Source organism: Typopeltis vanoorti, chromosome 24 (genome assembly GCF_054136105.1).
Source record: "Typopeltis vanoorti isolate ZY-2024b chromosome 24, IOZ_Tvanoo_1.0, whole genome shotgun sequence".
Lineage (NCBI taxonomy): Eukaryota > Metazoa > Arthropoda > Arachnida > Uropygi > Thelyphonidae > Typopeltis > Typopeltis vanoorti.
Window position 1 is genome coordinate 83,679,714 of NC_143572.1, and position 144,179 is coordinate 83,823,892.

The 144,179-nt window shown below is 36.5% G+C and overlaps 1 protein-coding gene across 1 annotated transcript; it reads left to right on the top strand.

Annotated features, from left to right (window-relative positions):
- Window positions 1-13,000: 13,000 nt before the first annotated feature.
- LOC150093495 (uncharacterized) lies at window positions 13,001-66,129 on the top strand. Its single transcript, XM_090414022.1, has 2 exons — window positions 13,001-13,066; window positions 61,660-66,129. The coding sequence occupies exon 2, from the start codon at window positions 62,830-62,832 to the stop codon at window positions 64,354-64,356; it is 1,527 nt and encodes a 508-aa protein (XP_090270148.1). The 5' UTR covers window positions 13,001-13,066; window positions 61,660-62,829; the 3' UTR covers window positions 64,357-66,129.
- The last annotated feature ends 78,050 nt before the right edge of the window (window positions 66,130-144,179 follow it).

Genomic DNA, 144,179 nt, shown 5'->3' on the forward strand with positions numbered 1-144,179 from the left:
CTGCAACTCGAGCTACGAAATTCACGTCAACCTAACCGTGTAATCGCATTGTTATCCGTGTTTGAAAGTTTTAAGAAGGCATAGCGCATCAGCGATCATCTTGATTGGTCCAATGCAATTAATTGTAGAACTACGAATACATTAATTTATCTATTAATATAAATTTAAATATGAAAAGCATATAGGTCAAATGAACAAAAACTATGCTTCAAACATGCTGTTTATGTTTTAGAATGCTAAGAATTTGACCAGCTAAGCTATCTGTACATCTTTTCAAAGCCCCCAAAGGTTTATGCATTTTGAACGCACACTAGGGCTATTAACATAAATATGATGGAATTTTCACTCATGTTCACTCTTCGTGAATCATTACTGTATTGTGTTTCATTTTATGAATCATAGGAAGCCAGGAAACAATCAGGGGTGTTGTTATCGGAATAACGTAAAAATTCAAAAACATAATATCCGTATTCTTGCTATTCAGTGGATTGGCACCGCAGAGCTAGCTCATCCGCAGAATATTTGTTCCTGTTAAAAACGAGATTGATCCTTCCCTGTTCAACCACGTACTGATTAAACAATTTACGATGTCATGTCATAAATATACCTAAGGAAAAAAAAAAAAAATCTGCTAACGAATTTTATTTCCTTACAGGGAGAAAGAAGTGCTCCAAGTTAGACTCAGAAAATGTGTCTCCATTCTGGAACTAGAACCGAATTTTGTTTTTCGAACTGTTTTTTTTTTTTATATATATATTTGAACAATTAACGTCAGTACCAACTTTTATGCGGAAATGACGTGACCGTACATCGTGCAAATGGCAAAGAAATGAATCAGCGATCCGTGAAAAATTCTCAGATATGCCGTTTGCGCTGAAAATCAATTTTTAAAATTGATTATTTCACGGCTTTGTACATTTTATCATCATGGATGCATTCTTCTTCTTAACCGTTCAGGACCCATTCATAAGGTGGTTAGTCCTTCGCCGCCCCAAGTGTCCTTTGTGTGTAGATGCGTGTGTTCACGATGCCAGCTTGCCTGTTCCGAGGGATGAAATACCCGAGATTCCGGGAGAACAAAACCCCCTTCCACCGTATGAGAACGGCTAACTCAACTTTAATCGAAAGAGACCAGATAAAGGTGCCTCACGTCTTCGACTGAAACCGAACCCAGATCTTTTCGAACAAAGGGCATCGTCTATACTGACTGAGCTAGGGAGGCTCCACGTGGGAGGAGTAGACTTATAAATTTGAAAGTGGTGCTGTTTGCAGCGCACACTCACACATATTCAGAGCGAGAGGGAGAGATTCTCAGATAATAACCTTTTCGTCTACTTACATGAGCAATATAAAGGAAGTACGTATTTCGACAAGTAATTGTTTCGCTTCACTAACCAAACACCATTTCACTTATTTGGAGTAATTACTCTAATTTTCCATGTCGTTACAATATCTACATAACGACGTTTTCATCTCTTTCTACAAGTAGCAAGGTTTTTTAACTGTGTACACCTCCGAACCAGAAAATTAGAATAATAAAAGAAATTGTGTTGAATGATTTGAAATTCTGATTTATTGCATAGAAAATAATTATTACCAAAAAAGCGAAAATACATGCACAAAAATTACAGTGAAAGGGAAACAAAATGAGGATAATGATACTACTACTACTACTACTACTACTACTACTAATAATAATAATAATAATAATTATTATTATTATTATTATTATTATTATTATTTATACACAGTCAAAAAATATTTCGTCGTCGTCGTCCGGTAGCATCCTCTAGCAAGAGGGATGCAGCAGATGAGCAGCTCTTCTCCATTTCTCTCTGTCTGTTGCTTCCATCATTCTTAAACCAGTCCATTCCACGATGTCATTAAACCACTCTCTAGTTGGTCTTCCACGTCTTCTCTTCCCCTCAACTTTCCCTTGTAATATAGTTCTTGTCAGGTGTTCCGAAGAACCTCTCAGAAGATGTCCTGCAAATCTAGTCTTTCTTTGCATAATATTCTTTAACAGTTTTCTTTCCATCCCAACTCGTCTTAAAACTCCTTGATTTGATATTCATTCTATATAGCTAATATTGTCCATCTTTCTATAACACCACATTTCCGATGCATTAATTCTTTCCATATCTCTCTTTCTTAGTTTCCATGACTCACTTCCATAACTTGCAATACTCCAAACCGTTGCTTTAACTATTCCAATTCTGTTGTTTAAAAAATATTTAAACAACGTTATTTAAACAAATACTATTTAAACAACAATATTTCAACAAATACTATTTAAACAACAATTTCACTGGTAATACAGAACAATTCAGATTCTACTCAAGAATCTAAGAATAGTCTGTCAGGTAGCGTCGTAAAATATCGACTGTTCCAATTAATGCTGTTTTTTGTAGGTCATATGTGGTCACTTCGTTTATGTTTAATTGCTGTCAATAGTTCGATAGCTTCTTCGAAATTGCCAAGTGCACCGATAACTATTGGGATAACTTTAGTTAGACAGAGCCTGCCACCTTCGATTGCCAGATCTCGATATTTAGTTATTTTTTTCCAGTTCTTTTTTTTTAATGTTGTTATCACTGGGTACTGCGATATCGATAATCCAAACCTGTCGATGTTCGATAATTGTGATGGCAGGTCTATTATGTTCCAAATGCCGATGTTTGTATTCGAAAGTCCCAGAGAATTTTTGCAGTTTCGTTTTTCAATACTGTTTCTATTTTATTCTACCACCAGTTATCAGATGTAGGAAAGCCATATTTTTTGCACACTTTTGTACTTCTTTAAATGCATGTCATCCTCTCCTGTACTACTAATTCTCTAAATACGAAACTACGAAACCATCAACGCTAGCTATCGCTCATCATCATCACTAACAACGGTATTTTAATCTGTAAATTGCATGTGTTCTGAAGCCGATTTGTCTGTACGCAGGATGATAAACCCAAGTTTCCGGGAGAGAAAACCCTGCTATCACCAGATCAACTAAACTGCCTTCAACTGAAGAAGCCCACATAAGACTCCTCTCGTCACGACGAGAATCAAATCAAGGTCATTTGCAATCGAAGGGCGCAGTGTTCAATTAATCTTTCAATTGCGCTACGGCGACTGTACTTCGTTGTATTCTCCTTAGCTTATATTACCGTTCATGAACGGCTGAGCATATTATTTACTAGCACAGTGTTTCTCAAAGTGTGGTATGCGTACCCCCATGGGTACGCAAAATGTCTTCAGGGGATACGTGAGAATTGTTGGCTATGAATCATTAACGCATTGAATCATTATAGGTCGCAGCAAATAGTGCAATTAGAGACAACTGGGATAAAAACGGCACTAACTAATGAATCACATCTCCCCTGCAACATACACTGCTGTATTGACTCAAGCTAAACCATATGTTGCGGAGGAACATATAGTTTTGCTTGACACCACTCTGTCGTGTTAAATGCACCGTGCTGAATCCAACGTGTTAAAACTAAGAAATATATAGTGAATGTGTTTCAGATATTATGGAATTCGGTTGAAGGGAATTAGCATTTCAACTCAACTATTGAAATGCTAATTTGTCTTTGGTTCGCACATTCTTTTGTTAATGCTGCACCAATCATATGCACTTCTTCGTAGCTGCTCTACATATCTCAAGTTTTGTAAATTACTAGTTGAAATAATGAAATAATTACTGGTTGAAATATTGCAAATAATTTGCTTGAAATAATGGGAAAGAAGATGAAGCTATTTGGGTAGATGACTTTGACGTTGCATACAAGGAAACTGTTCTGCCTAAAGTAGCGATAGCGAGTAGGAGCTTCTCAGTAAATCGCACGTTTTTAAGTTTTTTTCTGAACACTTTAGGTTCCGAAAATCCCCCAATATATTTCGCGCCACGATTTTTTACCTTTAATTTTGGGGAAAAAGTGCGAGTTATATTCGAGTAAATACGGTAATTTTTTTTAGCTTTCAAATTCTTAAGCATGGATCATTGGTTAAAGACTTGATTTGTAAAACCAACAAAAGTGAGCAATGTAGCCAATACAAGCAGCTCTAAGCAACAAGAAAACGTTGATATTGCATCTGGATCAAATGAAATTGATAAGGGTGTGTCGTCTGACATCTCTAGAGAACCGACTAAGAAGAAGGTAAAAAATCTTTGTAAGTATGATATGAATTACTTCAAATGTGAATTTTCATGGACGAGAAGTGAAGAGGAACCTGTTCCAAATTTTGTTCTGTTAAAAATAAATCATATTTTTTGTTTACATGAACATATAAATTCAAATAAAATACACATTTACAATGAAATATACTTTATTTATTTATTATTTGATAAGTTTTTTTTTGTTAACAATGAAAATTTAAGAGGGGTATGCGGATATCTGAAATTTGAGAAACACTGCTTTAAAGGAATGCGGAGAACCGACGACGGCTTCTGACCTAATGTCTATTCCTCACCTTCTCATGGTACACTCTGTTAGGTGTCTAACTGGATACTGAACGAACGATGATGCGCTGGCAATTTGGGATTTAGCCGACCAAATTGTATTCTTATTGGTTTAAACCATAAGTACAATTATGGTACAACATGACAGAATTTCATGCGGACTGCCGCGTCACTTCGCTCAGTTAATTGTTTTCCCCCATGGAACCAGGACCAACAGCGAAAAGTCAGCTACTGGAACCAATCCTAAAACACGCTCCAATTCAACATCATCATCAGAGTTCAAGATCGGTACTATCAATATAAGAAATCATGGAAAAGAAATGTACCTAGCTGAGGAATTAATTATGAACCAGATCAACATAATAGAGGTGACTGAAACAAAAAGGAAAAAAACGGGTGAGATCTTTCTAAGCAATAAAATAAATACAAAATGTTATATTTAGGCAATTGCAATCAATTAAAAGGAGTATCCAAAGGGGATATGAAAACTGGAGAAAAAAAATATCCTTGAAGTATAAAGTAATTACTTCGAAGAAATTGCTAAACGCGACAAGCAGTTATAGCACAATGAGATCAAACACTCAACAGGCATTTAGTAAAGAATACATATTCATATTTGTGCCTACGGTCCCTGAGAAGGTCCCACTAAATTAGAATCGGAGGAAATTTTGAGGCTCTAGAGAAACATCGGACACAATGAAAAATGAAAAGTTGGTCCTTTGCTATTTAGATTCTTGTTGGGGATCTAAATAGCGGAATAGGAAATGATTGTCAGACAAAAATTGTTTTGGAAAAATTTGTAGAACGGAGCAAAGCTAACAATAATGGAAAAAACCTGTTGGATTTTTGCTCACGAAATGGACTGGTTGTTAATATCACAAAGCCCGAACATAAAAATGTGCACAAATTCATATGGAGGAAAGAGTCAAGAAATAAGAACAGACTCGTTGAGTTTGTCATTGTTGATAGTGATGTTTTCTCCATTGTCCAGGACACCAAAGTGTACAGAGGATTTCGAATTGGAAGTGATCACAAATAATATTGAGCAGGATAAAATTGAATTTCATATTGTAAAGAAGAACATGTAAGAAAGTTTTAAAGCGAATAAAAGTCGAGCAGCTGTCAGATGTGAACTGTCGACTAAAATGCGCAAACATTATTTAAAAAAATGAAAGAGTTTGAGAACAGGAAAGAAACCTTGGAGATTCAGTGGCAACCCCAGTAGAAAACACTCATTGACTCATCCAGAGAGGTATGTGTTGAGGTTGTCTGCAAGGACAGAAAAATCAGAACTACATGGTTGGCACAAGAGATTAAAGAGGCTGTAAAGGAAAAGAAGAAAGCATATCAAAAGTTCCTGGCAAATAAGTCAGCTTATGCTCTTAGAGAATATAGAGACAAATGTAAGAAAACTAAACAGTGTGTAAAACTAGCTAAACAAAAGTCATTGGAAAACTTTGGGAAGAACAGAAAATAAATATCAAGAACGCTGAAAGATATTCAGGAGGTTGTTGAAGAATCTCAGAAATGGAGGATAGAGTGCTGTAAAAAGAATTAGACATGATAAAGAGAACAAGAAAACTGGCGAAAAAGATATCCTTGAAGTATGAAGTAATTATTTTTGAAAAATTGCTAAATAAAACAAGCGATGAAATTACAATGGTTAAAAATATTAAAAAGACATGCAGTCACTAATACATATCCATAATTGAAGTAGAAAAAGCCATTCAAAGGTCTGAAATGTGGAAAGGCAGCGGGCTGCATTGCATAGTTCAGAAAGCCTGGATAGAGGGACGAATTTTCGATGATTGGAGTAGAGTTCTCACAGTACCCATATGTAAAAAGGGAAATAAAACTGAATGTCAGAATTAGAGAGGTATTTCTCATTTGAGTGTTCCTGGTAAGATTTATCCAAGTATATGTGAGAAACGGTTTAGAACGTATTGTGGAAGAGAAGCTTAGTGAACAAGCTGGATTCAGATCAAATAGAGGCTGTTAGGATCAGATTGTCACTTTACGACAAATAGTTGAGAAATCATCGGAATATAACGAAGACCCTTGGTTCAACCCACATGAATGTGGGTTGAACTTAGCTACAGATTACCTGATTCGCATAGTTCTGCTTTTCAGTGCTGGCGTCCTCCCGATATCACACTCACGCATAAACATACAGCTGCAACTGTAGCGCGGACTCCAACTTAAACTGTATTTCAGTTTCTAGTAGATCTGTCGTTGTTATTATGTAATGTTTCTGTCGGATAATTGTGTATAATTCTTTGTACTTTGACACCTGAAGAAGTTGGTTTACCAACGAAACTAGTAGTCCCCACAGTAAACCTTATTTTTTATTTAAGTTAAGGGATATTACATCCCATATTGTTTCTTAGCCGAATATAGACACTACATAAAGTTCGGCGATTCCAGGGGTAAGCAAATACCTGGATAGCAGGTATTTGCTTACGCTTGGAGTCGCCGAACTTTATATAGTTTCTATATTCCGCGTGAAATTCTTTGAGTTTCTTATCCGGCTAAGAAACAATATGGGATGTAATATCCCTTAACTGAAATAAGTTCATGTCGCCGAATTGAAGCCTTTGGCTCTTCATGTAATTAGTAACTTATTTTTTTTTTAATTTTTTTCTCGGTGTTTAAGTCATTTAAATTAAATTAATGAACATATATATATATATATATATATATACTGACTATAACTGAAACTAGAATAACAATTATATTTATTCAAAACGCAACAAGTTTCATCGGATTGTCCGACTTCTTCAGGCGTGGGAACATAGAAAGCAAGTAAACACTATAAGAAACATCGTATCACTATAAAACGACTATTATAAAATCAGTTAGCTTTGAACTGTAGCTATAGTCCGTGTTGAAGCTCTATTGTTAAGTAGCTGCGTGCGTCTGATTTCACTCGTGTGCCAACATCGGATAGTGGAGCCGAAAGAGTCCTGTAGATTATAACTGAGGTTATTACTTATGTGATTGAGGGTCCATAACAATTTCCTTAGACTCGACTATGCGTCGCTCCACCTCGTCACCGCATATATGAAGGTTTGAGGTTGTTGTCCAGTTTATCTTATGTTGACGGCCTTTATCAATAATATATATAGGGTGTCGCAAAATTCACGCAAGATTTAAATTTAGCGCCATTTGTACGGTAAAGTGTTGCCAACGAGAAAACAAAAAAGACAGCGTGACAGCTAACAGTTCATAGTTATTAAAAATGGAGCGCTACACAAAAGAACAACGCATTTCCATTGTTGAGCAATATTTTAAAAATAACGAAGGTTTGGCAGCTACAGTTCGCAATTTTCGTACAAAATATGGTCGGAATAGTGATTTAACTTCATCAACTGTGAAAAGATTAATTAAAAAAATTCAAGGAAACTGGATCAATTAGTGATCTTATACACTCTGGCCGTCCTTCAACAAGTCGTTCAGCAGAAAACATCGAAGCAGTTCGTGAGAGTGTTGCTGAGAGCCCAGGAACATCAATTTGGCACCGTGGTCTTGAATTGGGCATTTTGACAAGCTCTCTACAGCGTATTCTCACGAAAGATTTGCATCTTTATGCTTACAAAGTTCAATTGACTCAAGAACTGAAGCCTACTGACCACACACAGCGAAGAGAGAATTCGTTGAATGGATTATGGAACAACAACAAGTGAATGCTTATATTTCGAACAAAATCATCTTCAGCGAAGAGGCTCATTTTCATCTTGATGGCTTCGTTAATCGACAAAATTGTCACATTTGGGGTTCAGAAAATCCACGAGTGATTGTTGAGAAACAAATGCATCCACAACGTGTCACTGTTTGGTGCGGATTTTGGGCTGGAAGCATCATCGGCCCATTCTTCTTTGATGGTGGGTGAGAATTTCGAGTGGAATAAGAGATGAAAGGCTTCATTCCAGTTTAGATGATTTATGTTATTCGGTCTGGGCAGGGATTTGGATGAGAAGAACTGAACCAATGGGTGGACAATCCATCCGAGGAATATAATCCGCTGATATCCTTCGAGATGCCACCTGTAATACTTTGTTACCAAGAGGAGAAACGATAACGACAGCATACAAGGATAGGGATCTAGTTACAAGGAATTCAAGTGTGTTTGAAACATGAATGGGGCTGTTAGGTACTATGGTAGGAAGAAAACAGCCGAGATAGGTCATTGCTGACGACAAACACCTCAACATCCATTCCTGATTGATCGATGAAACTGAAGAAGCAGAACCAATATTCGTTTTGGACTTTGAAGTCCCCAACAAGGATGACATTACTACTGCAGTATTTCGACTGCAGAAAGTTCAGTTTTAGCTGACGAGGTTAAAGTGTTTGATGGAGTTTGGAGAACAATAAAATATCATATGAAAAGGGCAGGGTTGATTTGATGGCGAAATTTTGAGCCAATGAAGTTCAACTATGGTATATATTTTATTTATAGTGGTGAAGCGATTAAATTCGCGGTCTTGGAAGTGTTGATTTTTGAAATGGAAGCTCTTGAAGAAGCTGGTAAAGTAAACAATTGGATTTTCAATGTAATCTTCGGGATGGTCCGAAACTTCATCATATGTCAGTGCATATCCAGTGGGTAGGATGCAGAACAAGAAATGATTTTCTACATTACTCGAACCATAACGAAACAGACCGTCAAATCTCAGGAAAAGAAGAGCACACAATTATGAGTTGTTTATGGAAATTCTTTACATAATTTGCAATTACAATATTTTTCAACATGGGTTAAAATTCTTGCCATACGTTCAAGCAAGAAATCGCATCTGCTTGTTTTATACATTGTTTTACACAACATCCAATCCAAACATAAAAAAGATTTAATAATTCAAGCAAATAACCCAACACTAATTCTTACAAAAAAAAAAAATTCTTTGCACATTAACTTCACCAAATATCAATGGCCTAAAATGCAGTATAAACGATGTGCAGTGCCACCTGCTGTCATGGAAATCAAAACAACTTTTTATATGAGAACCCATAAGCAAACTACTCCTTGCACATGTCTTTTTGCCCCAATGGGTGGCACTTTTGCATTTACCAGAACCAATATACCATACCACACTATAAATCCTTGAATATCAACTAGGTAGTTTTATTACTTAAATAAAGAGCCAGTAGGGTTCATTTTGGCGATGTAACATTATTTAAATGAAGGGGATATTAAATCCCACATTGTTTCAAAACCAAATAAGAAACTCAAAGATCACAATCAAAGTTTCATGCCGAATATAGTAACTGTAAACTATAAAAGTAGTTGCAGCTTTTATTGACGCCTAAAGGAAGCCTATTGGCTCTTTATTTAAGTAATTTAATGGGTGCACCTGTTTGGCAACTCATATAGCAGAGTATATAAGTTATTTTCGCTATACCCTTAGTATTAATTTGGTCTACCTACTAACTGATGAGACCTTAATAAATGTCGAAACCGGTCTGGGTAGTGACCTTCCACCATAATGTAGAACATCATACATCTCCTAGGAGATGTGTTTTACATTATGGTAAATACCAAGATTAGTTATCATAATTTTAATCACCTTTGCTGCGAGTTGCCTTTGTTTGTACTACGTAGTATGTAATTTCGCTTACCTAGTATCCGCTTATATTTTTGTAGTTTACTATTACTATATTCCGCATGAAACTCTTGAGTTTCTTATTCTGTTTTGACACAATGTGGGATATAATATCTCATTAATTTAAATAGGTAATTTTATAATATATTTTTAGTTTAGGAGGGACAGAGAGAATAAAATTGGGGGAGGGGTGTTATTGATGATAGCTAATGAACTGCAGCCAAGGAGAATTGAAGTATTGCAGGATAGTGAAAGGAGCTCATTTGAGGCTATTTGGTGTGAGATTGATACTGGCAGAATAAAATATACAGTTGGGTGCTGCTATAGACCAGGTGATGGAATAGATGGTGGAGATGGTATGCATAAACAAATTCATGAAATGAGTGGAAGGAGGGTAATTATTATGGGGGATTTCAACTATGGTAACATTGATTGGAAGGAGGAGAGGACACATGTGAGGAAGGAAATGGATTTTATTCAATTATTAAGGGATAACTATCTGAAACAGCATGTAATTGAAAATACTAGGGATGTGAGAGTGCTTGACCTGGTAGTAGTATCTGAGAATTTGACTGTAATGAATATGACCATGTTTCCACCTATTGGTGAGAGTGATCATAAGGTCTTGACCTGGGAGGTGGCTAAAGATGTGAAATTTGTGATTAAGACAGAGTATATGTGGAATTACTGTGCTGGCAAGTATGACAAGCTTAGGAGATTGCTTGGATCAGTGCCATGGCATGTACAACTGCAAGGGCTGGACGTCGATAGAGCATGAGAAGTGATCAAAGAGCATTTACAGGAGGTTATGGCTGATTGTATACCTAAGGTTCGAATAGTGAAACAAGGAGGGGTTAAATGGATGAATAACACCATTAATCTTGAGCTGCAAAAAAAGAAACAACTATGGAGGGAATTTAAAGAAAGGGGTGACCTGCAGGCACATGAACGGTATAAAGTACAGGCCAGAAGGGTAACGAGTGCGGTAAAAACAGCAAAAGCCGATTATGAAAGGAAACTAGCTATGCAAGCAAAAGAGAATCCCAAACAGTTCTTTCAATATGCTGCAAGCAAGAAAAAAACTGTACATAGCAAAATGATTTTAAGGAATGACGATGGTAAAGAGTTCACTGAACCAGTCGATATAGTGGAGTTACTGAGCGCGCACTTTGCAAAAGTATATCATCCAGGTGGTGACGTTGAAAAAATGAAGGAACCATTAGTTTATATGGGAATTGTGATGAATGAAGTGGAGGTGAATAGTCTATTACAGAACCTTAATGTGAATACATCTGTGGGATTGGATGATATGCCGGCACGGGTCTTGCATGAAGTGGCTAATGAATTATCAGTGCCCTTGACCATGTTGTTTAATCTGAGTCTCAGGTCTGGCTTAGTCCCGAAGGTGTGGAAAGAGGGGAAAATTGTTTCACTGCATAAAGGAGGATCCAAGACTATGGTTGCAAATTACCGACCGATCAGCATATCAGGAGTCGTTGTCAAGGTCTTGGAGAAAGTAGTCAAGGGAAAAATACAGGAATGGATTGATGAAAATGAGATACTGTACAGAGGACAGCATAGCTTTGTGAGGGGTAGATCATGCCTCAGTAACTTGCTCAAGTTTTATAACAAGGTGACGGCTGAACTGGATAAGGGAAATGGGTTTACAGTGATACTGCTGGACCTGGCAAAGGCGTTTGACAGGATACCACATGGAATTCTAATCCGTAAACTACAACATATGGGAATGGATATAGGGTTGGTGAGATGGATAGCTGGGTGGTTGATGGAGAGATATCAAAGAGTAGTTTATTCAGGAGTAGAGTCCAAAAAACGGCCTGTGACTAGTGGTGTGCCACAGGGTTCTGTTCTTGGACCACTGCTGTTTAATCTGTTCATTAACGATATAGGGAAGGGTCTAAGTGGGACAGTTCATTTGTTTGCTGATGATGCAAAGTTGGGTAGGGCGATAGTGAATGCAGAAGATGTCAAAGTCTTGCAAGATGACTTAGATAGATTGGAGTTCTGGACTAAGGAGAATGGATGTCAATTTAATGTGACAAAATGTAAGGTTATGCATTTCGGAGTGAAATGATTAGCAGCAGTATACCACATTGGTGGAACTGTACTCTAGGAGATTGATGAGGCCAGGGACTTGGGAGTGTTGGTGGATAGGGAGATGAAGTTTAGGGGGCATATTGCGAAAGTAGCTAAATCAGCTCATCAACTCACTTGGTTGTTGAAAAATACCTTGACGAGCAGAGAAAAACAAGTTATTGTACCTCTGTACCGAGCTCTGATAAGACCTCATCTCGACTACTGTGCCCAAATTTGGTCACCTCGGATCCTTCTTGATGGGAAGGAGGTTGAGAAGATCCAGAGGCGAGTGACTAAGATGATAGCAGGTCTATGGAATGAACCATATGAGAACAGGTTGAAGATTTGTGGGTTGCAGAAACTAGTTGATAGGCGGAAAAGGGGAGATATGATTGAGACATTCAAATTGCTAAAAGGATTCTATAGGATTAATTCAGATGATATTTTTGAGATCAGGACTGGTGGTGGGAGAATTAGGGGACACCCATAGAAGCTGGGCAAGAGCGTGCTTAGCAGGGGTGTTAGAGCTGGGTTCTTTGCTTTTAGAGTGGTAAATGAGTGGAATAAGTTGCCAGAGTCTGTTGTGGGTGCTATGACAGTGAGCGAGTTCAAGGCAAGGTATGATAGATAGTGTGAGAATGTTGAACAGCTGTGTGAACATGATGTTTAGGGCCTCCCTCGATGAGTCTAAGGACTCCTGGAGTAGCCGGTGGTAATAATAATAATAATAATAATAATAATATTGCTATTCTTCAACCGATTGAATTAACTCCGATAGGTGTCGCATAGCAGATCTACAAACCAGAGAACTGCCATAACCTTCTGATCTACGTACATCGCGGGTGCTAATCTTATGAAATGGCGATACGCCGCAAAGTATGCGAGGAACTAGCCGATTATAACAAGATTTTATAAGGTTGGTAAACTCTAATTATAACTAAAAGCATAATTTTTACTGCGCAAAACTGCGTGAACGTCAGTACAAAAAAATTATCAGAAGACAGAAAGCTGATCTGTCAATGTATTACACGAAAATTTACCGATCAATCAAGCTCACAAGGGTCAAATCCTTTGTCTAAAGCGGTATGCATTCCTCTGCTGAACAGCGGTCTCAGACAAATGTGCCACTCAGCCCTGACACCAGTGCAGCTACGAAATCGTATTAAATTTTCAAAATTTGCATATCATGCACTTTCTTAACTTCTAGTTGTGATAGCAACCAAAGAAAATTCCGAGTCATTAGCACATTTTGAATTATTCCATTTATAAAATCGGACTCTCCTTCCGAACGGCCATGTCATTAACAAGAAAGTCTAGGTGACACAGTCCTGCCAGAGAGAGAGAGAGGGGGAGAATAACGGCTCGCTATTCAAGTGCAGATTCAAGGAGTTAATTTTCCTTATACGCAATTATGCTAACTGTTTCTTTATTATGCAACCATGTAGACGTTATAGATTTAGCATTTTTTTACTCTTTCAAATATTTTGCTTTATTCTTTAAAATGGTGCAAACTAGAAACGGTGCTACCCGCTTGATGACTAGTGATTATTTCGCATTTTTTCTCTTATCTGCTTTTCTTTGTTTCTTTTTGGCCATTTTCTGGTTTTGCGCTGTTGCTTCTTTTTGACATTGTTGGAAGAATGAAATTGTTGTAGTTAAAAATAGAACAAAATAAAAAATCAGGTGTAATTGAAGGAAAGTATGAATAACACACTCGCGTCCCCAAGGATCTTGAGTGACTTAGGTTCGTTCATTACATCATTATCTTCTTCACGCATTAGGTATAATACCTGTTGCGACCAAGATTTCATCTTCTTTTATGGTAACTGTTTCTAGGACTTTCTGTTTTTCTTTGGTTTCCAAATGTAGTCTTGCTTTATTATTCTTTCTTCACCGTACATGTTCAATCCGTTTTATTCTTCCCTCGATGAGTCTTTGGACTCCGTGGAGGTGACAAATAATAATAATAATGTTGAAAGTCAATTGTTTATTGCTTGTATTTGATATTGTTTTCTTATGTCTGTATTTTTTTATTTTATCTAGTATAGTTTTGTTTACTATTTTTCTTAATATATTCATTTTACCAGTGTTTAACATTTGTCTTGTTTTCGTAGTGTCTGGTCTTGTTTCTGCATTATATGTCATAATAGGCGTGATTACTGCTTTATAAATTCTTTTTCAAGCATCTTGATATTCTTGCAACTTTTTCATCTTGTTCTCTGACTTCTGGATGTGGCCTTCCTTCCCAGTTCAGTTGTATACCTAAATACTTGTAATGTATTATTTGTTTTATAATAGTACCTTCCAATTCTAATTTACATTTTTGTGGTTCTTGTGATATTGTCATACCTTTTGTTTTGGTTTTTGATATCTTCATATTGTATAATTTTGCTGTTTTATTAAATGCAAGTAGTAATATTTTTAACTGGATTTCGTTTTCTGCAATTAATATTACATCGTCTGCATAACATATAGTTCTTATTATTATATTTTTATTTTAACGTTTTGTGTTTTTCCATCCATTATTATATTGAATAATGTTTGTCCTTAAGGAGTCTCCTTGTCTAATGCCGTTATTAATTTGTATTTCTTTACTTGTTTTTCCATGTGTTTTTATTATACAACTATTGTTATCATATATTTCTTTAATTATTTGTGTTATGTTTTCTGATACTTCTCTTCTCTGCAAGATATCTATTTCATCTTGAATTAATATTCTGTGAAATGCTCTTCCAGGTCTATAAAGCAAACTAATAATTTTGTATAATATTCTATTGTTTTCTCTATCAGTTGTCGATTTTCTAAATATTGCATCTGTACATGATCTATCTTCTCTAAATCCTTGTTGTTCATCTAGTAGATTAATTTCCTTTGTTATTTTATTATTTAGAATTTATGTTAGTAATTTTAGCAAAGTATTTCATTAATTTATCTATCTATGATTTTCTGCATACCTGTTTGGCCTGCAGACCAACAGATATGCAGCAGAAAAATGGCAATCCAGCTGCATTAATTGCCTAAAATCTTTAAAGATGAATTGTCCAGCAAATAGAAGCAGAAATAGTGCTACTGTGTTAGGGAGAGCAGGTACACTGAACTGAAGTCCACATGGAGTAGGTAAGAAGACAGGTATGTGAAATGCAAACAGCATAATATTTCAACCATCAACATCAGAACATTGTACAAACCTGGCAAATTAAAACTGATTGAGAGAGAACTAGAACTGTTCAAATGTGAAATAGTTGGAGTTGCAGAGACCCACTGGACCGAGGAAAAAATGCAACCTTATTTTACTCAGGAAGGAAAGATAACAATCACAGAGAAGGTGTAGAACTAATCATTAAAAAAATGGTTCCTAAACTCAATAGCTGAGGTAAGAAAAATTTCCTCCAGAGGCATTTCTCTAAGATCCAAAGCAAAAGAAAGAGGAATATTCATAAAAATAGAGCATGAAATCAGAAACTATATAGACTATATAATCAATAATAAGAAATGGAAATGTTCCTTCTAAAATATCAAAACATAAAAAAAATTATTGACATGGATACAGGCTATCAACTATTATCAGCCAAACTAAAAGTCAGTTGCAAAATTATTATTATTATTATTATTATTGAGGCCTCCAAGGAGTCAAAAGACTCATCGAGGGAGGTCCTTTCTAAGACATAAAGTCTGTCAAGACTCATCGAGGGGAGGTCCCCCCCCTGAGAAACACAAAGTTTATCATACCACTCCTTAAACCCACTGACCGTTCTCGCTCCCACCACTCCATCAGGCAATGCATTCCACGACTCAACCACCCTCCACACAAAGAAATCACTCCTTACCCTCTTGCTCACAGTTTCCTTTCGTAACTTCCAGGGATGGCCTCTTGTCATCACTCCTTCCCGCTGATCAACCAAGCGAAAGAACTCCCCAGTGTCAACCCTGTAACCACCTCTCGACAGTTTAAAAGTCACAATCATATCACCTCTCCTTCTTCTATCCACCAAACTCTGCAGTCCACATTCTCTCAGCCGATCCTCATAACTATCCTTGTACAGTCCTGAAACCATCTTTGTCATCCGTCTTTGTATCCTTTCCACAGTTAATTTATCCCCTTCAAATCCTGGGGACCAAATCTGAGAACAATAGTCCAAGTGTGGTCTGATCAGAGACTTATACAACGGAATGATAACCCTCTTATCTCTGCAGGTCAGTGTCCTTCTCATAATAGCAGCAATCCTCTGTGTTACCTTCACCACCTTTGCAATATGTCCCCTAAACTTCAGGTTTCTATCAATCATCAACCCCAGATCTCTTGTCTCCCCTACTTCCTCCAGTATAACTCCTCCCATAGAGTATGCAGCATCCCATCGATGTTTCCCAAACCTCAAGACCTTACATTTTGCTGCATTAAACTGACACCCCCATTCATTTGCCCATCTATCTAGCTTATTTAAATCCTCTTGCAGGGCTACCACATCTGCACTATTACTAATAATCCTTCCAAGCTTCGCATCATCCGCAAACAACTGAATATCCCCCTGCAATCCACTGGCTATGTCATTGATATAAAGGTTAAACAATATAGGTCCTAGTACTGAGCCCTGTGGGACCCCACTTGTAACCCTCTGCTTCCTGGAAACTGCTCCACCATACACAACTCTCTGATACCTATCAGACAGCCAATCCTGAATCCAGTTGACCAATCTGACATCCAGACCCATGTGCTGCAACTTAAATATCAGCTTATCATGTGGCACCCTGTCAAATGCCTTCGCCAAGTCTAAGAAAATTGCAGTATATGCCTTTCCCTCATCTAATGCTCTTGTAACTTTATTATAAAAGGCTAGCATATTGCTAAAACAAGAGCGTCCTTTCACAAATCCATGTTGATTCTCACAGATAACATTACCCTCATCTGCCCAATGCTGTACACGGTCCCTCACTACTTTCTCCAAGATCTTAACAACTACTGATGACACACAGACTGGCCTATAATTAGACACTTCCAGTCTATTACCACCCTTATGCAATGGCACTATCTTACCTTCCTTCCATTCCCTGGCCACCTTTGCCAAAGCCAGACTTTCATTGAAAAGCCACGTTAAAGGTATTGTCAATTCCCTAGCACATTCTCTCAAAACTCGTGGCGAAATACCATCCAGTCCCACAGCATTACTGACATCCAGAGTACTCAGTATCTGAAACACACTCTCCTCCTGTACCTCCAGACCTCGTACCAGTCCTATCCCTCTAGCATTAAAACTGACTCCTCTAGGATGAAATACTCCAATAAAGTGTTCATTGAACAATTCCACTATGTCCTCTGCATCAGTCACTCTATTCCCATTTTTATCCCACAATATCATTCTTCGACAGTCATTTCTCCTCCTACTGGCCACATAGCTAAAAAATTCCCTAGGATTTTCTTTGGATCTTAGGGCCAATCTCCTCTCATATTCCAGTTTCGCTTTCCTTACCACACGAGTCACTCTTCTGGCCTGTGTCTTATATTCCTCATGCATCTCTTCACCTGTCTCCTTATATCTCTTCCATAGCCTCTTTTTCGCATGCAATTCCTGTTTAATATTGTTTGTCATCCACTTTACTCCAAATTGCGCCCTCTTCTTCACTCGTGGTATACAACTTACCATTGCTGATAACAAATATTCTTTCACAATATTTGTGAAAGAAAGAGAATAAACCACCAAAAACAAAAGAAGATAGACTTATCAAAACTAAGTGATAGCTGTACCAGATCTAACTTTCACTGATCATTGAAAGAAAAATTAAATAGTCTTGCTTTAGATATAGGCTTGGAGTATTGGAAAAAAGATAAAGAAATAGCAACAAACACCTGTGCTACCAGGGAAGAGTGAATAAAGGTTGGCTTACACGAAAGATTTTGGAGTTATGCGAGAGAATAAGAATATCCAAAACTAACCTCTTAAAAGAAGATAATGAGAAAAATAGTACAAGTATTATACAAAAATTGAAAAAGAAGTCAACAAAAACTGTAGATTAGCAAAAAATCATAACATACTTAGAGGAAAAAGGAGGATTGTGTGAAACATGACCCAAGACATTTGAGATAGTTAAAGAGATAAGCAGAACATACTCACCCAACCCAGTGTCAATATTGCAACAAGATGGAACTACTACAAGCATCATTGAAGCAATAAAAGAAATATTGACTAATCATTTTAAAGAAACATTTGCAGCTGAAGAAAACATTGATCAAGGTGCCTTCAACAGTGAAGAAACTTCTGAGACAATGGACATCCTAAATGAAGAAATACATAAAGCAATCAAACAAATGAAAAATGATAAAGTACCAGCCATAGACAACATTCAAAATGAACTTCTAGAAGAAGGGGGAGAAAGCATAATAAATAACCTCAGGAAACTGTTGGACTACATACTAAAGAAAGGAAATTTACCAACAGAATGGAGAACAGGCCAGATCATACCCATCCACAAAAAATGGAGAGGTCAGATCCTCCACTAATTATAGATTTATCCTTTTAAGCCACTGCTATAAAATATTCATCAGCATTCTTTAAAACAGAGTTAAACATTCCCATAAAGAACAGATTTAAGAAGAGTAAATGGAATTTAGAAATAGCAGAAGCACAATTGATGCAATTTTCACATTAAACAGATTATCGGATCTTATGCTAGACAAAAATAAAAACTACTGCTGTTTTATCAACTTCAAACAATCTTTTGACTCAATAAACAGAAGCTAACTTATTAAATTTCTAAAAACAGAGGGTTTAACAAATACCTATTAAATTGTATCAAGAAATACTATTCGGAAACACAAACAATAGTGATATAGAAAAACATAGAAACAGAGAAAATTGCAATTTAAAATGGAGTTATGCATGGCTGTCCATTGTCACCATATTTATTCAACCTGTACCTAAAAGAATTAGCAGATGAACTACATATATGTGAAGGTATAATAGTAAATGGAAGAAATATAATACATTTAAAGTATGCTGATGATATAGTTATCATTACACAGCCAAGAAAAATTAGAAAATATCCTGACCAAGCTACATTCAAACAAGTAACAAATATGATATGAAAATCAATTTTACTAAAACAAAACTAATGGTAATAAGAAGAAAAAGGGAAGAAATTCAAATGAAAATAGGAAACAATAATACAGAACAAGTACAGTAGTTCAGTTATCTAGGATCAGTGATCACTGAAGATCTAGACTGTTTAGAAACCATAAAACACTGAATCAATAATGGACGGTTAACAATCATCATGCATATCAAGGATTTAGGCCTAGCATGGCCTCTTCTGCCTTAGAAGTCATCGTTTAAGAGGACGTCCTGGTTTTCTTTTTCCTAATGGCTTGTACTTTAAGGCTTGTTTTGGTAATCTTTCTGTTTTCATTCTTTGTACGTGTTCCATCCATCTATGTTTATATTTTTTAATTTTTTCAATTACTGGTTCTTGGTTTAATTCTTTCATAATATCTTCGTTTCTTTTGTGATCAAATAGGGTATACTTTGCAGTTTTTCTCATAAACTTCATTTCTGCTGTTGTTAATCTTTGTTTGTCTTTTTGTTTTATTGTGCAGATTTCGCTTCCATACATTAAGACTGGTAGGGCTAATGTATTGTATACTTTTAGCCTGGTTTGTTTTTGAACTAGGTTTGGTTTAAATATAGAGTTAATTACTCCTGTTATTTTTAAATATTTTGCAATTTTTATGTTTATATCCTTTTCATTTTCATAAGTGATCATACATCCTAGGTAGTTAAATGAATTCACCTGTTCTAAAATCTTGTTATCTAATACTATTTTAGTTCTTGCTGGGTCTTTTCCTTTAAAGGCCATGGTTTTTGATTTTTCCGTTGATATTATCATACCATAATCTTTGGTATCTCATTTAGATTTAAAATAGCTTTCTGTAAGTTATCTTCAGAATTTGTAATTATTATTTGGTCGTCTGCAAAGAGGAGAGTGTTTAAGTTAACTCTAGGTGAAAGTTTAATTCCTTGATGTAAATTTTTTTTCCATTTTATTTTATTTCATTTAAGTAGATATTAAAAAGAGTTGCTGAGATGGGACATCCCTTTGGGACCCCTTGGTTTATTTCTCTTGTATATGATAGCTCATGATTTAATGTTATTTGTATTTGATTATTTTCATATATACTTGTGATAGCTTTTAGGATATTATTTGGTATTTGTCTTTCTTTTAATATGTTACATAATGTTTCTTTTAACTTTGTCAAATGCTTTTTCAAAGTTAATAAATACAATATGTGTTTCTAAATTGTATTCTCTTTTCTCTATTATTAATTTTAGGCAAAAGGCCGGGTCTATACATGATTTTCCTTTTCTAAATCTATTCTGTACTTCTAAAATAAAGTTTTCGGAATATTTCATTAGTTTGCTATTTAAGATTCTGCTATATATTTTGTAACAGGAATTTAGTATACTGATACCTCTATAGTTCTTAGGGTCATCTCAATTACTTTTGTAAAGATAGGAATCACAATTGCTTTTTTCCATTCAATTGGGAGGATACCAGTTGAATAAATTTTATTTAAAAATAGTAAGAGTCTTTCTTTGAATCTTGTTCCTGCGTATTTATATAGTTCTGAACCTAGCTTATCTCCTCCAGGCGATTTTCAGTTTCTTCTTTCTTTTAGGCTGATTTCTAATTCTTCTTTAGTTATTTCCTTTTCATTTTTGTTAATTATTTGCCAATTGTCTTTTTTAAACATTTGTCTGTCCAGAATTCTGTGTATTAATTTATGGATAACAATGGGCACACTAAAAAATAGGAACAATAAACGATTAAGCAAAGAACTGAAATTAAAGATGTATAAAACAATGATAATTGTCACAGTACTGTATGGCTCAGAATGCTGGATCTTAGTAAAAAAGCAATGGATAAACTCCATGCTTTTGAAATGAAATTTCTAAGAAAAATCAATAGAACAAACTGGACAGAAAAAAAAATGAAAAGTCAGAGAAAAACTTAACTTTAAAAACAATAACTACTGCACTAAAAAGAGCCATAAGTTTAGTTTAATCCTTTATCCAAGTGTGAGCAAACAAAGTTTGCACCTGAAAGTATCTTCAGGACTGGGGTAAGGTAGTGCAACACCAGGCAACTCGTTGCAAAGGTGGAGAAAGCTCTCATCACTCCTATCTTAGTATCTCCCATAATGCAAAGCACATCTCCTTGCAGATATGTGTAATGCTATGCATTAAGGCAAAGGCCACTACCCATACCGGTTTCGACCTTTATTGAGGTCTCGTCAGTGGGAACCAGGCCCAGTAGTGGAGATACAAAGGCAGAAGCAAAGAGCGGTCATTCTAACCTATAGGAGTTGCCAAAGGGTGTGCACCTTATTATTAAATTACTCCGGATTCAGAGAAAGATGTTGAGAGTTTATTTTTCACTTGGTTAGACTAATAAGTTTAGTTTAATCCTTTATCCAAGTGTGAGCAAACAAAGTTTGCACCTGAAAGTATCTTCAGGACTGGGGTAAGGTAGTGCAACACCAGGGTTATTTTGCAACAGGTATATGCAACACCCTGGTGTTGCACTATCTTACCCCATTCCTGAAGATACTTTCAGGCGCAAACTTTGTTTGCTCACACTTGTATAAAGGATTAAACTAAACTTATTAGTCTAACCAAGTGAAAATTAAACTCTAAAAAGAGCCAGCTGGCCATTAAGCTGGTTTGGACATGTTACAAGAATGAACCAGAGAGACTATCAAACAAATTATTAAATGGTAGAAGGAACTCCTGCAAAGGAAGACCAAAAAGCAATTGATTGACAACATTAAAGAAAGCGCCCATTTGAACTCCATAATAGGTCTTCATAAAAAGACAGCAGCAAAGAAATGGCAAAGATTCATCTCTGAGGAACTCAACCTACCATTAGCAGAAGAGGAGATAAATTTTTTATTTTAATTATTTTTTTTTTTTAAATATCCTTTCTTAAATATGGGTATTATTATACTTTTTTTTTTTCCATTCTACAGGAATCTTTTGTTTTTATTATTTGATTGTATAGTATATCTAAACTCATTCATTCAAATCAATCAAATAATTCATTATTGATATTATCTAGATCTGGTGATTTCCTACTCTTCAGTTTTTTAATTGCATTTTCAATTTAATGTTTTTTCAATTTTTTACATTTGTTGTATTCATTTCTTCTTGGTTTGTTTCTATACCTAGTTCTACTTTTATTTCAGCTATTATTTTATAAAGGTATTCTTCTAATTCTACTTTTAATATTGGGATATATTCTGCTGCTTCTTTCTTTTTGTATTTATAAATCTCCACATTTGTTTCTGTATACCATAAAAATCATATTCAAATTCTTTTGTATATGGTTCCCAAAATTGATTTTTACTTTGTTTTCTTCTGATTAACTTTATTACTTATTTCCTTTTATTTGTTCCAATTATCTGTTGTTTTCATTTATAGATTTTTTTTTTCTTCCTTAAACCATGGAGGCCATATTCTTTAATTTTCTTATTTTTATTTATTTTTTTACCCTTAATGCTTCTGTTGCTATTTAACTTAAATTTGTATTAAAAATCTTCCAATTATCTTCTACATGTTGTTCACTGCTTAGAACGTTTGTCTTAATCTGTTCTAGTATACTGTTTGTGCTGATTTTCTTTAAATTTTATTTTCACCCATTTCTTGTGAAGTCTTAGTTTACATATTAACACGTTATGTTCACTTCCAGTTTCTTGTGATGTTAACACTCTGACGTGTTCTATTTCTGATGGGTGTATTACTTTATTGCATATAATATAATCTATTATTGATTTCTATCCTTGTGTTTTAGAATGTTATTTTATGCTGATAAAATGTATTGTTTATTTTTTAACTTTTATTTGCACAGAATTGTATCAGTTTTCCTGGATTATTAATTCTTCATTAAATCTTTGCACAATTCCATGTATTGGTATTTTTCCTATTCTTATTTTTAAGTGTCTCATTATAATTAATTATTCATTTGGTTTTATTTCTTGTACTATTTGTTGTTGATCCTCATAATAAGATTGTTATTTTTTATTTTCTACCCTCTTCTGGAGCAAATATTGTAATTATATTTAGCTCTATCTGTTTTTATCCTGACTATTAATATTAACTCTTTAATTATGTATTCCTACTCCAGCTTCAGCTCTATTTTTTTTTTACTCTGCTGTACATAAATATATAGCCTTATAAGTTCATTATTCCATTTCCTTTTTTGTTTGTTTGTTTCTGTTATGCTGCATATTTCAATGTTTCTTATGGTTATTTTTTGAATTAGTTTTTCCTCTTTTCCATTAATTGCTCTTACATTCATTGTTGCTAGTTTTATTATTCCGTATCGTATTCTTTTCCTTTTCTGTTTCCAATCAATATCCAATTTTCTCATCCAATTCATATTTATCTTGGTTCGAATGATATTGTTTTACATCCAATGAGAGTTGCTAGCCCAATCATCAGACACCTCCCACCTTAGCCGGGAGTATTGATATAGCCTTCATGCCTAGGGTGGCCCTTCTGGAAGACCAAGCTTCCGACATACTTCACCTACATCTCCCATTCACCTCTCCATGACAATGAGGTGTGGGTAGGATTTAGAGAGCTACATCATTATATACTGCATAATTGCCCATACACGCCCCTAAGTGCCTTCACCTCACACAATTTAAAATAAAAATTCTAATCCAAAAAACACGTAAAGATAAAAATTCGATAAGCTGGAATTCGTAATGTGAGAACTACTTGTATTTTTTTATTTTATTTATATTTAATGACAACCTCCCAACAGGCCAGAACGTCTATTTATATACATCCAGCAAAATCTGGATACAATGCGTACTCTCTTGAAAGAGCAGGTATAAGAAGTGCAGTGTGAATGCCATGTTTATTTAAACTTGCAATAAACCTTCAAGCTGAAGAGAATTCGAGATTATCGCTGCATCTCATTTGCCAATAATAAGAAGCACAATACTTTGTTCCGTGCTGGGTAACTGGACTTTTACTTATATGGAATAGACAAAAAATATAGAAATTATTTTTGTTCATTCCTTTTATTATACAGTTTTTAATGCCAGCACAAAATAAGAGATCCTTGCATACTTTATTCTCTTGAATATTGCATTGCCTTGAAAAACTAAGTCTTTTTTATTTTTATGTGCTAATTTTGTCTAGTCGACAATACATTTTATTTGTTCTCGAAGAACATAATTCAAGGTAATTATTTAAGATAATGTACATACATACATACATCTTCAAGGCCCACCTTTCCTAATTGGGTTGAGGTGGCAACAACTATAAGAGGAACTTCCAATGGTCACAATCCTCTGCCACCAAGCTCAGATGTTCTGTTGGGATTCCCAAACATGTCCACCCAAGGTTTTGGATATAATCTATCCAGCGAGTCCTTGGCCTTCCAGGTGGCCTCCCACCCTCTGGCTTGGCAAAGAGGGGCCTGGTGAGGGACCCTCTCTTGTGGCATTCTGACCAGGTGCCCGTACCAATGTAACTGTGATCGCTCAACTTTGAGAAGCAGCGGTTGAGTGTTGAGGGTTTCCCAAATTGCACAGCTTCTGACTCTGTCTAGTCTTGTCAGCCCCGCAACCCCTCGAAGGAACCTCATTTCAGCCGCTTGGATTTGTGTCTGCATTCTTTCGGTCATTACCCAACTCTCATGACCATAGGTGAGAATGGGGACATAGACTGTATTGAAGACAGCCAGCTTTTCCTTCTGGCTTAACTCCCACTTCAATACTACTAAACGCCAAGCTCTCACAATATTGAGCTTGCTAAGCCAATTCGCGTATCTAGCTGTACTTCCCATTTTCCGTCATTCGTGAATATGGACCCAAGGTATTTAAACTTCTCCACCTGCCTCAATGGGACTCCACTTACATTTAGAGTGCACTGGGATGGTTGTCTTGAGACAATAAATGTTTCAGTCTTGGCCACACTGATCTTCATTCTGGCATCTGCACAAACAACTACAAACCTATCCAGGGTCCGCTGGAGGTCATCTGTGGAAGAGCTAAGCAGAACTAGGTCATCTGCAAAAAAGCAGACGTCCAATGCTACAACTTCCAATTCTGACACACTCACTGCCTCGGCTGTGCCTATCAATCCAGTCCATAAATACTATGAAAAGGAGGGGTGACAGAACACACCCTTGGCGGAAGCCAACAGACACTGTGAAAGGTTCAGACTTTGTGCTGTTTACCCTGACACAAAACTCTGGGCATTTATACAGGGACTTGACTGGCCATCCACTCCATACTCCTGTACTACTTGCCAAAGCTTATCCCAAGGAATCCGGTCATATGCTTTCTCCAAGTCCACAAAACATGTGTAGACATTCTTAGCATATTCCCAAGATTTCTCAAAGACTTGCCTTAAAGTGAAGATTTGGTCAGTTGTGCTTCTACCAGGATGAAAGCAACATTGTTCTTCCTGGAACTTTAATTAAACTATGCTCCTGCACTGTCTTTCCAAGCACTTCGCATACACTTTCCCAGGCAGGCTGAGCAGAAAGATGCCACGATAGTTACCGTAATCCTTTTGGTCTCCTTTCTTAAAGACTGGTATTATTATGCCTATCTGCCATTGTTTTGGTGCTCGCCCAGATATCCAAGCAGCCTGACACACTTGAGTCAGCAAGAGAACACCGTCTCGATTTAAGGCTTTTAACATTTCGGGCCGAATTTCATCATCAGCAGCAGCCTTGCCCGATTTTATTGCTAAATGGACCTCTTCTGCTCTGAGACTAGTCATTACCCCGATCTGCACCTCTTGGATGTCAACAACTGCTGGACCACCTGAGTTAAGAAGGCTCTCAAAGTGTTCCCTCCATCTGTGGAGTATATCCTTCTCTGTTGTTAAAAGTGCACCATCAGAGGTCTTAATTCCCTCTCTGTGCACGATTTCCTCCCTCGAAGGGCGGACGGTCTGCCAGAATACTTTGTTTGCATTTGCATAGGATGAGTCTAATCTTTCTTCAAAGGCTTCCCAAGCCTTCTGCTTTGCTTTCTTTACTGCCTCAGCATACTGCAAATGTATCTCAGGTGACCTGACCCTAAGCCATGTTAGGTAGGACTCCTTTTTTGCCCAGACAGATTTTTGGACTTCTTGGTTCCACGAAGGTGTCATTTTCTCACTGCCCGTTGCCACGCCAATCCGCTTTCTACCACAGCATGAGAGTACAGAGGCAGTGATAGCTGTTCTGAACAACTTCCACTCCTCCTTAACATCTGCAGTATGCTTGGAAATCTCTTTGAAACTGGAGGAAATGTCATCTGCAAAATTCTTTCTCACAGCCTCATTTTCCAATGTCTCCTTTTTCACATGGTATAGCTGCTTAGGCCTATCAGCATTGATGGTAGCATCTGGTTTCTGAAGCCTTAAAGTCCACACATCAAGGTGGTGGTCAGTTGACAGTTGTGCCCCTCTTCTCACACGAACATCCAATACTGAGGAAAACAGGTCTGCTGAGACTATAAAGAAGTCAATCAGAGACCTTTGTTCTAGTGTATCCCTGTACCAGGTATACTTATGGACTTCTCTGTGCTGGAAGAAGGTGTTCATTATGGATAAGCTGTTAGTACAGCAGAAGTCCAATAATTTCAACCCATTTGCATTAAGGTCAGGGGTGCCGTTCCTCCCTACCACACCCCTCCATGTCTGGTCATCTCTTCCAACATGTGCATTGAAATCACCCATTAGCAGGACTGATTCCATGTCTGCTACCCTGTCAAAAGCAGCATCCACTTCCTCTAGGAAGGCAGAGTATTTTGACTCCAGATTAGGTGCATAGGCTTGCACCACAGCCAAATGGTTTTTCATCTGAAGCCTTAACACACATACCCGTCCCCCCCAATGGGATCCACTCAGCAACACAGTCTGACAGCTGGGGGCTTGTGAGTATACTCGCATATACTCAGTGAGCAGACCAGGTCGATAGTTCCAGAGCCTCTCCTGTTGGTCGAAGAAAGCCTGGCTAAGTCTAGGCGGTAGCACTTGACTTCCTCAACCAGTTTCAACTCCTTCCCTGACAGAGAGATGTTCCAGTTGCCTAAAACCATTGTCGTTGCAATTTCCATCCTTTTGCAGAAACATTTCTTTGCACTGCCCCTAAACACCTCTCCAAATGGGTAGCAGGCCCATTGATGGAGTTTCCTCTAGCAGAGTGCTGAGAAGTGGTGTCTAAGGGAGACTAACATTTTTCTAATGGGTCCCTCTGCTTAAAACCCGAACACGTCCCTTGGTAACCCGTGCCACAGACAATGCGGTATGAACATTTTTTGATGGCCTGATCATGTTACATTGTTTGATAATGTCCTGTTAGCACAAGACAAAATGACACAGCAAAATAGGAAAGAATCCCCTCAAATACTCTAATAGCATTTGGGGGAAGGAGCGAGAAGAAAGAAAGAAGCAAGGGAGGAAGAGGGGTGACCAGGCTACAGATAATATAACAGATGTATATTACATGAAGTAAGGCATGGTCCAGCATCAGGTAACTCAGGTTTGCCACACCCATATTCACTCAAGTGAGCCCCTGAGGGCTTAAGGTAATGTATTAAAAAAAATTGGTTGTCCACTTTCCAGATTATCTTATTTTCATTTTTATTCAAAATCAAATTTTGTAGATTGCCTGAAGGATGCACTTTCACGACTTTGCTTTATAAACCCTCTGTCCAAAATGAAACCGAATTTTTCGAAAATAGAATAAACTAATGCACCACCTGTTATATATTTTTGGTGTCGAAAGTGGCAACCCTCATTAGGGTTGTGTTAACTCTTTATGACATTTGTTTCATTAGAAGTCGAGTTATAGTGCCAAGAGTGACAGTTTGTTTTGACGAGTGGTCGGATGTTGCGATATTCATGCCACAAGCGACAAATTCTCGCTATCAATCACTTCAAAAATTCGAGATAAAACTTGCCATTGAGCGATTGGGCAGGCGGAATGAATTCTTTGTGGATAATGCACTTTGAATCATAGAAACAAATCAGCATTGTCTTTACTTTTGACTTCTCCAGGCGACTTTTTTTTTTGATGCCCCTCTTCTAGTGGTCTCCACCCAGCAATCTGGAGCGTTGTTTTGGGCTCATACTCAAAACACCACATTTTGTCACCAGTAACGATCGTTTCAAGGAAGTTAGTCCTTATGTGCGGTTTTAATGAGGTCCTTGCATTGTTCAATTCGATACATTTTTTGATCATTAGTCAACTTGTGGGGAAGAAATCGCGAATTTAATTCACGAAGGCCCAAATGCTCGGTCAAAATGTGCACAGTTGATTTTGGAATCCCCAATTTATTTTCAATCAATCTCATGGACAATTTCTTTGATGAAATCATGCAAATTTTGGATTTATCTTTGCTCACTCCAGTTGTAGATGCACGGATTTTTGATGGCTTCAAGCGTGTCACGTCCACTTTGCAATCGCTTAAACCACTTGTAAGTATTCTTCACCGTATGCTTTTAGAAGCATTTGAGTTTCGGTAAAACTCTTACCAAGTTTAACACAAAAGTCATTAGCAGCTCTCTTTGAAACTCATTTTCTGATCGTTCGTCAAAAAATTAAAACTGTCGCTATCGGCACTATAACTTGGCTTCTCATGAAACAAATGTCATAAACAGTTGAATCAACACTAAGGAAGGTTGCTACTTTCGACAACAAAAAGATGCAACAGTTCACTTCACTAATTTCTTCTATTTTCGAATAGTTCGTTTTTTTTTGGACATAGGGTATTGATAACAATATGGAAATCTTTAATCGTATCAACTATGTTATATACTTTTCACAGAATGTTGACTTTACATTTGTATGATTAAAGATTTCTGTATTATTATTTACACCCTCTGTCCAAAAAGAAACAGAACATTTCAAAAAGAGAAGAAACTTGTGTGTGTGTGGGGGGGATCTGTTGTATCTTTTGTTACAGCAACTGTTGATTCAACTGTTTGACATTTGTTTCATTAGAAGCCGAGTTATAGGTATGAAATTAGAGCAAAGTATATATTCATAATTCGTTTACAATGCCCAGATTGGGGGGGGGGGGGTTTGGAATACTTCAAAGCAAACAAAACTTTTATCAATTGTGTATAGCAGGGTTTCTCAGTCTGTGTTCGGTCGAAGATGAATAGGTGTTCCACGAGAAGTTCTGGAATTTGTCGTTTTAGTTTTCTAAGCATTTTTCATGAATAAATATTTTATAGTAGAAATATTTTGAGGAGAAAAATATTCATCAATATGTCAAAGCTCAGACCCAGAACGCCTAATAACATCTATGTATTGTTAATTTTCACACTTAAAACCTTTCAACATTTGGGAAAGGGAATACCGCTGTTTATGACAGGTTATAAAGTTGTCTGCAAGCAGATTATAACAATGGTGGCATATCCTCTGTTCACGAAACTGAAGGAAATGACTTCTGTGTAAAATATGTCAGTAACTAAGTGCCATGTTTTTAAACATGGAAATATTCATGAATTATCATTAATATTCACACATCGAAATCTTTCAACAATCGGGAAAGAGAATACTGCCGTTTATGACCGATCGTAAAAATCGGCTGCAAGCCGATTTCAATAATGGGCGGCGTATCTCAATATTGAACGAAATAACATCTGCTTTGCAAATGTCAATGACCAATCAGCAGGGAAGTAAAAAAAATTTTTCCCCTGTAATTGAAAATCAATATAGTCTGCATTCGGTTATCAAATCTATTAATACTGAATACTTTCTTTGCAAGTTCGTATTGCAGTGTGTAAGTGCTTGTTCTGAAACTGGAGTGCTGTGGTTTTTTAAAAGTAATAGGAATACAGATTTAAATTCTAATATGAATAAGAGACAGGGCACTTTGTTTAATTTTGGTATTAAGAAATCTCTTATTGAAGGTGTTTGTGATGGAACAGATAGTGAGTCATCCACCTCAAGCCTACAAAGATTTCTAGGATGTATAAAAGGAGGGGAAAACAGCACACAGGAAAAAAGTCTGCATTCACTCGTAAGTACTTATAATAATATCAATATATGATGATCAGAATAGGATATGTCAATAAAAACAGCACAAATTAATTTAATGAGGGTTTATTGATTTTAATTAAATTAATTAACTTATTCAAAACATCAAACTTTAATTTATGTTTAATTATTAATTAATTTTGAATTATTAGTTAATAATAAAATCAGCTAAATAACCAATTAATTATTAATTAATACATTACAAATTAACCAAGATGTTCCGTGAAAATTTCAGGATTTGTGAAGTGTTCCATAAAGTATATAAATGCCATTGTTTCTATACCCTTACTATAAATAGTTTTTTAATGATGGAAATATAGAATAGAATTTCTAAAACTTAGAAAAATGTCCACAAACAGCAGAACAAATGATTGCACAGTGAAAATAAAAAGTCGGGAATTAGAAGCAACTGCTTTGGAGTGTCCTGAAATATTACTGGCGTGCTTCTTTTATCAAAGTATAAAAATAGTCATATATTGAATACAGTCTGTGAAAACTTTCAAACACTAAAAAGAACTTCTTGATCCATCAGTTGGATCAATGAAGTAGTGTTTGGAGGGAGAAACATGACCTTGAACTTGCTGATGATAACCGTTATAAGACGGATGACCTGGAGTATTATCTAGAATTAATAAAATTTTAAATTCTATATTTTCTTTGTCACAGTTGCTTTCCATTTTATCCGCATTGCAATTGATTTTACAATTGCTTTCCATTTTACTCATGTTTCACTTGATTAAGGTATGTGCAAACAATTTTTGAGTCATCCATGACTTCTTATATCTCTGCTAATGAAATTCCTAACTTTTTTAAAGGATTATCATCACAAATATGTGCCATATCACAAATGGTTTCAGTTTATATCCAGCCACATTACCCCCTAACAGAATTGTAACATGGTGTTTAAGAGCTTTGAAACCAGGAGTAGATTTTAGCTTTTTGTGAATGAATTGTCTGCTCAAGCATTTTTTTCAGAAACAAGGAGGTCTTATCCATATTAAAAATTTGCTGTGCCAAATAATTTTCCTACGTAATAATTTTATCCAATTTGTCCAAACTCCTTCACAATCTTCTCATTGGCACTTCCAGATTCACCATACATTTTCATGTTATGCAGTGCAAATCGCTGCTTGAATCTCATGAGTCAATTGGAAGGAGTTGAATTCGTAGTCGTAATCGGGTCGTGCTTCCTTCTTCAACATGTTGAAGAGACTTAGTCCTTAGCAGTTATGGTCATAGTGTTAAGAGGTATACGCTTTTGGTTCAGGTCCTCTATGCATGGTGGAAGTAGCTTTTCCAATCAGCGATAGGATCTTGTCATAGCTTCGTGACTATCGTTGAACTTGGAACTTCATGTGAAGATCGTTTGCTCACCTCTTTCCCTTAATTCTTCACTAGGTTTTTCAATTGGGTGTGTAGGGGACATGTTGCACAAAATATCACAAAATGTTTAACAATAAATACACAAAATCAAAAGAGGAACTGTTGAAGACACTTGCTAAATATGTTGTTGCTAATTAGAAACCTTTTTACTTTACATGCTTAAATCGTGTTCAAAAGTATAGTTGAAAATGTTATTTATTCCATTATGGGATCATGGACGTAAGACGTTGGATGACTGTGTATGTCTGCTGAATTTCTTTTTATACACACAGCAAGCATTATATATATATATATATGGCATAATGGGTTCACTCTGCTGAGAGACATATTTTTAAAAAGATTTTAAAATGACTGGGCACCGAGACATGAGAAGTAGAAAATACTGTTTAATTAAGCAGGATTAATTTCTTCTTCATAGAAGTCTACTTCTTTCAAACTCAGAGGGAACAACCAGCGAAAAATCGCAAAAGAATTAAAATCTATACATTGAAGCATAGTGGAGATACCCAGACAGCATATGAAGCTGTCTGGGTATCTCCACTATGTTGGATGTGGGGATGCATTCAACACCTTGTGAACAACAATTTGAATGGTAGTTTTAGAGATTATTACTGAGGTTGATGTTAAGATGTATTTGATTGAGGACATTTCTTTGGATTCCACAAATTTTTCTAGTTCACCATAGAAGCAAAAGATATTTTCAGATTTGTTTCATATGACTGGATGAATGAGGTTTTCCTCATTAGTGTCATCAGAACATAGTTCGACAGATCACTAGCTCTTGGTCTCCCTTGTGTGATGTCTGTTATGTGTTTCTATACATAACATTTCTATAGCGCCTCCGTAGCGCAATTGGAAGAACGACGGTACATTGCGCCCTTCGATTGGAATAGGCCTAAGTTCGATTCTCGTCGCGACGGGAGGAATCTTTATCTGGTCGATTTCAATCGATGGTGAGTTAGCCAATCTCATACGGAGGTAGCAGGGTTTTTTCTCCCGGAAACTCTGGTTTTTCATCCCGCATACATACAAATCGGCCCTTCAGAACACACGCAATTCACAGACAAAAATTACTAGTTGTGGCGGTGTTGGAGGTGGGCGGTAGATGGCGTTGATTCGTAGTAGAGGTAAGGTGTAGTGACAGTTGAGGATGTCCTCCCACGATGAGTCTTCAGACTCCTTGGAGGTATCAGGAATAATTAAAAATAAAAATAATTTGATGGATTTTTCAGTCTGGCCAAAATAAGGTTTATTAAAGCAGTTGCACCAAATTTGATAAACGCCAGAATATTACATGTTGCCATGTTTTTGTTTGGGCCTACTGAGCAAGGAACGAATGAAATTTCTGAAGAGGAGTGGAAGAACTCAAGATGTGGTATTTTTTAAGAACTTTGGACAATTTAGGTGAAATGGAGCTGATATGTGGCAGGGACATGTATCCTTTTTCACTAGTTCTATCTTTAGTATGGCGAGGAGTTGGATCGAAAAGTAACTTATTAACTGTTTTTTATTTTTTACTAAGTAATTTAAGGAAATTACAACATCACTGGGATATACATTAAAATAAATTTTAATATATTTCAATATTTCGGCAACGTCAAGTTGCCATTTTCAAGAAACTTAAGAACGAGACACGTGCACGTAGGCACAACAAACAGTAAATGAGGAAGAAGCAAGAAATTATTATAATAATACAACATTGCCCGCTAGGGGTTCCCCCTTGTGGGCAATGGTGGTATTCTTGGGCGATTGGGCTGAAAGTCTTCTGATGTAGGTTTCCCAAATTTGAGGCAGTCTCATGCAGCCAAATTTGTTGAGGTTTGGATTGTTTCTTAGGGCTGAAGCTAATCCCATAAAAAGCCTTTCATACTTGTATTTACTATGGTGTACTATCGTGGCTTTCTTCCACCGCATTCCATGGCAGGTATCCAGTGCATGGTCCGCAAGACCAGAGTGGCTATACTGGTGAAACCGGATGTAGTCCTTGTGTTCTGAAATTCTGATATTGGCTATCCTTCCTGTTTGGCCAAAGTAGGACAGCTTACAGCTGCAAGGGACCTGATATACACCAGGTAGGTATGGGGGGGAAGAAGGTTGGTCTTTAGTAGAGCAGATAAGGGATGCCAATTTTTTATATGGTCTGTAACAAATAGTTAAGTCATGTTTTTTTAGGATTTTTGTAATTTTTTCCGAGGTGCCTTGGATATAGGGTATGGTGATGGATTTAGAGTAATCTTTATTGTGAGGGGGGGTTGTGGTTTACTGGTTTCAATATTTTTTTTGGAGGGGGTAGCCATTTGCTGAGAAAGTGTTGAGAATGTGGTTTAGTTCTGTGGTTAGGGCATTGTCATTTGAACAGATAAGTTTAGCCCTGTTGCGTAGTGTCTTAATGACTCCATATTGTCATGTGTCTAAGAAAGGAAGGCAGTTGTTTTTTTCTTCTTCCAGGGTGAATTTGATTCTGGGGTGTTGGTTGTTTATATGTGTTAGGAAGGAAAGGAGCGCATTGGAGCCATGCGGCCAAATAGGGAACACATCATCAACATAGCGAAGCCAAATGGTTGGTTTTTGTGGGACAGAGTTTAAGGCTTTCTCTTCAAAAGTCTCCATATAAAAGTTGGCCAAGGGTGGGGAGAGTGGAGAACCCATGGCTGTCCCCTCTATTTCTTTGTAGAATTTTCCTTGCCAAACAAAATAGCCCGAGTTCCTTGCGAACTAAAAAAGGGCTGTGATATCGGTAGGAAATTTAGCTTAGATTAGCTGTGAGGATTCTTTGAGTGGGACATTTGTGAATAAGGAGGTGATATCAAAGCTGACCATTATGTCAGTGTGTTTGAGTGTAAGGTTTTCTATGCTGGCTTTGAAGTGGGCTGAGTTTTTTATGTGTGAAGGTGTGTTGTCAGTATGCCGTGAGAGAGCTTTGGCCAAATGTTTAGCTAGTTTGTATGTGGGGGAATCAATGCCATCCACTATTGGACGTAATGGCACATTTTCCTTATGTATTTTTGACAGTCCATAAACACTGTGGGGTATGGAGTTAAATGGTTTTAATTTGTTAGTGATTTCCATAGGCCAAGAAGTGACCTTCTTAAGGAGGCTGTGGAGTTTTCTAATTTGTGAGTTGGTGGGATTGTACTCGATAGGAAGGTAAGTAGCCCGATCTAACAATAAAGCTTTTGGCTTACCTGTGTAATCCTTTTGGTTAAGCAATACTGTGGCATTCCCTTTATCAGCTTTGGTGATTTTTATTTTCTTGTTTTTCTTTAATTCCAGTAGAGATTTAATTTTCTTGCTGGGCATGTTGGCTTTTGGTGGCTTAGCTTTGGTCAGAACACAAGCTACATCCAGTCTAATATCGTTGGCGACATGGTTTGGAAGGTGTCGTATCCCGCGTTCAATTCTTATCATAATATTTTCAGCAGGTATTCTTCTGGGCACAATGGCGAAGGTGTGGCCACGTGCAAGGGCGTCAAGTGCTTCTGGTTTTACACTAATTGATGAAAGGTTAACTACCGTTTTGGTAGGAAGTTGTGGTTTTGTTGTGGCTATTAACTGTTTGTTTTGCATAACCATTTTACTGAAAGATAGTAAGAAGAAACTGATGCTTCTTTTATATTTTGTTTTATTTTTGTTTGTATAAATAAATAAAATCTCATTTAGCCATGGTAACTTGTTATCGCTCATACTAGCTAATCTATATTTGGAATCTTTAGTAGAAAAACTATCTCCTCCTTTCCTTTGAAACCAAAACTGTGGAAGAGAAATATGAATGCCATTTTCTTAATCCGGAGCCACGATCCTGAATCTCGAGATCTTTGACAACCTCAGTGAACACCCAAAAATCAGATTTATTGTTGAACTGGAGATTGATGGCTCTCTCCCATTCCTGGATGTCAAATGCACTTGTATTTCTGAGAAATTAAAAATCTCAATTAATTTACAGAAAACCAACTTGCACCAACAGATATCTCCATACACAGTCCCATCACTATCCACTTCAAAAACTTGGTATTATCTATACGCTAGGCAAACGTGCTCGCTCACTCCTGTGTGAAGAAGATATTAACAAAGAGCTTCAGTTTCTTCTTACTACCTTTCATTAAAATATTTATTAAAAACAAACAATAAGTTACTTTTCAATCCACCTCCTTACCATACTCAAAATAGAAAGAGTGAAAAGAGCTAAATATATCGGCTCCATTTCGCCGAAAATTTTGCGATAGTTCTTAAAAAGCACAACATCTTGACTTCTTTTACTTCTCTTCAGCAACTCCGTTCCTTGCTTAGTTTGCCCAAACAAAAACATGGAATACACCTGAAATATCTAGTCATTTACTGAATTTGGTGCAACTGCAACAAACCTTATTTTAACCAGACGGAAAAATCCATCGAATTATGTCTTGAAGACCACTAGAGACATCACTTGTGGCAGAACAAGAGCTAGTGCTCTGTCGAACCATGTCTGTTGAATGCACCCTGCGTGTACGAATAAAATCTGTGTAAGGGCATCCCCTGAGTCGATCTCACAGATGAGCACCCTGCTCGTCTAGAGCTTCTGCCATCACTATATTGTTCATATCGAAAAACAAGTTAAATATGGTAGAAACATCCTCGTTCTGCTTCCTATGTGAGAATAAAGAGATGTTAACTAATTTTTTAGCTGATTTAATTCATTCTAGTCATTTTAGTGTCCATTGAAGGAGACGCCCTGATGCGACACATCGTCTGCTTACCATGTTAAGCTGGTCCTGGCTTTCTGTTTCGTGTTGCCACCTGAAATAAAGCCTGCAATTGAAGTTCCCCTGTATTTTGTACTGGTAACATACGGTCGCTGGCAGGAAAATGTGTCTGATCACACTATGCACCCCACGCATACAACAACGTCTCACTATTATGGATGTCGTGGGTTGTATATTTGCTGTTGGTTTCCGTATAAAGGTATATTCAATTCAAATGTAATGAACACAAGCAGCACAGCATCCAACATAGAAAAATTTCTTATTTACTACCAAATGAATGCGCACACATCACGAACAACAATGAATAACTTCCCAAAGCAGGTGGTTGCCTGTGGTTCACCAACCACGTGGTCAGAAATGACCAGTATGTACGATAACGCTGACTTAACGGCGTTATCTTACGTTTACTCAGAAAATGTGGAGGATCATGTTTTGTGATTACAGGAATATTTCTCTGTAGTTCTTCGAGTCTGCAAAGTATTGATTAATGTCATTTGCTAGTTGTTGGAGAGATTTAGCCTCTTTCATGAAGGCTGAGTTTTATGGTTTCAGAGGAAGTGGAATTGGGAGCACAATCTACCATCTCATTGATCAGTTGACAGGTGTTCTTAGAGTTGTTTTGTGCAGCAGTCAATTTGTCTCTGTAGTACTTTTATTTTACATTTCTTATTTGAGTTGTATGGCGATTCCTTGTTATCTTATATTTGGTTTTTAAAGTTGCGTTATTTGGATATCGCTTTAATTGTTTCCATAGAATGTATTTTCTGTGTATATCAAGGATTATGCATTTTTGTTCTCCAAGGTTTTGACTTGTTCTTTGAACGAATTCTGGTTTTATATATATATTTCATATAGTGAAAATTTAATGTTGTTGTATAAGGTATATATTGAATCTAGTGATGTCATGTGTTTCCAGTTGATTTTTGTTATTTCGCAGTTGACTATTTCTTCCTCTGTTATTGTTTTGTGTTGCATCTCATACGTGCAGCATTGCATGGATGTTGTCTTCGTGTGAAGGTTTTAGAGCAGTGAAGTAATGGGCTGCTACTCTGCACGTTATGACTGCTGCACTATTTTGCAGTACCCGAATGGTTTATATGATCTAAGCAAGCGGTGATTGATTTCCCACTATTTCTTCTCTTGCATGATATTATGATTAGTATTAGGTTATACATAGATAGCGTATCTTGGTATATTGTTATTGTTGTCGTTTACAATATTTATGTTTTATTATCAATTATCATTGGGTATTCAGTTTAGCATAATTCTTGGCATGAAAGTCAGCAATTGAGTTTGTGCAAGAATTTAATCACATTTAAATTTGGTGGCCCTGTAAAGGGCATTTAGTATAATGGGATTGTGTCGATTGGTGGTGTTAATGGTTTCGATGCAAAAGGTTTCAGCATGCTCAAACTAATAAGCAATTTCTTTTGTTATTAATTTATGTTGGATAAATATTAATATTCCACCCCTCGTTTTGTTTGGTGGCATGATTTATGTTGTTGGAAGCCTAGAATTTGGAAAGCTGTTGATTCATCATCATTAGTAACGAATACTTCTGTTATGACAAATATATCAATAACAGTGTAATTCTTCAGATAAGGCATTAACCAGTGTCATTTAATGCTTCAGATATTAATATGCAGAATGAAGAGACCTCTCATTTGTTGTGTGTGTTGTTTTCATGCATTGAGCGAGTTAAAAATACAATCGCTGATTTATTCTGGTGTTATTACATTTATCTGATTGTTCACATTCATTCATGCTGCATACTAGGGATCAGAGAGTGCTTGACCTAGTAATTACATCTGAGGATTTGGCTGTAACAAATATGACCACATTGCCACCAATTGGTGAGAGTGATCATAGGGTCTTGACTTGGGAGGTGGCTAAAGGTGTGGAATTTTCAATTAAGACAGGGTACATGTGAAATTATCGGGTTGGAAAGTATGACAAGCTTAGGAGGTTGATTGGTTCAGTGCCATGGCATGTACAACTGCAAGGACTAGAAGTTGATAGTGCATGGGAGGCAGTTAAGAAGTGTTTGCATGAAGCAATGGCTGACTGTATACCTAGAGTCCGAATAGTAAATCAAGTAGGGGTTAAATGGATGAATAACACCATTAAGGTTGAGCTGCAAAAAAAGAAACAACTATGCAGGGAATTTAAGGAGAAAGGTGACCGGCAGGCACGTGAACGGCATAAAGTACAGGCCAGATGGGTAACGAGTGTGGTAAGAAAAGCAAAAAAGGATTAGATTAGATTAGGTTAGGAAAGAACATTGGCCATGCAAGCTAAAGAGAATCCTAAACAGTTTTTTAGATATGTAGCAAGTAAAAGGAAAAATGTACATGGCAGAATGATTTTAAGGAATGCCAATGGTAGGGAGGTAACTGAATCAGTTGATATAGTTGAGTTACTGAGTGAGCACTTTGCAAGAATATGTCATCCAGGTGGTGACATTGCAGAAACGAATAAACCAGTAGATTATACGGGAATTGTGGTGAATGAAGTGGAGGTGAGTAGTCTATTTCATAATGTCAATACATCCATGGCATTGGATGGTATACCAGCTCATGTCGTAAGAGAAGCAGCTAAAGAATTGTCAGTACCCTTGACAATTTTGTTTAATTTGTGTCTTGGGTCTGGGTTAGTTCCGAGGGGGAGGAAAGAGGGGAAAATAGTTCCACTGTATAAGGGTGGTTCCAAGACTGCTGTTGTAAATTACCGACCGATTAGCAATCAGGAATCATTGTCAAGGTCTTAGAGAAATTAATCAAGAAAAGAATACAGGATTGGATAGATGAAAATGGGATATTGTATGGGGGACAACATGGTTTTGTGAAGGGTAGATCATGCCTCAGTAACTTGCTCACGTTTTATAACACAGTGATGGCTGAACTGGATAGGGGTAATGGGTTTACAGTGATACTACTGGACCTTGCCAAGGCCTTTGACAGGATACCATATGGAACCCTAATCAGTAATCTGGAGCAGATGAGGATAGATATAGGGTTGGTGAGATGGATAGGAGGGTGGTTGAAGGAGAGATACCAGAGAGTGGTTTATCAGGAGTGGAGTCTAAAAGACGGCTTGTGACTAGTGGTGTGCCGAAGGGCTCTGTTCTTGGACCACTGCTTTTCAGTTTGTTCATCAATGATATAGGAAAGGATTTGAGAGGAAGTGTTCACTTGTTTGCTGATGATGCAAAGTTGGGTAGAGCAATTGTGAGTGCACAGGATGTCAAAATGTTACAGGATGATTTGGATAGTTTGGAGGACTGGGCTAGAAAAAATGGATGTCAATTTAATGTGGCAAAGTGTAAGGTTATTCACTTTGGGGTGAAAAGAATAGCAGCAGTATATCGCATTGGTGGAACTGTACTCCAGGAGATTGATGAGGCCAGGGATTTGGGAGTGTTGGTAGATAGGGAATTGAAGTTTAGGGGGCACATTGCAAAAGTGACTAAATCAGCTTATCATATCACTTGGCTTCTGAAAAATACTTTAACATGCAAAGACAAACAAGTTGTTGTTCCTCTGTATCGAGCCTTGATAAGACCCCATCTGGACTACTGTGCCCAGTTATGGGCACCAGGGTTTCTTCCTGATGGGGAGGAAGTGGAGAGGATCCAGAGACGAGTGACCAAGATTATAGCAGGTCTGTGGAATGAACCTTAAGAGAATAGGTTGAAGATTTGTGGGTTGCAGAGATTGGACGATAGGCAAAGGAGGGGTGATATGATTGAGACATTCAAATTACTGAAGGGTTTCTATAAGATTGATCCAGAAGATATTTTTGAAAATATGACTGGTGGTGGGAGGACTAGGGGCCATGCATGGAAGCTGGGCAAGAGCATGGTTGACAAGGGTGTTAGAGCTAGGTTTTTTACTTGGAGAGTGGTGAATGAGTGGAATAAGCTTCCAGAGTCTGTTGTGGGTGCTACAACCATGAGTGAGTTCAAGGCAAGGTATGATAGATACTGTGTCAATGTCGAATAGTTGTTCTTGACATGATGTTAGGGCCTCCCTCGATGAGTCTGTCGACTCCTTGGAGTTGCCCAGAACAATAATAGTAATAATTTTTACTGTGTTCAGGAATTAAGTCTTTTTAATGGAATTAAGAGTCTTGTTTTCACTGTAGCAGCTTATCTATGTCTTCCGTGCTTTTCATTTGTTTCGACTTGAAACTTTGTGACTTTCTCAAGAATATCTTATTTATAATTCACAAAATTTGGAAATTTTTTTTCTGTTTTTGCTTTTTTTGCTTGGACCAACAGATTCTGATTAAATACTGAGATAGTAAGATCGGTGTATTGTCTTTTGACGGTTCTTGGCAGCTGCTTTTTGTTTCCCAGTCAGCTAGCTTTTATGAGATTGCCTCCTGTTGATTTGCTTGTAAGAGGAACTATGACTGGTGCTGCTTGTCGTTGCAAGCCTTGTTCTTCCTGGGAATCTGATTATGTTCTGAATATTGCTTTGCTGTAGGGGATGTCATTTTCATGGCATAATTTTATAACTATGTCTGTAGTTTTCTGTAGGTGAAGTTTCAGGAAGACTGTCTATCACAAGATTTTCTTTATGTTGTAGCTGATTTAAAAGTTCGTATTGTAGTTTTAGGGAATTCGGTTCTTGCTGAGTTCGGAAGTCTCTCATCAAATTTCGTTGCCACTTATTACATTAACACTAATTTTGATGTCTTTTACCATTTGCAAGACTTCTTCAACTGATAAATTATTGTTTAATGAAAACTATTTCTCATATTTGCTATTTTTTATATTTTTTATTATTATTATTATTTTTTTGTTATTTGTTCGTTCTGCTTATCAAAGAGTTCTTGGACAAGATCTAAAGCTGGTTTTTAGTCTCTCGACCATTTTTTAGTATATTTAAAGAATTCAAATTGAAGTATTCACCTGTATTTTTTTTTTTTTTGCTGTTCACTTTATGGTTTGGTTCTGCCTGTGATATAATCACGTGAGACGTGTTTGGCAGCTTTTCTTTTTTCTCCCTGCAGTATAGGCAATATCATTCCTAGCGGTTTGCATTAGATTGACGTTGCCAGGTTGTTTTGGAAATTCAGGAATTTGGTAGAAAGAAGTTTCCTAAGGCATTTCCTACAGATTACAGTGATGCCTCGCAATTTGATACTAATTCGTCGCCAAACTAATGTTGAATTACGGGATAATATTTCCCATATAAGTCTATGGAAAATTGATTAATTTGTTGTTGCACCCCCATCACAACGGCAGTGAAGTTGGTTTTTTGAGTGTCAAGATGGACTGTAAAAGAATATTTATTAGTAGTTGCTGTTGTTCTAATGTGTTACGTCTTTTCTTTTCCTTGTAAATTTATATTCCGAGTTATTATTATCACTTTAGGACATCAGCTATTCCATTGCCGACAAATTTATAATTGTTTAAAACGACTGCACCAGCTGGCAGTTGAATTCTGATACATAATTAGACAACTTTAAAATAATAAAGGGATCACGTGATTTGCAGTCGTGCCCCCCCCCCCCCCTTTTCCTTCTTATGTAAATTGCTTCCCCCTTCACTTATACAGGTCTGAAACTTTTATAAGTGGTAATTCAATCTCAGAGACAACAGGCTGATGAACTTTGACATAAAGAAATACATTTATTATAAACACTTGCTGCTGGTGGCATTCACTGCTGCTGGTGGATCAGAAGAGCCTGTGTAGCTCAGTGGATGTGGCGTTTGCACACCACCGCGCTAGGCCGCACGAAGGAAGTCTTGGTTTCGAGTCTAGTCGGCGACTAGAGGAAATTTTTCTAAGCCTTTTTTCGACCGGTTCCCGAGTTAGTCGATCTCTGGCACGGGCAAGCAGGTTTTTCCTCCCGGAAACTCGGGTTTTTCGTCCTGTAAACTCAAGAAAATCGACCGTAGAACCCACATTATTTCAGACATTAAATATATTGTGTTAGGGTTAGAGACCACGAGATGGCGGCACATTTGAGCCGTCTCTCTTCACTGCGTACCGCTTAATTAGTGATAGCCTTGGGCCATCTGTCTCTGATTGGGTACCAGTGGAGATTGAATTGCCCACTCAGTCTCCAAAAGTTAGATAGGGCTAAATGGCCTCGCCTACTCCCGTATATACGGGAATAAAAAGGCGTTAGCTGATTTTTTTTTTTTTGATAAACACTTGCATAGATACACTTTAAGTAATACTTTCAATGCTAGAGAATCTGAACTCCCCCCCCTTCCTATTGTTAAGATATCCAAAATTTCATTTCTTATGTTTAAATGAAACAATCCTATATCTGTTATATTATTATCTTCAGACTCGATTATTTCATACAGGGTTACTCAGTGCTCACTCTCTAAGGACAATTATATACAGACTTTATACAAAGTATTTCAGATGTATCCCGTCTTGCATTTTAACATGGAAAAATATTCTAATACGTGCTCAAGCTCTATCCCCCCCCACAACTTAATTAAAATTCAGGCTAATATCTAACATTATATCATATGGTATCTTCCTGACAAGCAGTTCGAAGGTTAGGCTCCTTTCTCGCACAAGCTTCGAGTGGCACCAGCTTATTTGACATAGACAAATCAGTCCAAGTAGTCTTTTAGGCACTATAGATAAATCAATGTGTGGAGCTCCTTTATTCCTTGGCTCCTATTCCTTTTACGATTACAATTCTATAATGAGTATGAAAAATTGTACATTACCATCTTTTTTTTTTCTTTTCTTTTCATGGAGTTTCCGTGACTTCCCTCCACACTTTCAATTCTGTATTTTCTCACCGCATATTTCACAGCATCAGCTACTTACTTCCACTATCTTCGAAGGTTGCCCTTCGCTGACCTCACTTTCATATTTTCTCACCACGTGTTATCATGGCATCTGCGACTGACTTCCACTATCTTCGAAGGTTGCCCTTTGCTGACTTTACTTCCGTATTTTCTCACTTCGTGTTATCATGGCATCTGCGACTTACTTCCACTATCTTTGAAGGTTGCCCTTCGCTGACTTCACTCTCGTATTTTCTCACCACATGTTTTCATGGCATCAGAGACTTACTTCCACTATCTTCGAAAGTTGCCCTTCGCTGACTTTACGTTGGCTTAACTTAACAACGGCTCTTTACTGGAATTCTGACTTCATTCCTTTGGTGACTTTACTCGACCCAGTGCAACAGCAACCGGGAGATTGTTGCTGGGCACCGGCAACAAGCTTCCATAGCTATCCAGGACTTGGACGGGAACGCAGGCAGAAAACAAGAGAGAGAGTCGAGTCTCGTGCCGGACCTTATATTGCAAAATGCGAGTGCCCTCTCTCGATGACTACGTCATGCTCATAGCTGTGGCCGATTGGTCACTGAAACTCCAAACTGTTTTGACATGGTTCTAATACATAGAGCTCTCCTGCACATTTCATAATAACAATTTTGGTCCTGAGACAAAATTTCCCTTTGCTTATTTTACACAGACATTATCAATTCTAAATACAGATTTCCTAAGTTTACTTATTTTAACAATCTCAGTCGGTTTGATATACTTCTGAGTGAACATATGTACAATACTCTCTTAGCCCTCTCTCTGGAGGCATAAGCATGTCGTTATCCTTAGGTCTAATCGTTACTGTGTGTTGGGTCGGAAACAAGATGGCTTACAAATAGCAAGTCAGAATATTTTCTGACACAACAAATGATTTTGAAGTAGACTAGAGGGATAATAGTGTCAATTTAGCATTACACTGTGCATGAAAGTATCTTTAGTAGAAGCACAGGGCAGAAACTGAACATTTATGATAGGGCGATTGAAGTGGTTGTGGAGTATTGTCTTGTGCAAAAAAAAACACACTAAGTATTTTGGAGGCTGCAGAAGCTGTAGTTGAAATGTGGTTGTGCCAGGAAAGACTGGATGTACAATTCAATCCAAGAAGAAAAATCTGATCATGTATGGATTTCTCAATATTACTGAAGGTAAGAGGGAATGATGCAACCTCATTCCTGTGAGAGATCAGACAGAACTGAGTTTTGGTGGCATTAAAACTTACAATCTTGCCCCACTAGAATACAGCTATGAGTTAAGAGTTCAGGTCACTGCTCATGATAGACATTGAGGATTCTAATACTTGAGTACTACAAGGCTTTTTGAATGAAAAGGAGGAATGGAGTGTCCTGTTGATGTTGGCAGTTGGGGTTTTAACAGGAACAGTAATTTTGGCTAAGATTACCATACATTTACACATGGTTTATATTGCTGTTTAGGCCATAGATGTTTGGTGAAGCAGGTGTGAAAACTTTTTTTTTTTTTTGTAATAATTAGTGTTTATATGTTGTTTAGTTGGATTTTTTATATTCTTTTTTTATGGTTGGGTATTTTTTTTTTTTTTTTTTATCACGGCTTGTATTATTTTTGTAGGTGAAGTTTTTGAGATCACATTTCTTTTGGTGATGGCCTCCTGTATATAGATGTTGTGCTTAACTAATTATAGATCCGGTTTACATGCTAAGCAGGCGATTCGTCACATCGGGGCATCTTCTTCAAAGAGTGCGGAACTGAGTAGAAAAAGAAAATAAAAACACATTCAATATTGACATTTATTAAATGTGAATATGCACTAAATATATATTTAGTGCATATTCACATTTAATAAATGTCAATATTGTAATAAATACTGTGACTTTTAATAGCATTTTGCAAGAACTGCAATTTGTTTTTCGCTATGCATGGTATAGAGCGGGCGAAAGCACCAAAACGAGCCAGGCGCTCATCTGGGGTGATCGTTTCAGAGGGCGTTCTTAAAATACCGATTTTTTTTTTTTTACATGCAGGACTCATTTGACAGAGCACTGGCTCTTGTACTGCTGTATGTGTGTCTCTTTTTTGTTCTTCGGATGTAACTCGATGGATTTTTCCGTCTGGCCAAAATAAGGTTTATTGCAGTTGCACCAAATTCTTTAAGCGTCAGGATATTTCAGGTTGTCATGTTTGTGTAGTATAGAGATGGTGTAAACACTATTACTGAGTCAGCTTTCAGTATCGTTAAAGATCCAGCTTCCTATTAAGGAGACCTTAATTATTTTTATTTTATTTTTTTCTTTTATTTATTTATCTTTTGTCTTACCAAATTTTTGGTTCAATAAATTTTTTAATTTCAGAGTCTTACTCCTGGAACCTAATTATAAATAACTACACTTTATACATGATTAATAAATAACTTAAGGAATTCACAATATATACTAGAAATTAAATTAAACTTTAATATATATTTCCAATATTTCAGCGACGTCAAGCTGCCATCTTCATGGGAACTTCAGATAAAGGCGTGCATTCAGGCACAGCAAATGAGGATGAAGTGAGGAAGCTACTATTTTTCCTAAAGTCTTGATGGTGGCCCCCTAGCAGGCTGTATTAGGTGTTCTTCGCCATTGGGCTGAGTTCTGATATACATCTCACAAATTTGGGGTAGTCTCAAGCATCCAAATTTGTCGAAGCTTGTGATGTTTCTAAGGATTGGGGCTGATTCCATTAATAGTCTTTCAAATTTGAACTTGCTGTGGTGTGTTATTGTGACTTTCTTCCATCGTATTCTGTGGTATGTATCCAGAGTATGGCCTGCAAGCCTAGAGTGGCTGTACTAATGAAACCAGATGTAGTCCTTGTGTTCTGAAATTCTGATATTCGCTATGCTGCCTGTTTGGCCAAAGTAGGAGACAGCTTACATCTGCAAAGGAACTGGTATGCACCAGATAGGTCTAGGGGAAGTGGTTGGTCTTTAGTGGAGCAGTTAAGGATGTCAATTTTCTGTATGGTCTGTAACAGGAGGTCAACTCATGTTTTTTAGGATTTTGGTAATTTTTTCTGAGGTGTCCTGGATGTAGGGAATGGTGATGAATTTAGAGTAATCTTTGTTGTGAAAGGTGTGGGGGGGGGGGAGGTTACTGGTTTTTTTTGGGGGGGGGGGTTGCCATTGACTGAGAAAGTGTTAAGCATGTGATTTAGTTCAGTGGTTAGAACATTGTCATTAGAACAGATTACTTTAGCCGTGTTGTATAGCATCTCGATAACTCCATATTGTTATGAACAGGGGGGGGGGGGAGATTGTTGGTGAATATATCTACCTGTATGGCAGGTACATCCATAATATATATGTGAAATATATAGGGGTACTTAAGGGTTAAAGCTGTATAACTGAGATGAGACCTCCTAATGCAGAGAACCGACCAGGGCTTCTGACCTAATGTTTGGGTATCTACCTGGATACTGAACGAACGAGGATGGGCTGGCAATTTGGGATTTAGCTGACCAAATTTTATTCTTGTTGGCTTAAACCAATATAGAAAATGATGGTACAACATGACAAAATTTCATGCTGGCTGGGGCGTTGCCCGGTTAAACAAGGCCCCCCATTGTTTTTGCCAGGGAACCAGGCCGAAGAGCAAAAAGTCAGCTACTGGAACAAATCCTAAAACACACCCCAACACAACATCCCCAGAGTTAAAGATCAGTACTATCATCATAAGAAGCCTGAATGGCAAAGAAATGGAGCTAGCTGAAGAAATAGCTAAGTACCAGATCGACATAATAGGGGTGACTGAAACAGAAAAGGCAAAAACTGGTGAGATCTTTCTGAGCAATAAATACAAAATGTTATATTCAAGAAATGACAATCAAGGAAAAGGAGTGGCCATAGTATTCAACGCAAAATACAAGGCTAATCTTCTTGAATGGCAGGAAGTCTCAAGTAGAATGATGTGGGCAAATATCAGAATGGGGAATTGGACAATGAGACTTATTTGTGCCTATGGTCCCACAGAAGGTTCTACTAAGGTAGAAGTGGAGGAATTTTTTGATGCTTTAGGAAAAGCAACTGACGCAATGAAAAAGGAAAAGTTGGTCCTTGTTGGGGATCTAAATAGCAGAGTAGGAAATGATTGTCAGACATACAAAAATATTTTGGGAAAATTTGGAGAAAAGAGCAAAGCTAATAATGATGGCAAATACCTGTTGGATTTCTGCTCAGGACATGGACTGGTTATTACTAACACCATGTTCCAACATAAAAATGTGCACAAATTCACATGGAGAGAAGAGGCAAGGAATAAGAAAAGTCTCATTGACTGTTATTGTTGATAGTGATGTTTTCTCCCTGGTGCAGGACACCAGAGTGTACAGAGGATTTGAAATTGGAAGTGATCAGTATTTAGTCTTGAGCAGGATAAAATTGAATTTCATATTGAAAAGAATAGCATGTAAGAAAGTTTTAAAGCGAATAAAAATTAAGCAGCTCTCAGTTGTGAACTGTTGACTAAAATACACAAAGATTATTGAAGAAAAAATGAAAGAGTTTCAGAACAGGAACCAAATCTTGGAGATTCAGTGGCAAGCCTTGAAGAAAACTATGATTGATTCAGCCAGAGAGTCATGTGGTGGGATTGTCTGCAAGGATAGAAAAATCAGAATGCCATGGTGGACACAGGAAGTTAAAGAGGCAGTGAAGAAAATGAAGAAAGCATATCAAAAGTTCCTGGCAACACAGAAACAAATGTAAGATAGCGAAACACTGCAAAACTAGCTAAACAATAGTCATGGGAGGACTTTGGCAAGAACATAGAAAATAAATATCAACAAGGGAGTAAGATATTCTGAAGGTTGTTGGGTAAGCTTAGAAATGGAGGAAAGAGTGCTGTAAAAGGAGTTAGAGATGATAAAGGTGACATCAATGAAAACAGGAGAAAAAGATATCCTTGAAGTATGGAGTACTTACTTCGAAAAATTGCTAAATGAAACAAGCAGTGAGAGCACAGTGGTAAAAAACACTCCACAGACATACAGTCGGGAATACATATCCATACTTGAAGTAGAAAAAGCCATCAAAGGCTTGAAATGTGGAGAGGCAGCAGGAGTAGATGATATTCGACCAGAAATACTGAAGTATGGTGGTATAAAAGTCTTACAGTGGCTGCACTGCATAGTTCAGAATGCCTGGACAGACAGACGAATTCCCGATGATTGGAGTAGATCTGTAATAGTACCCATATATAAAAAGGGAATTAAAACTGAATGTGAGAATTACAGAGGTATTTCCCTACTGAGTGTTCCTGGCAAGATCTATACAAGTATACTTGAGAAACGGTTGAGAAGAATTCTGGAAGAAAAATTTGGTGAAGAAGAAGCTGGATTCAGGCCAAATAGAGGCTGTCAGGATCAGATCTTCACTTTACGAAAAATAGTTGAGAAAACATGGGAATATAACAGAGATCTGTATTTAAGGTTTGTCGATCTGGAAAAGGCATATGACAAAGTGCCAAGAGAGAAGCTATTCAATACGCTAAAGTTATATGCTGTCAACGTGACATTATGTCAGGCAATACTTAGTCTTTATATGAGTTGTAAGTCAGCAGCTAGAATTGAAGGAAGTACAGGAAGATGGTTTAATGTTAAATCTGGTGTGAGACAAGGATGTTCATTATCCCCTCAGTTATTCATTATCTATATGGATCACATTAAGAAGGAAAGTGATATTAAAGATGATATCAGAATTGGAGATGTTAATGTCAGCTCTTTGCTTTATGTGGACGATGTTATAATTCTAAATAAATCTGCTGCAAGTGTGCAAGATTCCCTGACTAAATTGATTAACTGTTGTAATAGATATGGTATGAAGGTCAGCATTAAAAAGACAAAGAACATGAAAATAGGTAGAATTGTTGAAAATGTCGACTGTGTTGTGAATGGGGAACCTGTGGAAAAAGTAAAACATTTCAGCTACTTAGGCATGATTTTTACTGAAGATGGTAAATTAAATATGGAAATAGACAACAGAATCAACAAAGCTGGTATAGTAGGTAGTCAATTGAATAAATTCACATGGAATAAAAGAGAAATTAGTTGAAACACTAAATTAGCTGTATACAAGACAGTGTTCAAACCAGTTTTGACTTATGTATCTGAGAGCTGGGTCAGAAGTAAAACACTTGACCAAAGACTAGAGACCGCAGATATGAGAGTCCTGAGAAAGATTAGAGAAGTGAACAGATGGCATCAATGGCAATATCATATTAAAAACGAGGATATTAGGAAAGAACTTGAACATTGGTAAAGAACATTGTCAGCATCCAGAAATGTGTTAGCAGAGCTAATCTCAGGTGGTATGGTCACCTAAACAGAATGGGCGAGGAAAGATTAGCAAAACAACTGTTCTCTGCCAGGTTGGCAGGAAAATGACCCAGAGAAGACCAAGATATAGGTGGATGGATATGGGACAAAGTGCCTTAGATGATAGAAATATAATATCTGATAATGCTGGAGTCTTGACAAGTAACAGACTGATTTGGAGGAAAATTGTAGATAGGAAGTTAGTAATGATGTAAATTTTTCATGTAGTACTATCATATCTTGTACACCCCTTGAGGGTGTGCAAGATATGATAGTACTATGTCAGGAATTTGATGATGATGATAAAATATATTAAATATACTCAACCAAAATCACTACACAGGTAAGCTGGAGGCTTTTTTATTAGATCAAGCTACTTACCTCCATATTGAATATAACCCCACCAATTCACAAATTAGAAAACTCCATAGGCTCCTTAAGAAGGTCACTTCTTGGACTGTGGAACTGACTAACAAACTAAAATCACTGAACTCTAGACCCCCCCCCCCCATATAAATGGGCTCCCAAAAATACATAAATGAAATGTGCCATTACGTCCCATAATGGATGCCATTGATATCTCCCACATACAAATTAGCTAAACATTTAGCCGAAGTGCTTACGCACTATACTGGCAACACCCCCATCACACAAAAAATTCAGCCCACTTCAAAGCCAGTGTGGAAAACCTTACACTTCAATATACTGACATAATGGTCAGCTTTGAAGTTTCCTCCTTATTCACAAATGTCCCACTCAAGTAAACCTTGGAGCTAATTCAAGCTAAATTTCCTCCCGATATCTCAGACCTATTTCAGTTCACAATGAACTCAGACTCTTTTGTTTGGCAGGGAAAATTCTACAAACAGATAGAGGAGACAGCCATGGATTCACCGCTTTCCCCACCTTTGGTCAACTTCTTTATGGAGACTTTTGAAAAGAAACCCTTAAACTCTGCCCTACAAAAACCTGCCTTATGACTTTGCTATGTTGATGATGTTTTCACTATTTGGCCACCTAGCTCTGATATAGTCCTCTCCTTAATACACTTAAACAACCAACACCCCAGAATCAAGTTCACCCTTGAAAGAGAAGAAAACAATAGCCTCCCTTTCCTAGACACACTGGTCATCCACCAGCCTGATGGAACCTCATCACCATCATCAAATTCTTGCCATGTACCCTCAAGGGGTGTACAGGATATGATAGTACTACATGAAAAAATTACATCATTACTAACTACATCTACAATTTTCCTATCTCCTATCTACAATTTTCCTCCAAATCAGTCTGTTACTTGTCAAGACTCCAACATTATCAGATCTTATATTTCTATAGTCTAAAGCACTTTGTACCATATCAATCCATCTATATCTTGGTCTTCCTCTGGGTCATTTTCCTGCCAACCTGGTGGAGAACACTTGTTTTGTTAATCTATCTTCAGCCATTCTGTTTAAGTGACCATACTACCTCAGATTAGCTCTGCTAACGCATTCCTGGATGCTGACAATGTCAAGTTCTTTCCTAATATCTTCGTTTTTAATATCATATTGCCATTGATGCCATCTGTTCACTTCTCTAATCTTTCTCAGGACTCTCATATCTGCGGTCTCTAGTCTTTGTTCAAGTGTTTTACTTCTGACCCAGCTCTCAGATCCATAAGTTAAAACTGGTTTGAACACTGTCTTGTATACAGCTAATTTAGTGTTCCAACTAATTTCTCTTTTATTCCATGTGAATTTATTCAATTGACTACCTACTATACCATCTTCAGTAAAAATCATGCCTAAGTAGCTGAAATGTTTTACTTTTTCCACAGGTTCCCCGTTCACAACACAGTTGACATTTTAAACAATTCTACCTATTTTCATGATCTTTGTCTTTTTAATGCTGACCTTCATACCATACCTATTACAACAGTTATTCAATTTAGTCAGGGAATCTTGCACACATGCAGCAGATTTATTTAGAATTATAACATCGTACATAAAGCAAAGAGCTGACATTAACATCTCCAATTCTGATATCATGTTTAATACCACTTTCCTTCATAATTTGATCCCTATAGATAATGAATAACTGAGGGGATAATGTACATACTTGTCTCACACCAGATTTAACATTAAACCATCTTCCTGTACTTCGTTCAATTCTAACTGCTGACTTACAACTCAAATAAAGACTAAGTATTGCTTGATATAATGCCGCATTGACACCATATAACTGTGGCATATTGAATAGCTTCTCTCTCGGCACCTTGTCACATGCCTTTTCCAAATCGACAAAACTTAAATACAGATCATTGTTATATTCCCATGTTTTCTCGACTATTTGTCGTAAAGTGAAGATCTGAACCCGACAGCCTCTATTTGGCTTGAATCCAGCTTGTTCTTCTCCCAGCTTTTCTGTCACAGTTCTTCTCAATCGTTTCTCAAGTATACTTGCATAGATCTTGCCAAGAACACTCAGTAGGGAAATACCTCTGTAATTCTCACATTCAGTTTTATTTCTCTTTTTATATATGGGTACTATTACAGCTCTACTCCAATCATCGGGAATTCGTCCCTCTGTCCAGGCTTTCTGAACTATGCAGTGCAGCCACTGTAAGACTTTTATACCACCATACTTCAGCATTTCTGGTCTAATACCGTCTACTCCTGCTGCCTTTCTACATTTTAAGCCTTTGATGGCTTTTTCAACTTCAAGCATTGATATGTATTCCTGACTGCATGCCTCGTCAGTGTTTTTTATCACTGTGCTATCATCACTGCTTGTTTCATTTAGCAGTTTTTCAAAGTAATTACTCCATACTTCAAGGATATCTTTTTCTTCCATTTTCATGTCACCTTTATGACTCTAACTCCTTTTACAGCACTCTTTCCTCCATTCCTTTGCTTGTTCAACAACCTCCAGAATATTTTGCCTCCTTCTTGATATTTATTTTCTATATTCTTGCCAAAGTCCTTCCATGACTTTTGTTTAGCTAGTTTTACACAGTGTTTAGCATTCTTGCATTTGTCTCTGTATTCTCTAAGAGCACAAGCTGACTTATTTGCCATGAACTTTTGATATGCTTTCTTCTTTAAATTCCTGTGTCCACCGTAGGGTTCTAATTTTTCTATCCTTGCAGACAACTTCACCACATGCCTCTCTAGCTGAATCATTCTTCAAGGCTTGCCACTGAATCTCCAAAGTTTGATTCCTGTAATCAAACTCTTTCATTTTTGTTTCAATAATCTTTGTGCATTTTAGTCTACAGTTCATATCTGAGAGCAGTTCAACTTTTATTCTTTAAAACGTTCTTACGGGTTATTCTTTTCAATATGAAATTCAATTTTATCCTGCTCAAGACTAAATAGTGATCACTTCCAATTTCATATCCTCTGTACACTGTGGTGTACTGCACCAGGAAGAAAACATCACTATCAACAATAACATAGTCAATGAGACTTTTCTTATTCCTTGCCTCTTCTCTCCATGTGAATTTGTGCACATTTTTATGTTGGAACATGGTGTTAGTAATAACCAGTCAATGTCCTGAGCAGAAATCCAACAGATATTTGCCATTATTATTAGCTTTGCTCTTTTCTCCAAATTTTCCCAAAATATTTTTGTATGTCTCGCAATCATTTCCTACTCTGTTATCTGCTGTCAAAAAATTCCTTCACTTCTACCTTAGTAGAACCTTCTGTGGGATCATAGGCAGAAATAAGTCCCATTGTCCAGTTCCCCATTCTTATATTTGCCCACATTACTCAACTTGAGACTGCCTGCCATTCAAGAAGATTAGCATCTTATTTTGTGTTGAATACTATGGCTACTCCTTCTTTTCCTTGATTGTCATTGCCTGAATATAACGTTTTGTATTTATTGCTCAGAAAGATCTCACCATTTTTTGTCTTTTCTGTTTCTGTCACCCCTATTATGTCGATCTGGTACTTAGCTGTTTCTTCAGCTAGCTCCATTTCTTTGCCATTCAGGCTTCTTATGTTGATAGTACCAATCTTTAACTCTGCTGATGTTGATTTGGGGTGTGTATTCAGATTTGTTCCAGTAGCTGACTTTTCGCTGTTTGCCCTTGGTTCCCTGGCGAAAACAACGGGGCTTTGTTTAATCGGGCGACGCCCCAGCTGGCATGAAATTTTATCATGTTGTACCATCATTTTTTATTTTGGTTTAACCACTAAGAATGCAATTTGGTCAGCTAAATCCCAAATTGCCAGCCCATCCTCGTTCGTTCAGTATCCAAGTAGATACCCAACAGGGTGCACCACGCGAAGGTGAGGAGGTAGAAATAAAAAGTTTATGATGTCTCAAAGAAAGCAAGTCAGAAATAACATCTACTTCAGTTCCAGCAAAACTGTATTAGAGTCCCTCATAAAGAGTAGTCTACATGAAGTTGTCAGATTTAACATCGACTTCAGTATCACCATAACTGTATGAGAAACGCTTATAGAGAGTCGTCTGCAAGTTGGCGCTAGAAACACCGCGAAACTGGTGTCACAGACAGAAAAAAGGGCTGTGAGTTCTGTTGCCACTTGCTGCACGCTTCCTGCGTGAAAATAGATGAAGCTAAGTAAAAAGTAAAAGAAGTAAAGCTACTTATCGAACTTACCCAGCCGTCCTTCTGTTCGCTGTGCCTCCCTTCAGTAAAACAACTTCTGAACATAGGTAAACATGTTGAAAACCTTGAACAGCACATCAGTGCTTTAAATGAAACTTTTACCTCCAAAATACCCAACAGGGTGCACCACGCGAAGGTAAGGATTGGACATTAGGTCAGAAGCCCTGGTCGGTTCTCCGCATTCCTTTAAAGGTTATGTGGAGGTCTCCTCTCAGTTATACAGCTTTGACCCTTAAGCACCCCTGATGGAACGTTGATTTTCTCAATTTATAGAAAACCCAACCATACTGGCAAACACATTCACCAAGATTTCCCCCCCCCCCCCTCACAACAATATGGAGTTATCAAGACACTATACAACAGGGCTAATCTAATCTGTTCAAATGACACTCAGCCAATGGCTATTTGGACACATGGCTCTGATACACTCCTCTCCTTAACACACTTAAATAACCAACACCCCAGAATCAAGTTCACCCTGGAAAAAGAGGAAAACTATATCCTTCCTTTCCTAGACAGACTAGTCACCCACCAAAAAAAAATCCGAAAAATACTGAAACCAGTAAACCATACCCCCCACTCCCTCCATCCCTTCACAACAAAGATTACTCTAAATCCATCGCCATTCCCTATATCTGTGGCACCTCAGAAAAAATTGCCGAAATCCTAAAAAAAACATGACCTCTTGTTACAGACAATATAGAAAATACTTGTTACAGACAATATAGAAAATTGGCATCCTTATATGCTCCACTAAAGACCAACCTGACCTACCTGGTGTATACTAGGTCCCTTGCAGCAGTAAGCTGTCCTACTTTGGCCAAACATGCAAGACAGTGAATATCAGAATTTCAGAACACAAGGACTACATCCAGTTTCACTAGTACAGCCACTCTAGGCTTGCAGACCATGCTCTGGATACATGCCACAGAATACGTTGGAAGAAAGCCAGAATTATACCCTGCAGCAAGTTCAAAATTGAAAGGCTATTAATGGAATCGTCCTCAGCTCTGCGAAACATGCCAAATCTCAACAAATTTGCATGCTTGAGACTACCCCAAATTTGGGAGACGTGCATCAGGGGAACTTCAGCCGAACAGCCAAGAACACGTGGTATAGCCCTCTAAGGGCACCATCAGAACTTTAGGAAAAACAGTAGCTTCGTTCTCATTTGCACTTTGTTGTGCCTGTATGCACGTGTCTTTATCTTAAGTTGCCATGAAGATGGCAGCGTGACGTTGCCAAAATATTGGAAATATAGGTTAAAGTTTAATTTAATTTAAATTCTAGTATACATTGTGATGTAGTAAGCCAGTAATATTGATGTACCCACCGAAGCAGGTACTTCTAATTCCCAACTTTTTATTTTGCACTCTACAATCATTTGTTCACCTGTTTCTTGACATTATTCTGTTTTAGAAATTCCATTCTATATTTGCACTATTTAAAAACCGTTTACATCTATGCAACAAAAAAAGAAAGTTCAATAGTGTTAGTTTTTTTTTCCTTAAAAAATTTCAAATTTGATGAGTTTTATTGCTTGGAAATGAAAATAACTTTTGTCTTAACAATCTTCTTAGCAGTAGGTAAAGGCTTAAGCCTGCTGCGCAAGAAAGTCAACTTCTTTAGAAGTGATACCAAAGGGTCTCAAGCAGTCTCGTTTTGTTCTCAATTACAGTACATTCTAAATAGAAATTCTGATATTTCTTACAGTATTTGATAAAATTTATTTAAAATAATTTCTTAATTTGTAATAACCATGATTTCAATTTTATTATCAAAAACTTAAATTTAAAATAAAAAATAGTGCATGTGGTTGCAGAAGCATTCAGCTTTTCTTTTTTTTGGGGGGGGGGGGCTACCTACACTATTCCGTGCTTGTTTTAAACAGTTGTTTTAATATATTCTGAAAAAAATGCTGTCGAGCAAAATTTAATGCAATAAATAAGGTTTGAACATTACTTTTTATTTTACCTTGCAGTACTACGATGTACGGCAATATGCATGCCACGCTGTTAACCTTTCTTGGATGGAAGCAGTGTACATAATTATACATATGATGAAATTATCAGGGACATGTCCTATACAGAATCGATTAATTTTATTCTTTGTTTGGAAGCATTCCAACCCCCCCCCCACCCCATTCCCAACTCGCTGCCAAAACACCTCATAATACATGAATTGTAAATGTCTACTTTCTTCTAATTTTGCATTTCATGCTTTTCAATGTATCACACTTTACATTTGATATGATTAAAATTTTTCATATTATTATCAATAAAGCAGCAAGTCGTCAAAGCCAGTCCATCTGTGAAGTATTCTAAGAAATTTGATTTTGAACAAAAATAAAAATAACGAAATCTGGAATAACAAATAAAACATATTTCCGACTAAGTGATTAGGCGAAATTAGAAGAATGAATAATATATGCACGTAAACACAAGAAAGATATTTAATTAACCAAATATTTCAGTCTGGAAATAGCAGACCATTTTCAGTGGCACTACAAGGACAGTTTTAAAAAAAAAAACAAGGTGGAATACTAGCAATAGATCATTTAAAAATAGAACCAGCCGTGTGATGTTATATCACTAAGTATTAAAGGGAATATTTTTAAGCAGAGACAGGTTGAAATTGAGATATTAATTAATAATATTAAATAACAAAATTTATATGAATTAATGACTTATCCTGATTAGACTTTTCCAGATTTTTGATATAGATATACAGTCATTCCGATTCAGGTTAGGACGATGGAGTAAGGCCTTGAATAAATGTTCAAATTTATAACGGGATCTATGTAAGAGGAGTTTTTGACCAAAGGATGTTGTGGTTAGTTTCAATCCCGTGCTGAGTTAATCCAGATTTTTCAGGTTTGTTGTGATGAATGGAGGATTGATGTTCTTGGATTCTTTTTTTTCAAGAGAACGTCCAGTTTGTCCAAAATAGGAGAGATCACAGCTGCAGAGAATTTGATAAACTGCAGGAAGATATATATAGTTGAGCGTTTGTCTTTAGGAGAAGGAAAATGGGAAGATAATTTGATAATAGGTGAATACGTAGCTGTTAACTCATATTTCTTCAGAATTCTTAAGATAGGTTCTGAAATTCCGGAGATGTATTAATATGAGTTAACAGCTACGTATTCACCTATTAACAAATTATCTTCCCATTTTTCTTCTAAAGACAAACGCTCAACTATATCTCTTCCGAGTTTATCAAATTTCCTGCAACTGTGATCTCACCTATTTTGGATAAACTGGATGTTCTTTTGAAAAAAGAATCCAAGAACATTAAGCCTCCATTCATCACAACAAACCTGAAAAATCTGGATTGGCTCAACACGGGGTTGAAACTAACCACAACATCCTTTGGTCTAAAACTCGCCTCTTACATAGATCCCGTTATAAATTTGAACGTTTATTCAAAGAAAATGTAAAGGCCTTACTCCATCGTCCTAACCTGAAATGGAATGACTGTATATCTATATCAAAAATCAGGAAAGTCTAATCAGGATAACTCATTAATTCATATAAATTTTATTTAATATTATTAATTAATATCTTTATTGCAATCGTGTCTCTGCTTAAAAATATTCCCTTTAATACTTAGTGATATAACATCACGTGGCTTGTTCTATTTTTAAATGATCTATGTTAGTATTCCATCTTGTATTTGCTTAAAACTGTTCTTGTAGTGCCACTGAAGATGGTCTGCTATGTCCAGACCGAAATATTTGGTTAATTAAATATCTTTCTTGTGTTTACGTGCATATATTATTCAGCCTTTATGTCACCAGTATCCTTAAAACATCAAAAATTAGAAGAAATAATTAAAAATTACAGGAATTCTCCAAGGTGATGCAGTATTTAAGTGAAGAAAGTATGCAAGGTTCTCTGATTTTGTTCTGGCATTAAAAATTGTACAATAAGAGGAGAAAACAAAAATAAAATAATTTCTATATTTCTAGTCTATCCAATATAACTAATAGTCCAATTACAAAGCATAGAACAAGGAACTGCAGTTCTTGTTATAGGCAACTGAGACAGCTATGATCACGAGATAATCTGGTTAAGTTTTCTCTTCAGTATCAAATCTTATCGCATACTCAAATAAATATGGCCAAATTTATCTATATTCTTTCAATGATAGTATGCATCATGTCTAATTTTGTGGATGAATATAGACTTCTGGCCAGGTAGGAGGATAATATGTATTTTTCAAATACACAATTTTACATAAAAATATATGTTTGGATATTTTAGCCAAAAATATTAAGTACATTGGAAAAAAAAGCAAGCGGCCAGACCTAAAATTACATTCGTGTGACAAATCCCTTAGAGCTGGCAATGAATGCACTGGATGATTCTAAAAGCTGAGTAGGGTTTTCTAGCCTTTTTTAAGGTGGTTCTCCAGATGGTCGGCCTTCAGCAGAGGCAAGTCGAATTTTATTCCTTCCAGGAAATTCTGGAAGAAAAACTGACCATAGAAATAGAACTCGCACTATTTCCATGGTTTATGATGACGTCTGAAATTCAACACCCCTAAGTTCCTAGCCTTGTCAATCTCTTGAAGTACAGTTCCATGAATTACACTGCTTGTAATTTTTTAATCCCAAAATGCATAACTTTACACTTCCACATTGAACTGACGTCCATTTGCCAAGTTCTTTTAAATCATCCTTTCACTCTCTACATCAGCTTGGTTAATTATTGCGCTACCCAACTTTGCATCATCAGCAAGCAACTGAATATCTTTCTTCAAGACATTTCCTATGTCATTTATGTACAAATTAAACAATAATGGTTCGAGCACAGAGCCTTCAAACATACCGCTGGTCATCTGCTTCTGCACAAACTACTTTCTTGGTATCTGTCCATGAGCTATTCTCTTACCATATCACCAATTTAATATTCATCCCCATTTGTTCTAATTTGCGTACAAGTATTCCGTGGAGTATCCTCTTCAAATCCAGCAGAATCCTTATGTAGAAATAAGGTGACCGCCAAATATTACTTCGTGGTGTTATTGCTTTGGGGATTTTCTCTGTTTATCCAATTCATACCGACTCCTTTTTTACAGTGAGTTCTTGCTGTCTTAATCAAATATTTGCCACTATCTTTTAATTTCTTCCGTTGAATTTTTTTTTTTGACTCATAATACTCCAAGTTGATTTTTAAGTATTTTATAGCCTTCTGTCTGAAGGGTGGACACAGCTCCTTTAATCTCATGTTTCCTGCAACCGTCTGAAAGGTGGTATATCGTCAACCCTCTCATTATCCAGTATGGTTACCGAATTTATGACCCCTTCCACAGCATTACCACCATCACTAACTGTGAAACAGAGTTGTCTCGAAAATTCGAGAAATGCTGTTGATTTATTCTACCTTGCTATTTCCCCCTTCCAGTTTATGATTGCACGATTTTGAAGTATTCACACTTTATCTATAAAAGGTTTTGTGGTGGGGAATACAAAAGAAATTATGAGGTACAATTAGCTGTATAATGCAAAGGGAATTCCAAATATTTCAGTCTTTCTTGTGGAGAGGAGGAAAAACTTATCAAAAGATATTAAGAAATGCTTCTGGTATGAGGGTAACCGAACCAGAGAAATAATTCCATTCGAAAGTGGATATTTTGCGAAGGTTTTTCGTCAGGCTGCAGCTAATTCAGTTCCCGATGTAACACACATATTTGCGAGTTTTGAGAAATGACCAGCTGGAAATAGAGGAACTGGAGGCACATGCAATATTGCAAAATATCGACTGGAATTCTGCCATTTGCGATTTTGCACCTGGTGGCTTATCGCCTCATGTTTCCTTTGACTATGATTTACACTTTGTTAAAATTTACAAACCACTGGGAATCCCTTCTATTACTACAAATAAGTTACTTCGGTTAATACGAGAACGAGAAAAGGGCAAAGTAAAAGAAAATTGTGTAAAGCAAGGAACACTATCGAAGATTACGAAGCAAAATTAAAGAAAGCCTCAAGAAAACAGCAAAGGAGAATTGGATAAAGGATAACAAAATAAAAACACAAAGAAGTTAAATATAAACTAAAATATGAAAAAGTCCTGATAAGGCATATCGAATAATTGCTGCTCATTCCTCCAGTTCGTTCCGAAATCGAAAAAAAGGAGGAAAGTTATTGGTAAAAAAGAGCTAGTAGAAAGAGAGAAAGAAGGAATATCTTGAAGACTTATACCATGAAGAAAACATGAATAGTGAACTTACCAAACAAGAAATCATTGGCCAGAGAACCGCATGAAGAAATTTAAAGAGAAAGGAATGAATTTTCTATCTGGAACACTGATGTGCAACAGATGAAATACCTGCTGAAATTGTAAGAATTGTTGTGTTGCGTCTGCAGGATTTTGTCTTCCCAGATTCCCACTTGATAGATTAGGGTTAGTAATTATTCGATTTCTAGGAAAGTTTTACCTGGATTAGCTGAGAATCAACAGGATTTAAAATAGTCATTAAAGAGATGGACGTGGTTTCATCTGATCTTTAACTCTACAAAATAATACAAAAATTAAATAATGGTAACAGTGTCAGAAAAAATAAATAAATAAAAAAGGAATATAAAATAATTGTGATTGCAGGAAAAATAATGACCAAGTAACATCACTCATATCTTGGAGGAATTATCCAAGATGATGGAAGATGTACACTGAAAATACGAAGAAGAATTACTATGGCAAATAAGTATTAAAGAAAAAATCATTTAATGCAAGTAAGATTAGTAAAGACATGGAGAAAAGAAAACTAACGAATAAATTTTGCAAGAAATAAAACAGTCGAGTATTGAAGATGGTCATTTTGTGGCACTCATGAGGAGACAATGAATGGATTATAGGCGTGTTGGAAGGAGAGAAACCCGAGAAAAGAAGAAGAGGACAGTCGAAATACACCTACTTAGAGGAAGTGTTTACATTAGTCGGAAGAGGAAAGCCAGAAATAGGATGATCTGGAAGAGGAATCTCTGCATTTCCACAGGGATTATTGCTTAGAATGATGTAGAGAAGGAACTCCAAAGAAATAAGAACAGAGAATAATATCAACAGAAGAATGGTTGTTCATACTACCTACAACTGTAAATCACAATTGTTCGTCTAATAATAATTGACACAACCAACTGAATAAAATGGTAATTTTAAGAAATTCACTCTCGGGTTGAAAAGCCATTTTTAAACTTTAACTGTTATTTCACAGTTTCCATGTGTGCAAGAAATACCTTCATATCTAACTTCATCCTCAGAGTTATTCCTGAGGACATGTTCAACGGCCCCAATATAATACGGCACCATAGCTCTCTGATTAGCTTATTATTTTGTGATCATGCATTTGGCTAATGAAATCAGGTTTGTTAATACAATCATCATTTTAACAGCGATAACACTGTTATTTTCCATTGAAGGTTTTACTGTTATTTTTGATTCCACTATTCATTACAAATACTAAATTTCTAGATTAAAATTCATACATTAATTGCTATTCAATATTAGTTAATATGTTGAGAATATGTTATTTGCTAAAGTTAGCATTAATTACAAAATTTCTCTTTACAGATTGTGAATAGGGTTAGTGCCATGCGACATTTTGCCTACTAACACATTAAAACCAAGCTGATAAGCCGCATTGTATGAATACTATTAAGTTGTAGTAAACATTTCATGCTGGATTTTCGCAAATCAAGTAATTCCGAAGAAGTTGCTCTTCTAGTGGTGTAATGGAAAAGCATCAAATGAGAATGGAATTGATAACCCAAATTAAAAAAACTGAGTAAATCTCTTCCTGCAACAACGGCTCACTCGCATTTCCTATTGATATATTTTAACTGAGATGAAAAACGCATCAGGAAAAGTATTTCGTTTGTTGGTCATTCAAGACGCAGTTTGTATATCAGAGTATGAACAGAAAACGCACAGTAATCAGTCACATAAAAAAATCTATGTGCAAAGTATTTCACAAATCCTTTAAGCGATCGCATCAATTTAAAACGCATCAGACAAAGATCAGCAATTGAACAATGTCTTCAAAGACACATAACACTGGCTAATACTGGGAAACGTTTTCATTTTTCCGAATGTAAAAAAAGTCTATTTTAGTTCTTTTGAGCTGCATTTGAGAAATTGTGAACACTACAAACTTTCCCGATTAAATCACCTGGCATGAGAACACAAACACAACCACCATAAATCAATGTGCAAGTCATTTTCCTCAACGTCATTTCTTTAAACACATTCTGTTTTCTACACGAATGAGAGGTCTTTTCAATCCCAAAAATGCCACAAGATATTTGCTCTCTCTCAGAAACTAAAATGTCAAATAGTTTCTGTGCCCTTACAGGAGAAACCTTTCACCTACGAAGTATGTGACAGAGCCTTTTATGATAAAGTAAAGCTTTTATTTCACATCAGAGGGGTTCACAGGAAAGAGAAGCCGTTTGTATATGAAATTTGTAGGAAATCGTATGGCTATAAACAAAGCTTTAAAAAACATCTCAGATCTCACACTGAACAAAAACCTTTTAACTCTTATTGTACCTCTACGTTTTCATCTCTATGGTCCATAAAAGGCGATTAGATCTTTGTGCACTCACTGAAGAAAAGTTTTTTCTTGCAAAATATTTGGCAAACAATATTCTCAATCATAAAAACCACATCAAGCAGCAAACTAAAGATGAATTTTCCTTTACAATTGAAACCTGTTAAAAGAAATTCTATGAATCTTGTCGTATGAGAAGTCGCAAAAGTGTTCACATCAGAGAGAAACTGTCCCCATATCAAATTTGCAACATGAGTCTGAAAAATTATCTAAGAGTACATACTGGTGAAAAATCTTTTCCATTCGAAATTTGCAACAAGAAATTTTCCAACAGTTCCATTCTGAAAAGTCATCTAAGAGTGCATACTGGTGAGAAACCTTTTTCATGCGAAATTTGCAACAAGAAGTTTTCACAGCATTGTGATCTGAAACGTCATCTAAGAGTGCATACTGGTGAGAAACATTTTTATTGTGAAATTTGCAAGAAGAAGTTTTCAGGCAGTTCGAATCTGAAAAGTCATCTAAGAGTGCATACTGGTGAGAAACCTTTTCTATGCGAAATTTGCAACAAGACGTTTTCTGGCAGTTCGAGTCTGAAAAAACATCTAAGGTTGCATAATGGTGAGAAACCTTTTTCATGCGAAATTTGCAACAAGAAGTTTTCTCAGAGTTGCGATCTGAAAAGTCATCTAAGAGTGCATACTGGTGAGAAACCTTTTCTCTGCGAAATTTGCAACAAGGGGTTTTCACAGAGGTGCGATTTGAAAAGTCATCTAAGAGTTCATACTGGTGAGAAACCTTTTCTATGCGAAATTTGCAGCAAGACGTTTTCAAACAGTTCGCGTCTGAAAAGTCATCTAAGATTGCATACTGGTGAGAAACCTTTTCTATGCGAAATTTGCAACAGGAAGTTTTCAGACACTTCCAATCTGAAAAGTCATCTAAGAGTGCATACTGGTGAGAAACCTTTTCTTTGTAAAATTTGCAACAAGAGGTTTTCAGGCAGTTCAAGTCTGAAAAGTCATCTAAGAGTCCATACTGGTGAGAAACCTTTTCTATGCGAAATTTGCAACAAGATGTTTTCAGACAGTTCGAGTCTAAAAAGTCATCTAAGAGTACATACTGGTGAGAAACCTTTTTCATGCAAAATTTGCAACAAGATGTTTTCAGAAAGTTCGAGTCTGAAAAATCATCAAAGATTGCATACTGGTGAGAAACCTTTTTCTTGCGAAATTTGCAACAAGAAGTTTTCACAGAGTTGTGATCTGAAAAGTCATTTAAGAGTGCATACTCGTGAGAAACCTTTCCCATGCGAAATTTGCAACAAGTTGTTTTCAGTCAGTTCGAGTCTGAAAAGTCATCTAAGGGTGCATACTGGTGAGAAACCTTTCCCATGCGAAATTTGCAACAAGAAATTTTCCGACAGTTCCAGTCTGAAAAGTCATCTAAGAGTGCATACTGGTGAGAAACCTTTTCTTTGTGAAATTTGTAACAAGAGGTTTTCAGTCAGTTCGAATCTGAAAAGTCATCAAAGAGTTCACACTGGTGAGAAACCTTTTCTTTGCAAAATTTTTAACAAAAAGTTTTCAAACAGTTCGATACTGAAAACTCATCTAAGCGTGCATACCGGTGATAATCCTTTTACTTCTCCCGAGTGTAGCTCTAGCTTTTCTGCTATAGAATTCCTAAAACCACCAAAAACGCTACCATCCGATTGATGAAAAGCTTTACTGTAGAATATGTTGCAAACGATTTTAATTAGGCTATCGTAAAAAACTTTATTTGTTATTAATTGCTCCTTTGCATGCAAACTTTTTCCCGAAAATTCCTCAACTCGTTTAACCTGAAAAGATACGAAAGAGTTCTCACCAGAGAAAAACCATTTCCATTCGATATTTGTAACAAGAGTCTGGAAAGACGTCTGCGAGTGAACACTGGTGAGAAACCTTTTTTAAAGGCTATACAGTCCCTTAAATAGCACCAAAAATGGTACCTTCTGACGAAAGATTTTTTTTTTCGTGTAAAATGTGGGAAACAATTTTCTGAATAAGGCTATCTTAAAGATCACATGAAAAATCACAGCAGAGATTACTCCTTCACATGCGAAATCTCAGAAAAAATTCTCGACTCGTCTCATTTGAAATGACATGAAAGTTTTCACACCAGAGAGAAACTTTTTTCATGTGAAATTTACAAGAGATTTTCTGACAGTTCGAGTCTGAAAAGATATCTAAGAATACAAACTGATGACAATTATTTCACTTATACAATGTGCGGGAAAACATTTTCGCGAAAGCAACTTATGGTGACCTACTGAAGAATTCAACACAGCTCATGAGTGGTGGGTGAACACAGATATGTACAATTATGTTATTGCATTTATCTAAGTCGCCATTTTAAGTACAACTTAAAAGTATTCGTGAAATGATTTATTTTTTTTTCGAAAATAATTAATCCAAGTGATAGTTGAGTTTTAAAAATATACTTATGTGGACAAGGAAAATTCATCGTAAATTTATAGAAACAATGCGAACAAATGGATTTTAATATCACACAAAAATTAAACTCTTGTAGATATTGTATAGTTCTATACGTTGAAGAAAGTTGCGGTATCAGGAACCTGCTGATACCAACAAGTGATTTTCCAAAGGCATTTGAAGGGCACAATATTTTTTTTGCTTAATTTTTGCTGCTAATTTAGAAATAAAATTCTCTTGATGGAATGGATACACTGCTTTCCTAAACGACTACCTGTGTTTTACTTTTTTTGATGGTATTCGATCGATCCTCGCATGTTTAAATTAAATCGATGGCTTCGCACTTGACGATGAAAAGAGAACAAAAAGCTGTTTCAAAGAAGTGTTTGAAGAGCTTATATTTTTTGTACAGGGCACTAGGAAAATGAAAAATATTTCAGATCATTCTGGGTATTTTTTTTGTGGTTGTTTTTTTTCAGTGAGAACTGGTGAATTTTGTGATGCTAATATCTAGCAACCATGAGAAGCTTCTGCCAAAACCTTCTGATGAGTAGCCATACTACCCTCATCCTTTGAAGTTCATATGTTTGAAAACCGTCAGAGTGGGAAAGAACAAGAAAATAATGACAGTCGGGAAATAGCAGCAGCTAGTATACTTCAGTGTGCACGCTTCAGATTTTTTCATCATAAATATCAAAGTGGGCTTTTTCAGTGACTTTTTGAATGAATAAAATTTCAGTTAATTAGTTTTATTGTTTTCCTTATTTGTTTTTTATTTTATTTTAATTTTCACTACAATTTCATATGTTCCACTTTTTCTTAATTTAGGGTGAAATGAGAATTGTATTCATCTGCTTTGCAGACAATTCATAACGTGTGAAATGTAAATTACAAATTGTTATTGGTAAGCAATTACTGCTGAGGTGTTTCACTTTCTGAAATGAGTATTTTAACAAATACTCATTTCAATGTATACGCTTTTTAAAAATTATAATAAATAGTTTTCAGATGTGACTCCAGGGATATAACTGAAATTCAATTCTAAAAAAGCAAATTAGATGAAGACATCACGCACACATTCGTTTCTATAATTTAAAATAAGACTTGTACTTCTCTCCTCAACTTTTTGTTCATCGAAATTTAACTGACAACTTCCTTCAGGAAACAAACGTTACCTAAATGAACCCAACAGAGTATTCTCTTATAATTATGACATCGATTTTCCTAATTTCTAATCCCAATTATAATCACTTTAGTTTCTCATTCATTTCTCTCATGATGCTCTATCAGTATACAAATTTTTCTCCACCCCTATTGTTCAGTTTCATTTGAGATGACACCATACCCATAAGATTTTGTATATGATCCAACTTATTTCAAGAAGTGCAATAGACTATTGGAAGAAGTTTTGGCCATTATTAAAAACTTATATCAGGAAAAGGTATCTAATGAGATTCAAGAGAACGTTGGAAAGAGTTCATATTGTTTTCTATTTTGGAACATTTAAAGTCGACTAATTGCCAAGTGATTAAAATTTCAGGCATTATTTTATTTATTAACATATTACAATCACTGCATCATAAAATAATGGAGTTTGGTATTATGGAAACCAAATTAAAATGACCTGGGTGGGATGGGCGAAGCACATCGGGAATATTATTCCTGATATGGCAATCTAAGGTGTGAAGGCCATCCCACTATGCCCGACATTACGGCCATCTTTACCCACACTACAGTCCGATTACTTCGTGTGGCAAAACAAATTTACCTACAAAAAGAAGGTACAGCCATGGGCTCACCACTATCCCCTCAAACGCTGACTTCTACATGGAAACCTTTGCGCCAGGTGCTCTTGATTCTAGCAATCTAATACTGACAGTCTGGCATAGATACGTTGACACTGTTTTCTATCTAGCCAGATGGGCGACAAACGCTAAACATATTCTTTAGCCACCTGAACAAACAACAGGAACGCATACAATTTACCATCGAAATTGAAAATCAAAACTTGCTCCCATTCCTAGACACACTAGTCATATGTCTTCCTTCAGGCAGTCTATCTCTCATAGGCTACCAAAAACCGACACAACCCGACCAATACATACATACATGCTAATTCATACCACCACCCATCACATAAATATAGTCATTAACACCCTTAAAAACAGCTAAAACAATTTTCTCTAACCAGCTAGCCCTGAAACGAACTAAAATCCATCAGTGACATATTCATAAATAATGGCTATAACAAAAATACTATTAATAAAATACTCCATAAAACATCAACTATAAAGAATCTAGGTTACAGTAAAACCATAGCCATCCCATACATTAAAGGGTTATCAGAAAAAATCAATGGAATCCTACAATATTATAACCTCAATGCCGCCTTTAAGACCTACTAAACTTAAAACCATATTCAACTCCTCCAAAGATCATCTCCTCCCATTGGCACATCCGGCAGTCTATTGCATCCACTGCACCTGTAACTTACTGTACATTGGTGAAACAACACATACAATCCCTATACGTAAGAAAGAACACATAACACACATCAAATATAATCATTATGGTGAAGCAGGCCTCTTAGATCACATTCAGCACCTGACACCAAATCAACTGGAAAAGCACCCGCTCTTTACACCATAAAACAACCTGGTATGAAAGGAAATTTAAGGAAGCCTCTGAAATTCTGATAAACCACCCAAATATCAACAACAAAGATGGCATGAAAATTCCAAGGATCTGGATGGCACACATAGCCACCTAATATATAAGATCCAGCATAAGTCAGGACTAGCCAACCTTCAGCTGGTATTAGAAACCATTCCATACCAATTGGATGGAATGTACATGTATAATCATGATATATGTATGTATATAGATAGATACATAAAGTTGTTGCACCCAATGTAATTCTACAACCAACAGATAATATTAATAATTGGACTCTAGCGTTGATGTATAATTTTTTTTTCACCAGAAGTCAGGTCAACAATTGTAGCGGTTGGTCAGTAACTTTAACAAACCAGTTGGATTGTAATATAGCTTGTACTCTGTATATAGTGTGTATGCTCCAGAAGATGTCCTTGACAACGGTCGAAACGTCGAATGTAGATTTTAGTTATATTAATCTAAAGTTTTTACTCAAACACGGTAGTTGTCTCCATAGTTTTCAAAAATGTATTCGGATCACCGTGTAAGCCTAAAAGAAAGGAGTCATCGGGAAATATTTTCTCCCATTTGTCAGACCCTATGTCTATGGAGAGAGAAAGGAAGAGGTTTTGAATTGATTAATTTTGCCTACCAAATGAATGCACCATTACTAACCCTGTTTTCCCATAAACCTTCCAGAAGATGGACATGGACTTCCCCTGATGGTACAATGCACAACCAAATCGATATACTCCTTGTAAGCACAAAATTTAAAAACTTCATCAAACTCACAAGAACCAGATCATTTTCTGGAGCTGACACTGGCAATGACCACAATATGGTCATCACAAATATGAAAATGAGCGAAATATTACCTACAAAATCAACTCATAAAAAGTCTAATATAATATAGAAAAATTAAAAAAAACCCAAATAAATACATTATTTCAACCCAAATAAAAACAAATTTTTGACACAGGCTTAAAAAAAATATAATATCGAACCAAATAACCAAATACTTCACAAAAGATAACTGAAACAGCTGAAGAAATTCTTGGATACAAAAGAAAAGTCAATAAACCATGGATATCCAAAAATATTTTGGGATTTGTGACGAAAGAACCTCCTGAAAATATTCCACCCAAAATATCATGTCAGTTCGGGGGTTCTTTCGAAAAGGCTTGGTTGTGTAACATTTCGATCTATCAACTATTTTCTGGTTATTCATGATAAGAGTTCCAAACCTTTTAATGCAGTTTATTGAAGTATAAAAGATGGAACTCTTATCATGAAAAACCAGAAAATAGTTGATAGATCGAAATGTTACACAACCAAGCTTTTTCGAAAGGACCCCCCAACTGACATGATATTATGGACGGAATTTTTCCAGAAGGTTCGGAGGAAGGAGATTACACGATATTAAAAGAAGTCATTGCAGCTGTTAGCTCCTCAAAAACAGAAAACACCGGGAGTTGATGGTGTTACGATTGAACTGATACGTGAAAGGGGTGACATCATCATCATAGACATCTTGCTAAATTTATTTCAGGATGTATGGAACAAGAAAATAGAAAGCAGACTATCAGAACAAGCAGGTTTCCGAATGCCCAGAAGTACAATCGACCATATTTTTACATTACACATAGTAGGTGAAAAATACATAGAACATTACAAAATAATCTGTCACAGCTTTTTAGATATTCCTTTTGATTCAATATGGCACAAGGCATTATGGAAAATTTTAGAACATATGATATGATATAGACCAGTGTTTCCCAAACTTTTTGATGTCGCGGACCCCCTGTAGTGAATGTTAATATGTCGCGCACCCCCTGTAGCGAATGTTAATTCACCGCGGCCCCCATAAAATCCAAAATGGAATTTTTTTTTTATATTTTACATATCATAAAGAGTAAGTAATAAATTACAATTTTACAACACTGAATGTGTCATTTGTGACAATGCAATACTGTTATAAATGGAGATATTCAGAAGAATACGAACATATCAATTAGGCCAGGTGTGAGCAACATGATAAGATAAAGTTTAATGAAAATAAGCTATCCTGCAGACCATAGTTTGGGAAACACTCGTATAGACAATAAAATCATTAAGATTAATAAAGCTCTTTATTCCTCAACTGATATGAGAATTGAAATTAAAAATTACAGCAATGAACCGTTCCAGGCAGAATGGGGGGGGGTTAGACAGGGATGCATTTTGTCTTACATCCCCTCTTCTTTTTATTGTTTTCTGGCATATGTCAGAGATGAAGCTTCATGATTATGACAATGGAATAGTAGTTGGCAGACTAAGAATAAACTACTTACGGTTTGCAGACGATATTGATCTTCTGGCAGAAAGTGAAAAAGAATGACAAGAGATAACCAACCGCTTTTTCGGAACATTAAAAAAATGTTGATTATACAGAAACCTGCAAAAAAGAAAAACAATGATAACCTCAAAATCAGACATTGAACCTTAAAGACACAAATTGAGAATGTAAATAAGTTCACTTATCTACAAAGCACACTGATTCGAGATGGTCGCTCGAAACCGACATTAAATACCGAATTGCTAAGGCAACTGGGACATACAGAAGTTAAAACCATTGTGGAGAGATAACATTAGCAGTCGCAACCAGACCAAGACTAATTGACTCTGGCGAATTCTATCCTCTTGCATGATTGTAAGGCCTGGAATTTATGAGGGAAGATGAGAGGAGACTTCTGTTTTTTGAAATGAAAACTTACAGAAGACGTTTGAGAATTCCCTATACCGCTCATGAAACCAAAGAAAATGTCCAAAAACTGATTGATTCAGTAGATGGAGAAAAAAGGAAAATTATTCTGACAGTCATCAGAAGAAAACAGATGAAATGGTTTGGACATGTGAAGGGGACTAATGGCATTCCAAAGCAAGCACTTGGCGAATCGTTCCAGGATTAAGGATTAGGATCCGACCGCGATTAAAATGGACTGATAACATCAAAAAATGGGCAAATTTCTGCCTTTCTCAACTGACATCAAGAACAAGCGACCGAGATGATTGCAGGAGGCTAACAAGGAACATCATTCAACAGCCATGAGTGACTCAACGGTCCATTTAGAACTCCGGAAGAGAAGAAGTTTGTCATACTGACCGCAAAGACAAAACACAAAATACTACACTTAAAACTTCAGCTGCACTGCACAGGGATGTTAAAACACTATTTCAATCCTTACCGAATAACCATATCAGCATGTCATATACTACACTGCGTTCTCTCAACTACGTTAAGTAGTGATTGTTACTGACATAACAGTCACTACTTAAAAGCCACCCCTAGATTCCACACCTTCTAATAAAAAAATTAGAATAATCAAAGAAAATATGTTGAATTATTTGCAATTCTAATTGACTGCAAAGAATAATCATTACAAAATATGAATTAGCATATTTTAAAGAAATAAAAATAAATAAGAAAAGGAAGATGAGATGAATTAGCATCGCCTGAATCTATTTACTTTATATATTATATAATCATTGAATCACACGAAAATGTAATTTTAATTATAAGGAACTTATATTTGAAAACATTCAAAAAATTAAAATTAGAATAAATTTTATTGTGATCCAAAGTATTACAATATTCCAAATTTCTTCGATCGGTTTTGTGGAGAGCGTAGGAATAGCATATATTTCAGAACCTCCAGGACTGACTCGTGTTTGGGGAATCGCTTCCACGTGGATTTCAGTTAATCATTCGCTAAACATGGTGAATGAGTGACGTATTGGAAGCTAAGAAGTTTCATACGGTGTATCTACGCAAAAACTAAACTTCCCAGTTTTAAGCTAAGGAATTGAAACGTTGTCAACCAAGCGTGAGCCGAGTATTGAGACAGTATTCTAATCACGGGAGTTTTCAAACCTTACATTATTACCTTTAGTTATTACTAAAAGTAATAACGAAATTTCCAGTTTCAAACCGTTAGTTATTACCTTTCAACTGCTGTTGCAGCGATCAAAAGGTAATCACTACATCAAGAGATTAGAGGAGATTGAAGAATGTCGAGGAAAAACCGCTTCCGATGTGTAATGTATTTTCACAGCAGATGGAAAGAAGTAGGTGCGAATGTGTCTAAATCTACGATGTCGAGACAACTTCAGAAATTGGATTTTCAGTTACGTGTGCCTAAGAGAAATCTGCTCAACTCCCTAGCAAAAGGAGGCGAGAGTGCGATGGTGTAAGCAAAGACTGTTGTGTATCAAGAAGACCGGAAAAAAGGTACCTTTGTGCGATGAAATTATGCTTTGTGTGCAAGCGCTCTGCATAACACGGTAAAGCAGACGATGCACAGCGGCGCCTTCTTCTAGGGCAGTTGAAATGAGTAGAACAAATAAAATAAAAACAGGTTTTAACATTAGCGTTCATGAAATGTGAATATACACTAAATAGATCGTATTGAATACTGCGACTTTTAATAACATTTAGCAAAAACTGCAAGTTTTTTTAATGTGTAGTGTACAGTTTGCAGAAGGAATGGATCAGTTGGGAGCTCGCTCAGGACATCGCGTGACAGAGGAACCTTACACTACCGACTTTCTTTCTTACATACAGCATGCATTCGCCAGTTAGGACCTGAGGTGTGTATCCGGCTAATCTATTATGAAGTGACATTTAGGCGTTCTTTGAGAAATAGACCTGATCATTACGTCATTAGGTTCTATAGATGCCCACTATAACATACCCTTTTCTGATATAACGATTGTTGAGTTCGGGCTTTAACTGATTTTTTTAAACTTTAATCACATCTTCACTAAAAGATCTGTAATTTTCAGTCTCTGCTGTTGATTTGGCTTTAATTAATGGCAGTAGCCTACCTTCCATCCACTCTTGGAACTGTATCAGATCTATCACGTTAACTGCACAGCCTAGTCAACTGAAGCATGCGGTGAAAAGCCGTCATGTGCAAAACCTCAAATGGCACAATTCCAGTTGAGATTTTGCAATATTGCATGCGCCTCCATTTCCTATATTTCCAGCACGTCGTCTCCCAAAGCTCGCATGAATGTGTGTCACATCGGGAACTGAGTTAGTGCAAACTGAAGAAAAACCTTCGCAAAATATCCACTCCTGAATGGAATTATTTCTTTGCGTTGGGTAGCTCTCGTTCCAGCAGCATTGCTTAAAGATATCTTTCCATAATCACTTTTCCTCTTACCCACAAGAAAGAGAAAAATATTTGGGATTCTCTTTGTCCTGTGCAGTTAATTTTACCTCATAATTTCTTTTGTATTCCTAACCAGGTTGGTAATCATTCTTGCCCACTCTCATTTATTAACTATATGTATTAGTCACAGAAATGAAAATCCCAAGTTTAGTAAATATCTTTCTTACTTAATTTTCGATCTATTTTTATTTTTTATTTATTTATTTATTTATTTTTTAGTGTTGTGTTTTATTCAATTTCAATAGTAGTTAATTACGAAATTTTACTCTAATATATCGTCGGGTATTTATATCAAAATAATCAATAATGACCAACTTAAAAGTAAAAATTGAAAGGAATAGTAATTAAGATCTTCCCAAATCAACATCTGTACATGGGAGAGTAGTCATGATGCCAGAATTATGGAACTGATGCTACAACCAAAACAATACTCAGGCAATTATCGTTTACATCGATGCGGTTTATCTTTTTCTAGTCTGACATTGAGGAACACGTTCATGTTAAACTTATCTGAGTATGATATATAATGGAAACGGCTTTGATGAGCTGTGACTTTCTCGTGCTATTTTACATAAAACCACAGACATAACTTTCAGAGAAATAGGAATCACTGAAAACATCGTTCAGACAAAGGTATGACAACATTTTCTAAAGTCAGATAGAATCATTAACAGAAGAGCTTCATAATAAAAAAAAAAAGGAAATAATCTAACAAATTTATTGAAGCAGATGGTGATATCCTAACTTCTATATTACCCACCTTCACTTTCGGCGTGCTCCTGCCACCAATAATTTCGCTCTTAGATTGGTATACCCGACTACATCCATTGCTTAGGCAAAATGGAGGTTTTACGCAACGGTTTTAAGTCAACACTCCATCCTGCCTTCCAAGAAAATCTCCCTAGAAATGAATAGATTATTTCAAATTGTAAGGAGCAATTTGATATTTCCAATGAAAATGTTCCAGTTCTTGTTTAATACGAACATAATCCGCATACTGATTTTTGTGGAGATTTCAGAATATGGTAGCGCTGTTATTCATTAGTAGTGTATAATAATAAGAATAAGAAGAACAATTTCGTATTTAAAATAAAAATGTCTAATCTTTAATACCGTGAGAACTCAATTTTTCATCAAAATAAGATATTATTTAATGAAAAAACAATGTTTTTCGGATTTGTGTGTGTGTGTGTGTGTGTGTGTGTGTGTGTGTGTGTGTTTCGTAATATGCAAATAAGGACTGCAATGTCCAATCAGATGATATGCAGCACTCTGCTCATGAGCTGGAGAAACGCTACCGCCACTGATGTGTCCATCACCTTCGCTGCAGAGGCTTTCCTGAACTAGGATTTGGAGAGAGATAAATTCATTTAAACGATAACATTCTAGTCAGTTTCGTTTTGATTTGCCATCTGTTAGAAGAAGGTAATCGTGTTACTCTTAGCATTGCCAACAAGGCATGCCTGTGCAGTGCACAACGTGTAAACTACGTGATATGATGCTTTTCTCGATACTTATTGGAAAGTGATTTGCTCAAATCTCAATGCGTACTCGATTAAAACTGACTATATTGTAAGGTAATATGCCTTTGAAGTGTCAGCGTTGTGAAACCGTGTCCATTCAGTTTGAGAAAGCAGATGACATTTTAGAGAGTTGTTGAAGGGCTACTTTTAATTATTAAAATCACTAGAATGGGAAAGGATTACTATTGAATAAGAAATTCAGTACAATAAACCTTCCTCAAATTTTGAAATGCAAAAACAGATGTTATTTATATAAGGGCTTGATTAAAAAAAAATAAAATAAAATAAGATTGTAACATTAAGGCGAACAAGTAAAACCCCAAAGATATTGGGAACCATTTTGAATAGCATCATTAAAAACCATTCGTACTTTTCAAAGAATTCCTTTTAAATATTCTACTGATTATTATTCTTGCCTTGAGGTATGTTATGATGCTCCATTCCTGTCGCGTAAATGAAATAAAAGAGGTTCTCTGCTTTCAAACATGGTGCGGTTTCGTTCAATGTCAATACATGGGCTACTTTGTTTTTCTCTTTAGTTCTGCTTGTTCTTGTATATTCTACTTTTCCTTAAACTATTCATTTCACAAATGAACCAAGAATCACTGATCAAGTAAATGAATGAAGTTATTAAATGTCTTCGATCTTGGAAATTCTTGACATTTCAAGTGGATGGTCTGTAAGACATTCATGGCGGAAATAGTTGCACTTTCAGCTGTACTCTCTTCGGGATCAAATCAGCCCGTGCTAGTCACTCCCTCAAATAAACAGCAGATGGCAGCACAAGAAAGTCTTGATCATATTTCGCCATCTGTTTTGACACTGATGACGAAAATTCGTTAAAAATATTGGAACAAAAATGAAGCAATGTTGAGAAATTGCTTATGCAAATATTTCCTGTATGAAGTTCTTGTTCACAATGAATTTTAAATTATTTCACTTATCTCCGTCATTTTTTCAAGCTGCTAGTGTTACCGGTGTTGATAAAAATAAATCTGAAGGAGGAATATCCAAATGAATGTGATACAGCTAATCATGTCCATATGGCAACCCTTTTAATCAGCAGTAGCATAGTTCAATCAGCATTTATTACCACGTAGAACTGTTCGGAATTTCACAACCCTCATCTTCTAATTGATATAATATTAGGAGAATTCAATCGCACTTAAACACCTACAACTTTTAATTCTTCAGACATTAATTTAAGACTAAAAATTCTTCAAGTTAAGTGGCTCAGAAATCGCTGTCTCCAAAGGTGAAAATATGTGAACCATCATTTATAAGACATTTGAGAATAAGAAATGGAAGGAAAAGATTAACAAACGAATTATTAATAAATAACATTTGTGATATGTTTGTCCTATAAGTTGTTCGGTATAGCGAACTGAACGAACCTATAAAGTGTAGACATGAATAAGTGAATTTATGATGGCATAATTAAAAAAAATCTTAGGAGGAGACGGAGAGTATGGAAGGAATGAATATGGTTTGATGGAGCAGAAAATCACCTCGTAAAATTTATTGCACAATTTATGTGTATTTCACTTGTTTGTGTATATTTCGCTCCGTTTTCTAATAATTTTCTTTTGTTTACTGAGACTCAGTATACATTTTATGCAAAACAGAGTACATAATATCCGATTATTTTTGGAATTATCCACACTTTCGTGATTCCTGCATTTATTAGTTTTTTTGTTTTGTTTTGTTTTTAGACTAAGCGGCTTTTCTGTCTTATCAATCTCACATATGCTGGTATTTTGTTGTAGGTCAACAACGTCTTATAAATACACAGAGGTATTCATTTTAATTAAAGAATATTTAAATTTTTGCTATTTGTTGTTTCAGAAGACTAGAATAGAAATGTCTCTATACTACTAAAAAAACTTTCCAACCTCAACAGATGCTATACTGCACAAGCAAGAGAAACGATTAGCTTTCTTTCTCATTAAATACATTAAACAGATTTTTAATATCTGTACTTATTTAGAAACAATTAGTGTAGGACAACTCGAACGACACATCTAATCGGAAAAACTCTGCTCCTGCAGTCTATGCTGCATGCATTTGTCAACCACTTTCAAATTTTCAGTTCAAGAAAACATGTGTAACAGCTGTGTGGACAAAATGTAATGGAGCCAGTGGATATAGAAAGCGCTCAATTTATGAAAAGCAAAATGAATATATATATAACTTGAAATCATTTTGAATTGCATTTCAGATATTCGATATCATCCAGAACACTTCAATACTAATTGCGTAGAACTAAAGCTTTGTGAAAATGCGACCCTCGACGCGCAAGCATACAGACCCTAAAAACTAGTACCAGGCAGGGAATAAGGGAACGACAAACACCCAGGTGCAAACAAGACGTGTTAATATAATTTTAAATATGGAAAGCATAAACGTCAAATGAACGAAATCCTTTAAATGTCCAAAAGAGGATCATACTCACGGAGCACATTTAAGAATTCTCTGTAATTTCCTCGATTAGCTGAATTTTCAGCCTCATCATGACCTATCAAAGGAAGCTCTTGCTTAGCCTAATAACATACAACATCAATTAATCTTTTTAAAATGTCTGTATTTTTCTCTTTACTTGTTCATTATGATGAGAAACTTCAATTTTTCTTTGTCAAAGAGAATTTCAATTTGTATTCAAAACACATTAAGATTTAAAAATCATTGACCATGTGATTGGGAGCGCTCATGTTTTTGCACTGCTGCAGTCAAATAGTTAAGGTCAGCTTATCCATGCTTATTCCGAATGCCTTTCACTCTGGAGAATAATAAAGAAGACCAACAAAAATGTCTTTACTGCACTTTGCATTCCACAGTTAACCATTCTACTTTACTGTATTATGGAAAAGTAAAGTGTCACATGTACTCAGTTTTTGCATCTTTGTGCTTGCTCAGTAAATTTGGAAGAGGAGAAAGAGGCTTACCTCCTTCGAGTACCGTGATGCAGTCCACAAAAGGTCTGGCAAAAAACCGGACATTCAGTAAATCATCAACACTGTTTCCCATTGTAAATATGGGCAAAAATGTTATAAACATTTTTGGAAAATTCTACATTAAAAACTTGTCCATGTGTATATTATATTAAAAACTAGCCTACCACGTCAGGTGACAACTGACGCAAGCAAAACAGATGAAACTCAGAAAACAAAAACAGCAACTCATGACAGATGACAACGTTCAACTGGATTAGTTGACACAATAACCAATCACAGCCGCTAGGTGCTATTTGCTTTGAGCTCACCAAACCTCGCCTTCTGAGCGGTTTCAAGATAATAGAATACTAAGAATTTGATCCGTTGCGCTCTCTATACATCTTTACAAAGGGCTCAAAGGTGTATGTATTTTAAAAGCACATCCGGGCTATTATAATGATAGCTTTCTAAGGTAATGCAATATTGAAGTGAATAAAGTATGGAAGGATCTGTTATTTTGTCTTCTCATTAAAACTTGTACAATAAAAGAAGAAAACAAAAATAAAAATAATTATTGTATTTTTTTTTGTCTATTCCATATAAGTAAAAGGCCAGTTACCCAGCATGCAACAAGGAACTGCATTTTTTGTTATCAGCAACTGAAACCTAGCTATGATCGCGAGATAATCTGGTTAAGGTTTCTGTTTTGTATGAGGATTATCGCACCTTCTAATGAACATGAAGGCTAAACTGCACTTCTTATCCGTGTTCTTTCAAAACAGCACGCATCGTATCCAGATTGTGCTGGATGTATATAAGTAGTAAGGTAGGCACTAGTGACAAGAACAAGATCAAGATAAGATCTTGATAAGGAATCGTGACGTCATTGGTTGATAAGAAGATGACGTCAATGTAGACGTGACGTCATGAGATTGGAATGTTATGAATTTCCCTGGGGGCATATGTGTCAGGGACATGAGTTCTTGTGTTTTGGTTCACGTATGGAATTATGGGTGATGGTAGAGATAAGGATTCGTGTTGTGATTGGTGGTGCACTAGTGACAAGATCAAGATCAAGATAAGATAAGGAATCGTGACGTGAATATTTGTTGTTATCAGATGAAGATAAGTGATGTAATTTGTTACTTGTAAATAAGTGACATCATTTGTTAGTTATAAATAAGTGACATTGTTGTTTTGAATGGAAAAGGATATATATTAGTGTATAAGGAATTGTGTTGTGATTGGTGGGACAATTCTGACCAGATCAAGATTAAGATAAGATAAGGAATCGTGACGTGAATGTTTGTTGTTATCAGATGAAGATAAGTGATGTCATTTGTTAGTTGTAAATAAGTGACGTTATTGTTTTGAACGGAATAGGGAGATATATTAGTGATAAGGAATCGTGCGTGATTGATGGGTGATCAATCACGCACGATTGATCGCCCACAGTGACAAGATCAAGATAAGATAAGGAATCATGATGTGGATGTGTGTTATTATCAGATGAAAATAAGTGACTTCATTTGTTAGTTGTAAATAAGTGATGTCATTTGTTAGTTGTAAATTAGTGACGTTATTGTTTTGAATGGAATAGGGAGATATATTAGTGATAAGGAATCGTGTCGTGATTGGTGGGACACTACTGGGAAGATCAGATAAGATAATGAATCGTGACGTGGATATGTGTTATTATAGAGTTTGGAATTTTGCTGGGTCTGTCAGGGACATCACGTGGTGGGTTTGGTTCGTTTTTTACCTTGTGGGAGATATTTAGAGATAAGAATCATGACGTTATGTGTTTGGAAATTTCTGGGGAACATATGTCTCTCTGTGATATCACATGGTGTTTTTGTTTGGCTATGGAATTGTGGACGATGTTTTTGAGATAAGTTATCTTAAAATTTTCGCAGGGTGATACACATCCATCATTGTCATCATGTTTTTGTATTTGTTTGTCTATAGATGGCTGTACTAATTTTCCAATACATTTTGGGGTATTTCTTTCCTGTTAATGGAAAGAAATACCCCCCACACACACACACATACACACACACCTATTAGACATGAAAAGTCGCTAATGTGTCCATGTTGATACTCTAATATATATCCCCTATGGTTATTCTTATGAAAAAAAAAATATTCAGTGTTAGAAACATGCTTACTAAACATATGAGCAGTGATTATTGAAATTACAATTATCAATTGTTATGTTCAAGTTAAAAAAAATTAACTTACATTTCTTTCCAGAATGGGAACATCTTGGTACTATCTATGTTTTCTCAATATTCCAAATATTTTTGTTGATTTTTAACATATATTCACAGAACACAAACACAAGTCTAAAAATGCAGTTCACTTTTTCATTATAGGTTACTGGGGCTAACATATATTCACACCACAAAAACCACAAAACACAGGAGTTGAAAGATATTTCTGTAAATAACGAGAAAAGCTAGTTGACTACGTAATTTAGATTACTATCCGATTGGTTCTCTGTATTAATTCTTTCCCACAGTTGCTCATGCTATGATTTCTCAAGCTTGGTGGGAAAGTCTATAGTTTAAGGTAAGTGTTATTTCCGGTTTCGAATTCCGAATGCTGTTAGAGTATGGAATTCTGACAAGTGAAATTATTATTACTATTTCTTTTTCTAAATTGATTAGTTATTTTCTGTATTTTACTTTTAAAATTCATATTCTAACAGAATAACTGAGCAAAATTAAAAAATATATAAAATGTATGTGAATTTATTTTCCAACACTGTAGATTTCTCATTAAGTCTTATCTTAAAGATATCTATCTTATCCGTTCATCAAATTGTTGTACATAGGTGAGAAATCGTGTGTTTAGGTTAGAACTCTTCGTTCCCGTGGGAAATTATTCCTGTAGTAAATTAATGATTACATTTATTTTTTTTAAAAAAACACCAATATGACTCTTAATTTTACCTTCGATTCCTTGTGCTATTAACCTATTTCTGTAACTGAAATTTATTTATTTTTTCTTTAGCATTAGTAATTTTAAGTAACGGATATGAGACAAACAAGGTTTTGAACTCTCTGCAGCATTTTTCTACAGCAATCTTTTTAAGAGTTTTTGTAATGTGACATTGGTTTAAAATATCTAATGGCTCTGTAAAATAACCAAATTCTAACAGTAATAAATTTGGTTTAATCTTTTATCCAAGTGTGTGCAAACAAAGTTTGCACCTGAAAGTATCTTCAGGGCTGGGGTAAAGTGGTACAACACCGGGCAACTCCTTGCAATGGTGGAGCAAGCTACAAACACTCCTATCTCAGTATCTCTCATATGTATAATGTTTATGCATTAAGGGAAGGGCCACTAGTCATGCATTAACAGAAGGGCAACTAGTCTGGGTAGTGGCCCTTCCCTTAATGCATAACATTATACATATCTGCAAGGAGATGTGTTTTGCATTATGGGAGATACTGAGATAGGAGTGATGTTAGCTTGCTCCAACTTTGCAATGAGTTGCCTGGTGTTGTACCACTTTACCCCAGTCTTGAAGATACTTTCAGGTGCAAACTTTGTTTGCTCACACTTGGATAAAGGATTAAATTAAATTTACTATAGTCTGACCAAGTGAAAATAAACTTTCAAACTCTAATGGTATTATGACTTTTCAGGTGAAATCTTCTCTACTAAAATTCTGGCTATCACTTTAATACCCGATTATTCCTTTTGCTTCCAAGAGTTGACAGTTGCATGAAACATTTGAGGAATTGCATGAACAAATAAGACTTTTAATTCACTGAGTCAAAAAAAAAGAAAGTCTCTGGTTACTTTGTGGCATGAAATTTCACAAGGAAAAAAAATAAAAATGTTACGGTCTTACTTAAGTTTGTATAACACATCAACGACACCCAATTTGTTCATTTAAATTTACACATTTTATTTGAATGAAATATTATTTACAAATTGTATTTACTGAATCTAACATACACAAAATAAATTAATTGAAAAATACATCAAAGGTTCTTCCCATGCTTATGGAATTGCCATTATGTGATTTTTGACAATGTGAACCTCATCTGAAAGATAATTTTCACTTGGTGATCATCAGTAATTTATTACTGTAGTAAAATCAAGGGTTGCATATTTATTTTTTTGAAACCAATACATATACTTCTCAGAATTATTAAAAGAACGGAATCTTTTGTTATGTTTCCAAAAGCATTTAAATGTACATGCTATATTTTCACATTTTGGGCTTCCAGTTTCATTTAAATTAACAACAGTCCTCCCTATTAACCTCATTAATATTTTTGATTTTTCTCTTCCTTTGGCGAATAATATTTGATATTTGCATGTTTCTTTGTTTGTCCAGAGATAGTGAACCAATTTCCCCTTCAGCTGATGGTTATATTTTATTAACCAAGAATTCTGTTTTTTAACTCTTTCAGATAATTCTTTCCAAATACAAGGTGATTTTGTCAATGCATTTCTTACAATAATTCCATCAGAAATACAAATTTCTTTAGAAAATAAATTTGAACTCTTATTTAAAAGAAATTGGCAATCAATTATCCAATGATAACTGAAAATTCGTATTTTTCACCCACTGTTGATTTTTCATAATTGTTTTCCTTCATTCTTCTTCTTTTCAGATTACTTCATATGGCACCAGAAAAAAAAATCAGCTAATGCCTTTTTATTCCCATACGGGAGTAGGCGAGGCCATTTAGCCCTATCTAGCTTTTGGAGACTGAGTGGGCAGTTCAATCTCCACTGGTAGCCAATCAGAGACAGATGGCCCAAGGCTATCACTAATTAAGCGGTATGCAGTGAAGAGATGGCGGCTCAAATGTGCCGCCATCTCGTGGTCCCTAACCCTAACACAATATATTTAATGTCTGAAATAATGTGGGTTCTACGATCGATTTTCTTGAGTTTACAGGATGAAAAACCCGAGTTTCCGGGAGAAAAAACCTGCTTGCCCGTGCCAGAGATTGACTAACTCGGGAACCGGTCGAAAAAAGGCTTAGAAAAATTTCCCCTAGTCACTGACTAGACTCGAAACCAAGTCTTCCTTCGTGCTGCCAAGCGCGGCAGTGTGCGAACGCCACATCCGCTGAGCTACACAGGCTCCATGGCACCAGAAATAAATAGTTATTTATTATTATTATTATTTCACTGATCATTAGCTCTGATCATATATTTTATGTGAACTTTCTGTTATAAAATTCTAAACAATTAGAACTTTTCACAAAGAAACTTTCAAAGAATTTGTGGCTCACCCATTATTTTTACATTATCAAACACAAAACACCACAATACAAAACAGCAGCTTCAGTGGATGAACGATTACCTTAAGTCCAAAATCGCTCGACTCTATGGTATTTTCTTATAGTACTGTTGACACTTACCATGCCCTACCAACTCAACGACGTGTTTTCACATGCTGCTGGATATACTGTTGGTGTGTTTTTATATTACTTTGTGTTCAGGAAAATAGCATGAGACAAAACTCTTCACCTAGCTCTAAAAGGATGGAAACCGAATATTATTTTAGAGGAGACATACATTTTGATGTACTTATCCAGGACCACTTGGGAAAAGTTATGCAGGAAGTGGTTTGATATCCTCGGCTTCTTGCAAAGAAGAGTTGACTACAAAATGGACCTTGGTGAGTGTTATAATTCTGAAATGCCAAGATGGAGAACTAATACTTGATGAAACAGGAGCTGATGGATGTAAAGTTTTTTCCATTAGTTGTGAAGAAGCTGAGAGATTTTCACCAAAAATATAAGACATTGATAATCATTTACTATTTTTGGAAACTGAATTACCATCTATTCATATCATGGGGAAAATTATAGCTAATCATTTAAATTCATCAATGGTAAAATTAGAATTTCAAGATTTTATCCAATTCGATAAAGATTCTTTATTTTGGGACATTTACGAACATTTTACAAAAACTGTTTCTGTATATTTGCTGACAAAAGAATACACAGAATGTTTAGGGAGGCATGGTGTCATTTCCAGACTGACACAATATCAAATGTTTGGAAGTGTAGTCACCATGGTATCTGATTTAAAAATTATTTTGCGTGACCAGCTATTTTGATGTAATGTAACCAAGAAACAGTGAGTAACAAAAATTTTATTCATTTAACTCTTTGGAAAATGTTAAGAGTCTAAACTAAATATTGTGAAATATTTTTAGGTAATTACCTATCTCAAAATTTTCTCAGTGAATATTCTTGTAAATAGTATTTCAGCAAAATAAAATATGCATTTGTAAACTTAAATGAACAAAGATGTGTGCTTTTGTTGTCGAGTTTTTCCACAGTGAATTTTTTATTCAGTTATTCTGATTATAACTTGATATTTATATCCACAACTTTATATCTTAATGCAATTCTGTTTAATTATTTAAAAAAAATCACAACTGTGAAATAAATTCCAGGAACGGGAAAAAAGTTTTGAAAACTGATATCCATGTATTGATTATTTTAGAAATTGTCTAATGCTACCTATTGACATTGTTTGAGTTATCTGAAAACAGTTCGTTGACATAATCGAAAATCTGAACTGTTAGTATTTGGTTGTTTTACAGAGAGAGAGAGCAGATAAGTAACCCAATATATGACTTTAACTCTTAAAGTTTGGTAAAGAAAAAATGTTTGTACTCTCCAGATAACACATATACAAATTTTATCTTTCCCCACACAAAGTAAGATAAAAACACACCAACAGTATTTCCAGCAGCATGTGAAAACATGTTGTTGAGTCATCTATGCAAAAGGTTCATTTTTGAAGGAATGGTCAGGGTAGGGCATGGTAAGTGTAAACAGTACTATAAGAAAATACCATAGAGTTGAGTAATTTTGGACTTAAGGTAATCGTTCATCCACTGCAGCTGCAGTTTTGTGTTGTGGTGTTTTGTGTTTGGTAATGTAAAAATAATGGGTGAGCCACAAATTCTTTGAAAGTTTCTTTGTGAAAAGTTCTAATTGTTTAGAATTTTGTAACAGAAAGTTACCTTAAAATATATGATCAGAGCTAATAATCAGTGAAATAATAATAATAATAATAATAATAATAATAATAATAATAATAATAATAATAATAATAATAATAATAATAATAATAAATAACTATTTATTTGTGGTGCCATATGAAGTAATCTAAGAAGAAGAATGAAGGAAAACGATTATGAAAAATCTACATGGGTGAAAAATACGAATTTTCAGTTATCATTGGGATAATTGATTGCCAATTTCTTTTGAATAAGAGTTCATATTTATTTTTAAAGAAATTTGTATTTCTGATGGAATTAGTGTAAGATATGCAGTGACAAAATCACCTTGTAGTTGGAAAGAATTACCTGAAAGAGTTAAAAAACAGAATTCTTGGTTAATAAAATATAACCATCAGCTGAAGTGGGAAATTGGTTCACTATCTCTGGACAAACAAAGAAATTGGATGATAGAATCAACATGCAAATATCAAATATTACTTGCCAAAGGAAGAGAAAAATCAAAAATATTAACAAGGTTAATAGGGAGGCCTGTTGTTGATTTAAATGAAATTGGGTGCCCAATACGTGAAAACATAACATATACTTTTAAATGCTTTTGGAAACATAACGAAAGATTCTGTGCTTTTAATAATTCTCAGTAGTATATGTATTGGCTTCAAAAATAAATATGCAACCTTCAATTTTACTACAGTAATAAATTCCCAATGAACACCAAATGAAAAATTAACTTTCAGATGAGAGTCACATTGTCAAAAACCACACGATGGCAATTCCACAAGCATGGGAAAGAACCTTTAATGTATTTTTCAATTTATTTATTTTCTGTATGTTAGATTAGGTAAATACAATTTGTAAATAATATTTTATTCAAATAAAATGTGTAAATTTAAATGAACAAGTGGGTGTGATTGATGTGTTATACAAATTTAAGTAAGACCATAACATTTTTTCCTTGTGAAATTTCATGTCATAAAATAAAAAGAGACTCTTTTTTTGACTCAGTGAATTAAAAGTCTTATTTGTTCATGCAACCCCTCAAATATTTCATGAAACTGCCAACTCTTGGAATCAAAAGGAATAATTGGGTATTAAATTAATAGCTAGAATTTTAGTGGAGAATATTTTACCTGAAAAGTTAGAATACTGTAAGAATTTGGCTCTTTTACAGAGCCATTTGTTAATAATATTACAGTCAAGTAAAAGGTAACATAGAAATTAAAGTATATATTACAGAGCTAATATTCATTTGAAATAATAAGAAATAACTATTTATTTGTTGAGCTGGCAAAAGAAATTTTTAAAAGAAAATGCAACGGCAAGTTCAAAAACTTGTTTGTCGCATATATCCATTACTTAAAATTACTAATGCTAAAGAAAAAATAAATAAAATAAACAAATTTCACTCACAAAAATAGGTTAAGAGCACAAGGAATCGCAGGTAAAATTAATAGTCATTATTTGTTTTAAAAAATTAAATGTAAGCATTAATTTACTACTGCAATAATTTTCCATGGGACAAAGAATGAATAATTTTTGGATATGTGTCATCACAATCTGTGAATGCTCATCACTTAGTCATATGTAAGTATATTTGAGAAACATTCAAACTTGGGAAAATGATACCTTTTGAACAATACCACAATTTACGGATGTGACTCATGTCTTCTTCATGAAAGACTCCTTTGAAGAAAATCGCGATTTGTAGTAACCATTCTCTGGGGGGATAATGATCATGATGATAACATAGCATAGCATTTACAGGCTGAAATCTAAAGGATGAAGTACTCAACTATTTCAGGTTACAGTATTTACAGAAATTTCGTTCTTTGTGGTTTTTGTGTTTCTGTTGTGGTGTGGATATAAAATTCAACTATTTTGGAATATTTTTTTTGTAATATTCGTATTTAGAAGGGCCATTCTGTAAAGTTGTAAGTAATTTTAAATTATCATTAGAATTTCTAGGTTTTGTAATCCATTTAACTGTCCGTTTATTTTAATTTATTTTAAAATACCATAGAGACACCAGCATATAATTAAATTATTCAGAAAAGCATAGTACCAAGATGTTCCCATTCTTGAAAGAAATGTAAGTTAATTTTTTTAACTTAAACATAACAATTGATAATTGCAATTTCAATAATCACTACTCATATAAACGTAATTCTAATACTGAATAGTTTTTATGCATTCATGATATCTGTAAATTCCTATTTCTGCATATTTCATTGTAAATAACATCTGTGAAATAAATATATAAACTTAAAAGAACAAACATGATGTGTTATGAATGTTTAAGATCACTTTCGAAATCGCCATGAATTCTCACACGATTTGTTTATTTATTTATTGAACTTCAAGATCTTAATTATAGACAAATCAAAACATTCGGATGAATTATGAATAAAATATGAATTTGAATTAGAATATGAATATAGAAGAAAATACAGATGAGCTATGAAAAAAAAATGTGTGTGTTTGAGGGACACCAGTATATAATTAAATTATTCAGAAAAGCTCGAAACACTGCCGCCATCACGAATTTTTCTAAGAATTCCCACCCTTTAACAGGAAAGAAATACCCCAAAATGTATTGGAAAATTAGTACAGCCTTCTATAGAAGAAAAAAAACTGTATGTTTGAGTGACATCAGCATACAATTAAATTCAAACATTCACGTCACGATTTCTTATCTTGATCTTGATTTGGTCAGAAGTGTCCCAACAATCACGACACGACTCCTTATCCACTATATATCTTACTATCCATTCAAAACAATAACATCACTTATTTACAACTAACAAATGACATCATTTATTTTCATCTGATAACAACAAATATTCATGTCACGATTCCTTATCTTATCTGGATCTGGTCAGAAGTGTCCCATCAATCACGACACAGTTCCTTATACACTAATATATCTCCCTTTCCATTCAAAACAACAACGTCACTTATTTACAAATAACAAATGACGTCATTAACCTTCATCTAATAACAACACACACCCATGTCACGATTCCTTATCTTATCTTGATCTTGATCTGGTCACTAGTGCCCCACCAATCACAACACGAATCCTTATCTCTACCATCACCCATAATTCCATACACAAACCAAAACACAAGAACTCATGTCACTGACATATATGCCCCCAGGTAAATTCCAAACATTCCAATCTCATGACGTCAAGCCCACAATGACGTCATCATCTCAACAACCAATCACGTCACGATTCCTTATCTTATCTTGATCTTGATCTGGTCACTAGTCGGACCCATACTACTGTCGTCATCACTTGAAATCTCTTGAACATCATTAGTGTAATTCTTATTACATACTTCGGCTGGTTTAGTTATCATGAAGTCAGTTATCAAGAAGACCTTGCTTACCACTATGCTACAATTATTTATTTATTTATTTATTCATATGGAGTTTCCTCTGTTTTCTCCCTACCCCCATTGGGGCGATTAGGCCTCCTCATGGGGGGGGGGGGTTAATTATTTATGGCTGTAGATCCATGTGTGTTCACGAGGCCGGTTTGCCTACTTGCGGCATGAAAAACCCCGGATAAACTTGGAGTAAAACGCAGCTGTCCACGCTCAAAAACTGCTAACTTGGCTATGACTGAGGAAAATCCTTAAGCTCCACACGTCGGTGAGAGGAATCGAATCCAGGACACTGCTTCCCCAGGCATATTGTTGCAAAGCACAAAGCCACTAGGCAAACTGTGTGAACTAATTTTGTTCATAATACGGAACTAAACAAATATCCAATTGTCTCGTAAATTTTCTGGAGAGCTCCATTGAGAGATCATTATCCATAAAATAACTTTCTTGCCAAGTCTAATCCTATTGCTATTTGCTTTAAACTGAATTCTTTAATGGATTCATCACAATCAGAATCTTTGGCAGAACCTTCCCCATCATTTGGTTCGACGCCATCTATTAATTGTACCAGTGACTCCTCATTTAACCCCCCAACCTGCCAGGACGTCTATAGACGTCCAGCTAAATACGATGCATTCAATCTGTTGAAGGAATATGGATAAAAAGTGCAATTCGGCTGCATGTCCATTAGAAGGTGCGTCTCAGTTGCCTATAACAAGGAATGCAGTTCCTTGTTCTATGCTGGGTAACTGAATCTTAGTGATATTGGATAAACTGAAAATATAGAAATTAATTTTATTTTCTCTTTTTATTGTACAAAGCAATTTTAATTCCTGGACAAAATAAAGATCTTTGCATAGTTTCTTCATTTAAATATTGCCTTACCTTGAAGAGCCAATTTCATTTTTAATTTTTTTTTTTTTTTTTTTTTGCTAATTTTTACTAATCGCTTACTCCACAAAACGTTTTCTTTGTTCTCGAAAAAATTAATTCACATAATTATTTGAAATATTATTTAAGAAAAACCGGCTGCAGACGTTCAAGATTATGTTATATTTTTGTTCAAAATCATGTTTCGAAGACTATTTCACAGATTTCCTGAAGGACGTGCTTGAGCAACTCTGCTTCATAGAGAATAAAATGAAATTCTTTAATCATGTCACTATTTTGTTTTCTTTATTTTTGTATATTGTATTCTACTGTTCTTTGCACTTTCAACTTCTTGGTTTCCCCGTGTAAGTGGTCATTACAAAATGACATTAACGGTTATGATTTAAATTGACATGTATTTATTTTCTGCTAGTAAATGACACAGGAGATGAAAATTGAGCCATGTACCATAACGTGGTACGTGAAAGATCGTAGGGTACAAGAGCGAACCTTCGCAAACAACCTCAAAAGTGGGATTGCACAAAAAGAAGATCATGCTCTATATGGTGGGATTATAAAGGTGTTGTCCATTACGAGGTGTTACCGTCAGGCAGAACGATTGACTCAACTGTTCTATTGCTCGCACTTAACGTGACTGGCCCATGCAATTAGCACAAAACGTCCTGAATTAGCAAATCGGAAAGGAGTTGTCTTTCACCACGACAACGTCAGACCCCACATATCGTTAACAACCCATAGCCAATTGTTACATCTTGGCTGAGATGTTTTGCCGCATCCTCCGTATTCACTGGACTTGACACCTTCCGATTAACACTTATTCCGATTGGTGAAGAATTCTCTGAACGGGAAAACCTTCGCTAATGAGGAGGTTGTCAAAAGACACTTAGATCAGAGTTTTTCACCAGTAAACCTCAGGAGTTTTATAAACAATGAAGTTGGTGGACAGATGGCAAGAGGTCATTCATAAAGAGGGTCAATACATAACTGACTATTATGTATTATATATATTCAATGTGTTTCATTCCACTCTGAAAAACCGAACGAACTTATTTGCCAACCCAATACTATATTTAGTAACAATTAGCGTAACTAGAGACAATTGGAACGAAATGGAAAACACTCTGCTCCCCCAGAATATCCTGCATGCACACAAAGAGAACACGTTTATTGTAGCAATATACATAGCTAAGTAAAAGGCATTTGTAACAAACGCTTCAATTTTCAGTTGCAGCTGAAAATTTGTAACAGTTGTTTATAATATTCAGTGAATACAGAAAGCGTTCAATTTATAAAAAGCTAACGCATAACTTGAAATTAGTTTGACTTGCATTTCAGATACTCGATGTCATCCAGACATTTAAATGCTAATTTTGGATATAAAATTCTTCCGAAAATAGTTGCTACTAATATACCGAAAAACTTTGTGAAAATGCGACCTGGACCCGGGGGCTGCATACATCCTCTAAAAGCTAAAAGCTTTTTTCCCTGGTGGGTACCCACCAGGGAAAAAAGGAACGGCAGACTCCAGGTACGAACGTGATATTTTAATATAATTTTAAATACGGAAAGCATACACAGAGGATTTACTACACTTCGTGATGAGATCAAATTATCATTGGCAAATGATAATTTGATCTCAAATACTAGAGTGAGACAAGGATAATTGGAATTTTTTGATACGATTTTTAAATATAGCGGGTTCACGGACAATTCATTGCCGGAAAATTCATGGTGTGGACAGTTCATCGCGGGGACAAATCATGGAGAGTAAAATCATCGCGCGAATTATTCGCGGAAAAAATTAGCTGAGAATGTTATTCGCTGGAAAATTGAAATGATATTGCATTGATAACGATATGTGAAAACTAAATGCAGTGCAAGATATATTTCACAAAATATAATTTTATTATGTATTTATGTATTAGTCCGCACGGTTATCCGAGTGGCTGGTTGCTTCGCAACCATATGCCTCGGAAAGGAATGTCTTGGGATCGATTCCCGTCCCAGACGTGAGGAGCTTACGATCTTTCTCAGAACATAGCCAAGTTAGCCAGCCTTGGGCGAGGACTGCAGGTTTTTCTCCCCAGTTTATGTGGAGTTTTTCCTCCCGCAAGTAGGCAAACCGGTCTTGAGAACATAACGCTTCTACAGACATAGGATACAATGTTAGGCATAGGGCCAACCACCTTATCCTCTTATAACGATTGCGGTTATAATTTCATAAATATTAATATTCCATCAACAGGACATGTAGTATCAAAGTAAGAAAGAATATTTATACCTTTTTTTAAGACCAAACAGAAATTAGGAAACTCAAAGATCAATAAAATATTACTTTCACTGTATAAGGATAAAAATATGAAAATCTAATTAAAATCTAAATAAATAATACATAGTTCTTTACCTTTGCGATGTCGAATGTTTCCATTCCTTATAACCGCAACCGTTATACGAGGATATACGAGGAACGTGGTTGGCCCTGTAATATATAATATAAGTGTATAATAAGTCTATAGAAACGTTCTGTTCTCAAGGACGGTTTGCCTGTTGACGGGAGGAAAAACCCAACATAAACTGGAGAAAAACCCTGCAGTCCTCGTCCAGGACCGGCTAACTTGGCTATGTCTGAGAAAGATCGTAAGCTTCTCACGTTAGCGACGGAAATCGAACCCAGGACAATCCTTTCCTAAGCATATCGTTGCAAAGTGCCAGCTACTCGGCTAACTGCGCGGACCGATTCGCCTACTTGCGGGAGGAAAAATTCCACATAAAACATAGAAACATAATAAAATTATTATTATTATTATTAGACATCTCCAAGGAGTCCAAAGAACTCATCGATGGAGGGCACCAACTGAAATTATGTTTTGTGAAATTTATCTTCATTGCATTTACTTTTCATATCGGTATCAATGCAATATCATTTCAATTTTCTAGTGAATAACATGTTCAGGGAATTTTTCCTGATATCAATAGTTCGCGAGATGAATTTTTCTATGATGATTTTTCCTCGCGATGAATTGTCCAGACACGAACATAGCCATATAGAAATCGGAAAAATTAATCATTTGGGAAAATAACTCTTTTACTTAATTATTTATACACAAATATAAATATACGCAAAAGAAGAAATCCGTCGGAATCGAATCGGAACTGCGCGTTGCCACAAGTAGTGGGATATGCGCAGTCGCCATAATGTGGGGTTGCTCCATCATGTTGGAAAACGAGGCCCTACAAGTTCTCAATCTGGGGAAACACGAATTTCTCCAGCATATTCAGGTATGGCACTCTCGTAGTCGTCTCCTCATGGAAAAAATGGCTTAACGATGCGATCATGCATGATCGCATTGTCTAGCCATATTTTCGAATCAACTCTAAAATTCCAAATAAGAAAAATCAACTTTAAGAAACATCTCATCTCTAGAAAATGGAAAGACTACAAAAAACTTTGGTGTGAATGTATAAAAAAAGTCCTCCATCCTAAACTTATTTTTTACAAAACTGCAGAAACCGAGAAGAGAAAAATTCTTCAGCTCATTTAATGAGACTGTAGAAAAGGACTTCAGCATCCTACGTTTATCAAGGATGCCAAGATTCTTTATCAGGGTGTTTAACCTGAAGGTGAGGTAGCTTGTCTCATACGAGGATGGAAGGTTTTTCCTCTCTGAAACTTGATTTTTTCTTGCCGAAAAAAAAAAAACAAACGAACCGAATAGGAAAACACACGCAATGATTTAAGGCCAGTCCTTAGTTCAAAACAACTCAACCCAATTCCAATTTCCTTTAGCACTGTGTTTTCTAACTTGTTCCGCCGACCACTGGCATCCTTCAGAAGTCGAATCAGACTTCCAATCACTGCTCATCTAAATATATCACCAGATGAGTATGCTTCTAAAAAGTTTTCAGGTTTCTTTTTTACGACTCTCTATTCATCATTCCTTATTTTATTATTTTCCTTTCCTAGAGAATATTTTAACCTTTCCTTTTTTTTTTTCACAAACTGCACCAATCGCCTCCTCAAAACCCATAAATAGACCCACGCATATACTCATCAGTATTCTTAGCCTATTCCTCCCCTTATTAACTGCAATTTCTTGCTTTCGAGGTTATTCGGGAGATAAGTGCATGTGGCACTCCTGTCCTTGAGGAATAACAGAAACAGGAGTAAATACGTGAAACATGATTGAAAAATCTTCAGGAATGATTTTTTTTTCAAGTTTTCCAATATTTTTATTTTGAATTCCTGAATATTTTATTATTATATTGTGAAAAATATTTACATCAAAGAATCAATTTATTATTATTATTAGTAGTAGTAGTAGTAGTAGTAGTAGTAGTAGTAGTAGTAGTATTAGTAGTAGTAGTAGTAGTAATATTAATGATTAATACTATTTTCTCTCATCCTCGTCAATATAATGATTGTTGGTAATAGCAATGCTGCTTTACTAAGGAATATTACAGAACAATATGGATTCTTATTGTCTTTCTTGTCCGATAAGCGTTTCCCGTCTGTATGTATGTGTGTTCATGGGACTAATTTGCCTATTTCCAGGAGGAAAAGCCAACTCATCTTGTTATTAGGCCTACTAACTTACGTTCAGTTGAAGACGACTGATAATAATTATGCGCCTCGTACATTTATTAATCCGCCTAAGACGGAAACCATCAATATCACCATCATACAGGTCTATGCCCCAACCACAGGCCACAAGGATTCTGAAGTAGAGGAATTTTAATGTCAACTTAATGCAACAATCACCGGAGCAAATTGAAAAGATCTTTTGATGTTAGAGGGCGATTGGAATAATAAAATTGGAACAGACATAGGTAAAGATATTCTCCTATTTGTCGGACCGTATGGCTATGGGAGAATGCAATGCAGGCAATCATGTCCATATAGCATCCATTTTAATTAACAATAGCATAGTTCAATCAGAATTTATTAGCACATAGAACTATTCGAAAATTTCCAGCCCTCATCTGCTGATTGATGTATTATTCGGAGAATTCAATCGCACTTAAACGCCTACAACTTTCAACTTTGGGGAAAGACTGAAAATTCTTCAAGTTCTCTTACTCAGAAATACCTGTCTCCGAAGGTGAAAATATGTGAACCATCATTTGTAGGACATGTAAGAATGGGAAATGATTTACAAACGAATTATTAATAATTAACAATTGTGATATATTTGTCCTATAAGTTGCTTGGTAGAGCGAACAGAACGATCCTATAAAGTCTAGACATGAATAAGTGAATTTTTGATGGCATAATTAAAAAAATCTTATGAGGAGATGGAGAGTATGAAAGGGATAAATATGGTTTGATGGAGCAGAAAATCGCCTCGTAAATTTTATTGCGCAAGTTATGAGTTTCTGTGGTTAGTGTACATTTCGTACACTAACCACAGTTAATCGTTTTCTAAGAATTTTCTTATGTTTACTGAGACTCAGTATACATTTTATGCAAAACATAATACATAATATCCGATTAGTTTTGGAATTATCTACACTTTCGGGAATCCTGCATTCATTAGTTTTTTTTTATTATAAGCGGCTCTTCTGTCTTATCAATCTCACATATGCTGGTATTTTGTTGTAGGTCAACAACGTCTTATAAATACACAGACGTGTTCATTTTTATTAATTCCTTGACATACAAAGACGTCTGTGACACGTCTTTTGTTTGTTGCACCAAAATTGATTTTGAATTTTGGTTTCACATATAAATGCAACCGAATATAGACGCTAGACAATCTTGGGCCTATTTCCTTTCAGCCGAGAAAAGCTGCCAACGGCGTGTATCGGCTAATTCGGTTGCGTTTGCACAAATAAATCATTATTTTTCAAATAATGATAAATTTGATCCAACAAATCACCCTCGTCCAAAAACTTGGCAGAAAAACGACCGCTTTCTGATTTTTAATTGGTACGTTAAGGAATATAAGGAATATTTAAATTTTTACTGTCTGTTGTTTCCGATAACTAGAATAAAAATCTCTCTATACCGCCAAAAAAATTTCCAACCTCAACCGATGTTATACTGCACGAGCAAGAGAAACTATTAGCTTTGTTTATCATTAAATTACGTAAACAGTTTTTTAACATCTGTACTATATTTAGGAACCATTAGTGTAGGACAACTTGAACGACACACTTAATGGAAAAAACTCCGCTCCTGCAGTCTATGCTGCAAGCATTTTTCAACCACTTTCAAATTTTCAGATTATATATATATATATATATATATATATATATATATATATATATATATATATATATATATATATATATATATATATATATATATATATATATATATATATATATATATATATTGCATTTCAGATATTCGATATCATTCAGACACTTCAATGCTAATTGCTTTGAACTAAAGCATTGTGAAAATGCGACCGCTCAGTGTGGAAGCATACATCCGCTAAAAGATAGTATCCCCCAGGGAATTAGGGAACGAGAGACACCCAGGTGCAAACAAGGCGTGTTAATATAATTTTAAATATGGAAAGCTAAAGCTCAAATGTACAAAATGCTTTAAATGTCAAACGTAGGATCATACTCACGGAGCACACATAAAAATTCTATATAATTTCCTCGATTAGCTGCATTATCAGACTCGTCTTTACCTCTCAAAGGAAAGGAAGCTCTTGCTTAGCCAAACAGCATACAACATCGATTAATCTTTTTAAAATGTCTCTATTTTTCTTTACCTGTTCATTATGATGAGTGACTTCAATTTTTTTTTGTTTGTTTTTTATCAAGGAGAATGTCAGTTTGTTTTCTAAACATCTTAAGATTTAAAAATGATTGAACACATGATTGGGAGCGCTCATGTTATTGCACTGCTGCAGTCAAATGGTTGACGTCAGCATATCCATGCTTATTCCAAACGCCTTTCTCTCTGAAGAATAATAACAGGACCACCAAAAAAATTCTTGACTGCACTTCGCATCCATTTAACCATTCTACTCTATTGTGAAATAGAAAAGTGTCTCATGTACTCAGTTTTTGCGTTTTTGTGCTTGGTCAGTAAATTTGGAAGAGGACAACGAGGCTTACCTCCTTCGAGTACAGTCATATAATCCATAAAAGTTCAGGCAGAAAACAGGACATTCAGTAGATCGTCAAACTGTTTCCCATTGTACATATGGACCAAAAAGTTATAATTCTATATTAAAAACTTGTCTATGTGTATATTATATATAAAAACTGGCCTACGACGTCATTTCACACTTGACGCACGTAAAACAGATGAAACTCAGAAAACAAAAACAGCAACTCTTGACAAATGACAACGTTCAAATGGATCAGTTGATATAATAACTAATCACAGCCGCTAGGCACTGTTGTCTCTGAGCTCACCCAGGGCTCGCTTTCTGACCAGTTTAGTGGTATTAGAACAACAAGAATTTGACCCGCTGTGCCCTCTTTACATTCTTCACAAAGGTCTCAAACATGTATGTATTTTGAAAGCACACCCGGGCTATTATAATGAGAGTTTTCCAAGGTAATGCAATATTCAAGTGAATAAAGTATGCGAGGATCTGTTCATTTGTTAATCTCATTAAAACTTGTACAATAGAAGCAGAAAACAAAATTGACAACAATTTCTGATTTTTTTGTCTATCCCATATAAGTAAAAGTCCGCTTACCCAACATGGAACAAGGAACTGTGTTTCTTGTTATTGTGTGCTGAGATGCAGTTACGAACGCGAGGTAATATCTTTAGTCTTGAATTCAATGTGAAGGATTGTCGCACCTTCTAATGAACATGATGGCCCAGCAGCATTTCTTATCCCTGTTCTTTCAACAGAACACGCAGCGCATCCAGATTGTGCTGAGCGTTTATTGGCCGTATTGGGAGGGTAATATATGTGTTGTTCGAAGTACATTAAAAAAACAAAGAAACATACAAGTAGTTCTCACTTTACGAATTCCCGCTTAACGAATTTATCTTTAATCATTTTTTGGATTGGGATTTTTATTTTAAACTGTGTGAGGTGATGGCAATCAGGGACGTGTATTAGGAATTACGCAATTGGTAATGAACGAACGTATGTCACTAACTAGCTTGCGACGCGAGTGCGTTATTCGTACTGTTCTTAAATTAAACCTGATTTTTTTCTTTTGTTTTCTTTTTAACTATAACCCTTCCACTCTTCCAACAATGTCAAAAAGAAGCAACAGTGCAAAACCAGAAAATGAGCAAAAGAAACAAAGAAAAGCACATAAGAGAAAAAATACGAAATTAATACCGGCCATCCAGTAGGCAGCGCTGCTAAAGCTCTTTCTGAGGAATTTCTCTGCCGCTTTTACAGTTTGTACCACTTTAAAGGATAAAGGAAAATATTTGAAAAAGTCGTCTACATGGTTGCATAATAAAGAAACAGGTTGAATAATTCCTCATACGGAAGAAAATTTAACTTCTTGAACGGCATCATTAATCGACTAGCGAGCCGTTATCCCGTTGAGTACTGTGTACGTCACCTAGCCCTTGAATGCAAACCTTCCATTTCATCCCCCCCCTTCTCCGGCGACGTCAAATCCGGATGCAAACGCAGAGGAAGTGCCCTCTCACACAGTTATGCGTCCGCTAAGATCTCCAGTAGCTTCGATGTTCATGAAATGACCGTGCGAAGGGAAAGAGTCCTATTTTGGAAGTGTAATAATTCAGAATGTACTGCCGAGTTCTAACTTTCTTTGGTTGCGCTGTCATAACTAAAAGTTAAGAAAGTGCATGATATGCAAATTTTGAAATTTAATACGATTCCATAGCTGCACAGATGTCAGGGCTAAGTGACACGTTTGTCTGCGACCGCTGTTCAGTAGTGGAATGCATACCGCTTTGGGGCCAAGGAGTTGATCGCTGTGAGCCTGGTTGCTTTCTAAATTTTCATGTAATATATCGACAGGTCAACTTTCTGTCTTTTGATAATTTTTTGTACTGAGTTTCACACAGTCCTGCCCAGCAAAAATGATAGTTATTAATGATAGATTTTAATGCACCTTACAATGATATTGTTATCAGCGGCTATTTCCTCGCAGACTTTGTAGAATATCACCATTTCCTAAGATTAGCAGGAAGTTAATCCTTTATCCAAACTTTATTATACTTCATAAAACTTTATCCAAGTGTACGCAAACAAAGTTTGCCTACACTTGGATAAAGGTTAATGATAATAGTCAGGACAGGTTAATGATATCAGGATCATTACCGACTCGTGGCAAAGGTGGTATAACTTTACATCACTTGCCTTAGTATCCCATATTACAAAGTACGTCTCCTTACGGACAAGTATAATGGTATGCATTAATGGAACGGTCACTACCCAGATCGGTTTCCCTGTATTATGTGCATGGTTATCTCTCTAAAGCTCGTCATCCCCCAGATCACCCAACAATGTGACCGAAAGGATCTTTTAACTCAGCATTGTCATTGGCTACAGCCTTGCCACAACCACTTCCACACTGTATAAGTAAAGCAGTCTCTAAAAATTAGGCGATCCCCACCCCAGATCACTTTCTACAAGTGATAAGAGATCATCCAACTCAGCTTTGGTGCCACTCATTGACATGTTCACCCTACCACTGAACAGAACCGCTCATATTCTGGGGATTAGCTTCCATTGACAAGAGCTCTTTATGGACCATGCAGGAAAACACCTTCCCCTGAGACTCAAAATACTCTCTCAGCGCAAATCCCCTGAAATATAAACTCCCCTCACCCGGAACTGGATTTGGAAGAAACCTAAGAGTGCAAAGCTGATATCCCAGGGAAAGCAACCACTTCCACATAAAACCGCTTCAGTGTGAGCCAGTCCCAAAAGTGATACCAAAATTGAAGTAATGCAGAAATCATACTTTCTTATATGAGTTGCCAAAAGGTGTCTCACTTAATTATTAAAATCCTACGGATTAGAGAAAGATGTTGGAAGTTTCTTTTGCTTTTTCGCACTTGGTTATTCAAGAAATTATGTACTTAGTTTACCCTTTATCCAAGTCGAAGGAAACAAAGTTTGCATCTGAAATATTATCCGGACAGGGGCAACTCATGGCAGCTCCCACTGAAGAGACCTCAATAAAGGTCGAAACCAGTATGGGTAGTGAACCTTCCCATAATGCATAGCATTATACATGTCCTCAAGGAGATGTATAATTTGCATTATGCAGTACTAAGGCAAGTCATGTGAAGTTATATCACCTTTGCCATCAGTTGCCCCTCTCCTGATAATATTACAGGTGCAAACTTTGTTTACTTACACTTGAATAAATGATTAGCTAAGTATATAATTTCTTGTATAACCAAGTGGGAAAAAAAAACTTGTCTGGTTTTTCCAATAAGTTATTCCTCTACTCTTTGTGCCACTTATTCGCCATGTACTTAGGTCAAAGGTTATGGCAGCTCTTGGGTAGGGGGGCATTTTTCATACAGTTAGGATATTATAAGGGAAACACAATTATCATATTTTAGGATAGTTGATAAGGTACATGAAACAATTAAAACTTACTAATTCGCAATTAACCACCTTAAAAAAGTTTAAATCGGGAGACTGTCTAACTGAGACTGTTCGTCTCCTTCAAACTGAGGACTTCATTACACTACAGCGTTCAACGTTACTGACTGGATGGGCGAAGCGAATATGCTTTTATATTCCTCTTTGTCTGGGTAGGTGAACTGATGAATGGGGTAGTTTTGAGCTTTATGCTCTCCCATTGTGGGCAGTGTTGTCAGTTCATTTCATCTGGGAGCAGGATTGGGTTCTGTCGCTGTTTTCTAATATTATTTTTATTATACTTGCCTTCCTACACTAAGAATAAATATTTTCTAAGTCTCAAATAACTTTAAGATGTAAATCAATTCTTACCTATCGTACTCTGTGCAGAAAGGCAATATATATTTTTGGCCATTTCCTAGATTAGTCACGTCTATCCTTTAACTAATAAAGATTTTTCCTCAGTTAGGAACGAATCCTTTAAGATTACGATATGAGACTGTCTCCTGATCAGATATTGACAAATTTATTTGATACACTGCGCCAGCCAATATCTTAGGATAGAAGGGATATTTACCCAGGGAGAGCTTCCCAGAAAATTGATATGAGATAAATTTTATATGAAAGAGGACGTGAAGGAATTATTAGAGGTACTGAAAGAAAAGAGTGTCAGAGTTAGGATAGCGAGTCTGTTACCGCGGTAGTCAGAGAAGACTTTAGGAGGGCCATAATCGCAAATGACTTTATGCGCAGGTTATGCAGATGGTGTGGTGTGGAGTTTGTGAATGTGTGGAGTGAGTTTGATGGGCGAAAGAATTTCTACAAGATGGATGGTTACATTTGAATGGATTTGCTGTGGGAAGACTGGAAAAAGTGTTGCTGAGTGAAGTGAGAGTGGATGTGCAAAATCAGGGAAACGAACTATTAAGGGGGTGGATATGCAGACATCAGTGAGGCAGTTCAGTCTAAGAATGTATATAATGTGCCCGAGCCAGTATGAAAGACCAGAAAACAGAATGAGATAGTTAGTATAATGCATCAAGACAGGAGTGGGCCAAATGGACCTCTGCATTTCATGTATACTACTGCCAGAAGTATTGGGAACAAGATGTTAGAATTTTTGGCCTTGGTGGGCTCTTCCTGGCCACAGGTTACTGGCATTAGTGAGACATGGCTGACAGAAGATGATATAGCTAGTGCGATTGAATGTGAGGGGTATAGTGTGTTCAGGAGAGACAGAGAGAATAAAATGGGGGGAGGTGTGTTATTGATGATAGCTGATGAACTGCAACCAAAGAGAATAAAAGTTGTATTGCAGGATAGTAAAAAGAGCTCATTTGAGTCCATTTGGTGTGAGATTGAGACTAGCGGCACAAAATGTAAAGTTGGGTGCTGCTATAGACCAGATAATGGAATAGATGGTGGAGATGGTATGCATAGGCATATTGATGAAATGAGTGGAATGAAGGTATATATTATGCGAAATTTCAACTATGGTAACATTGCTTGGAAGAAGGAGAGGACACATGTGAGGAAGGAATTGGATTTTATTCAGTTACTGAGGGATAACTATCTGAGACAGCATGTAATGAAAAATACTAGGTGTTCGAGAGTGCTTGACCTAGTAATAGCATCTGAGAATTTGACTGTAATGAATATGATCATGTTGCCAACTATTGGTGAGAGTGATCATAGGGTCTTAACCTGGGAGGTGGCTAAATGTGTGAAATTTTCGATTAAGACAGGGTACATGTGGAATTACCGTACTGGCAAGTATCACAAGCTTAGGAGATTGGTTCAGTGCCATAGCATGTAAAACTTCAAGGGCTGGATGTTGATAGGGCATGGGAAGTGGTCAAGGAGCATTTGCAGGAGGTTATGGCTGACTGTATACCTAGAGTCCGATTTATGGAGAAAGGTGACCTGCAGCACATGAATGGTGTAAAGCGTAGGCCAGAAGGGCAACGAGAGTGGTGCGAAAAGCAAAAACGGATTATGAAAGGAAATTAGCCATGCAAGCTGAAGAGAATCCCAAACATTTCTTTCAATGTGCTGCTAGTAAAAGAAAACTGTACACGGTAAAATAATTTTAAGGAACGCTGATGGTAGAGAGGTCACTGAGTCAGTCGGTATAGTGGAATTACTGAGTGAGCACTTTGCAAGAGTATATCATCCAGGTGGCGACGTTGAAGAAATGAAGGAACCATTAGTTTACTTGGGAATTGCGGTGAACGAAGTGGAGGTGAATAGTCCATTACAGAACCTTAATGTGAATGCATCTGTGGGATTGGATGATATACCAGCATGGGTCTTATGTAAAGCAGCTGAAGAATTGTCAGTATCCTTGACCATATTGTTTAATCTGAGTCTCGGGTGTGGTTTATTCCCAAAATGGTGGAAGAGGGGAAAATAGTTCCACTGCATAAACTAGGATCCAAGACTGATGTTGCAAATTACTGACCAACTAGCTTATCAGGAGTCATTGTCAAGATCTTGGAAAAAAGTAGTCAAGAGAAAAATACTGGAATGAATTGATGAAAATGAGATACTGTATGGTGGACAGCATGTGAAGGGTAGATTTTGTGAAGGGTAGATCATGCCTCAGTAACTTATTCATGTTTTACAAAACAGGGACGCTGAACTGGATAAGGGTAATGGGTTTACAGTGATACTGCTGGACCTGGATAGGCTAAGGCCATTGACAGGATACTACATGGAAGGCTAATCTGTAAAGTGCAACATATGGGAATGGATACAGGGTTGGTGAGATGGATAGGAGGGTGGTTGATGGAGAGATACCAGAAAGTAGTTTACTACGGAGTAGAGTCAAAAAGACAACCTGTGACTACTGGTGTGCCGCAGGGTTCTGTTCTTGGACCATTGCTGTTTGATTTGTTCATTAACGATATAGGGAAGGATCTCAGAGGAATGGTTCATTTGTTCACTGATGATGCTAAGTTGGGTAGGGCAATCATTAGTGAATACATAATATGTCAAAATTTTGCAGGATGATTTGAGTTGATTGGAGGACTGAGCAATGAAGGATGGATGTCAATTTAATGTGGTAAAATGTAAGGTTATGCATTTTGGGATGAAACGATTAGCAGCAGTATATCACATTGGTGGAACTGTACTTCAGGAGATTGATGAGGCCAGGGACTTTGGACTATTTGTGGATATGGAGTTGAAGTTTAGGCGGCACATCGCAAAAGTGGCTAAATCAGCTCATCAAATCACTTGGATGCTGAAGAATACCTTGACGAGCATAGATAAGCATGTTAATGTTCCTCTGTATCGAGCCTTGATAAGACCTAATCTTGATTACTGATCCCCAGATCTGGTCACCTAGGTTTCTTTTTGATGGGGAGGAGGTTGAGAGGATCCAGAGATGAGTGACCAAGATGATAGCAGGTCAATGGAATGAACCTTATTAAAACAGGTTGAAGAATTGTGGCTTGGAGTAATTGGTTGATAGGAGGAAAAGGGGATATATGATTGAGACCTTCAAATTGCTGAAGGGTTTCTATGGGATTAATTCTGAGGATATTTTTGAGAACATGACTGGTGGTGGGAGGACTATGTGACATCTATGTAAACTGGGCAATGGTGTGGTTAGTAAGGGTGTTAGAGCTGGGTTTTTTACTTTTAGAGTGGTGAATGAGTGGAATAAGCAGCCAGTCTGTTGTGGGTGCTATGATGGTGAATGAGTTCAAGGCAAAGTATGATAGATACTGGGCGAATGTCGAATAGTTGTGATGAACAATATATTTTGGTCCTCCCTCAATGAGTCTAAGGACTCATTGGAGTCGCCCGTTATAATAATAATAATAATAAAAAAAATTGTACAGAGGTGAAAATCTAGCACTTATCCGCATTAACAATCCATTCCACTTCGGCTATATTAAATTTAGCTTGGAGTCGCGGCTTCTAAAGTATCTAATTTATACATTCCCCCCCCCCCCCACACACACTTAGGTTCACATTTATGAGTGGTAATTTGAATTCATATCTCAGCCAAGTTCCAGGTATAAAATACAAAGCATGTTTATTGAGGTCTTAAGTCACATACAATCATATATATCATACACTCAGATAATTCATTATCATTCTACGTTAAATAAGATAAATCAACTAAATACTTGAATATGAGCAATAACTCGTTCTATGAGATTAATCATTAATACACGCAATATGCAAGTCTAAAATTTATCCGTTCCATCTCCTTCTAGGTTATTTAATCTCTCACATTAAACTTTGTCACATTTCATTTATAACCCTTTTTGGACAAATTTACCAGCTGAGATAGGCCACAGCCAATTGTGGTAATCACCTAATAGTTCTCTATTAAAATGTCCACACTCAACAATTACATAACAGTTTTCCTTTCTTTACTCTAACTGGGGAACATGTAATAAAATTCTGTACATTACCGTCTCTTGGCAAGATTACCGGCTCCGTCTATTCTGTTCACAGCTATGTCTAATACCGATCCTTCCTTTGGCTTTCGTCCACGTGGTCACTTATGGCGGTCGCATGATCTGGCCTTTCTGAAGGACTGGCGATATGCCCGCTCTGGTCTCGCTCCGTTGCCACTTGTCCTCATCAGCATTGCCTGATCTTAGGTTGCGGTCAGCTATTCTGTTCTGAAGAGATTGCTAGCTAGGACTCTGGAATTATGTGTACCGTCACATAACATCCAAAGGCGATCGGGAATCCATCAGGAGGCGAGAGAGAGAGAGAGAGAGAGAGAGAGAGAGAGAGAGACAGTGTCCAAGAAATCAGGAACCAGGAAGAAAGCGAAAAAGCCTTGAGAAAGGGTAGCAAACTTCTTTTATTGTGTACCGTTGGTGCCCTCTCTCTGCAGCGTTTGCCTCAAGCCAAATTCAGCTGGACGGTTCGCACGGGACCTTTGGACTTGTGTTTACATCTTATCAAACCACTCACCTTACATAGAATATTCTCCTTTGACTATTTTACACATTAAATTCTTTACATGATTTTGGATAGACAAGATTATTTTTATAACTCTACATCCAAGTATTTACAGCCTTACTTACAGTTGATATATATATTTTCTTTCTTGCGCAAGCACAAGTTTTCTCCATGTAGACTTTTAGACTTGTTAGATCTTGAATGAATCGTTTCTTTTAAAAGGTCTCCATTCAAAACCAAACAATTGCTTTTGTGCTTGTTGTAGACTGTCTCATCGTATTCTGACGCTTGTGTGGATTAGGATGAGTGATTGCTCTGGTGAAAAACTTCTCTGCTCGATCATATAACAGGGGACGATGTGTGGGGTTCTGGCCTCCTGATGGTGTTTCTGATATGCTATGGTGCATCAAAATCATCCGTAGGCACTTACTTTGATGCATCTGGAGTTTTAGGATATTAGATTTTGAGGTGTGGCTCCCCGCTGGGGAGGAATAAGTGATTACAGGATGTATGACCATCTTGTATATTAGCAGTTTATTTTGTACATGAAGTTTATTTCTGCGGTTGATCATGGGGTAAAGCCGTGCTATGGTTCTGGATATCTTGCAGCAGATGAGTTTAATATGACTGTTGAATAAGTGTTTTGTCCAGTTAAACTCCCAAATACCTGGCTTCTGTTTGATTACACAACAGCCACAAATGACATCGACGTTTGTATTCCAGAGCTATGCGTGACACCCATCGGGGTTAAATTCAATTAAAGGAAGAACAGTAATGTAATATAAACGGAAAAAAAATTATGTGCAGTGGTGAAGTGATTAATTTCTCGATGTTGGAAGTGTCGGTATTTTAAGTTGAAGTTCTTGAAGTAACTGGTGACGAAAATAATGGCCCTTTCATTTTTACTCTTTTCGGGATGGTTTGAAACTCCGTAATTTATCAATGGGTAGGCGGCAGAACAAGAAAGTGTTTCCTATATTACTACGACCATAGCGAAACTGACGACCAAATTTCCCGAAAACTCACGGAACCGAAATCACCCAACTGTGAGTTGTTTATGCAAATTCTTTACATAAATAACCTTACACAATTTCTTGTTCATAATGAATTTAAATTTGCGATTATAAAACTGAAATGAGAGTGAAATTGAAGACTTCGTTTGTACAAGCAAGAAATGACTTCCACTTGTTTATTACATTGTTATGTGCGATATATATCTACAATGGGCCTCAATACAAAGAAACAGATTTTACTGCAGATCTGAAAAATTCTTCCAAAAATTAGTTCAGAAACCCATTAAAAAAACCCAATCATAAAAAACATCAAAAATTCAAACAAATAATCCAACACTAATTCTTACCAAAAAAGTTCCCGCATCAACTTTACCAGACAACTGTCGCCTGAAAAGGAGTATAAAAGATGTGCATGACCACCTACGCTCATGAAAACCAAAATCACTATTCTTATGAGATCCCTAAGCTACTCGTTAGCAACTACTTTTCGACACAAGGGTGGCACTTTTGCATTCACCAGAACCAACATACAATGCCAGACTACAAATCCTTGAACATCAAATAATTGATCTCCCTTGACACAAAATTTCTCTACTAAATCAACCTGCCCTTTTCATATGCTCTCTTATCGCTGTCCAACCACTCTAACCTCTTCAACTCTCTTTGTAAGCATTAACTTTCGGCAGTCGAAATACAGTAATAGTGAGGTCGTCCTGCTTGGGGACATCAAAGTCCACAACTCACAGTACTGTCTACAGGGTGTAACATAAATGCAGCCTAGAATAGCATAGCATCACTGGCCAGAAAGGTGAAGCAAGATGCTTTTTTATTCCTCGCTGTTGTCTGATAGGGGCAAATTGAAGAAGAAAAATTTATGAGCTATAAGCTCGCCCTGGGGGAGGGGGGCACGGAGATTACTCGCCGTTGCTTGCATTTAGGATGGCTCTAGGCTTCTTGTGTTTGAAGAGTCTGTTCCATCATAGCTTGCAGCATGTTTCACTAGTTCGTTAGGGTGTGTAGAGATCTTTACGAAGAATTTTAGCTTTGTAGATTGCAGGAAGGAGTAGATGTAAGGGATGTTTGTATCTCTATGCAGTTGGACATTTCTTACAATCATTGGTGCTTTTAGTATCATGCGCAAACATTTGTTTTGCACTCTTTGTAGCTTGAGGATGTTAGTGTTGGATGTGTGGCTCCAGGCTGGAGATGCGTATGTAATTATGGGGCGGATCATTAGCTGGTAGAGGAGTACTTTAATTCTTTTATTTCGCTTGCTGTTCCTGTTTATTGGAGGGTAGAGCTGTGCGATGGCTTTAGATGCTTTAGAGCAAGAGGCTTTGATGTTTGGGTTGAAGGTTAATCTTTTGTCCGGTATTACCCCGAGATATTTTGTTTCTGTTTGCCAGGGAATTTTGGTATTGGACAGGTAAAGGTCCCCCTTAGGAGATGCCAATCTTCTAGTGAAAAGCATCACAATACTCTTTTGGCATTCACTTGTAATCTCCATTTGGAGAACCATTCTTCTAGTTTCAGTAGATTTTCTGGCAGTTTTTTGGTGACGAGATATGGCTGTAGAGATCTGGCCAGTATTGCTCTGTCATCCGCATAGAGGGCTAAGATGGATGACATTGGATTGTGCACGATGTCTGCCATATATTATTACGCGGAGCGATACACAGGGCAAATCGGCAGGTGGGGCGTTGGCAAAAATATTTACCGGGCGTAGCGACTGATAAACGGCAAAAGTATGATAAAAAAAAAAGAGTATGATAGTATGTGTAAACAAAATGAAAGAGCGAGTGTTGTATGGAGATTCCTTAGTAAGAGGTATGTTAGTTGAGAGTTTAACAAAATCGTACCAACCTGTTGCGAACGATAAAGATGTAAACGAGTCAATTAGAATGCAAAAGCAGCAGGTGAAAGAATTGATAGTGGTGGCAGGTACAAATGATTTGAAAGGTGACAAAATGGCTATGAGTGAGGATGTGAAGGAATTGCTTGAGGTAGCAAAAGAGAAGAGTGAAAGAGTTAGGATGATGAGTCTGTTTGCGCGGTATGACAGTGAAGAGTATAGAAGGAGGGCCATAATTGTTAATGACTTTACGTGTGAATTATGCAGGACGAGTGGTGTGGAATTTGTGGATGTGTGGAGTGAGTTCGATGGGCGAAATGATTTTTATAAGATGGACGGTTTACATTTGAAGGGATTTGGTGTACGGAGACTTGAAAAGGTGTTGTCGAATGTAGTGGAAGGGAATGTGCAGAATCAGGGAAACTAGAGTTATTAAAAGTGGGGGGGGGTAGATATGCAGAATTTAGGTACACAGTTGAGTGTATGAATGTGTGTAATATGCCCGAGCGAGTACGAAAGACAACAAATCAGACCGGAATGTTAGTGTAAGGCATCAAAATAGGGATCAGACAAATGGGCTTCTGCAATTCATGTATACTAATGCCAGACGTATTTGGAACAAGAAGGAAGAATTTTTAGCCTTGGTTGGCACTTCTAGGCCACAGGTTATTGGCATTAGTGAAACATAGCTGAGAGAAGATGATATAGCTAGTGCGATTGAATGTGTAGTGTGTTCAGGAGTGACAGGGAGAATAAAATGGGGGGATGAATTGATGATAGCTGATGAGCTACAGCCAAGGAGAATAGAAGTGGAACTGCAGGATAGAGAAAAGAGCACATTGAGGCTATTTGGTGTGAGATTGAAACTAGCAGAACAAAATATACAATTGGGTGTTGCTATAGACCAGATGGTGTATAGCAGCACCCGGAAAAGATGGTGGAGATAGTATGCATAAGGAAATAGAAGAAATGAGTAGAAGGAGGCGATAATTATGGGTGATTTCAACTATGGTAACATTGATTGGAAGGAGGAGAGGACACATGGGTGAAAGGAATTGGATTTTATGCGATTATTAAGGGATAACTATCTGCGATAGCATGCAGTGGAAAATACTAGGGGTGAGAGAGTGCTTGACCTAGTAATGGCATCTGAGAATTTGGCTGTAACGAATATGACCACATTGCCACCAACTGGTGATGGCTAAAGGTGTAGAATTTACAATTAAGACAAGGTACATGTGGAATTATCGGGCTGGTAAGTATGACAAGCTTAGGAGTTTGATTGGTTCAGTGCTATGGCATGTAAAACTGCAAGCACTAGATGTTGATAGTGCATGGGAGGCGATTGGAAAGTGTTTGCATGAGGCAATGGCTGACTGTATACCTACAGTCCGAATAATAAATCAAGTAGGAGTTAAATGGATGAACAACACCATTAAGCTTGAGCTACAAAAAAAGAAACAACTATGGAGGGAATTTAAGGAGAAAGATGACCGGCAGGCACATGAACGGTATAAAGCGTAGGTTAGCCATGCAGGCTAACCTGCGCTTTTCTCTTCAGCCATACAGGCTAAAGAGAATCCCAAACAGTTTTTTCGATATGCTGCAAGTAAAAGAAAAATGTATATGACAGAATGATTTTAAAGAATGCCGATGGTATGGAGCTAATCGAATCAGTTGATATAGTTGAATTACTGAGCAAGCACTTTGCAGGAATATATCAACCAGGTGGTGATATTGCAGGAATGAATGAACCAATAGATTATATGGGAATTGTGGTGAATGAAGTGAAGGTGAGTAGTCTATTACAAAACCCCAATATCAATACATCTGTGGGATTGGATGGTATACCGGCTCGTGTCGTACGTGAAGCGACTAAAGAATTGTCAGCGCCCTTGACCATTTTGTTTAATTTGAGTCTCGGGTCTGGGTTAGTACAGAAGGGGTTGAAAGAAGGGAAAATAGTTCCACTGCATAAAGGTGGTTCCAAGACTGCTGTTGTAAATTACCGACCGATTAGCATATCAGGAATCATTGTCAAGGTCTTGGAGAAATTAGTCAATAGAGAAATACAGGATTGGATAGATGAAAATGGGACACCGTATGGGGGACAACATGGTTTTGTAAAGGGTAGATCATGCCTCAGTAACTTGCTCACGTTTTATAACAAGTGACGGTTGAACTTGATAAGGGTAATGGGTTTATAGTGATTCTACTGGACCTTGCTAAGATCTTTGACAGGATACCACATGGAATTCTAATCAGTAAACTGCAGCAAATGGGATGGATATAGGATTGGTGAGATGGATAGGAGGGTGGTTGATGGAGAGATATCAGAGGGTGGTTTATTCAGCAGTAGAGTCCAAAAGACGGCTTGCGTTTTGTGTTGTGCTGCATAGTTCTGTTCTTGAACCACTACTTTTCAATTTGTTCATTAACGATATAAGAAAGGATCTGAGAGGAAGTGTTCACTTGTTTGCTGATGATGCAAAGTTGGGTAGAGCAATAGTGCGTGCACAGGATGTCAAAATTTTGCAAAATGATTTGGATTGTTTTGAGGACAGGGCTAATGGAAATGGATGTTGATTTAATGTGGCAAAGTGTCAGGTTATGCATTCATGGGGTGAAAAGATTAGCAGCACTATATCACATTGGTGGAACCGTATTCCAGGAGATTGATGAGCCAGGGATTTGGGAGTGTTGGTGGATAGGGATTTGAAGTTTAGGGGGAACATCGCAAAAGTGACTAAATGAGCTCATCAAATCACTTCGTTGCTGAAAAATACTTTAATATACAGAGACAAACAAGTTGTTCCTCTGTATCAAGCCATGATAAGACCCCATCTAGACTACCGTGCCCAGATATGTGTGCCAGTATTTCTTCTTGTTGGGGAGGAGGTGGAGATGATCCAGAGACGAGTGACCAAGATGATAGCAGGTCTATGGAATGAACCTTATGAGAACAGGTTGAAGATTTGTGGGTTGCAAAAATTGGTTGATAGGCAGAAAAGGGGTGATATGATTGAGACATTCAAATTGCTGAAAGGTTTCTATAAGATTAATTCAGATGATATTTTGAAGAATAGGACTGATGGTGGGAGGACTAGAGGTCATACATGTAAGCTTGGCAAGAATGTGGTTAGCAAGGGTGTTAGAGGCAGGTTTATTACTTGGAGAGTGGTGAATGAGTGGAATAAGCTGCCTGAGTCTGTTGTAGGTGCTATGTCTGTGAATGAGTTCAAAGCTAGATATGATAGATACTGTGTGAATGTCGAATAGTTGTTCTTGACATGATCTTAGGGCCAACCTCGATGAGTCTGTCGACTCCTTGGAGTTGTCCGAAATAATAATAATAATAATAATAATAATAATAATAATAATAATAATAATAATAATAATAATAATAATAATATATCGAGAATAAGATCGGTGCAGTAGAGACCCCTGGGGAACTCCCGCTGTGATCCTTCGCTGGGTTGAATTCGTTCCATTTATTTTGACTTATATGTATCTGTCGTGGAGGTATGATTTAATTAGGTGGACCATTCGTATTGGTATGCCAGCTGAGATGAGTTTATGTAGTAATCCGAAGTGCCATATTTTATCAAAAACTTTTGCTTTGTCGAGTTAGACCTCTCGAGTGTGTTGATGCCAGTTGTAGCGGTTGGTGATGTATTCAATTAGACTTATGAATTTGTTGGATAGTGCTGTGATATTGTCGAAAGCCAAACTGTCCATTTAAAAAGATATCTAACTCGTTTACTGAGGCTTCGAGTTTGGAGAGAATGATTTTTTGGCATTTTTGCCTAAGTTTGAGATCAGGCTGATGGGTCGATAGTTTTCAAGCAGGTGTGGATCTTTACCTGCTTTATGCACTGGGACCACATCTGCAACCTTCCAATAGGAGGGGAAGTATTTGAATCTGAACATGGAATTAATGATTGTGATGATATGTACAACCGCTTTTGGGGGCAACAGTTTAACAATTCTATTCGTAATGCCATCAGGACCAGGGACTTATTCATTCTTTAGCTTCTTGATAATTTCGTAGATTTCGGCAGGTGAGGTGGTTACAGGTTTGTTGGTGCAAGTATTGGGGAGTTTTAGTACGTATTTGACGTGGCGGTGGATTTTATAGATATTATCGATGTCCAAGTTCTCGTATGTATGCAGGGCTACACAGTTTTTCTAGATCTCTTGCCACCTCTTCTCCTTTTTCTCGTCAGTGTGTACGAGGCCCTAGTCTGACATGAGTGTAAGAAGAGATTTGTTTTTTTTCTGAGGTTTCTTAATATCTTCCAAATGGATAGTTCGCCGGGTAATATAGAGGCTAACTTGGCTTCACATGTTTCGTTTCTGTGGGCTTTCAGTTCTTTCTAACTTCATAGTTTAGCTTGTTGAGGATCTATTGGTCTTGAGGTGCACGAGTGTTATGGTACCTTTTCCTTTTCTTTGTTTTTGTCCCCCCCCCCTAATTAAATTCATGATCTCTTCAGGTAGTCGATTATGTTTAAAGTTAGTTGTAGTAGAGGTGATAGCCTTTAAGGGTGTGTTGATTTGCTGGGTAGACTTTCGACTGCAGTTTCAATTTTTTTTTTTTTTTTTTTGGAACTGATGTGAGGAACTGAGCAAATGTGTTCTGGTAGTACTTTTGATAGTTTTTTCCCCACGAGATGAAGGAGTGCGAGGGAGGCGGCAGTTATTCTTGCTTTCCCAGCTGGAGCAGGATTGGGTTGTGATCAGATGTAAGCTCGTTTTAAGTGTCTAGGCTATACTCCAGCTTAATATTTTGCAGGATAGCTATGTCAATTATATCAACTATGAGTACGTACTGTGATGTGTTGGTTCGGTTGGGCTTGCCCCATTGCGTAGTTTAAACAGGAGTAGCTGAAAAGGATGTAACGATTTCTATTGGCCGTTCTACTGTTATGTGCACAGTGTTTCGAATTTAGGTAATTGACAATGATGACTTGCTCCATATTGCCCAAGACGGCACCAATTCTGAAAGTAGCAGATTTTTTGACGATGGGTTGGAGGCTGCATAAAGTTTTAGTTTCCCAGCTGAGGTTGTAGGTATGTCCATTCCTGTGAGCTCTACATTTTTGGTTAAGGGAATGGCTAGAGGGTGCGGATTGATGTAGTTTTTTTACGAAAATGGCAGTGCCACAGCCTTTGTAGTTTAGTCTGTCGTTTCTGTGGAGGAGGTATCCTCTAAGATTGGGGTTTCTGCTGGTCTCAAGTGAGATTCATTTATGAGGATGATGTCCGGGGTGAATCTCACCATAAATTCCTGGAGTTCCAGAACCTTGTTTTTAACGCCATTCGCGTTCCACGCGATGATCTGTAGAGAATCTGGGGTGATTTTGTTTCTGTGCATTTATGAGAGCTGTAGGATGGATTGGGTTTGTTGTAGAAATCTTTTTCTAGAGTCCGACGAGGATTAGATCTGCAGCATATTTGCCAGAGAGGTTGTAATGATGGCTGCAAGATTTGGGTGGTATTGTTCATTTGTGGCCCTTGTTGAGCTGACTACGTCTGCGTAGGTGTTCGTCTGCCGTTTGTGATTTGCTCCGATCGGGGCTTCAGGTTGCGGCGGTTGGTCTTCTGCCGTATTTTATCGACCTCTGGAAGTTTGAAGAGATGGAGCTACTGCTAGTGGTATTTGTAGACTAGTAGAGGAGGCAGATCGTCCGTTTTTTGGGTGTTGTATTCATCTTTTGTAGTTTGCCAGGTGAGAATGATTTTTGGCTAGTGCAGGTGTTCATGGGATGGCTCTCACCGCATTTTAAGCACTTATATTCCGTTTTACACAACGTCTGGGCATGACTAAACTTTGGGCACCTGTAGCACTGTCCTGATGAGGCCCTTTTTTCTTAGTGGTTCTGGGCTGAATTTTAGTTCTTAAATTGATGTTAGGTCGTAGATGTTTTTGTATGGGTGGTAGATCTCTACTAAGACGAGTGGCATCAAACTTTGGTCTGCTCTGGTCATTCTGCTGACCTTTATGTGTGGTAGGTCTTGATAGCAGATTTCGGCGGCTATGTCTTCTAGAGGCAGCCTGCCTCACGGCTCGGATTAATAAGGGTGCTCGTTCAGCCATATTGGGGTAGGCGCAGTTACTATACGTAGCAAGTGCGGAAAGAAGTTTTTCCAAGCTTAAACTGATTAAAAATTATTTGCGAACAGAAATGATCCAAGAATAATTGGTTGGTCTAGCAACTCTATCGAAAGAGGAGGACATAGCTTATAATTTAAATTTAGAAGAGCTTATAAACAGTTTTGTTGTGCGATATCCCCATAGAGCAAACATTTGATTAATATTATTATCTAATCGTTTTGCCTTAATGTTTCTCCTGTAATAAAAACAAAACAGCAATTGGAGATTTTCTTATGTTTTTGTCTCATAATCCGTTACGGGCAATATTTATTTTTTTTGCCTGGACGCGATCTAATCTGGCGACGATTTAGATTTAACTGAAGCTTTAAACAAAGACAATGGAGAAGCTGACTTGGGGGTTTTTACTAAGAAACTTCAGGGAACAGATCTTAGAAGACCTAAATCCCATCAAAGTAGAAATTAAAGAGATAACTCTGCGATAAGAAAGGAATTTTACTATTAAAGTTGAAATAAATGAATTGAAGTGTTTGCCGGAGTAGATTTGCATGTATTCAAGATATAAATAAAAAAGCCGAATGCAATGAAAAACTAATTAAGGATCTGTGTAATAAAAATACAAAACTTACAAAAGAAAATAACTACTGAAAGCTCAAAAACGAACAAACTGAAATGGGAAGTTAATGAAATTCAGCAAAGCTCTCGAGGTTAAAAATATCGAACTGAATGGTCTACCAAAAGCTCGGAAAGAAAACTCGCATATTAGAACTGAAAAACTGGTGAATCTACTTGGAGTAAAAATGGAAGACATCGTGTATGCCCAGAGAGGACCCACCATGATAAAAACAGACATTAAGCCAGTTGTTATCCAACTAGAGGACAAGAATATTACAAATAAATGGATGGCTGAGGCAAGAAAACTAACTCAAGATTACAGCTCAACAATTTGATGAACAGTTAAAACCCGTGCCCTTCTACATAAACGAAAACCTGACCAAACACAGTAAGCAATTTCTTAATGAAGCAAAACAAAAGAAAGCAAGTGGTGCAGTCAAGTATGTATGGATAAGAGATGGTAAACTGTTCATGAGAAAGAACGACAACACAAAAGCGATACGGATAAAACACCGGAAGACCTCAACGAACACAGTCAAATAGGGCAGTATATATCTAAATGTTACATATGAAGAACTAGAATAATAAAGACTGAAATGGATATGATTCCACCTGATGCAACTGTAAACTGTAAAAAAAAACTATGTTATCCAACCTCCGTAAGTTTTTTTTTATTTGACACCACTACAAACGCATCCATGAATTGCAACATTTGTAATATCAATAAGGTCAAATGTTAATAATTTTTTGCTACTTTTCAGAGGAATCCAATCATATATAGATTAAAACCTTGTTATCGTCCAGGTCTACCTACTCACTGATGAGAATTTGCAGCGTATCAGGATAGCCTTTTTTATTGTTGGATTTGTTACTAATATAGTGTTTGTTATTTATCTTGTTTTACTAACATTTTGCATTTTCTTGTATTAACTCTACTAACATGCTGGTAGTGCGTTTTACACACTACGGGATTATTCAGAGTCGCAAGACTCTTAATTTTTTTTCCTTTTTATTTCAGACGCAGAGACCAATATGAGTAGAGCGATTCCTCCTCCCCCCAGGACTCGGACATTAGGAGTGGAGATTCCAGGCTTGGAGGACCCCAGAATACATACAACAGTACTTAAGGAGCTTGTAGGAGTTAATAACATCTTCTCCTTCACCACCTATGGAGGAGGACGATTCTTGTTCGTCGTCAAAAATGCGTCCGCGAGAGATAAACGTTTAGAGGGTTTCCCGGTCCAAGAGAAGCAGGTGATCCCAACAATGGTGGGATCACAGGTTCGTCAACTCAGAATCTACAGCTTCCCTATGGAATACCTAGAAGCTGGAGACGATGTGCTCACCCAGATATTCAGCAAGTGGGGGAAAGTGAGCAACATCAAGAAGAGCGTCTCCAAGGAAGACCCTGCTTGGTATTTGGGAGAAGTTACCTTCACGATGGACATGCAACAGCCCGTTCCAAATCTAGTTAACATCGGTACGTCGCGGGTGATGGTAAATTATCCCGGGGTACAGAAGCAGTGTTTGCGATGTGGCTCGACAGAACATCTGGGGAGTGATTGCCCCCGAGCCAAGTGCTTCAACTGTGTCGGCGTCGGGCACATCTCCAGCCAGTGCTCACACCCCTGCCGTAAGTGTTCCAGCAATGAACATAAAGTAACATCTTGTCCTCTACGAACCTTTGCAGAGCGGGCAGGGGCGCCCATTGAGGCACTTTCTCCGCAGCCTGCCCGAGACGCTGGGCAAATTCCAGACCTTCCCACCAACAACGGGGAGAAAGTATTCACCCAAACATCTTGGGAAAAATAAAAAACGTCCATCTGTAACAACATCAACAGACGAGACTGTTCCCCACCCCCCCAGTAACAACATCCGCTGAGGAAGCACCCCCCCCTCGGCCACTTCCGACATTCCATTATCACCGTCGGAAGTAGAACAGCACACAGCCGAGGGTACAGACGATGCTATGGATAGCACAACTCCAGCTATCCCCCCCCTCAACAACATCAGAGGAAGCTTCGTCTGCGGACGCTTTACAGACCTCCCCTGCAATAGTCAGCATCCCCCCTGCAGAAGAGAAGAAGACAGGAGAGGGGGACCAAAATCTTCCATCCCCAAAGAACTTCCAAAAAAAAGAAAGGAGGCGGCTTCACCAAAACTTGACAAAAAACATCGAAGCCGCTCCAGGAGGAGTACGGACTCCACAACATCGGAGTCCGAAATGGAGGTGGAAACCCCTCCCGCCGTCACGAAAGCATTAACTCTTACATTAGGAACATCACCGGCTCCCAGTTCAACCTGTATGACTACAGAATTCAAGACAACAAACTGAAAAGCTTCAAGGTCAAGAACATCCGCCACGAGTTCGAGGTCCTCTCGAACTCGCGTGCAGAACTGGAAGCCGGCCTGCAGGGCGTCGGATACTCTACCACCCCCCAACAAATAGATTCTCTAAAAAAATACGTGAAACAACTAAGAATCAAAGACCTAGGCCGGGTTTAACAATTTAAAACATCTTAATGCCGCCACCACCCCCTTTTGTTTTGCCTCTCTCAACATCCGAGGGCTCCGTTCACCATCAAAACAAGAGGAGCTGTGGAAGCTTATGCCAGCCTTCAACATCTGGCTCTTGTTCCTACAAGAAACACACTTCTTTCATTACAAAGATATGCAGAAACTGAGCCACAAGTACCCCGTCACGTCTTTTTGGGGCTTTGGCACAAGTCACAGCGCCGGGGTCGGGGTACTTATGCTAGCTCCCTCCCGCTCCTCGGAGCCTTCCATAACATCCAGAGGGACGCAGAAGGGAGAGGTCTCGCCATCGACTGGAAGTACCGGGGCTGTACCACTAGGTACATTAACATCTACGCCCCGGCAGATCCAACATCACGATCTACTACCACTTTATCGTAGGCGGACCCGGCCTACGATAAAGTGGGGAGTAATCCCAAACAAGTACTCCTGGCTACGGGCAACTGGGAATTCACCTCAGGAATCTCCAGCTGAAGGATATCTGGAGGGCTCACAACCCCTTCTGTCGGAATTATACGTGGACAGACCAAGGTATCGGCACACGGTTCGACCGGTTCTACTGGTCACCCTCCCTTGTCTCCAGATCCGAGGCTATAAGGCACGTTCAAATTAATTATACCACCTTGGACCACAAAATGGTTGTGCTCACGTATCATCCACTAGAAGCAGTCGAAGTTACCACCAGATTTCCCATCCTTGTTCTCGGCTAAGCTTAACCAACTGTGCTCCACTTGGAGCACCGCTGGCTGGGACCGAGACGCATGGGCACAACTAAAATCTAACATCAAAGAAAACATGATAAAATGGGGCCTAGAACGTGCCTTCCTCAGAAGATCTCGGCTTCGTGATCTATACAAGGAAAGAAGCTGGTTTGTGGCCAGCCAACGCCAAGGCTTTCCATGTCACAACGCTATCCGTGACATTAATCTCGACATTGAAGCGGAGAGACAGAAGCAGGTGGAAGAAAAGAACACGAAGATCCGACTCCACCTCCGCTCGGAAGACAAGCTATCGGCTGCTTTCTACAACAGGCGCACGTCAATTTTCGACAGGAGCGAACCATCACCACCATCGCTGAAGGCGGGTGTAATTACACCACAACACCCGACATCCTGAAAACCTTCTGGGGGTAATACAACAACCTCTACCAGGAAAACAGTACCCCCCAGGATTACTCCTGTTGGAATATTGACCCCTTCCCTGTGTACATCCAAGCAGGGTTGGATGCACCAATCACAGCGGTCGAAGTGACATCAGCCTTCAAGCAGTGCCATACGAAGAAAGCGCTTGGGCCAGACGGACTAAGCACAGAACTCTATCGAGAAGCCTGGGACTACATTCACCCCATTCTCGTGGCACTATTCAACAACTTTGTGGTCAAACAAGGGTGTCCTCTCAGTCTGATGCTCTTTGCACTATCCCTTGAGACATTTCTACAGGCAGTCAACAGCTCATGTGCTGTGAGAGGGATTCCACTACCGCTCACCACGGATGACTCCAAAGTAATTGCATATGCGGATAACGTGGTGGGCACCCTCAGGGACAACGACTCCATACAGAACTTCTTCAACATCTTAGAGAGGTTCAAAGTGTCGGGGTTAACACCCAACCCTGACAAAACTAAGATCAAGACGTATGGAGTCTGGGACCTAAACAACATCCCCATGGGTCTCGTCCCTACAGGAGACCCCTCACCATCCTGGGGGTCCCATTTGCAGCAGAGCCCGTGCTCGACGTTCAACAACTTATCAACACCACAGTTAAGTGTCTCAAGGACTGGACAAACGAGAAGCTGTCGCTCTCCTCCAGGGCTACTGTCATCAAGACCATCTTGTGCCCTATGTACCAGCACATCGTGAATATAACAAACATCAGCGAGGATCAAGAACTCCGGCTTTACAGGAAACCCCTGAAGTTCTTCTGGGGCAGTCTACGCCAGAAGGTTGACATGAAGATCCTCAACTTCCGGAGAAGCTGGGGGGGCTTCGGCCTCCCCGTCCTTAACATCAAATACCTAAGCAATACACCTATGTGCGATTCATCAGGCGTTTCATAATCAAAAAAATACTTTTCTTCGACGTACTCGACTTTCTTTAAATTTAATTTCTATTTCTAATAGATTTGAGAGTTCTTTAGCAATCTCAAAACAGCTATCAAATCCTGATATTCTCTGCTCTTCAAATTACTGCACTAACTCTTTAATATGCTTAGTTGCTACGTCTATGGGAATTTTTGCATTTTGTAATACTTGACTTACTAAATTAACTTTTGACAAAAGCTCATACCAAATTACAAGGCTTAGTATAAACTCAAATGAATGTATTTGTTCATATATTGAAATCGACTTCTAGTTTGATAGTATTATCTGTTGCAGTTTTAAATAATTCTTTTATTGCGTTTAAAAATTCTGGAATTTGAAAGCGTACAGCTCTAACTGATTCCATTCTACATTCTCGTCTTGTATCACATAATGGTTTTAGAGTTAATTGTTTAACAAATCTCTTTAATATGTCCCAACGTGAAGATGAGGCAGCAAATAATGTATATATTTTTTGTATAACATTAAAAAACGTATTGCTATAATTGATGATTTTGAGACATCCCCTAAAATGAAATTTAAATTATGACAGACGCAAGGAGTATAAAATACCTTTTCGTTTTCATTTAAAATGTAAGCACGGACTCCCTTATGTACTCCTTTCATATTAGCTCCGTGATCATATCCTTATCCTCTACAATTTGACAATTTAAGATTTAATTTATTCAAAAGGGATTTTATATTTTCAGATATACCTTTACCATTTGTGTCATTACTTGTTAAAAACGTCAAAAAGTGTTCACGAATTTCATTATCTGCTTCAAATATCTGTAAAAATCTAAAAATTATTGAAATTTGCTCCTGACGACTAACATCAGGAGTACGATCGAGAATTATTGAGTAGTACTTTGCATCTTGTATCATATTTACAGTATTTTGTTGAATTTTGGTTCCCATGTCAACAATTAATTCATTTTGCACAATGGGTGATCGATACGAATTTTGTTTCTTACCTATAATTTTTTTTACGAACATCGCATTAAATGATCTTTTAAAAGTGGATCAAATTCTGCAATTAATTCTATGATTACAAAAAAAATACCATTATGGGCTGTGTACAAAGTATCAAAATTACCTCTAAAAGTTAAATTATATTCGAATAAATAAAGAATTGCTGCTACTATTCGTATTAAAACATTTCATAACCGATCTGCTTCAAGTTTTATGACATTTTGATTTGCCTGATCAATTGGATTGTGATTTTTTAAATTACATTCCATCTGTGTCCATGAATAAATGCATTTCATGTGCACTGGATTTCGTTCGTGCGACTTTAATCTTTCACTTATATGTTGCCAGTTAGAAAAGCCATTATTAGATAAAAAAATTATCATCAGAAGAAAATAATTTGCAACAAAAACAAAAAATAGAGTTGGAAGAGTTTGAATACACAAGCCATCTTCTGTTTTGCTTCTCTCCGTTTGCAATTTTCCTAACATGAGTGAGCTGTGGAAAACCACCTCTTGTTGTCATCTTTTGGAAAATCATTTTCAGTCGAAGGAGACAGTGGACCACGTTGTACAATTTTTGTTAGTGTTGCATTGTTTAAAATTTTGAGCCATGTTTCTGGATCATCAATAGTAAATAGTTCACCTTCCTCTGGTGTCTCAGTTTTAGGATCTTCAATACTCATTGTTTTTACCAAACGCGTCATGTTCTCCGCTTCCTTTGAGTATTTCAGAACTCTCATTATTAATTAATATTGAAGCCGAAGAACTGCCTGTTTGCAGTTATTTATGAACTCCCGTTATCAACTGATATATCTGAACGAATATATGAGTTCAGCTTCACAAATTTAAACAGTGAATTTCTTTGGCGTTCCTCAACCGCTTCTTTTTCTTGTTTTCGCTTTCGTTTTTCATGCCCACTTTGGTATTTTATTCCATAATAATCTTTCTCACGACTAGTCATACTGTAGAATTAAATACGATAGATTTAATTATAAAATAAGTTAATAAATTTAAAAAATTACTTACCTGATAAATAAAATATATCTAAAATAAATAAAATTAGAAAATAAATAAATCTAATATAGATTGAAAACTGCTATTGAAGAAAAATTCTGATGTCGGATAACTTAAAACCAGTTTAAAAAATATATCTTTAAGAAGTTTTGCAAGTAATGTCACATAAAAAAATTGCCAAAACAGTACGTGTATATGCTTACTAGTTCACAAAATCATAAACTAAAATAAAAAAAATCCTTAAAATTATTAAAAACACCTGTTTTAAAATGCACTTTTCCCTATTTAACACTATGTTGTAGATATTGTTATATATCTTAGAGTAGTTTCAAATACTACCGCTCTACCGCTAGGATCTTATTTCGATTACTATTAGAGCAATAGTTGGTTGAAAAATTGTATACATATATTTTTCTATATAATAATATTTTTTATATAATAATTACAATATTAATTTATATAATAAAGATTTTTCCTCAGTTAGGAACAAATCTTTTAAGCTTAAGATATGAGCTGTCTCCTGATCAGATATTGATAAATTTATTTGATACGCTGCGCCAGCAGAATATCAAATAAATTTGTCAATATAAATTTTTCAAGGCAAGGTATGATAGATACTGTGAGAGTGCCGATAGTTGTGTGCACATGATGTTTAGGGCCTCCCTCGATGTGTCTAAGGACTCCAATACTACTGTTGAAAATTACCGACCGATCAGCATATCAGGAGTAGTTGTCAAGGTCTTGGAGAAAGTAGTCAAGGGTAAAATACAGGAATGGATAGATGAAAATTAGATACTGTACGAGGGACAGAATGGCTTTTTGAAGGGTAGATCATGCCTCAGTAACTTGCTCAAGTTTTATAACACAGCGACGGCTGAACTGGATAAGGTAATGGGTTTACAGTGATACTGCTGGACCTGGCTAAGGCCTTTAAGAGGATACAACATGGAATTCTAATCCGTATACTGCAACATATCGGAATGGATATAGGGTTGGTAAGATGGATAGGAGGGTGGTTGATGGAGAGATACCACAGAGTAATTTACTCAGGAGTAGAGTCAAAAAGACAGCCTGTGACTAGTTGTGTGCTGCAGTGTTCTGTTCTTGGAACACTGTATCTCAATTTGTTCATTAACGATATAGGGAAGGATCTAAGAGGAACAGTTCATTTGTTCGCTGATGATGCAAAGTTGGGTAGGGCAATAGTGAATGCAGAAGATGTCAAAATCTTGCAGGTGAGTCCTGGGTTAAGAAGAATGGATGTCAGTTTAATGTGACAAACTGTAAGGTTATGCATTTTGGGGTGAAACAATTAGCAGCAGTATACCACATTGGTGGAACTGTACTCCAGGAGATTGATGAGGCCAGGGACTTGGGAGTGTTGGTGGATAGGGAGAGGAAGTTTAGGGGGAACATTGCAAAAGTGGCTAAATCAGCTCATCAAATCACTTGGTGGTTGAAAAATACTTTGAAGAGCAGAGACAAGCAAGTTATTGTTCCTCTGTATCAAGCCTTGATAAGACCTCATCTCGACTACTGTGCCCAGATTTGGTCCTAGGTTTTTTCTTGATGGGGAGGAGGTTGAGAGGATTGAGAGGCGAGTGACTAAGATGATAACACGTTTATGGAATGAACCTTGTGAGAACAGGTTGAAGATTTGTGGGATGCAGAAATTGGTTGACAGCGGAAGAGGGGAGATATGATTGAGTCATTCAAATTGCTAAAGGGTTTCTATAGGATTAATTCAGAGGATATTTTTGAGATCAAGACTGATGGTGGGAGAAGTAGGGGACATCTACGGAAGCTGGTCAAGAATGTGGTTAGCAAGGGTGTTAGAGCTGGGTTCTTTACTTTTAGAGTGGCAAATGAGTGGAATAAGCTGCCAGAGTCTGATGTGGGTGCTATGACAGTGAATGAGTTCAAGGCAAAGTATGATAGATACTGTGAGAATGCCGAATAGTTGTGTGGACATTATGTTTAGTGCCTCCCTCAATGAGTCTAAGGACTCCCTGGAGTCGCCCGTAATAATAATAATAATAATAATAATAATAATTTTTAAAAAATTAATTGGTTTTCTTTTTCAATTTTTTGAACTTTGCGGGTTCCTGTGCCACCGCACAGTTTGCACACCCATGAATACAGCTTTGCCAGTTAGAGTAAAGAAAGGAAAACTGTTATGTGATTGTTGAGTGTGGACATTTTAATTGAGAACATTTAGGTGATTACCATAATTGGCCGTGGCCTATCTCAACTGGTTAATTTGTCTAAAAACAGTTATAAATGAAATGTGACAATGTTTAATGTGAGAGATTAACCACGCAACCAGCAAGGACGTATATATATACGTCCTTGCTGGATACGAAGTGCATATTATAATTGATGGATACGAAGTGCATATTATAATTGTAATACCTTTGATATTACATTGAAATTTATGATGGATACGAAGATTTTGAGGATGCGTATTTGATCTTTAATGGTCGGTAAGGTCGTTAACATAACGTAAGTAGTAGGGTAGGCACTAATAACCAGATCAAGATCAAGATAAGATAAGGAATCGTTACGTGATTGTTGTTCATCTGGTGATGTCATTGTGTCTGTGATGTCATGGGTTTGGAATGTTTGGAATTTCCCTGGGGGCATATGTGTCAATGGCTTCAGTTCTTGTGTTTTGATTCTCGTATGGAATTATGTGTGATTACAGAGATAAGGAATCATGTCGTGATTGGTGGGACACTTTTAACCAGATCAAAGTCAAGATAAGATATGGTGTCATGACGTGAATGTTTGTTATTATCAGATGAAGATAAGTAATGTCATTTGTTAGTTGTAAAAAGGTGACGTCATTTGTTAGTTGTAAATAAGTGACGTTATCGTTTTGAATGGAAAGGAAGATATATTAGTGGATACGGAATCCTGTCGTGATTGGTTGGACACTTTTACCAGATCAAGATCAAGATTATATAAAGAATCGTGACGTGGATATGTGTTATTATAGATTTTGGAATGTTTGGAATTTCGCTGTGGGGGCAGTCCTTTCTCTCAGGGACATCACGTGGTGTGTTTGGTTCGTGTAAAGCATTGTGGGTGTTTTTTTAGAGATAAGGAATCATGACATATTGTGTTTGGAAATTTCTGGGGAACATATGTCTCTCTGTGAAAACACGTGGTGTTTTGGTTTGCCTATGGAATTGTGGGCAATGGTTTTGAGATAAGATATCTTGACATTGTCGTCATGTTTTGTCTTTGGTTGTCTATAGATGATTGTACTAATTTTCCAATACATTTTGAGGTATTTCTTTCCTGTAAAACGGTGAGAATTCTTAGAGTAGAGATGGCGGCAGTGATTAGGCTTTTCTGAATAATTTAATTATATGCTGGTGTCCCTCAAACATACACTTGTTTTTTTTTTTGCTCTGAAGTTATCACTATCAGTTGGAGGTGACATCACTAAAGGATTATTGGCAAATGACAACCTTTTTTCGAATTTACGTTATCTTGTTTACTAATGTTTGGGTAATGGTGTTTTTTTTATTTCACATGAAGAGAAAAAAACCAAACAGCATTTTAAAAAAATAAATTAAAAATAAACGGAGACTTAAAAGCTTACAAAACTTTTTTGTATGTAGTCTAGAAATTCTAATGATAATTTCGATTTACTTACAATTTTCCAGAATGATTCTTCTTAATGCAAAAAGATATTCCAAAATAGTTGAATTTTTATCCACACCACAACATAATCTTGAATCAAAAACATAATCTTGAAAGAATGAAATTTCTGTAATAACCTGAAAAAATATTTGACTTTTGTTCCTTAGATCTTCTGTCCGTTTAGTACACTGTTAATTTCTTAGCATTGGGTGATACTATGTTTTTATTCCCAAGGCGGAGAGTGTAACCTCAAACTGTCTTTTCCTGTCTTAGTTTTCGACCCCTATCACACCATGGAACGTTTTGTATTAATCACATCCTGTAATATATGAGTTGTGATATTGTTCAAAAGGTATCATTTTCCCACTGTTGGATGTTTCTCAAATACTTACATATGACTAAGTGTTTAGCATTCACATGATTGTCATGACACATATCCTAAAATTATTCATTCCTGATTAAGGATTTTATACACTTATTGTGTTCAAGCAGATGGCTTGTTTGTTTGTTTATATTTTGTGTAGCTAGGAAACTGGAATTTATTTCAAATGAATATTAGCTCTGTAATATACATACTACCTTGTTAATTTCTATGTTACCTTTTATTTGACTGCAATATTATTAATAAATTGTATTTACTGAATCTAACATACAGAAATGAAAAAAAATTTAAAAAGACAGTTTTTTTTTTCTTATTCTTCTGATTTCATATTTGCGCTGATGTTCATAGTGTATGAATTGCCACTGGTGCTTATGTGTAATTCATGTGATTTTTCTCCATGTGACATTTCAAAATAAGTTGAACTATCCTTTTTACATAGTTCAACTATGTAAAAAGTTGAACTATTTTTTACATAGTTGTAAAAAATAGTTCAATTGTCGATTTTCCATATTTTCCTTCATTCTTCTTCTTCTTAGATTACTTCATATGGCACCACAAATAATAAAAGAAAAAATAAGCTAAGACCTTTTTGTTCCCTATAGGGAGTATGCAAGTCATATTTTAGCGCTATCTAACTTTTGGAGACTGAATGGGCAGTTCAATCTCCACTGGTAGCCGATCAGAAATAGCTTGCCCAAGGCTATCACTAATTAATTGGCATGCAGTGAAGAAGGTGGCTAGTAAGTGCCGCCATCTGGTGGTCCCTAACCCTAACACAATATTTTTATTGTCTGAAAATAGTGTCGGTTCGACGGCCAATTTTCTTAAGTTTACGGGATGAAAAACCCGAGTTTCCAGGAGAAAAAACCGCTAGCCCATGCCAGAGATCGACTAACAATGGAACTACTTGAGAAAAGGCTTAGAAAAAGTCCCTCTAGTCACAAATATATAGTTATTTATTATTATTATTATTATTATTATTATTATTATTATTATTATTATTATTATTATTATTATTATTATTATTATTATTATATGGTTCCCAACCATAAACGAAGCAGAACTCCTCTCAGCAATATATCAAATCAAACCAAACAAAGGCCCAGGAATAGATGGTATCAGACCTAAAGATATAAAGCAACATGGAACTAGTTTAAGTCCTCTCCTACTAAAACTAATAAATAAAATATTTAAAACAGGACAGATACCAAGCATGCTAAAGACCGCCATAATTACACCCATATACAAACAAGGAAAAAGAAGTTTAATCAGCAATTACAGACCCATAGCAACATTACCAATTATCAATCAAATTATGGAGCGGATCATACTGAAGAAACTCACAGCATACACTGAGATCTTTAATATTATCTCCAAAACACAATATGGTTTTCAGAAAAATAAGGGAACAACATCTCTCTTGGAAGACTTTACAGACGTAATTAATACCGCCTTAGACAAAAACAAAATAGCCATGGTAGTCTTTATAGACCTAACCAAACCATTCGATACACATCAAACCATGTTAGAAAAGCTGAGGCATGTTGGAATAGACGGGCCTCTTCACAGGTGGTTTACAAACTACCTCCAAAACAGAAAGCATATCACACGTATCGGATCAAACCAAAGCAGAGAGCTACCAGTAACCTGTGGAGTGCCACAGGGAGCTGTACTCTCCCCAACTCTATTCAACATTTACACGCACGATATTAATCAGTTACCACTCAAAGGTAAGATATTCCAGTACGCAGACGATACAGCAATAATATTCATCCATAATAACGCAAGCATAGCCCAAACAAATATGCAACATGATATAAATCTGATCATACACTGGCTCACGAAAAACTCCATACACCTAAACTCAGAAAAGACAAAATTAATGATATTCAGAAATCCACTGACTCGACCAGTTGATAACAAATATATAACCATCCAACATCCACTTTCCAACACAAAAAACACACAGAACAGCAAAACCACCATAATCACTCGGGTTGAAACAATACGATACCTTGGAATTTACCTCGATGCAGATATGAACTGGAATAGCCATATAAAACATCTACACAACAAACTCCGAACAATAAGTGGCAAATTCTACAGATTAAAAGACATAGTTCCCATACACCTAAAAACACTAATATACAAAGCACTATGCCAAAATATACTAAGATGCGCTATAACAACGTATGCTTTCTGTGCACCCTACAAATTACATAGATTAATGTCGCTACAGTACAAAATGACAAAACTGATGTTTTTGGAACAAAGAGAAAATCACGACCTTATAAACATTGCAATGGCAGAACACAAAATACTGACAGCAAGTCACTATACAGCCTTGCTAAAACATTATTTCGATGCCAACTACAGGACAGTTAGAAATACATACCGTATAACAAAACCTCAGACTACTAATTATATCACATATAAATACAATAATCACTACGGAAAGGCCACGCGAAACTTCTACATCCCAGACATGATAAACAAATTACCTTTTGAATACAGAAACCTTACAAACTACAATAGCCTGAAAAGAGCTCTAAGGACATACTACGAACAAGAAACACGCACCCAAAATACCATACAAACTTAATGAAACACGATATATTCGCTCAGGCTTCCAGTTCAGCAACGCATCAGTGCATTCCAATTTATTGTGTGGTGGAGGGGCATGTGTGTGTGCGTGCGTGCGTGCGTCTGCGTGTGAGTCGCGTGCGCGAATTTCTCAATCATAGATTCCGTAGCATCTTAACACAGCAAAAAATAAATAAATAAATAAATAAATAAATAAAATACATAATTACCAACTGATGTTATCCTCAGATAAGCTTACATTTAAGCTTCGAGGATAAAAGGAAAAAAAAATTAGTTCTCATCCAAGATGTAACCAAATGTAACCAAATATGTAACCAAATGCATGTAATGTACGTATCACAAACCAATGTATGTATTATATGTAAAAAATGTACGTAATGTAAATATCACATGTAAACAAATGTAAGTAATGTATCATAGGTAAACAAATGAATGTAATGTATATAATAATTGTAACAAATGAATGTAATGTATATAATAACTGTAACAAATGTATGCAATGTAAAAAAAATACATATATATTTTAAAAGTAAATCATGAGTTTACACCGTATGTTTGTGAAAATAAGGACATATAATATTCCGATTGCATATGTATAAATACTGTTGTATAATCACACCTTTTCAAACTTGAAAAAAAAAATAGTAAACCACAACATGTAATATTATACAACATAACTCTGAACAATCATCATCATCATACGTATCAAGGATTTAGGCCTAGTATGGCCTGTTTCGGCCTTAGAAGTCATCGTTGAATCGTTTAAGAGGACGTCCTGGTTTTCTTTTTCCTAATGGCTTGTACTTTAAGGCTTGTTTTGGTAATCTTTCTGTTTTCATTCTTTGAACGTGTTCCATCCATCTATGTTTATATTTTTTAATTTTTTCAATTACTGGTTCTCGGTTTAATTCTTTCATAATATCTTCGTTTCTTTTGTGATCAAATAGGGTATACTTTGCAGTTTTTCTCATAAACTTCATTTCTGCTGTTGTTAATCTTTGTTTGTCTTTTGTTTTATTGTCCAGATTTCGCTTCCATACATTAAGACCGGTAGGGCTAATGTATTGTATACTTTTAGCCTGGTTTGTTTTTGAACTAGGTTTGGTTTAAATATAGAGTTAATTACACCTGTTATTTTTAAATATTTTGCAATTTTTATGTTTATATCTTTTTCATTTTCATAAGTGATCATACATCCTAGGTAGTTAAATGAATTCACCTGTTCTAAGATCTTGTTATTTAATACTATTTTAGTTCTTGCTGGATCTTGTCCTTTAAAGGCCATAGTTTTTGATTTTTCCGTTGATATTATCATACCATAATCTTTGGATATCTCATTTAGATAGAAAATAGCTTTCTGTAGTTTATCTTCAGAATTTGTAATTATTATTTGGTCGTCTGCAAAGAGGAGAGTGTTTAAGTTAACTGTAGGTGAAAGTTTAATTCCTTGATGTAAATTTTTACTCCATTTTATTATTATTTCATTTAAGTAGATATTAAAAAGAGTTGCTGAGAGGGGGCATCCGTGTCGGACCCCTTGGTTTATCTCTCTTGTATATGATAGCTCATGATTTAATCTTATTTGTATTTGATTATTTTCATATATACTTGTGACAGCTTTTAGGATATTATTTGGTATTTGTCTTTCTTTTAATATGTTAAATAATATGTTTCTTTTAACTTTGTCAAATGCTTTTTCAAAGTTAATAAATGCAATATGTGTTTCTAAATTATATTATCTTCTTTTCTCTATTATTAATTTTAGGCAGAAGGCTGGATCTATACATGATCGTCCTTTTCTAAATCCATTTTGTACCTCTAGAATAAAGTTTTCGGAATATTTCATTAGTTTGTTATTTAAGATTCTGCTGTATATTTTGTAGCATGAATTTAGTATACTGATACCTCTATAGTTTTTAGGGTCATCTCTATTACCTTTCTTAAAGATAGGAATCACAATTGCTTTTTTCCATTCTATTGGGGGGATACCAGTTGAAAAAATTTTATTTAAAAATAATAAGAGTCTTCCTTTGAATCTTGTTCCTGCGTATTTATATAGTTCTGAACCTAGCTTATCTTCTCCAGGTGATTTTCCGTTTCTTGTTTCTTTCAGGCTGATTTCTAATTCTTCTTCAGTTATTTCCTTTTCATTTTCGTTAATTGTTTGCCAGTTGTCTTTTTTAAAATATTTGTCTGTCCACAGTTCTGTGTAGTAATTTAGAAATTCTTCTAATTTCAATTCAGTGTTTAATTTTATGTTTTCTTTGGTATCTGCATTTAGGTGTTTCAAAATCTTATATACATTGTGTCTTATTTTATATAAATCATGTTCTAAATTAGAAACAAATTTATTCCATGATTCTCTATGTCTTTTTCTGATTTCTCTTTTAGCTATGGCTCTTATTCTTTTATATTCTATTTCATCTTCTAATTTTTTACTGCTTAACCATTTGTGATAGGCTTCTTTTTTCTTTTTGATTATTTCTTTGATTGTATCATCCCAGATCTTCAGTTTTTTTCTTTTATTGAATTTTTTTATCTTTCCTAAGCTTTCATTTGCTGCTGCATTTAGTATCGTTTTTATATTAAGCCATTCTATTTCTATTTCTTCATTTTGTTTTATTTTATCTAGATACTGGTTAATTCTTTGTTCATATAGCCATTGTACTTTTGTGTCATTCAATAGTCTAGTTTTATGAACAAATGTTTCAATTTTTCTTTCTGTTCTTGTTACTTGTAGCCATTTAGGTGGTAATCTTAATTTTATTTTAACAAGGAAGTGGTCACTGCTTATTGCATATCCTCTGTGAACTCTAACATCTAGTGAAAATTTTGATGTCTTTTCATTTAATATGAAGTAATCTAATATTGATTTCCATCCTCTTGCTGCCCAAGTATATTTATGTATGTCTTTATGTTCATAGAAGGAATTCATTATTTTTAGGTTATTATAAACTACAAAGTCAATCAATTTTTTACCATTTCTGTTTAGAGTGTGTTCTCCATGTATTCCTATATTATTATTAATTTTCGTGTTTCCAATTCTTGCATTTAAGTCTCCTGCTAAAATTATGTAATCATTTTTATTTATTTTATTATATATGTTTTGTAGCTGATTATAAAAATCAATATTATCCTGTTCTCTTCCTTCTTCTGGGGCATTAAACCAATTATTGTTAAATAGCCTCTATCTATTTTTATTCTAGCTTCTATTATTCTTTCATTCCATAATTTATAATGTTTTAACTGTTTTCAAAGGGAGTTATGAATCCAAATCACGACTCCTGCTTGTGCTCTTTGGTCTCTGTCGACTCCACTGTATATCACATTAAAATTTTCAGTTCTCATAGTTCCTTATAATTTCTTTTTTGTTTCAGTGATTACTGCTATTTTAAAATTTCTTTCATTTAATAACTGGTCTAATTCTATTTCTTTATATGCTATTCCTCCTACATTCCAGTTTGCTATGTGTATTATATTTTGTCGTTTCCATTTTCGTTTTCACTTTTCCATCCCAGGGTCGTTTCCCATAGTGAACAATATAATTGTAAATTATTATTATGATTGTTAGATAAAAAAAAAAACTGTTATCAACATTACTATTTAAATCTCATTATATGTAGCACAAAGTGCTGAACCTTGTAAAATAATATACTGAATAGATGATCGTGGTACATATGTAAATATCTGAAAGAACAATTAAAAAAATAAATAAATAAATAAATTATTATTATTATTATTATTATTATTATTATTATTATTATTATTATTATTATTATTATTATTATTATTTCACTGATTATTAGCTCTGATTTTATATTTTATGTTAACTTTCTGTTACAATTTCTAAACAATTAGCACTTTTCACAAAGAAACTTTAAAAATGTTTTGTGGTTCACCCATTATTTTTACATTACCAAACACAAAACACCACAACACAAAACAGCTGCAGTGGATGAACGATTACCTTAAATCCAATGTCACTCGACTCTATGGTATTTTCTTATGGTACTTTTTACCCTTACTATGCCCTACTCAGAACCATTCCTTCAAAAATGAACCTTTTGCACAGATAACTCAACAACATGTTTTTGCGTGCTTTTGGATATACTGTGGTGTGTTTTTATCTTACTTTTTGTGGGAAAAGGTAAAATTTGTATTTGTGTTACTGGAGAGTGCATACATTTTTTTTTTTCTATGCCAAACTTTATGAGTTTAAGTCACATTTTTGGATAATTATCTGCTGTCTCTCTGTTAAACAACCAAATTCTAACAGTTCGGATTTTCGATTATATGAACGAATTGTTTTCAGATAACTCAAACAATGTCAATAGGTAGCATTAGACAATTTCTAAAATAATCAATTACAGGAATATCAGTTTTTAACACTTTTTCCCCGTTCATGGCATTAATTTCCCAGTAGTGATTTTTTTAAAAATAATTAAACAGAATTGCATCAAGGTATAAAGTTGTGGATTTAAATATCAAGTTCTAATCAGAATAACTGAGTAAAAAATTCACTGTGGAAAAACACAACAACAAAAACGCACATCTTTGTTCATTTAAGTTTACAAATGCATATTTTATTTTGCTGAAATACTATTTACAAATATATTCACTGAGAAAAACTCAAAACATGTTATTACCTAAAAATATTTCACAATATTTAGTTTACACTCTTAACATTTTCCAAAGAGTTCAATGAATAAATTTTTTCTTACTCACTGTTTCTGAGTTACATTACATCAAAATAACTGGTCATGCAAAAGGGTATTTAAATCAGATACCATGGTAATCATACATTTGATACTGTGTCAGTCTGAAAATGACACCATGCTTCCCTAAACATTCTGTGTATTCTTTTATCATGAAATGTAGACAAACAGTTTTCGTAAAATGTTCATAAATGTCCCAAAATAAAGAATCTTTGTCGAATTGATAATATCTTGAAAGTCTAATTTTACCATTCATGACTTTAAATGACTAGTGATAATTTTCCCAATGATACTAATAGCTGGTAATTTTGTTTCCAAAAATAGTAAATGATTATCAATATCATACATTTTTGGTGAAATTCTCTCAGCTTCTTCACAACTAATAAAAAAAACTCTACTTTCATCAGCTCCTGTATCATCGAGTATTACTTCCCCATCTTGGCATTTCAGAATATAACACTCACTGAGGTACATTTCTTAGTTCAACTCTTCTTTGCGAGTGTCCGAGGATATTAGACCACTTCCTGCATAACTTTTTCCAAGTAGTCCTGGATAAATACATCACAATATATGTATCTTTTAAAATAATAATTAGTTTCCTTCCTTTAAGAGCTATGTGAAGATTTTTGTCTTCTGCTATTTTCCTGAAGAAAGAAATTTTCAATGACTTTTGTGGCTCACCCATTATTTTACTTTACTTTTTTGGATACCAATCACCACAACACAATATGATAGCTCCACTGGATGAATGAATTGCCGTAACTGCAAAGACACTTGACTCGTTTGTTTTTCCTTAGACTACTGTTTACCTGACCCTTAACCCTGACCGTTCCTTCCAAAATGAAACTTTTGTGCAGATGATTCACTCATCTGTTTCTACATGTTGTTGGATATGATGTTGATGTAAGACTATCTTATTTTGAGACATCATAGAGCAAATATTATCTCTTTGGTTCGAAGGGTGTTCAATATTATTTGTATTTATTATGTTAAGTATTTTATTCGCATAAAGTGTTTTTGATGTTAGACCATGTGACAAGTTCACTCACTCATTTGCCCAAAATTGTTGGGATGGGAAAAAAATAGCATTAGGTGGTGGAAGTGAAAAGGTCATCAAGAGGGTGATGTCTGCTCAAGCTAGTGGAGATAAGCGAGTTCATCATTTGCAGATATCATTTAGTGATGTCACCTCCAACTTATACTGATAACTTTGGAGGGCAAAAAAGTTTACGTTTTAGGGATTACAGCATATAATTAAATTATTTAGAAAAGCCTAATCACTGTTGCCATCACAACTCTACTCTAAGAATTCCCACCCTTTAACAGGAAAGAAATACTCCAAAATGTATTGGAAAATTAGTACAATCATCTATAGACAACCAAAGACAAAACATGACAAAAATGATGGATGTCTGTAACCTTGGGTAAATTCCAAAATATGTTATCTCAAAAACATTGCCCACAATTCCATTGGCAAACCAAAACACCACTTGTTTTTACAGACATAGGTTCTCTAGAAATTTTCAAACACAAAACGTCACGAATCCTTATCTCTAAATATCACCCACAATGCATTACACTAAACAAACACACCACGTGATGTCCCTGACAGAAACGGGCCACCCCCCAGCGAAATTCCAAACTCTATAATAAAACATATCCACGTCACAATTCCTTATCTTACCTTAGTTAAAAGTGTCCCACCAATCACGACACTATTCCTTATCCATTAATATATCTTCCTTTCCATTCAAAACAATAACGTCACTTATTTACAACTGACAAATGACGTCACTTATCTTCATGTGATAACAACAAAGATTCATGTCACGATTCCATATCTTATCTTGATCTTGATCTGGATAAAAGTGTCCCACCAATCACGACACGATTCCTGATCTCTTCTATCACCCATAATTCCATACACGAACCGAAACACATGAACTGAAGCCATTGACACATATACCCACAGGGAAATTGCAAACATTCCAAACCCATGACATCACACACACACACAATTACATCATCAGATGAACAACCAATCACGTCATGATTTCTTATCTTATTTTGATCTGGTTATTAGTGCCTACCCTACTACTAACCTAGAATGAGATGAAATGGATAATTTTAGACTTGCATATTGCGTGTATTAATGATTAATCTCATAGAACGAGTTATTGCTCATATTCAAGTAATTAGTTGATTTTTCTAACTCAACGTATAACGATAATGAATTATCTGAGTGTATGATATATCTGATTGTATGTGATTTAAGATCTCAATAAACATGCTTTGTATTTTATACCTGGAACTTGCCTGAGATATGAATTCAAATTACCACTCATAAATGTGAACCTAAGCAAGAGGTGGGGAGGGGTGAAAGCATAAATAATATATTTTAGAAGCCACGAATCCAAGCGAAATTTAATGTAGCCGAAGTAGAATAGATTGTTAATGTGGATAAGTGCTAGATTTTCGCCTCTGTGCAATTTTCTGTGAAGGTCTCCCTGGATAAGAATCCTTTCTATCCTAAGATATTGGCTGGCACAGCATATCACATAAATTTGTCAATATCTGATCAGGAGACAATCTCATATCGTAATCTTAAAAAATTCGTTCCTAACTGAGGAAAAACCTTTATTAGTTAAAGGATACACGTGACTAATCTAGGAAACAGTTAAAAATATAGATTGCCTTTCTACACAGAGTACGATAGGTAAGAATTGAGTTATATCTTAAGGTTAATTGAGACTTAGAAAAGTTTTATTCTTAGTGTACGAAAGCAAGTATAATAAAAATAATATTAGAAAACAGCGACATAAAAATGGCAAAGTCGACAGGTTGTGCTTAGATCCTGTAATTTGAGTTTTATTAATCAATCACAGTGAGTTGGTCTTGAGTTCATATCAGGCAGTTAGGAAATTATTCAGGATAGTAGATAAATTTGAGAATTTCTTTGATATTTCGTTGTAAGCTGAAGTACAATTATGTCTCTCCCGAAATGAACGACTGAGTGTTTCAGAACAATAAACCCCCAACAGGTATTCCCACAGTTCTCTGGAGAGGAGACTGATGATGTAATAGTATTCTTTATAAGAATGAGAAAGATTGGTCTATAGAGTGACTTCCAACTGCTTATTCTGTTACACAGCAAGTTAATGGGTAAGGCAAAAAAACTTCTTCTACTCCTCACCAAACCTTAAAGAGACCCTGAATTACTCAAAATTCAAGGGAATCCTCATATTTCAGTTCTCAAGGGCAAAGAATGTAGTGCCAAATTTGTGGAAGCTTCAAAAGATGGTACAAAGAGACAAAGAGAGTGTATCTGACTTACAGAACAGGTTATTGATTCTCTCAAGTACCCTAAACGACTCGAGTGAAGACAAGCACCATTTGGATTGGGTAGTTTTCCAGCATTTTAGAATAGGACTGAGACAAGAATTTAGATAGATAGCTTTTGGAAGGGAAATATCCAATTCAGAGGAGTGTTTTGCTGCAGTGAAAGAGAGAGAACAGCTGCTTGGAGACATCTGTCCTGAAGCAACTGTTGGATCTGTTAATATGATCAAGGAAGAAAGAGATAGTAATAGGGATCTGGGCACTGTGAAGGAATGTCAATCACTCATTGATCAGACAGGAAGTTGAAAGACTACAGCAGCCTGTTATGGAATGCCTCGATGCAGTTCCTGGCCAACTGTTGACAGCCTCTACGAGAAACCAGGAGAATTCTTTCCCTCAAGATGAGAGAACAACTAATTTAATTCACAGAGAAGTAAGTTGCAAAAAAACGTTCCTCCATAAGACGAACTCGGTAATGCAAAAGTTGGCAGAGATATCCCCCAGAGACACTGCAGACTCTCCTTGGTCCTCGGACAGAGATAATGAGAAAGGTTATTACAGAGACCCTCCAAGGTGCTACAATTGTAATAGAATTCGACATCTTGCCCGAAATTGCTTTGTCAGACGAGGGAACTCAAAGGGGGATTATCACACAGAGTCTAAGTCACATGTTTGCACCAAACAAACATGGAAAAAGAGACCAACGAAGTTGGAATTACAGGTAGAGGGAAGGATCTGCGGGAAAAAAATTCAGGGCATTGGTAAATACTGGTTCCCAAGCATCCATCATCTCAGAAAACTACTTCAGGGAGTTGGAGCCCTATGTGAAAAGGAGGGTCGAACATCTGAGAAGAACTATAAAGCTATTGGTAATATCCCCCTCTACTACTCACGTGACAAAATCTGAGATTAGAAGTACAATTACCTGAATATGTGCATGTTTGGCATGAGTTTTTGGTCTTGCCAAGTAACTCCCTCCTACATCTAAGATTAATATTAGGAAATTACTTCTTGACAAAATACGAATTCTCATATAATTATTACAGAAGAGAAGTGAGCTTTCTAGGGAGAAAGAGAAGTACGAAAGGAAGACGGGGGTCACAAGCTCTGAGTGAAATCAGTGCTACTATGTACTGGAAAACCCAGAGAGAAAATAAAGAGAAACCAACTGAGGGAGACGCTGAAAAAATTGCATATAATAGAACAGAATTAAATGAGGTCTCCTCATCGAAAGGTCCAGATGTAGACGACCTAGTAGAAAAAGGGACACACGTAGATCAGAAAGATACAAGTGAGAGTGAGCATGAAATATGTAAAACGACATTGGCAGTTAATTATGTTTGTACTGAGCGAAAGACAAAAACTTTCTACAAGCGACAAAAGTGTAGCAAGTATATGACTCGAGAAGGACAAGGCTGCCTTCACAGTACAAGTACAAGTTGTATTAATAAGAAAGTTAGAAAGGATTCAGATCATGCATTCTTGACTAAACATAAGCTAGAAGTTAGACCCAGGCAATACGAGATGGTTACTCCCAGGGAATAGAGGGAAATCTAGAAAATTAATAAAAGAAAAAATTTTCTTCGTGCGAACTGTCTAGTTGAACGTTAGCCTTGAGGCAAAGGCATTTACAGGGATAGCGATGCTCGTTCGCTTTTCCCGGAAGATGCTAGACAAAGAGGATGAGTGCCGTGAGTAAAAACGTAGCAGACATAGGGCGCCAACGGTACACAATAAAAGAAGTTTGCTCTCATTTCTCAAGGCGTTTTCGCGTTCTTCCTGGTTCCTGATTTCTTGGACATTGAGTCTCATTCTCTCTCTCTCACTTCATGATGGATTCTGGATCGCCCTTGGATGTCATGTGACGATACCCATAATTCCTGGCTACCTCATCCTGGCTGATGAGGTCAAGTGGCAACAGAGCAAGACCAGAGCGGGCATATCGCCAGCCGTTTGGAAAGGCCAGATCATGCTACCGTCATAAGTGACCACGTGGACGAAAACCAAAGGAAGGATCGGTATTAGAAAAAGCTGTGAACAGAATAACCCTGGTAATCTTGCCAAGATTTGGTAATGTACAGAATTTTGTTATATGTTCCCCAGTTAGAGTAAAGAAAGGAAAACTGTTATGTAATTGTTGAGTGTGGACATTTTAATAGAGAACTATTAGGTGATTACCACAACTGGCCGTGGCCTATCTCAGCTGGTAAATTTGTCTAAAAAAGGTTATAAATGAAATGTGACAATGTTTAATGTGAGAGATTAACATAACCTAGAAGGAGATGGAACAGATAAATTTTAGACTTGCATATTGCGTGTATTAATGATTAATCTCATAGAACGAGTTATTGCTCATATTCAAGTATTTAGTTGATTTATCTTATTTAACGTAGAATGATAATGAATTATCTGAGTGTATGATATATATGATTGTATGTGACTTAAGACCTCAATAAACATGCTTTGTATTTTATACCTGGAACTTGGCTGAGATATGAATTCAAATTACCACTCATAAATGTGAACCTAAGTGGGGGGGGGGGGTAAAAGTTTAAATAAGATATTTTAGAAGCCACGACTCCAAGCTAAATTTAATATAGCCGAAGTAGACTAGATTGTTAATGCGGATAAGTGCTAGATTTTCACCTCTGTACAATTTTTATTATTATTATTATTATATTTATTTTTATTATTATTAAGCGACGCATCAGTACATTCCAATTTATTGTATGGGGGGGTGGAGGGGGGATGCACGTGTGTGTGTACGTGCGTGCGTGTGCGTGTGAGTGCGCGCGCGCGCGAATTTCTCAATCATAGATTCCGTAGCATCCTAACACAGCAAAAAAAAAAAAAAAACAATACATAATAACCAACTGGTGTCATCCTCAGATAAGCTTACATTTAAGCTTCGAGGATGAAAGGAAAAAAAATTAGTTCTCATTCAAGATGTATAAAAACCAAATGCATGAAATGTACGTATCACAAGAAAACCAATGTATGTCGAAATGAAGCTTATTAGCTCTTTATACTTAAGTAACTTAATGGTTGCACCTGTTTGGAAAACTCGTTCGCAGAGTACATAAGTTCTTTTCGCTATACACTTTGGTATTAGGTCTAGCTACTTACTGATGAAGCCTCAAAAAAGGCTGAAACTAGTCTGGGTAGTGACCTCCCTCCATAATATAATAACAGCATACATTTCCTAGGAAATGTGTTTTTACATTATGGAAAATACCTAAGAATAGCGATCTGAACTTCCTCCACTTCTGCCACGAGTTGCCCTGTTCTTTACTACGTACTAGGATCACTTGCATTGGCTAACGCTAGTGTCGCCGATACTTTATAGTTTACTATAATCGGCAAGAAATTCTCTGATTCCGATCTTTGAGTTTCTTATTCGGTTTCAAAACTATGCGGGATTTAACATCCCCTTAATTTAACCAATGTATGTATTATATGTAAACCAATGTACGTAATGTAAATATCACATGTAAACAAATGTAATTAATGTATCATATGTAAACATATGTAAACAAATATTTAAATCATATGTAAACAAATGAATGTAATGTATATAATAATTGTAACAAATGTATGCAATGTAAAAAAAAAATTATATTAAAAGTAAATCATGAGTTTACAACGTATGTTTGTGAAAATAAGGACACATAATATTCAGATTGCATATGTGTAAATACTGTTGTATAATCACACCTTTTCAAACTTGAAAAAAAAAATAGTAAACCACAACATGTAATATTATACAACTTATGTAACTCTGAACAATATAATTGTAAATTATTATTATGATTGTTATATAAAAAAAACTGTTATCAACTTTACTATTTAAATCTCATTATATGTAGCACAAAGTGCTGAACCTTGCAAAATAATATACTGAATAGATGATCATTGTACATATGTAAATATTTGAAAGAACAATAAAAAAAAATAAAAATAAAATTATTATTATTATTATTATCACGGGCGACTCCAAGGAGTCCTTAGACTCATTGAGAGATGCCCTAAATATCATGTTCATCACAACTATTCGACATTCGCCCAGTATCTCTCATACTTTGCCTTGAACTCATTCACCGTCATAGCACCCACAACAGACTTGCGGCTTATTCCACTCATTCAGCACTCTAAAAGTAAAAAACCCAGCTCTAACACCTTACTAACCACAACCTTGCCCAGTTTCCATGGATGTCCCGTAACCCTCCCACCAAGAGTCCTGTTTTCAAAAATATACCCAGAATTAATCCCATAGAAACCTTTCAGCCATTTGAATGTCTCAGTCATATATCCCCTTTTCCTCCTATCAACCAATTACTCCAAGCCACAATTCTTCAACCTGTTTTAATAAGGTTCATTCCATAGACCTGATATCATCTTGGTCACTCACCTCAGGATCCTCTCAACCTCCTCCCCATCAAGGAGAAACCTAGGTGATCAGATCTGGGGATCAATAATCAAGAGGAGGTCTTATCAAGGCTCGATACAGAGAAAAATAACTTGCTTATCTCTGCTCGTCAAGGTATTCTTCAACATCCAAGTGATTTGATGAGCTGACTTAGCCACGTTTGCGATGTACCCCGTAAACTTCAATTCCCTATCCACCAATACTCCCAAATCCCTGGCCTCATCAATCTCCTGGAGTACAGTTCCACCAATGTGGTATACTGCTGCTAATTGTTTCACCCCAAAATGCATAACCTTACAGTTTGTCACATTAAACTGACATCCATTCTTCTTAACCCAGGACTCACCTGCAAGATTTTGACATCTTCTGCATTCACTATTGCCCTACCCAACTTTGCATTATCAGCGAATAAATCAACCATTCCTCTCAGATACTTCCCTTTATCGTTAATGAACAAATTAAACAGCAGTGATCCAAGAACAGAACCCTGCAACACACCACTAGTCACAGGCTGTCTTTTTGACTCTATTCCTTAGTAAACTACTTTCTGGTATCTCTCCATCAACCACCCTCCTATCCATCTCACCAACCCTATACCCATTCCCATATGTTGCAGTTTACGGATTAGCCTTCGATGTAGTATCCTGTCAAAGGCCTTAGCTAGGTCCAGCAGCATCACTGTAAACCCATTACCCTCATCCAGTTAACCGTCACTGTGTTGTAAAACATGAACAAGTTACTGAAGCATGATCTACCCTTCACATGCTGTCCCCCCATACAGTATCTCATTTTCATCAATCCATTCCAGTATTTTTCTCTTGACTACTTTCTCCAAGATCTTGACAACGACTCCTGATATGCTAATCGGTCGATAATTTGCAACAGCAGTCTTGGATCCTACTTTATGCAGTGGAACAATTTTCCCCTCTTTCCACTCCTTTAGGAAAAAAAACAGACCCGAGACTCAGATTAAACAATATGGTCAAGGATACTGACAATTCTTCAGCCGCTTTACATAAGAACCATGCTGGTATACCATCCAATCCCACAGATGTATTCACATTACGGTTCTGTAATGGACTATTCACCTCCACTTCGTTCACCGCAATTCCCAAGTAAACTAATGGTTCTTTCATTTCTTCAAGGTTACCACCTGGATGATATACTCTTGCAAAGTGCTCACTCAGTAATTCCACTATATCGACTGATTCAGTGATCTCCCTACCATCGGCGTTCATTAAAATCATTCCACTGTGTACAGTTTTCTTTTACTAGCAGCACATTGAAAGAAATGTTTGGGATTCTCTTTAGCTTGCATGGCTAATTTCCTTTCATAATCCATTTTTGCTTTTCGCACCATACTCGTTGCCCTTCTGGCCTGCGCTTTATACCGTTCATGTGCCAACAGTCACCTTTGTCCATAAATTCCTTCCACAGTTGCTGCTTTTTTTGCAACTCAAGTTTAATGGTGTTATTCATCGATTTAATCCCTACTTGATTTACTATTCGGACTCTAGGTATACAGTCAGCCATAACCTCCTGCAATTGCTCCTTGCCCACTTCCCATGACCTATCAACATCCGGCCCTTGCAGTTTTACATGCTATGGCAATGAACCAATCAATCTCCTAAGCTTGTCGCACTTATCAGCCCGATAATTCCACATGTACTCGGTCTTAATCGAAATTTCACACATTTAGCCACCTCCCAGGTTAAGACCCTATGATCACTCTCACCAATAGGTGGCAACATGATCATATTCATTACAGTCAAATTCTCAGATGCTATTACGAGGTCAAGCTCTCTCGAACCCCTAGTATTTTCCATTACATGCTGTCTCAGATAGTTATTCCTCAGTAACTGAATAAAATCCAGTTCCTTCCTCATACGTGTCCTCTCCACCTTCCAACCAATGTTACCATAGTTGAAATCCCCCATAATAATTACCCTCATTCCATCAATATGCCTATGCATACTATCTCCACCATCTATTCCATTACCTGGTCTATAGCAGCACCCAACTGTACATTTTGTGCCGCTAGTCTCAATCTCACACCAAATAGCCTCAAATGAGCAATTTTTACTATCTTGCAATACAACTTTTATTCTCTTTGGTTGCAGTTCATCAGCTATCATCAATAACACCCCCCCCCCATTTTATTCTCTCTGTCCCTCCTTAACTCACTATACCCTACACATTCTATCCTATTAACTATATCATCTTTTCTCAGCCATGTCTCACTAATGCCAATAACCTGTGGCCAGGAAGAGCCAACCAAGGCCAAAACTTCTTCCTTCTTGTTCCTAATACTCCTGGCATCAGTATACATGAAATGCAGAGGTCCATTTGGTCCACTCCTGTCTTGATGCATTATACTAACTATCCCATTCTGTTTTCTAGTCTTTCGTACTGGCTCGGGTACATTATAAACATTCTTACAGTCAACTGCCTCACTGATGTCTGCATATCCACTTCTTCCCCTCCTTAATAGTTTGTTTCCCTGATTTTGCACATCCACTCTCACTTCAATCAGAAACACTTTTTCCAGTCTTCGCACACCAAATCCATTCAAATGTAACCATCCATCTTGTAGAAATCCTTTCACCCATCAAACTCACTCCACACATCCACAACCTCCACACCACACCACACCACACCACACCGTCTACATAACCTGTGCATAAAGTCATTTGCGATTATGGCCCTCCTAAAGTCTTCTTTGACATACCGCGGTAACAGACTCGCTGTCCTACTCTGACACTCTTTTCTTTCAGTACCTTTAATAATTCCTTCACGTCCTCTTTCATATAAAATTTATCTCATATCAATTTTCTGGTAAGCTCTCCCTGGGTAATTATTCCTTCTATCCTAAGATATTGGCTGGCGCAGTGTATCAAATAAATTTGTCAATATCTGAGCAGGAGACAGTCTCATGTCGTAATCTTAAAGGATTCGTTCCTAACTGAGGAAAAATCTTTATTAGTTAAATGATAGACGTGACTAATCTAGGAAATGGCCAAAAATATATATTGCCTTTCTACACAGAGTACGATAAGTAGGAATTGATTTACGTCTTAAGGTTAGTTGAGACTTAGAAAATGTTTATTCTTAGTGTAGGAGGGCAAGTATAATAAAAATAATAGAAAACAGTGACAGAACCCAATCCTGCTCCCAGCTGAAATGAACTATCTACACTGCCCACAATGGGAGAGCATAAAGCTCAAAACTACCCTATTCATCAGTTCACCTACCCAGACAGAGGGGAATATAAAAGCATATTCGCTTCGCCCATCCAGTCAGTAACGTTGAACGCTGTAGTGTAATGAAGTCCTCAGTTTGAAGGAGACGAACAGTCTCAGTTAGTCTCCCGATTTAAACCTTTTTAACGTGGTTAGTTGCGAATTAATAAGTTTTCGTTGTTTCATGTACCTTATCAACTGTCCTAAAATATGATAATTGTGTGTCCCTTATATTATCCTAACAGTGTATGAAAAATGTCCCAAACCCAACGGCTGCCATAACCTCTGACCTAAGTACATGGCGAATAAGTAGCACAAAGAGCTAGAGGAATAACTTATTGGAAGTTTTTTTCCCATTTGGTTATACAAGAAAATATATACTTAGCTAATCATTTATTCAAGTGTAAGTAAACAAAGTTTGCACCTGTACTATTATCAGGAGAGGGGCAACTGATGGCAAAGGTGGTATAACTTCACATCACTTGCCTTAGTACTGCATAATGCAAATTATACATCTCCTTGAGGACATGTATAATGATATGCATTATGGGAAGGGTCACTACCCATAACAGTTTCGACCTTTACTGAGGTCTCTTCAGTGGGAGCTGCCACGAGTTGCCCCTGTCCTGATAATATTTCAGGTGCAAACTTTGTTTCCTTCGACTTGGATAAAGGGTTAACTAAGTACATAATTTCTTGTATAACCAAGTGCGAAAAAGCAAAAGAAACTTCCAACAACTTTCTCTAATCCGGAGGATTTTAATAATAAAATGAGACACCTTTTGGCAACTCATAAGAAAGTATGACTTCTGCATTACTTCAATGTTGGTATCACCTTTGGGACTGGCTCATACTGAAGCGGTTTTATGTAAAAGTGGTTGCTTTCCCTGGGATATCAGATTTGCACTCTTAGGTTTCTTCCAAATCCAGTTCCGGGTGACGGGAGTTTATATTTCGGGGGATTTGTGGTGAGAGAGTATTTTGAGTCTCTGGGGAGAGTTTTTTCCAGCATGGTCCATAAAGAGCACTTGTCAATGGAGGCTAATCCCCAGAATATGAGCGGTTCTGCTCAGTGGTAGGGTGAACATATCAGTGAGTGGCACCAAAGCTGAGTTGGATGATCTCTTAGTCACTTGTAGAAAGTGATCTGGGGTGGGGATCGCCTAATTTTTAGACTGCTTTACTTATACAGTGTGGAAGTGGTTGAGACAAGGCTGTAGCCAATGACGTTTTAACTGAGGCTCACCTATTGCTGTTTCCGGGTTTGTCTCTCACGGATGTGCTTTGTGCAGAAGAGGTGGTCCCTGAGATATGAGCAACTCAGCTTGGGAGTAGGGTTTGCCTGTCTCTTGAGTGTGGCCACCACTGAGATTATGGCTCTGCTTGGTGGTGGGACGAGCCTAGCACTGGGAGGGGGGGGGGGGGACGCTGAGTTAATAATCACTTAGGTCGCTCATTGTTGG

Bases quoted from the DNA above. Each gene is read 5' to 3' on its own strand.
- LOC150093495 (XM_090414022.1), top strand. From the start codon at position 62,830: ATGAGAAGTCGCAAAAGTGTTCACATCAGAGAGAAACTGTCCCCATAT.